This window comes from Chaetodon auriga, chromosome 11 (genome assembly GCF_051107435.1).
Source record: "Chaetodon auriga isolate fChaAug3 chromosome 11, fChaAug3.hap1, whole genome shotgun sequence".
NCBI classification, from domain to species: domain Eukaryota; kingdom Metazoa; phylum Chordata; class Actinopteri; order Chaetodontiformes; family Chaetodontidae; genus Chaetodon; species Chaetodon auriga.
Genome location: NC_135084.1, coordinates 8,130,413 through 8,268,856, shown reverse-complemented (window position 1 = coordinate 8,268,856; position 138,444 = coordinate 8,130,413). Strand labels below are relative to the sequence as shown.

The following is a 138,444-nucleotide window of genomic DNA, read 5'->3' as shown; positions in this document are numbered from 1 at the left end:
TTTTTAGTTTCAGATGCTTCCATCAATATGAGCCCTGTGAAACTCTTTCTGACTTTAACATCAGAGTTTCTGCTTGCCGCCAGTCATCTCAATTCAAAACTGCTTGGAAGTGACTTGAAACTGAGATACACAACATTAAATGTAAATAAGCAAACTGTCACTCGACTCTAAGCCTGCTGTCCAGAGCACAGAGCTGGATCAGGTGCCATGCTTCATCTCCCTCCTGTTATCATTCATGCTGATAGCACGAACATACAAGACCAATGCACTCAGCTACAGCACAGCAGCAGCCGCTATACAGACCTTTTTAAGACGTCTAATAACTACTTTCCAATTTTCTTATAGTGCCCATCTAAGTGTTAATCTCACAGTCATATAGTTAACGCCACAGAGTGATGAGTGCCCATGGTAGCCTATACTGTCTGAAATCATTCAAAGAAATTGAGATTGTGGATTAATATTGATGGAAATTCTAAATAAATAATGAGCTACACCTCTGCTTTGGCTAAAATATCTCACCTCATTTTCAGATATGTCCTGTCATTATTATCTCATACGGATATCTGGTGCAGTGGATCTTTGCTGTAATTGCTGTATTTGAAATTGCTAATGTACCCAAACCCTATACTATTAAAGTCAAACTTTCTGTACATGTTCACCGCTGATTAAGCTACAAGAGTTATACTCAATTTCCCTGAATATGTAGTGGTTATACTGAATTTACCCTTCACTGTTTTCTCTGCTTGTGACTGTCTTCCCAGTATCCCACTGTCCCCAGGCCCCATCGAGCAGCTCTTATCTCAGGAGAGGCTGTGTGTCTTGGATTGCTGAGTCACCTTTCGTGGGAGGTTGCTCTTATCTCCTAAGAAGCACAACATTCAGGCAGTTGGTTTCAAAAGGAGGAACTTTGGGCAGGAGCACTGTGGCCTGCTGTGTTATCACGGCCATAATGCGCATTGCAGCAATGCTCGTTGACTTCCTCAAAGCCTCACAGCTGGAGTTGCTTTGTCTGCTAGGTCAGAAGCTGTTTCTGGACACAAGCAGGCATGAAAAAGCTGCAGGATGAGCGGCTCCTGAGGCCACACAGAGGGAATGCTGGGACTGAAATGTGACTGAGCACTATCAGTGAACGCAGTGGCGTCCAATCGTGACTGTGGTCCTCCATGACCCAGAGATACTGTCCCGTCCCAGTGACACAGCAACTTCACTCACTGTGGGACTGAGAGGCAACACGCTGTGAGGACAATGATTCAGCCAAGGGTTTTGAGAAGTTACTGCAGAGGTGGGTTCAGCGCTCACCGCTGGCTGAGTTGCTGATCATCACCCTAACGTCTGACTTCTGTCTTGGTTCGTCATTGTGGAAATGCCCACAAATTAAAGCAGATTTTTACAGAGGGCTTCAAGGTTTTATGACAGTACTTCATTCTGTAACATTAAGATTATACCACATGCACAGACTGTAATCCACAGCTGTAGATCAAACTAAACATAACCCTCTGCTCCTTTGGGTTAATCCACAACCTGAAGTAAGCCATGTTGCTGTAATTAATATCATTACCTGGCAAGTCTCAAAACATCATCAGGCAATGTAGCCGGTCGACTACCGAACAAAAGGCAGTGGCTGGTTCTTATTTCATGGATCTTTAAGCAGTATTCACTGTTTCACATTTGGAAGCATGAGCAGCATGTAACCCTTAATTGGTTTCAACACCTTAATAAGTCAAAGACGTTCAAGGCTGATAATCACATTAAATAGTCCAATTTATCTAAAAAGTCAATTGCAAACTGAAAAACTCTCTTTCTTTAGGAATGCATTATGCTGTGAGGATGTCAGAGTAAATTAAATTCCCCCTCAGCACACTAAAGCATCTATTTCCTTATGGTAATTATCTGCTGGAATAGACGTGTCACTAGAAGGAGTCAGGCATGCTTGACATTTAGCCTTTTTATGGAGAGGCGATGAGTAAAAATTAAGATGAGGAAAAGGAAATTAATCTCCAGCCCAGGCAGGCATTGAGAGATCCTGGAGGATAGTGGCTGAATCAATCATGATGTTTGTGAGCCTGTTTTGAAAAGGAGCCAGTGATGAGATTCAAACCACAGGCTGGAAAATCTGAGGAGGAGGAGGAAGCGGGGGGCTCTTCTTTAGCAAATAGAGTTATGATTGCTGTGAGAAGGTTTACACGGATTTATTGGTTTTAAACACAACAGCAAACGCACAAGCATGGGTACAATTTTAACAATTTTACAGTTTAGCATTTTTAAAGAAACTATTCGGCATTTTAGGGAACACATTTCTTCATTGTTTTCCTGAGAGTTAGATGAGAAGAGCTATGACAGGACTGATACTAGTCAAAAGTGCTAATTTTAGCTAAACTAACTGTTTTCTTGGCTGTAGCTTCTTATTTAGCATACAAATAAAAGAGTGGCATCAATCTTCTCATCTAATTCTCAGCAAAAAAAAAGAAAATAAGCACATTTTCCAAAATGTCAAACTATATTTGTGTCTAAAACATCTCCAAACATTCTAAATATCAGAAATAATAATCCCTGATCACTTTGAAAATGGTTTAGTTAACAGTAGCTACGTCTGGTCCCTCCATAATTTAATAATGTGGTTAATACAGAGTGCTGGCTCTCTATATTTAGGCCTAAAGTCAACACTGTCCAGCGCATTAATTATTGGTTGCTAGACATCAATCACCAACAGAGCTGTTAGCTGACATCAAGCCAAAAGGAAGAGTGCCCTGTCTAGATTCGCTGGAGTCACTACAATGCAAAGGATCAGATAAATCTTAATGAATCTACGATGTATGCTAGTATGTTTAATAGCTCTGAACAGTCAAAGGCAAAATTCCAACTCTTTTACACATGAAGTTCAGTTTACTTGGGCCATAACACAATACTTAACTCAGTATTGTGTCAGTTAAGAGTATCATAACGGTTTGCAAATTGAAATTCAGGGACTACGTTAGCTACTTAACACAGTAATGCTCTCTGGGACTTGCACTTATCAAGTATCAAAAGAGGACAAATGTGACAACTGGGAACTCCAAAGTTGTGTTTAAATGAGTGCGAGTCACCTGGGTTTGTTCACGGTTTGAGGTTGCGATAACCCCCTGGACTCACTGCGAAGACAGGACTACTGCAGGGCTGCTGCGTGCAGGCACTTCGGCTAAGCCAGCTGCTGATGGTCAGCTGAGACCTCTAAAACATCGACAGACAGACTAAAAGCATGATTCGAGGTGTTTAAAGGCATCTTTGCTGCAGCCGCAAAGAGGAATTAAAGTAAAAAATACTGTTGCTAATTATTTTTGCTGTTGAGTAACTTGTAAAGTAATTACTTTTTCAGTGCATAATATGTAAAGTCAATATGCCCTTCACGTTGAGTACTACAGCCTGTGAAAACAGGTGCACAATGTGTCCTGTAGCTCTGAAGGAAGCTTTCAAAAGTCTGAAAAAATACCCATAATAATGTTCAATGAAAGGTGCCACTGAGCTGCATTATGGGAAATGTAGAATTAAATACTTTAGGAGTTTGACCCATGCTAGTGACTAAAAGTCAGGATATCTCAGCCTCTGCTGCTTCAGATTGGTCACTTGTGAGACCCCCAGCTTATGGAAATGCAATACTTAAAGACATGTACCTCTTTAATAAATAATACTTGTAATTATAATGTGAATGAGATGTGGATTAGAATTGTGATGCATTAGTGATCCTGCACCCTTAACTCCTCAGAAAGTCAGCAGTGTGTTCAAGTAAGAATCCTTGTGAAATGTAAATCTAAACAAAATATAGATGAAGAGAAACAGGAAAACCAGCTCATCCCTATTTCCTGTCACAGCGTGAAGCTGCACAAACCACAGACATAAAGCTATAGCTGGCAGCCACTTAATAATGTCGATTTGCATTACAGTCACAGCTACAGAAGATGAACACCTCTAACTGATGTGTGCAGCACAGACTGTAGACTCTATTTAATATGTATTTCCTCAGCAAATTAGCTTAGGTTAATACCAAAATGTTACTCAGAATGGATCTATCGCACCTGTCATAGTTTTTATACATTTAAACATGTAACATTAGTGCAGAGAACCCTTACTTCCCTAAATATTTCCTGCGGTTCGTCCCCTTTCTTTGCCCTTCATGACAGAAACACAGTGTGCAGGCTCATACACACACACACACACACACACACACAAACACAGAGTGAGTGAGCGAGTGAGACAGTGAGAGAGCGAATGTTTAAAAGGACAATGCAAGAGCTCACTACCCAGAGTTAGAAAACCACTCATCTAAATCAGGGAAATTATGATAATGGGGCATCTCATTATTCTCCAACTCACTCTGAATCAGTCACTGACATCACATCATTATAGACGTATTCATATAAACAGATTGGATGGCATAAAAAGAAGGCTGACACCTTCAAAACTTTCTCATCTGCTTTGTCTAATGGCTCCTCGTGTGTTTGTGTGTGAGGCAGGAAGTGCAGGTCTCAGAAAGGGGTTGCAGGGGGTCATGCTGGTTTGAGACAGGGGCGCTGCATGGTCAAAAGTAGGACTCCTGTGTCCTGTGAAAATATAATGATCATCATTTGAGTAAATTCTAAATTATTTTCGATCAAGTAAAAAAGAACCGAACAGTAAACTTAAGCTTCCTACTCCTATTCTGACAGGAATTACTTATTTCCGTTTATTGTGAATTTCTGCATGTTTGCTGTTAATTCTGTTGGTTGTTCTTATTTTTCAACATGCTCGAAATCAAATGTTATCTAAATTTCACCTCTGCAGGCCTCTACTTAAAAAATACCCATAGGCACTTGTGTAATGAGAGAGTTTTGGCAAGCAAAAATCCCGAGGACGTCTGACCGTTGCAGCAGACAGTTAATCAATCCAAGTGCTTGTCTTTTTTCTGTTTTGGGGAAAAAATATGGGAGGCCAGCCTAATCAGCAGAGGAAACAGATCTCAGGGGGTGTCGGGCACCAGGAAAATGGATCTAGGTTGTGAAAAACCACGATTACCACGAGCTGCTCTGGATTCAGCCATCTGGAGATGCCTGCTCCAAAAGCCGGTAAAGTTCGCTAAACTGGGGCCCAACTAGGAAACAGGTTTGCACCTCCCTAACAGACAACCAACACTCCCAGAGCAGAGGGTTGTTTGCTCTGCACAGCGAGCTGTCTAAAGGTGCTGACCATTTTCACGCATGGAAACTGACATTATCACTGTTTCACTCTTTTTGTCAAAAGTCTGAAATGAAATATTTTCTGTTGCTTTTGATGCCACGTAAGAAAATCTGCTGTGAAATCTCAAGATGAAAAGTAAAATGCAAGAGCGTGATTTTGACCTCAAATTAACCTTGTTGTCATTTTCTCCCCAGTTTTCCAAGACTTCCAATTTCCTTCCTGTCTGTCTTCAGGAATGACATCCACCGTTTTTTTTAATCTCTGTCCTAACATTTCCAATTACTGTAGTCTTCACCAGCTGACCATTAACGTGTTATGTCACCAGCCCGCTCATCCAAAAAAAATAACATGCACGTTCAGCTGATGCAAATGCTTGAAGCTTAAAGTGATGCCACTCAAACACACACAGGCAGAAAAAAGAAAGAAAGCAAAAAATAAATACAGATAAAATTAAAAGGAGGAAAAAAGTGACTATTCCTTTTTTATCTTTCACACCCAATAACAGTGTGCATTACTATCATTCTCATTTCATTCTCTTTTAATTCTCTTAAACAGATATTTTGTTATTGTTATTTGTACCTTTGCTTAGACCTGCACCCCCATCCTTCTTCTTATAACTGGTAGCAAAATAATTAAGGCTTCAAGTTGTTTTGATTGTGAATGAATGATCTCGTGTTAATCCCTATGAAGAGTTGCCTGTGCATCAGTCAAGATTCAAAGAAGTGGGATTCAAAGCCTGCTGATCTGACATCAGACACCTGCTTCATCTTGTCCAGCAATTGTCATAAAGGTTGATCTCTTTGTAAAAGGTCTACATTTACAAAGGACTTTTTTTTTCCATCTTAAAAAGCACCATACAGTAAAAGGATTGATATGCCCGTTAAATTAAATACTGGCTGAAAATGTCTCATTTTAAATTCTTCATTTACTCAGTGAAAACCACTGATGATTAGTCTGAGTTACATTTAATTTTCAAAGCCATAAGAGTAAAATATGAGCACATCTGTGTGGTGAAGTCAGAACATAACCTGAGGCATGATGTCTGTCGAGTGCATTAGATCGCCCTCCAGTGGACATTCAAGATCATTCATGACCAATGTCTTAAACCCATATAAAAACAATGCATATGGAGGATATGAGTAGTGGCGGGAGAAAAGATTTCACTGTTCACGGTTCAGTGTGCAATAGTGGACTGAACAGAAGAGAATCGAAAAAGAAAAAGAAGATGACAGATTTATTAAATAATTGCTGGTGATGACTGAAAACACACTTTAGCAAGACTCAGGCAGAGGAGCGTGCAGGGCTGCAGACAGCCGGGACTCAGACTGCAGCATCACGAGCAGAGTTGGCATTGACAGTCTTGCCTGTATATCTAGGGATGGTGGTTCGGCCAAATCTGAAGTTCACACATTATCTGAGTCTGTTACAGGAGGCTGAATATCACCACGAGGTGAAAACAAAACATTTCAAGAGCAAAATGAATTTCAGCTCTCAAGCTCCACAGAGGACGTGTGTGTGTGTGTGTGTGTGTGTGTGTGTGTGTGTGTGTGTGTGATAAAGGTGTGCCGTGTACGGGGGCATGATGCTGCTCCTCAGGGGCACTGGGTGAAAGACTTCATCCATGTTGTCAATGTTATCCATGTCGTCAGAGCTGCATAAAGCAAGGTCAGCTGTGAGGAAACAGGCCTGCATGAACTCATGCTAAGAGTCACAACCCTGGTTAAAAGTTTGGAATCACCTGTTATATTTGTTTTTCTCCTTTCTTTTAATAAGGGCTGTTTTTAGATAGAAAGAGTGTAAATCAACTCAATTATTTGCATTTGAGATAATTTTGCCTCCAAAAGAAGAATAATTAAATAATTAAAACTTTCCCCACAGTGTTGCCTGACAGGAAGGACCACTGTTATAACTACTTAACCCCCTAAAGACCCTTTGATTTTGAATTTGTTTTCCACTCCAGAAACGCATAAATAACCATAGATCATTACTGAACCACCACCATGCAAATGGGCTCTAAATATTTTGGGAACCTGGTTTTCTTTGGGCCCTCGGCAGTCTCCTCAGTGGTTAGAAACCCTCCATACAAAATAACCTGTTTATGGAAAGAGGACTAAAAGCATGAAAGACCTTTCAAAAATATAGAGTAATGGATGTGTTGCAAAATACAGTGAATAAATGTAAAAATCAGGTAAAAGAATGGAAAGAGACGTGTGAGGATATGGAAGGGAGGATGAGAAGTCACAACATCATCGTGTTCTTGCATTCAGAAGAGTGGGAGGAAGACCACAAGTTACAATGATGCCTATACTGCCAAGTATCCCCTGGGCAGCAAGCAACAATGGGAAAAAAAGTGCTCTACAGCCCACAGTGTGCCCGCTATGGCCTTCTGTACCCTGCATCACATACTGCACAAGGACCCATCGAGAATTCCTGGACCCAGCGAAAGCCATTAAATATTTAAACAGAAATATCACCTTGGCAGCAGAAGATGAAGAATGATCATATCCTGTCTCCAAAATGAAACAAAGGTCCAGTGTCCAGCTAAGACAATGCTTCTATATCCTTGACAATTTATTGGAAAACTGAAGGACTGAGATAATTCCTAATGAAATTATCCCCAAAGGAGAACGACTCAGTCTTTATATATATATATAAAAAAAAGGCTCTCCATTTAAAATGAAGCTATTACAGATGCCAAAATCCACATTTGATAAACTGAACTGGATTGAAACATCAAGGAGCCATACTTAAAACTCGGCAACTTTCCAAAATGGCGGGAATACTGGGGCCCAAATCCTAGATATTACTTTACAACTAAAACCTCTGACAGCGTGGATCATAGACCTCACAGATACACGATGGCTTCACATTGAAAAAAGCCACTGGCAGCGACCTCTGTCCAAGCTACCCTTTCAAGATGGTTCTCTGAAAAGAATAAGAAAATGGAGAGAAATACGATCTTAATTCAGCTCACCCAGATCAATTTCTCCTCTAATAAAAACAGCTTGAACTGCGAATTCTGGGGATATGGGATTCAAAAGAGGGTCAGAATATGGACTCGACTATGTACAGTTGTGCAACATAGACACTCAGAAGCCATTTGAACAGTTAATGAATAAAACCAACTTGTTTAGGTATTTACAACTGAGACATTTTTCTAACAAAACAAAAGCTTAGGACAAATCCTACAGGAGCAGAGAAATTCAAATTTATAACTGGGGGATGATGAGGGAGAGGTAATCTTAATCTTATATCAGGAATTGTTACTTGTGAGTGCAAATGAAAGAGATGCCACAAGAGGTATCAAGGGAGGAGGGTAATATGCTCTGAAGCACACTTTGTAAGTAACTCAAACACATGGGAGGAATTCTAATGGAAAGCTATTGCCAAATACCATATTTTTGAACGCCACAAATAATTGCAAAGATGAGCTCAATGCACACTAAAAATGCTGGAGTAATTGTGGAGCACAAATAGTCATTCATTTCCACATATTCTGGTCTAATCTTAAACCATTCTGGGAAGGTATATCGAGCTATTAGAGATGTATTCCACGCTGACATCCCTCAAGACCCACAGATCGCCTTATTAGTGATAAACCCTGAAGGCATGGAGGGAACAGCTGCAAATTATTTACTGCAGATCTTACTAACTGCAGCAATGAAATGTATTACAAAACAAGGCTGAGTCACGAACATTTTGTGGACCCAGTGGATCTGGTTTATCTATGACACGAAGCAGATAACCTATTCGTATTCTCTAAGGTTACAAAAGATCAAATTTGATAAGACAGAATCATGCGATGGGCTTATCAATACCGTGATAACCTCAACTCACTATACATGCAGGCTGATCGCGGCAATGATAATCCTGCTAATCCAAGATAGGCTTGTTAATGTAATGATATAACGCCGACTCACGTCTCCTTCTAAGCCCTACGAGATACGCAGATATGAGGCTGTATACCTATCTTATTTGTCTGAGGCAGAAATAAATATGGACTAACTGTCTGAGCATTGTCTGCCTCAGTTTCATGGCGGTCCAATCACAGGAGGTGTGACCTTAATTAACTGATTAAGTGTTATTTTGTTATTGCGTAGCTGCCGGTAGCAGCGGCCTAACTTAAAGCTGGATCGTCGGCTCGTGCGATCCTGCAAATCCAGCTGTCTTGCAATATGAATCTGACTGTACTGAATCTAACTTTTGTGGCAGGCGATGCCAAACCTTTAAACAGTAATGTATGTAAGACATTTGTGGTGACCTTTCAGACATGAGTCACTGATGGAGAGGGATTTGACCTGACCGGACATTCACTGCAGCTGGAAAGAGGAGGCAGAAAATATCGATTTAAAGCTGGTGATCATCATTAATGTAACTGCTCTTGAGACAGAAGTCACTGTATGTGGGAAACTCACGATGAAATGGGCTTCTTGGCATCGTTCCTCGATCGAAGCTGCTGTCGACTCCTCTCAGCTCCAATAGACTCGGAGAGGACAGTGACAACAGATCATTAAGCAGAATTTCTCAGACACCTTTCTAAGAAACTCAGTTCTTCTATCTTCACCTCATACACACAGTGACAATGTTAAGGTTGGTAATCTGTAATCTGACCTGGATTATTGATTAAACAGTCAATCACCCTTTTCCTAGTTTTAACAAATCCACGAAAAGAAAATAAATAAATAAATAAATAAATAAATAAATAAAAATAAAAATAAAGTCTCTTCCCAGCTCATCTGTGGCTCTTAGCTGCAAGCCCGTTATTCTCACTGAAGATGTAAATCATCTGTTGTTTCACTTCAAATTTCCCAAAATGAGCACTGTAGTTTTTAGTAAACATGACTTAAACACTTGTAAACTTGGAATTTTGCTGGGGACTATTTTCAGTCGTGGATGAATACACATTTTCAGCACTAGTCAGCACTGGCAGCAGGATGGCGTTTGTGGAATTGAGTAAATGTAATGAAGGAAAATTCCACTCAGTGCAGGGGTGTGGGCTCACTGGCGTGTTTTGTGGACATCAAGGAAAGACAGTGGAATAAGATACAACAAGGGTGGTGATCGGTCATACTCACACAGGGAAGCTCAAATGCTGTTATCAAGAGGATAATGACGTGAGACAACATATTTGATAGCCCATATGCTATCGTTAGACAACACCTAACATTAACATACAACCACTGCCTGAAATCTTGAAAACGCAAGAAATAGAGGCATCGAAATGCTACAAAATAGTTTGTTAATTCATTCGGCATTGCTAGTGACAGCAGCAATAGCAGTGTAAGTGACAGTGTGAGAGGGGGACCAGAGGAGATTCAGGTAGCTGCTAAGCTTTTTCAGGCTGTGGATACACAGACAAGACTTGTTCAGTTCAAAACTGAATCAGTTCATTGCTGGTGTTGGTCTATTATATGGTATTTGATGGAAATAAGAAGAATACAGAATATCTCCAGACATGTCCTTCATCTGCCTCCTTCAGTCTCTGTGCTGCATTTTATGCGTGTCAGCAGGTCAAAACTGATGGCAAATGTGCTGCTACAGACATTACAGGCACATAAGAGGCACATTGTCGTACAGCACAAACAGTACAGACTCGGCTGGAGCTGCAGAGTTTCTGGAGGAATTGTGGAATGAGAGAAAGTAATGCTGAAAAATTAGACACATTTATCCCTTTCGCTTAAAAAGGCAATAAAACAAACACATTCGTGTGCACGTGTTTGTACGAAAAGTGGTTTTAGGTTTGCCTTAGATTTTATTTAATTCAATTATGTTCAAGTAACCCAGTTAGATAGTTTTTTCTTGCTAGTAAATGACTCCCTTGAAAACCACTGTTGATTAATTTCTTCAGCACAGCAGTTCTGTTTCTTTCAGCTGTGGAAATGAATGGAAGTCTCCAGGAGTCCACAGCTGGAGAAAGAAAAAACAGCTCAGCTCCAGCCTCGGCAGTGTTTGTCACTATTTGCTCTCCAAGGCTCACCTGCTACAACTGAGGTCGACTACTGTGGCGCCTCGATGAGGGACGCTCACTCACCGGGTGTGCTATTTTCTCCAGGGTCGTTTGTGGTGCCTTCAATCACCAGGGCAACTTTGCACCCCAACCAGCTTCCTCATAACTCCTGCACACCGATGGGAAACTGCAACCATTCAACATCAGAACAAGGTGCCTTGAGTGTAATTGATTAGCTTGATTCCCAAATGTTATTTGCCTTGATCTTAATTCTTAAACAGCCCTGTTCATTGCATGAAGTGCAGTAGATAGCTTTTTAGCTGGGGAACTAATTCTTTCCTGAGGCTTTAAGCACGGCCACAGTTCATCTACATCATTTCATTGGGCACCAATCAACAAAACAAGAGGACGCGCTGTTCCCTGATGACATCACTGGAGAACAAAAGCAAAACCTAGTCAGTCTCAATAACCCTCAAAGCATAATGACAGCATGTGTGGACTGTACATGATGAATAATGTGAGCTTTGTTTTGCCTTATTCTGATTAAATTGAGACGATGGAAGGTCACAGCGTTCTGACCTCTGTGCTGCAGAAGGGAATCTGAAGCGTTGAACTGCTGGTGAGTTGTTCATCCAAGAAAGGCCATCCATGAAAAACAATTTTCAGAGTTTCATCATTATTATTTATTACATTGTTATCAGTTTTATCTTGTGTCCATTTGAAAAGGCAGCAACTGTCAAAAAAAAGAGTCAGATGCAAAAAATAAATTCTAGGTCGCTAAATAGTCTTGATATATTTTCTGCCCTTTCTTTCTTATGTCTTTTTTTAATAGAAACAGTGTCATGCCTGTAACACCAGCCTTATGATCTTACAAATGATCTCTGACAATGCTAAGATGTTTATTTAGTAGGTTTAATCTTTACCATGTTCACCATCTTAGTTTAGTGTGTTAGCATGCTAACATTTGCACAGTACAGATGATGCTGATGGGAATGTCATTAGTTTGACATAAGTTAGCATTAGACAAAGTCCATTTTTGACCTAATGATGGTGCACGATGATGCATATCTGTTCCAGATTTCGTAGCAGTCCATTCAGTTGTCCATTTGTTGAAATATTTCGTCCCCAGAGCCACGCTGCTGGTGTGAATCTGAATGAGCCAATCAAACCATCTGATGTTTTTACTCTCCAACCAGCAGACTGTGTTCACCACCCTCCTTCAGCATCTCAAACTGCTTAAATACAACCACCAATCAAGCCTCCATTCACTAGACAACAATTCAAATGCTTCACCACAACTGAGCACAGTAAAGCATCCCCTAAACCATAATACTGTGTGTCAGTTATGTCTCTAATTATGACTACTTCAATTAGCACACTTAGAAATAAAATTCACAATAAAAAAGCATGATGATGCTCTCACAGAGAACACCTGCCTACATGACAGTGGGCTGATGTGATGCTTTAACATGTGTGGAGATACCCAAAGGGACATATGTGTTAATGGATTATTCCTTTATATTTAATAGACTATGTGTTTGTGTTATGATAGTGAAGCGATTAATTCACCAGTGATGTGATGAAATGTAATAACAACAAATTTGTCTCGAAACCAAGCTAGCATTAGTTCAACCAAATGTTTTCACTGTCTGTGCAGCAGTAAATTGAACGTATAAATCAATGAGGGTTTATGTGCTCAGAGAGTTAAACGGGAAAAATCTATTGGGGTTCACACAATGTTTGTATGAGAAAGAATATATGAATACTACCAAGTGAACAAGGGCTGTTTTCCAAAGCACGTTGGGAGGAAAGCCAGTTCAGTCATCACCCACCTGAGGTCCAGTGTGTTTATCTTGGAAACTGCTGTGCAAGGTTGCTTTAGTTGATGCCCTTGGTGACTGTGGCTGAACTTTAACAGGATTGCTTGAACCTTACGATGAAACAGCAATGACGTCTGTAGGACAGGCAGGCAAATTGTGAACTATAACTATAATTATGCACATGTTGTAGCCGCTCTCAATGCTAGATTACCCGGGAGGAGACCCTGGGGCAAAACTATTGGACCCCTATTCCTCGCACTCTCCGTGAATTGTGCATGAATCCCGTTGCCTTTAAGTGCCTGTCAGGTTCAGAGCACACAGCAGACTACAAATGGCAGCTTAATAATTCAGTGTTTTGCCTGGAGACGCAACTGGCACTCCTATCCTTCATTACTACCTGCCCCAGGTTTGTTGTGTGTCATTTGTTTGTGATAATTTGATCAAACAGAAACATGTAAGCGCAGAATTAAATGACACAGTAAATATTTTGCCTTTGAGTTTTCCTTATCAAAGCTAGGCATAGCCAATAGTGTGAAGTCCCTCAGCAAACACGGGGCCAAATCTTTCCTGGATATTTAATAAAGTCTCATATCTTTAAAACAGCAATCACAAAATTAAAATAAAATCAATATACATCATATTCACATTATGTAGCTCAAGCTCCAACTTAAAAAAAAAAAAATCATATGGTGAGCTAATTACCAGCTAACGTGGGCTCGCTATTACTTAGCTAGCTTAATTTGAGGCTCAATTTGAAGCACAACGAAGTACGGCAGCAGTAGTCCACTTACGATAAAGCAAAATACTTACGGACTAGGAAATAGTGTTCAAGGAACAATGTAAAAAGATATATTTTAGCTGTGCTCTCAATGGCTCATAAACACTGTGCCTGCACTCACACTAATGCTATTGACTGGCCAGGAGGGGGCACGGCAGCACCCAAAATCTCATTTAACATTTTTAAATGCGCTCAAACAGGGCAGAACAAGAAGAAGAAGACTACAACCCATGATTTTACCATAATTTAACATATTTCTAAATAGTTAAAAAGGTTAAGAGTATCTTAACATACCCTGAAAATCTTGTTTTTGCTGACCCCCAGTGATTCAGCCTCTCACCATGCTGAGATGGTGCTGTGTGACATGCATGTGTACTTCAGTACGCTCTGACATCACTGTTGTTTGTCATTACAGGTGCAACAGAGCGGACTTCTGACTGCATCCAGCCACACTGTGAGTGATGCTATGTGCTTGGCCTTCGAGGTCTGAGTGATGGACTGAGACAATATGAACTAATCTGTCATTTATTATCCTGAGTAATCGATTAATCATTTGGTCTCTAAAATGTCCAAAAATGGAGAAAAAAATTATGTCTTTTATTAAGAGACCAAATAAAAAATAAAATATTCACAGTCCAAATCTCAAAGATGTTAAATTTTCTATCACATAAGAGAAATGAGCATTGGAAATCTTCACTTTTGTGAAACAGGAACCAGTGAATGGTTGTCATTTTGCTTGAAAAAAATACAAAAATTAAATTGTTGCCAGTTAATTTTCTGTTCATAGGGGCCCTTCCTATTCAGGGGCCTGAGGCAGGGTTGACTTCTCTAGAATAGGTCCGCTGTCCCACTTCATAGCTCTGACCTGTACAGCACATTATATAATTGTGACAGGCAATGGATATACAGTCAGTATTAATATCAGAGGTGTTTTTTGGAACAAAGATAAAGAAGATCTGTGTAGACTTCAGGTCTACACAGGCACTAGAGGGGTTTGAGACTGTTTGTGGCCTCTCTTTGACACCAGGAGGGTCCCACAGAGCAGAGGCCACATGAGCGAAATCTATGAATTTCTGTCAACCTTTAACCCTTCAGTTGCTGGCCGCAGCGAGGATCCAGCCGAGCGATTTCTTCTCATGAAGCAGCCAGGGTGACGTGCTCAGCAGAAGGGGTGAAACCTCGCATAGGTAGAGTTTGCACTTCCAGGTTCCAGTTCAGCTCTACCACCAGCACCGTACAGACTGGAGTTCAGCCGTCTGATGACATGTAGCTCTGCAGAGAACGGCCTCAAGGGATGCAAAACTGCAGCCGTTGTTGCCAGGGCAGAAACTCACAGTGTGTGTGGGTGGGTGTGTGCGTGTGTGGGTGTGTGTGTGGTTGAGCAGGTCATAGATCTGCTGTCAGCCATAATGATGCAGTGAGCGATTGTTGCCCAGAGACTGTCTTTGTTTGCTGCTTGGATGAAATTACTGATTTGTTGGGAGGCTACATGACCTGCAGGCTGTGGACGTGTGGAGGTCCGCATACCTTAGCACAGCATTTATGTGTGAACATTCCCTCCACATTTGTTATCATAATGGAGAAAAAAGATATAATAAAGACCACCCAGTATCTATTTTGGATGCCACACACCAATAATTCACCTCAGGGGAGCATTCACGAGCAGTAATGTTTCCTCTGAGCTGCTATATTTTGGCAACCTACAACTGCTAATTTATCACACTGGCCAAATAAAAATGTTTTGTCAGTCGTCAGGGGCAGCTACTGTCCCTTGGAAAATTACTCCACACAAATGTGTTTTGGTGGCATAATGAGAAGACTTGGCCCCGCCTCAGGGTTTAGAGGACTGACCGTAGAGAGAGTGCTACATTACTTCTTGTGTTGGGTTAGGAATAGTTTATTCTCTTAAAAAATCTCCCTGTACAGAACAAAAAAGCAGTTGTCTGCTTTTACTCCAAGTGACCACTAGATGGAGGAATAGAGCCTGTATTGTCAGATGGTAACACTTGAAACAGGCCTGTCCAGCCTCTCCTGCCCCTTATGGATTAAATGACAGTCCACAAATATCACTGCAAAAAAAATTGCAAGTCCCAGTTGTAATATTATGATGATACATTATGAGATTCAAAATATCTTTATAGTCCTACAAGGTGACCATAAACCAAATGCTGAGACACTTAAAGTCCCTGAAGAAAAATTAAAATGATTTTCCTTTGTGCATGCAGGCAAAACTAGGTATTTTCTAAGCCAGAGGTGGTGTTAGTTGCCAGAGAAACTTAAAATGTAAGCTGTGTTCTGAAAGTTGGCAGTAAACGAAATGAAAATTATGTAAATCACATGGATGTAAAAAGTGTTTTTACAAAGGGTGTAATCTGGTGAATACGCTGGCTTGAAAGAGCTGTCTTATATTCACTGGAGCAAAAAAACACCAAATACTACGTGCCTCAGTGCCTATTAATTAGTTTGCTTGGGTTGTTTCAGATGGAATGTGCAAATGTAAATATGGCACACAGACGTATAGGGACGCATTCTGAAGCCACATATGCATGCTTTACATAGACAGTGAAGGCATCCTGGCTGGGTGGCATTTTTCTTGGGAGAAGATCCATGTTAATGTGTCAGTTGCGATGATGGTGATGCTTGCTGAAAGATGATTTTTACTCAGGCTGTCATTAGCAAATGTAAACACCCAAGAGCTGTTGAAAAGGATGTGTTAAAAATAGCCTAATTAGGGTTATTCTGATAACTGAGTGGTGCGTATGTCTGACTCCCACACAATGTTCCTCCACAAAAAGAGAGCATAAAATGACACTTGTGAGATCTGATGTGGGCTCCTTTTGAAATGGCTCTCCAGATATAAAAAAAACCCATACCATTCGTTGCATCAGTCTTGTGTAGGCAGAAGTATCCAAGAACACATCAATCGTAAAATGACATTATATCTGAGCCCATCTCGAATACAACGTCCAACACACCAAGTGCAATATAAGCGGTGTCAATTCAACACAGCTTTAGTGTACCTTCTGCATATCTAGAGGAATATTAAGGTATATCAAGTGCAGTTTCAGAAAATATGCTTAAATACGCTTTTTTTGTTGTATTTTGTCTACTTAAGCATACAACATTGGAGGGACGGGATGGGGTATGTGAGGATATTCTGTGTACTGTGATGCTTGTATGTTTACCCAGTGGTGCTGGCTATTGTACACTCTCTGAAACTAAAAAGATGTTGACAGAAAGTCTTCTTTCTCATGAGAGTCGTGCTGATTGTATATTTATATTCATTTCTAATGAATGAGGTTGTATAGATCCAGAGGTCCACATGATTTATTGCATTTGGACTCCATTAATTATTCCCATATCAGAAATTCCTCCATACACCATATTACTTTCCCCCATGGCTTTTTATCCCAATTACTTTAGGGGTTTTTCTGTTGTTGTAGGAGTTTAAATATCAACCTTAGTCTGCAATGACTGTATTTTTCGCAGGGAATCAGATATTTCTGGAGAGAGGAGTCATTACCGTCGGAGCAGCCCTTGTTACTGAATCCTGTGTTATTAGTCAGCTTGTCTGCCATTCTCTAGACTCCTCCACAGTCTCAGAAATTATTTAAATCTCACATTTTGCCCATGGTGCTAGGCCCAATGCCACAGTGCAGCAGCCTTTAATTTGTGCAGGCTGCATTCATCTGAGGGAAACTGTTGCTCTGTATTAAGAGGCATTGTTGTCTCTGCTGTTGCTGCTGCTGCTGCAGAGGGTCATCAAAGCAAAGTCACAACTGTAGTGTTGTGGCTGAAGACAATATGGGCTGATGCTGCTCTGGGCAGGGCATTATTTTTGTTAATCAGACAACAGGGCTGAGGGTGACCCAGGATGACACCTCAGGATCAGACAGACAGGGCTGGGAGGAGATATGGCCACCGGGTACATGGAATTGATCATCCAAGAGTGGAGAGGACGCTCCGAAATACAGACAGACAACATCCTTCATCATAAACTGTGCTGGGAAATCCGCGCTTCAAGAAATTAAACAGGTAAATGGAAACATATGAGTGACAGATATTAATGTTCAGTGTAACTTAAAGCTGTGATGCATGGGGTGCCTGTAGGTACCTGTAAGGCTGTATGTCATGAAAGTCATACCCATATAAAGCCATGAAACACAGTACAGGTCAGACAAAGAGCTCCATTTATGCCAGATGCTTAATGCTTCCACTTTTGGGATTATGTGTGCATGTCTTGTAAACTGATGAAAATGCATGACCATATTTATAGCATGGGGGCCCTAAGTCTTAGCTCACGGGTCAAATTCATCACACTGTTAAGGCAGTGAATTGATTAGCGCCCGATGACCATGCATGCACTAGATTAGGGGGCAAATTGGCTGAAGTGAACTCTATCTCATGCTGTGTGTGGCACCCTCACCCATTTGGAAAAATCCAAACAGAGTGCAGAGACGAAGCTCCCATGAGCAGCAGGGGTAGCCATGTCCTCAGAGAGTGGCCGAAGGCTTTATTGTAGTGCTGCTTCCCTGCCCTCAGTAGCTGCAGCTCTCCGCTTGTCACACTCAGTTAGCTCAATGAAGTAATGAATATGCCGCTGTACATTTTTCATGAGGGTGGTGGGAGTGAAAAATCTGCTCTTAATAATGCTTTTAATATGGAAGTTTTCACACACACTCTTCCCCCGCAAAGCACCCTCTGGGCTATCATGATGCTGCATGAGCATGATGTTTAATGTTAACATTCCCCAGGGCAGAGTCAGCATAATGCAATGTCACTTTCAATGATGAATATGTTGACTACAGCAGATATACAAGCAGCTGTAAATCAGGAGCACGTTGGGATAACAGTGCCTGTCCTCCTTGCAAAGAAGACAGGAGCCGCACAGGAAATAACTGGTGGGAAAACTCTCTTACTGTACTGTGAGTCACCCATTCAGGTCTCACATCATTACAGTAATTAATTAGTTTACAGGGAAGCACACCCATGAGCTTCCAGAAATGGAGGACTATTAAGTATGAAAGGGAGGCATAGCGGTCCAAAGATGAATGCAAATGAGTACAAGTGCAGTTCCAAAAGAATCAGAGGCAAGTAATCACCAAAATCACGAAGGTTTGGCATATTTGTAACTATTTCAAATGGTCTATTTTAAACCATTTAACTTGCATGCAAACACATAACCAACACAGCAAACAGAAAAATACTCAGGTGACACTGCGAATGTGGAAAGAGCTCAACTAATTACGAAAAAAAAGGAAATAATGATTTGATTAATAAAACATTCATATGTTTGTATTCAGGAGAAAACCAGCGATGACTGCAAAGGATACACTTCACACCAACCCAGGTCAGGTGGAACACTTCATATTTTGCAAAGAAAATGCATGAAAACTCGCTAACAAGTGAGCAGGGAATTAAAATGTGCAGCTAAAAACGATGAATATAACAGTTAGCTACAATTAAGAGATAAAGAGCTGAAAGAATTAATTAATAAAAAGGTGAAGAATAGTAAACAGGAGAAATAATTAACTAAGGGTAATGGAGGCATGGTTTTAGGGTCCAGCTTCTGCCACTCCAAGAGACTGTTGAAGGGAAGCAAACCTCAGCAAATTAACCTGAATATAGACATTTCAATTCTGTTAAAAAAGATTGTAATATCCACTTTTATGTGGTGTCGGTTAACATCCACTTTAAAATCATGAAGGGTGGTGAATGGGTGAGCCCATTTGGAGGGATGTGGGGGTACGTCTTACAAGAAAGCTAACCACCGTCTTAAACCATTTCTATTTCAAGGGATATTTTTGGCTCTGTCTCAAGGTGTCTAAAGGTGACATGCAGGACACCCCTCCACATTTGTGCTTTTGATCTGCGCGCACCTCTGATTTTCAATTACGAATAAGACGATGCATTAGGCAAAGAAACACTGAGGGTAATGGACTTCCTCTGTAGCTCCGAAAGATGGACTTGTCCCTCGAGACCTTGGTTTCCATTATTAAACCTCCACCACATTGCCCACCTAGGCTGTTTCTGTTCCCTCTGACCAAAGTGAAATTACCTGCTTTTGAAGCTTAAGCATAGTAAAGAAGCCACAGAGTGGTCGCCCACAGTCTGAACCTCCATTTCCTCTCTGCCAGGCAGGGCTGTTTATGTTCTGTGTGAATGCAAAGAGGGAAAAAAAAAAAATCAGTCTGATGTCCTTATAGTTTTCATACTAGTTTTCATACACAAAATATCCCAAGGGAATCTACCGCAGCGTGTAAGCCCGTGGCTAATACATTCACCGGGAACTAGTATACATCAAGACCTGGATGATGAATTACCAAACAAGGGGCATAGAAAATAAAAGAAAGAATACCCCAGGATGAATGTTGTCTTGCAAATACAAACACTTAGTATTCCACAGGGCTGACACAAAAGCTGCTCCCTTTATGATAACCCAACAATCCACAATACTATCTCCAGTCTGACAGCAACTTATGCAGATGTGTGCAGCTCAGCAGTGTTCTGCTGAATTGAGCCCCCCTTGAAAAGTGTTCAGCAAACAGGTCACATTGACGTAGGCTGCCTGTTGTGGATGAAATGCTGAAATGCTGTCCTCCAAGATGCTCTAAGCCTTATCACTCACCTAGCTGGCTTATAACAGCCTGTGATGGATAGGACCAGATTGAACCTGTGGTGTTCTATCCAACCTATGTCATTTAGAGAAAATAGGGGATTTGCTTTCTCCCAGGCTTAGATTACTTCTTAATACAAAGCCAAGTTATGTGTTTGCTCCTCATATCCTGTCCTTCTAGTTATTCAAAACATACCTGTGCCTGTGTGAGATGTGCTCCACAGATCGTATGAATGGGAAGACAATTCAACACTGCAATGACAAGTGTCTCATCTGGAGGCAAGACAAGGCTTCCGTCCTTTATCTATAAGCGCTTATCCTTTGGCCGTGGGGCCGACCGGAGCCAATCCCAGGTGACATTGGGCAAGAGTACATCCTGGACAGTCCATCACAGCGCTGACACACAGAGACAAACAAGCACATTCACATTAACACCTATGGGCAATTTAGAGCCATCAATTAAACTGCACTGGATTGTGGGAGGAAGCTAGAGCGTCCAGAGGAAACCCACACAGACACCAGTGGGGTTCAAACCCAGAACCTTCTTGCTGTGAGGCGACAGTGCTCAGCACTGTACCACCATGCCAAACCAAGATAGGCATGCAGAGAGGTGAAACTGAAAATGTGACTGTCTGGCTAATGGCAGAGGAGGAGTGCAGGAGATATAATACCAAATCTATAAAGGACAATTTCATGCCCAAGACTCTGGAGACTCAGGCGCTCAATTGTGAAGTGATTCACTCAGATTGATCAAGGAGCGTCGCAATCACATGGGAATGTTACATGTGCCTCCGAGGATGACTCGCCGAACTGTCAAGAGATTCAAAGCTGGATTTAATGGATTTGAGGTGATGTGCTTGGAAATCATTTCAGAAGGTGCAAATAGAATCCTCAAAGCATTTTACCAGCATTTAGCAGCTGTCCAGAGAAATTAATGTTCAGAACAGTGGAATTTGGAGGAATGAAGTCGGCATCAGAGAGACAGAGGCCTGGAATTCATTGTGTATTCTCACAGCAGAAATTCAAAGGACCTGGGTCCCTGAAAGAAGAATCAGAAATCTACTAATGAACCGCGCCGTTGATAACAGCCATATTAAGCCAGAAAGCCTAAATGCACTTTCAGATAACAAGCCTTCTTTTATTTAAAGTGATTCCGGTTAAAAACTCAGAGCTCCCTCGGAAATTGAAATAAACGCTGCAAATGTGACATTAAATATTCATAACCTTCGGCTCTCATCTCGGTCTTCCTGTTTGAAGATAAATGTGCAACAAAAACAAATTCCTACATAATTACTCACCTCTAATAAGTGAGAAGTCCATAAAGGTAGATAATTACAGCATTATGGGAAAGTGAATTTTTCATGTCGCATTGTTCCATGAGATATTAAGAGCTGCATGAGCTGCTTTCTGCAGATATTATTTCTCAAAGTTCCCTAACACTGCCTGGTGTAGATGGAGGCAGGTGAACTGCATTGACCGTTTGCTTATTTGTCTGTCTTGTGGGCTCACGGAACATTTTCACCTCTGTCAAATCATTGTCTCACAAAGCTTTTAATGCATCTCATGAGATTGCGGACCGATATAGGGCCGCTGACTTAAACTTGTGTGTGGGAAATCACAAAAGTAAATCTATGCTTTCAGAAACTTCAGATTGAAGTTGGCACTGAAGTGGTTTGATCTAAAGCTTCAATCAAAAGCAATCTATATTCTGAACTTTAAAGACAAACCAAGGTGCAGAAACATTCATATTGTCTGGGCATGTTCACAGAACCACACTTTTCATATTGTGCAACGCAATATTTCATCGTAATTTAATAAAACAATAAGAGGGGACTGACTGATTATCATTTCAAAAGGCTCATGGTAAAGCTTTGCAAATCCCACTCAGTGCATTAAAGGACTTTATCAATGAGTTTTTGGAGAACTTTTGGAAATATTAATCTCAGTATCTCCCTCAAGCCTGTGCAGCAAACTAATTACATCGCCTTCAATAAATGATTGCTGAGAAACATTTCAAAGATGTCAGAAAGGGAAGAATGTGCCAGCAATCCAAAATGCTATAGATTGATTAAAAAAAAAATACATCAGCCACGGAAGAACATTATTATCTATTATCATTCAGCCCCTTCCCTCAATACTTACATTCAAATGTAGACGAATCCTGCAGTGTGAGGTTTCAGGTACACAGACGGAGCTACAGATTGAGATAGCATTGCTTGTTAAACTCTCAGAACGCAGCATTAACATCACTCAGACAGCAAAATGTGACTGAATCAATGGTGAAATACTGAAACCAAAATTGAAATACTCGATATGTTTAATGTTGAATAAATGTCAGATTTTCAACGTGACTGACACTCAATCAATGCTGATTCAGCCAACATCCAAAAGGGGCCCTGGGATTGAATTCAAATTGATGTTGATGTATTGACACAATGTTACTCTAATTAATCACACCTTTTCACATCGTCTTTATAAAAGTTTGAACATAAACATTTCCAAACGGTAAATGACAGTAAAATCAAATTCAATTCACACAATGTTTATTACCAAAAAAATAATAGCACAGCTTGTCTTGTAAATTAAACAGGGAGTGAAATACTTATCATTTCTACTTACTTCTATTAAATTTGTCATTTGTACAAGTGTGATAGACACGCTGTTTGAGCTGAAGTTGATCCTTTCCAAGGCTCTCTCTCCAGCACGTCTGCTGGTGTGAATCGCTGAAGGTCAGCTGCGATATCTCTCTGTGTTGCAGTGCAGTCCTGAGAGGGCAGCAACAAAAAAGACACAAACATTTTATGCAGATTTCAAGATGAGTGCCGAGGATACGGAAATTCAGAACTTAAAAAACTATGAAACATCACATTTCCTCACTCATTACATCTGAACTCAGATGATCTTTTGTATACATTCTTTGCATTATAAAAAGCTTACAGGCCGGGACAGTTCACTCTCTATCTAAAATAAGAAATCAGCACTGTTCAGTGTTTACTGAATTACTGAATAAAGTCACTATTTCAGGTATTGGGCAGCAAAACAGTATGAATTTAGTTTACCTTGAAAAACAAATCTGAGTGCTGATTAAACAAAAACATGTACGATTATTGAATTCTTTATCTTAATGGGGCTAAAAGGGGGCATTCAACCCATATTATGTGGTGCAAACTCACATCTTTCATTGTCTGCCTTGCATTCCCCTCTGAAGATGACTGTTTGTGACTTTGCTGGAAGACAGTTTTCTGTAGATCACCTCAGAAGTCCAACCTTGACAGAAGAGAGAGAGAGAGAGAGAGAGAGTGGCTGGCTGGAGTGACTGAGGGGGTGGACAGACAGTAATATTTGGCAAAGCATTGAGATTACAGCTGTTGTTTCGAATTGAATTGGGATGTAAGGTATGTGCTTGCAGACAAAATAACAGGTGTCCATGACTTACTATTACTGCAGCTTATGGGTGTGGCACTGGCCTGCTGTGGATTCTTTCATCCCTATGATAACACACAATCGTAGTCATACAACATAAAATGACTATGTATTACTGGCAAACAGCGGCATTGTAAGCAGCCCTCCACAATACAATATTCTGAAACACTAAGTAGGATTTTTCACTTAAAATTCATTTCAATTACTGTCAGTGAGCTCCCGCCAGGCTCAAATGAGGATTCAGCACAGAGCTGGGATACTGTCAGCATTAAACCCACAAAAGGTCTTCAAGTCAAACTACCCTGATTAATCTTTTGCTTTATTCTCATAGACAAGCATCCATTTGTATGTGGTAGGCTAATATATACCAGTATAGAAAATTACATAGCCTCAGTAGTATTTGCACAACCAGCAAGGGACACATTTAAGAGAACGGCAGTTAAATCTGAGTTGAACTGTTCCTTCATCTTCAATTGCTCGACATAAATTAAGCCTAACATCACTGAAGAGGACACATGGTAGTGAAATGAGAGTGCCAAAGCAAAGAGCTGTCTGACAGCAAGGTAAAACGCTGACAATATTCAAAATACAGTGTACAATTCATGTGACATTGATTATTTTAGGTGGTCTACAGCAGTACATTTCTTCTTCTGTGCTGCTACTCCTGTACGCCTCTCCAAACTGATGGCATGGCAACAGCCATCCACTGTAGGTAATTCACTATTGATAAGTACCTCGTACAACACTGCTTCAAAAAAACTCAACTGTCCCTTTAACTTCAGACATGCTTAAAGCTAGCCTCGTGCCGGCTGCTGTGATTTATTCAGCAGCAAGTAGAACCACATTACTGTGGTGAGTTTAATAACCATTTAGAACCAGTGAACAGATAGTAAACAGATAATGGCACTTGGTTCAAATGCTTGCCGTAAAAAACATACATTGCCAAAGACCTTGAACGGCTTACATGTTTTGTGCTTTTTTTTTTTTTTTTTTTTTTTAACTTTATTTCAATCAATGAACCACTTCACCAACACAATTATGCATTGACCTCACATTCTGTTTTGCATTTTTGGTTGAATATAGCACTTTCTGTCAATGGCAGGGCTTCTGCCCAAAAAACGTATTTGGATTTTTTCCTCATTACATAGAAATTATGCAGCGTTCTTTGACATTGAAAACCTGACAAGCTGCATGCATCACAGTAAAGAAGTGCTTTATTTAAATGTGCTTCAAACACCTCTTAAACCGTTGTTCCTCAGTCCTCCTTTCATTTAAAACACTTTGGCAGTGGGCCCATTGAGACAATATTGATTAAATGTTAGTATTTCAATGCTGAAAACCTTATGCTGTGGTGATTCAATAGGATTTTTACATATAAAATGAGACAGCTATAGAAATATTGATCTAACACATTCTCACTTTCTACTCGTCACACTTGGATGCTTGGTCCGGGCGCTTTGGGGTCACTTTTTAAGGAGTGTCCCCTCATTTTTTCAACATGCAGGGCTCTGTGGCCAAGTTATAGAAGTATGCAACGCCCGTCAGAAACCCATTTTTACCATTAGTTGTCCCATACAACGATTCAATGACTGGAACTTCCCAAAGACAAATTAATCAGCACAGTCACAAAACAATCAAGGCCAGTGCTGACAATCACTGACATAAACAAACTTCATCCTTTTGTCTGTGTTCATTTGTAATCCAGCCACACAAAATAAGGTCAAACAGGGAGCCACATTACTAAAATAGGTCACTGAAGCTAAAGTAGCTGCAGTATTATGATAGTATAGGTAAAGTTTTTTGGAAAAACATTTAAAAAACATTAAAACCAGGGGAAGAGTCAGGGGACAATCAAAGTCGTTGCAGACAGGATTCATCCTGTGGGGACCTGTACATGCAAATGCAGCGGCAGGCCGACATTACCCTTCACAGAGCCACGCCACTAGCAGGGCTAAAAACAAACAGTTCGAGGAATAGAGGGGACTTCAAGGTTCAGCTCGCGAGGCGTGCATTTAATGGCTAATGGAATTTTGCAAAGATTCCACATTAATTCTTCACTCTTAACCCTTGACTGTGTAACTTCCTTCACCGGAGGAATTGTTCTTATCAAATATGCCACTGAGGAGGAGAATAAAATGGAGTTTAAGTGTGTCATTTGTCATTTAGGTTACAGCATGTAACAATGCTTTATCAAGAGCCAGTCAAACTCTGGAGGCCATCGGATTGAACGCCTTTAGATTTTCCAAAGTCTAGTTGTGTAACTGCATGCTGATGAAGATCTCAACTTTCTTTTGTTGACCAGAGTTGTGGCTTTCTCCAAACTTATGATGCTTTAATTTCAAATTACAGAGCTGGCCGCTTGCTATAAATGAATAATGAATTTCATCACCTACTGTAATATGAACACATCTCATCTCAGTGCAGCTGTGTGCATTGTCCAGAACAGGGCAGAAGCCTAATTACCTAGTTGCAGCATTGGGGAGACCAGGCTAATCTCTTATGGGTTTCTCCAACAGATGTGTCCAATTAATGGCCTGTCTTTGAAGGAGTTTAGATGCGTACTACTCTGGGAATTGTATTTCAAAGTAAAAGACCCATCCTTGCTTCTGATGAGTAGACTCTATAGGCGGTGTTAATCACGACTTCCTTCTATCCAATCACACACAGAACTGATCTCGAATAACCTCCGGAATATGAACTGATCTAAAGCCAATTGTGAATGTTAATGACCTGGACAGAGCAGCTAGGGGTGACAGATAACATCCCTGGTCAGAGTCATTACTTCACTGGCTGATACACAGCAGGAAAGCTGCTTGGGAAATTAAACACATGGGGGTAATACCTTGTAAAATGAAAGAATAGAGAAGGCATGGCAATAATTCATCTAAATATAAAAAAAATGGAGGGGGGAGAACAAGGCACATTAAAATGAGCTCTTGGTATTACAAGTGACTACTGGTGAATAGGAGAGAAAAATCCCACATTCATTTGCAACTTGGATGCACAAGCACAGGTCCTGTTTTCCTTGAATGGATGAGTCTGGTTTGAGAGGACCCTTACAGTCATAGAAACACAGGAGTTGAGGCTGGCCAGAAAACCTTAATAGATCTGTGCCACCGCTCCCCTACTGCTCTGAGAGAAGCCTGTCAAGTAGCATGTACATGCATTTAGGCTTATTTACCTCGATCCTTCCAGCTGGCTGACAGGCACGTCTCACTGCTGGAGATGCGACGTTGTTGTCTGGCAACCCCCTGATCAAAGAGTTTTGCGGTGTGGCCAGCACATTGCAAAGGGCGACAGAGAGAGAGAGCCGCGCTGCAAAAGATAACAGGAAAAAACAGAAACACAACATCTGCATCCATTTATCACGGCCTGCCCTTCAGTGCTCACGCTGTTACTGGACTTAAATTATTAATCATCATTTTGATCTGCTGGTCGATGGGACCCATGGCTCTGCCAGATATATGTATTCATTACTCCTCATCCTCAAATTGAAGATGAAGACAAGAACAAATATGCTGCAAGTCATATGACCTTTCAGTTTTCGGAGTTTTTGGAAGCAAATTGGGATCAATGACATCGGAGTGTCCAAGTCTGGCCTTTGCTGATGGAGTCAGTGATCCAGAGGCAACTACTGAGATTCTGCATTCTCACTTACAACCTCTCTTCTTTATATTGTGATGCTCACAGTTATTTAAAATGAAACTGCAGCATTGCTAAATAACTTAATATCCTCTTGACAAGTCATTAAATATTTACCTGTAGCTTACCCGCAAATAGTTCTCATCCTAGAACTTAAAAACAGAAAAATGCTTACGTCTTGAGGGTGGATTTGCTCAAGTTGTTCAAGTTTGTTACATTCGAAGGCTACCTGTGATATCGTAAATGCAAAATCGGAGGAAATTGGGTTGAACATTCCATCTCGGCGCCATTTGTTGATTCAAGTGAACCATTTATTCATTGAAGGTCTGTTAATGTAAAACACCATCCTTTCAGACGAAACATAAAGACCTCCGGCTGAAAAGTACCATTTGAGCATTTACAGAGTGCAGATTGGCATTTATTTGAAACATGAAACACACAGTACCAAGAGAAATACAAAAAAGCACTTTCAAATCAAAACACATTTGAACATCCAAAAAAGATAAAAGAAATCAGGAAACAGTCGAGTCCTCTTGAATTTCCCCGTTTACTTGTTTTAACTCTGCACCTGATCGTCCTACACAGCAAATCTTTACCCATTACTCTCACGTGGATCGCACATAGTCTAGTCTGCACTTTGGTGGTAGAGGGACTGGTGTCTGGATTTGAAGACACCACATGTTGAGACATTGAGGCTTTCACCTCCAAAGACAGCTGTGTGTGTTCTATACATTCTGTGTTTTTTTTTATTGACCTCTGGTCCAATACATTGCTTATTAAAATACAGAGGCTATAAAAAATACTTTTTCACTAGTTCAGCATTAATGACTCCTATATTTGTATATATTCATAAATAATTCAATACATAGATAAATAGATATTCTGTGTGTGGATTATAAACTTTCATAAAAGCATTTATTTTTTCCAGTAATACAGGAGTGACTATAAATGCTGAAATGCTCGAGGGCTGCTGTCCGACCCTGATGTCTGGTAGACTGGGTGAAAGGCCGAGCGTTTACATGTGGCTTGGCGCTGGTCTTGTGTGCCAATGTCCCCTCTGACCGTGCCAGTCTCTAGCTCCGCTGGCACTCGTTCTTACTGCAGGTGGCCTGACGCTCAATTTGCCATGTGCCCTCCTCGTATGTGCAGTAGCAGATTGTACACTCATCGATCTTCACCTCTCGGCCGGCCGGTATCACTGCTGTGTCCGCGTAGCAATTGGGCCCTGTGAGTGGTACGAGAAAAACAGGAAAAATAGAGCGAAATAAAAAAACAGCCCTATGTGTGTCGAAATTGAATTTTAAATTGCCCTCACGGTATGTTTTTAATGCATTTCTTTTGTTGTCAGCACCATATCACTTTATCAAGGTCAGACTCTGAGGCCTGAAAATGCGCGATTTCCTCCGCTCCACTGATTTGATAAGCTGTTGGAAAAGAGCTCTGGTCAAGCTAAATGAGCAGAAACATAATGACAGGTCAGTTTTATTGTTCAAATTCTGAGTTGTGTAGAGATGCCGAGACCAGAAATATCATTTTTATGTTGGTGTAGGAGATTTTTTCTTTAAGTCCCTGTGTCATTGTTATCGTCCCAGTCTGTGTGACTCTTCTGCGACTAGACCCACCAAGGACACTGTTCAATGTGGAAAAATGTAATTATAGGACTGAACACACAATTCAAAGTCACATTACTTTGTGTTGCTCAAGTCAGTTTTAAATTCCAGGAATCCACAGACATCCTTGTCAGTCTGGATACAGGTGAATTATGAAATACAATAACCTGTAAATCCTGCAGTTCTGTTAAAATAAAATCTTGCCTGTACCCCATGAATAAATACGTTGACCCAGTTATTTCAAACATTTCATTTCACACTCACTAAGTGCTGGGGGAAACATTTTCCATTATTTTCACTTCGTGACCTGTGCCACAACCAACATATAGAGCTTAAAAATAGGCTTATATGAACAAATGTCAGCGCACAGCTAGGAGGCAGCTAGTTAGCTGAGATAAGTGAGGCTGTGCCTTTGAAATAAGAATAAACATCAGATCTGTTCTTTCTCTCAAACAATAAAACACACCCTCGTCCAATTAAATGCCAGGGCCGCTAACTCTCACAGTCTGACCCGCAGACTCGCTCAATTGACAGTTTTCACAAGCTCTCACATCATGCGTCTATTTTGGCACACTGCGAGAAACAAATTTAGAGTTGCTAAGGTCGCGGCGTGAAAAGACGACAGTGACGGCGCATGAGCAGAAAGACAAGGCAGCACAGCGAAACAGCAGCACGTGCAGCAGCGAGTTACTCACACCGTCCACAGGAAAGTGAGAAATATACACAAATTTATTCCCTTGCTGCTCAGAATGATGTCAGAGCAGGTTTTTAGGTTCTTATCACTCTGCAAAATCCTGAATGTAATTGTACCTCAACATGCTCTCACGTCACCTGAACAAATCTAATGCCAAATAAGAGGAAAAATGTAAAAAAAAAAAAAAAAAAAAGTTATATGTTAAATAGGCTTTGTTTGCACCCACGACAAAGTCATCAGGGATAATCAGAATTGTGATTATGTGACAGACGGTCCTCTTATAGAACGCACCGCTGCACAAATACCAAATCTCGCTTCAAAATAAACTGAAATGTTGGCAGCCGTGACACTGAGGGCTTTTGCTGCTACTCCATCAGGCATAAACAGCAATTTAATGTTGCTAATGTTAGCATTGGGGAATGTTTTGTAAGTGACTGAGTAAAGGTTGCCGGGTGCTCACTGAGAACACAAGCTAATGTTAAAAGGATCAGTGTCATTGCTCCTGAAATGTGCAGTCTGCCATACTGCACATCAGTTAGCTTGTTATCTGAATGACCTACAAAATAACCCTAGCTAGTTAGCTCCATCCACCACCATGAAGGCCTGGGATTTTTATTTCACCAGAGTTTGATTATTTGCTTCTGGGTACTGCCATGCCACAGAGCACAGAGGGCCTTTCAGGAGACGTTCTTGTATTCTTGGTTCAAAAGTGCATCACCTACTTTCTTTTATTGGCGTTTCCAAAAAGCTGAAATATGTCGCGGGAGTTATTCTTAACTTGATCATATCCACTACTGCTCCTGCTAATAAAATCTGATTATCTTGCCACTTAAAAAAAAAAGAAAGTCTACATCTTATATTGTTATTTTGTAATTAGTGATGACAGGGTTCTGATGTTTCTGTTCTAGTGTCAGACTCAAGCTGAAGTAGGTCAATGCTGCTCAAATTTTAATAGCTAGTACAGATATTCATTTAGATATACGAGCGTTTATATACAGAAGATATAAGAGAAAATAAGCCGTATTATCCAACCACATATTTCAGCTTTCCACATAGACTGATGAAAGAAATGTGAGAACACATTGTGGAATGAAGGCCAATGGGACAGGAGCTAGTTTGAAAGTAGGACAGGACTTCAGTTATTGTTTCGCCACTACTTTTACATTCCACTTCTGTTGCAATGACCACATTTCCATATGGAGTTTGGTGTAGTTGCTCATCTTGTCTTGTGTCTTCGAGATAGTTTCATGACATCCCTGCAAACTTGAATGCAGTCATTCAAAGAGGAGAATGAGCACAAGAGACCAAATGCGCTGCCCTTCATTTCATTTCTCTCAGTGGAAAATGGGCTCTCACATCTGGGCTTTCATTGACTGTTTCCCGAAATAGTGTAATAAGAGGGACAGACAAAATAATGGATACACAGGCATGGAGATTTGTGAACACGCTTCTGCTGGTGTAAGTGGCCATTTCTATTCACTCAGAATGAACCACTGCTGATCATATTCAACATAATGAATAGGCTATGAGTTTTCACTGGGGTCCTTTTAAGGGTGGAATTTGCCTTTCCGATATTTCCCGCCAATCTGTCATGAATCATCATCTGGCTTCGTATCTGCTCAAAACAGCTTTTCCATTGGTTGTCATTATCGTGCTCTTCAGACCACTGAGTGACCACTTGCAGGTGATGTACAGGAGCCTTTTTATTCTGGATGACCGAGCTCCCTTCAGGGAAGAGATGCATCCTGGGATTACAGTGATTACACTTAATTCTTGAGGATCCAGTTCACACAGTTAACTCTTTCACTGTCCTGGGATTCAGACATTTATTACAGGTGTTTTTATTTTTATCATTTTTATTTAAAAGTTGCACATTTGATTCAGATTTAGATGTGCACATGTGCACATGAGAGGTATTCAATGGTATTTGGTTTCACACTCCTTACACCACAAGTAAAGCATAAATCTTGCTGTAGGCGGGCTCCCTCCATATGCAACTCCAAGGTTGGAATGCAAAGAGCGGGAATTGTGCATAAAAACCAAATTAAGCACTGTTATGCAGTGCTTTAATACAGTTCTGAAGTGCACCCCAAGGGACTGTTCTTTTTTATTATTTTGCAGGAAATTGGATCTCACTAATGGAAATTTTGATGTTGAAGGTACTATTTGTTAAGAACTGAGCACTGTAAATGGCCCAGAGACGTGAAAAAAAAAATGAACTGCCACCTTATTCTGGTGCTCCCTTCTATCTATCTTACATTGTGTGTACAAAAAAATCCACTTGTCATGGCCACAATACCAAACATACAGTAAATGTCCTCCTTGTATCACTAACAACATTGCCTTCTTTGGTGCTAGGTGTGACGGGAAAGCCTTTGTCTGGTGAAAGTACCTCTGTCTTCAACTAGTGGCTCGAAAAAACTGCTCATAAATCATCCATTATCTCTCAAGCTGCACGGCAAAATACAAACACTGCGGGAATTGCTTCCACAACATCAGGTATAGCATAACAATGGCTATTTCCCTTAGACTAACAAGGTCTTGAGCCACTCTGTTGTATAATTAAGATGCTGATAAATGGGGAGTCTTTCAGCTGCGGCCACAGCATTTCATTGGGCGTCAGCACCCAGGAGGAGCGTGCTGGCACATCAATCAACGTGAACAGTTTGCGGAGGCCTGTCAAAATGTCAACCCTAACACATTTATAAGTCTTCAGATGAACACGCACACACCCTATCTGAATAACAACTCATCCTGTGGCCCAGGCTGCTGTCGCTACTGATTCATCATCATTAGCAGCATTTAGAACACAGCGTCTCAAATAAAAGATGCATATGTCAAGGATATCCTTGCAGAGAAAAATGCAAAAAAAATAATCAGGCACTTTACAAAATAAATCAAAAGTACTTCCTCCTGGAGCTGGGATTAAATCGCAACCTGTCTGACAGTCATTCACAGTCGCATGACACTCATTTGTGTTAATTAATGCATGGATTCAGCGCCACTGTGCTTACTCATTCCTGTCACCCTATTGTTCTGCCAGTCATACAACACCCACCTTTTTGTCATTGCTACATTAATATAACATATTCCTGTCTCTCCATCACTCTCTGTCTTTCTCTTCCTCTCAGTCTCTGTAGCAGAAAGAGATTTTTATAGGCACATCAGGCTTCACAAGAGCTTTTCAACGACACCCGAAGAGGCAGAGACAAATGGACTGTGCATGTGCATGAACAGTTGGACCCAAACTGTCACTACAGCGTGTTAGAAGTTGGCATGGGCAGCATGTGAAAAAGATATCCATTAGCACCTGTGGCTTTTGGCTCTGTAGCAGAGCCAGATAATGGACAGGGAAACGAGGACACATCCCAGTCATCACACCCCTTAATTCTGAAATGCTAAAAACTTGCAGAGCTCCATTATAAGGTAATGGGAGGAGAAGAATAGCAGAAATCACTCATCTTAATGCATTTCTTGAGTACATTTGCATTATAAATGCAGAATAAAAATGACCTTGCTTTGTAAAAGCAGGAAGTGGGAGAACTTTGCAGGGAGAGACGATGATTTCACAACAATATGAATAATTTCTTTCACAGATGCTGCATGAAACAGATTTGGACTTTTAAATATGGACCGCCTCGGATTAAAGCTGCAGACAGCGAGATTTATGGAAGTGCCACCTCATATTCAGTGTTTGTTTGCATATGTTGTCTCCAGCGATTGCGCCCACTGATAATCCTTGTGGCTGAACAACCCAGCTGCACACGAGTAGCTCGACTGTCATGACCGATGTCCTTCACAGGGACAAGGCACAAAACCTTGCCAGCCATCACAGCGGTGTCCAGGTGACAGACTTTACTGGGAGACAAACCTCATAAACAGTATATTTAAAGGTCTGACATCAATCTAGAGGGTTGCTTGGATTTGTTCCCCTTCTATACGGTAATGTGAAAAATGTATTTGAAAGGCACATTAGCATTAACTTTCATTCAGAAGGTAATATAGAAAATAACACATAACAAGCAGACCACTCAGTCTCTCAGCAGCACTCTAATTGTTAAGACACAATGTGACTAACCATTACCTTCATTATGGTGACCTTTCTCTATTGTAATCATAATTCTGAAGTCCTGTAATGAAAAATGGCCTTTAGATGATAAAATATAGCTGCAGAATGAAAGAATTAAACCAAAAGGTAAAAAATGGGGGGATAATATGTCTATTTTTTTTTTTTTTTTTTTTTACCTTTTGTGACTTTATTAGATGATGCAAAATGTCCTACTTTCCCCTTTTTTATGTAAAAAATGAAATCAGGGTGCACTTTAGTTATTATTCTTGATTACATCATGGCCAGCAGTCATTGTGTAACCTCATGCTGATTGCATTACTGGCCGTCATTATGGTTGCCGTATACTGACGTAACTCAATATTTTAAGAAGAAGCAATCACTGTACTGCTAATTAACTATTCACTAAACCCTGCCCCCACAACAGCAGATAAGATAAAATAAGACAAGATAAGATAAGATAAAATAAGATAATCTTTTATTATTCCTTCAGAGGGGAAATTTGCAATAACTAAGTTAGCAGCTGTAACTAAGCACAACAGGCTTTCAGAATTTCTCCACATCTTACAGTGGTATACAGAGGGCTCTACTACGAGCCATACTGTGTATATTAAGATTTTGGAAAATTGTATGCTTCATCCAAAACCAAAAATACAAGCACAAAGGGCTAGCAATGAATGAAACAATGTGTTTATCTGCTCTAATATAAGATGCAAGAATTAGCATGTCCGACTAACTGACTAACTAGCTAGAGTAGTAACCTGGTGTCATATCCAAAGGCAAGGGCCATGTCCTTAGCTCTATTATTCAGTGGGGTTATACACTACAAAGGAAAAATATCTCTTCAGCTCTGGGACGTCCCCTGCATGGGAGCCAAGGTGCACATACATCTGAATGTGGAATAACAACAGCAGCAGTCTTGCTCTTGGTTTGGGTTGTTTATGCTCAAGCAACTGCAGCCCAATTTGAGATGAGGTGCAGACAGATCGAGGACACATCTGTACTGTATAGTGTGAGTTTTCAAGCAAGAAAAACTGACGGCCTGATCACAAACTTATTCCAGCTCAACAATATGTGTTTCTGAAAACATTTGAGGCAACACAGTAACAGAATCTTGATTCATATTTGATCAGCGCTGCCTAGTTGGACAGTTTAACTTGAGTTTCATGAGCCTGGTGCATTATGCTGGTTGGACTCGTAGGCATGAAGTTTAAGTCATGTTTATGCAAATATAGAAAGGGCAAAAGGTCCGTCAAGTCGCTGCAGCGCATCCATGATGCACCATGCGGCCAGATCTCTTGCTTCCATTGTATTTATGAATGAGCAGGATCAAACCGTCTCATGAGCCACATTAGAGGACAAATGTCCCCGACCCTGATGGAGGCTGAAATCAGCTAAAATATTCAGTCAGCTGGAGACTGATTTTTCATCCATCACACAGGTTTTAGCATACACATTATCTGAGGCGAGTGAGCTTCATCTCACACACTCTGCTCGCGACGGTCGTCATTTCAGCCAAGAAAGTTCACAGCCATGAGCTGGAAATAAGGAGCCCGCTTTTGTTAGCCTCTGTGTGAAACTGAAGGTCGACCGTTTCAACAACTACTGCCAATTTGATGGTTCATTCGTCACCTTTATTTTTAAGTATATCTTGCCATATAAGATGGAAAGCTTGCAACAGTAACTGAGGGTTGCAGGGTTTAGCAATTAACAGTCAGTTATGCATTTATTGAGATTAGCTCTGTTTGTTACACCAGTCTATGCTGTCCGGACAAGCTGCAGGCTGCTTCAAATGGACAAACCACACCATTTCACATCCGTGTAAACAGAGCGTGTGTTTTTTTTTCATGTGTACCTTAAACAAACCATCCACATCTTGAAAGACGCTCTACGAATCACGCCTCTCTACATTCAAATGAGCCTCTATCCCTCTTGGCAACCAGGCTACCATGTCTCGTGTTGCTCTATTTGAAGTGATTCTGGCTCGGGTTCAGACTGTTTATCACATCCCCCCCCAGATTAGTGTTGACCCTAATGTCTGAGTCTTGAAGAGCACCACTTGTTTCCTCATGCGTTGCCAAGGCGATACCCTGCAAGAGCAAAGGACAAGAGCGAGAGAGCCACAGCCAAGGTGCCGAGCAGAGAGGCTTCTCCTCCATTGATTTTTTTTTTTTTTTCCCAAGCATTCTTCAAAAGCAGATGCTGCAAGAGAGAAAACACTTACAACTTACGCTTTCATGTCTTTTACAACTACATGTTGTGGAAAACGCAAATAACACTTCACACAGGAAAATAAGACTCGAGTGTAGAGAACATGTTGTCCCGCTTTGACTTGTATTGACTGGGGCTTCTTTGCGAGAATCAATATTGTTTAATTAAACTTTATGGCAGCGCGTGAATGTCACAAACTTTACAGGGTATGAAACCATTTAATTGCAATGTGTTCCAGTGCTGTGAGATAATGAGTAAAAAATGATGAGAACCTGCCTCCATTCACAGCTGTTCTTTGATATTCATGAACAACTGTCTGGGGTGGATGTTAGCGATACCTCTCACTTTCATCTTCCTCCCCTGGCTCTTCCCCAAGTGTCTCCTCGCATACAGGCTGAATAACACATCTGAGACAGGGTGCTCTGCCATAAGCATTGATTTTGCATGCCTGAAAAGGCCAAGATAATGCCTGTGCATACTTGATGGACTTATCAAACATTGAAATACTTCATTGTGATTTATATCAATAGTGAAAATGGTAAAGAGAAGAAGGGCTGTTAGCTGGGAAATGAGAGTAGAAGACAGCAGAAACAACTTGTTGAATGAGACACCAAATGTAAGCTTTTGATCTCTTTACAGATCTGATGTTTCAATCTTTTACCTCTTTTGCTCCATTTTCTCTCCTTTTTAGACTGTTATGTGCACACTCTTAAACTCTGTGAAAGTTTTCTTCCTTTCTGGTGGCATTACACATCTGGATGAGTATCTAATTCTTTCCCATTAATGAGCTGAGCTTTGATGTGACACTTCGGATGCGTCAGAGTTCCTGGGAGGTCCTAACATCTGTCTACTCTTCAAACAACATCTGCAGACAAGACAAACAACACCACCTGAGGAGAACTCTCTGACAACCTCCAATAACCTTATTTTACATCATCAGTATTTCATCACGGTGCTAACACTGCGGCGCTGTCTCGTATCGAGCGCTGCATGATCAACAGCGGCAAGATGGAAGTTGACAATCAATGATCCTCATCATTTAAATCACGGCGTCTGTAATACCTGGCAAAGAAGCATCATGAATAAAAGACAAAGCGAAATCCAATGTCTAATCGTTGTGATATTGATACGAGCTGAAGGAAGATCAGTGGCGTCCTTTAGAGTGATGTCTCATTTACTTCTGATGAAATATACCTTCCAATTATTTAGCAATGGATTCCCTATAGTTCATTTTGTAACATGTTGTTTTTTACTTATACTTTACGGCGTCAAGTCTGAAATTAAGAACAAATGCAAATGAAAGCATGGGACAATTACAGTGAGTCTTCAAAGCAACATGCTTTCAAGGGATTATTCCCTGACAGAGACCTCCATTTTCTCCAGTAGGTGTAAGGTGACCAGCAGTGTGCAGAGTCTAACACTCACAAAGATGTTTGATGATTGCGGAGAGTGTTTACACCTCATGTTTACATGGTTACAACCCCACCAGCCCTGTTCATCAAATCAGAGCCAGAAATGTTCCCTGTCCAATAAGAGGTTGTTAAACACATACTGATACACAGACACCCAACTCTGCTTAATTAACAGTTTGAGCACTGATATTCACAGCTATCCTGAATATGTGAAAACACCAGCAGGAGGCATAGCAATGAGAAAGAAAGTCTTGACACTGATTGGCACAAACCTAAAAAAATATATTTATTTTTAGCATAAAAATCTCACCTGCTGCAGCTTTAAAAACACTGTAGCCTGACTGCTGCACAAATGAGGCGTAAATGCTGCCAAAGGCTATTCCTGCATCTTCATAAATACCACTGTGCTCCTAGAGATTACTCTAAAAGAGTGTGGGACCAAGCTGACAGAGGTTGCATGACGATGTAGCAACAGAGTCCTAATTTTAGCAAAATGCCATACAGGTGAATGTGTGAAAGAAAATAATAAAGGGGCATTCAAGTGATTTGGTATTTCAGAATTTCACTTCCAGAAATTTGGGGGACTCACTGAAGACGCCAAGAGAGCCTGACCGTTAGCCCCTATATAGGTCAAGCTCCCAAAACAATGCAGCCATTACATTTCCCATAATGCAACTCAATACTGAGAGGAGCTATTTTGGCCGTCCTGGTTCCACAAAAGTAAGGCCAAGGCTGGTTTGGCTGGACATGAAACATCATCAGTACAAAAGAGGAACAACTGTGTTAGAAATATCTGGTTGTTTGCCATCAAAGGCACAACCTATGTGCAGAAACAAATTAACTACAACTCCCAAGGTGCATTTCCGCAAGAAAAGAAGATCACACTGTTGAGAACACTGACGATACAATTTGCATCTTAAATGAATTTCCTTTTGCATTTGGGACCAATTTGGAATTAATTCAGCAAATATAGCTCCATGTTTTGCCCACAAATTAAACGACACATTCTTCTGAATTTGTTCACACTCTGATTCTCACTCTCTGCCTGTCAGGCTTTTTCTTTACAGCAACGCAGGCCAGGACTCATGGGTATCGTAGTATTTATAGCCTTTAGCCATGCCAAACTGAGAGAAAACATGATTTCTCAGAAACAAAGAAGAAACATTTCTACATAACCTATAGCATTGTTTAATCATTCCAGACACTCCTGTGCTTCTATGGTGAGGGACATTGAGTATTAAAGGAAAAATTTGGAATATGAATTTACAGTGAGGCTACAATACTTGCAGAACCAGCAGCTACTCCTACTGTATTAAAAACTCTCTGCATGATAAAAGCACACATATTTCAAACCCCACGCCCGCAGTTTATAGTGCAGGTTTAGAAAGCTCCTCCAGAGCCTGGAAATACATTACACAACTGTGTTTCACAGGCTGAGGAGAACATCTCGTGATGAGTAAACTGGTCTCAATGTGGAGAATCAGTGTAGTTATAATTTAACCACAGAAACCCAAAGGACTAAAATAATGAAAGTATTTCTATTTCAGATTGACACAGTGTTAGTTGTGGTTTGGTAACTTGGCATCTTTGACATAGTGAGCTCTGGTTATTGAATGGTAATGTGTGGTAATATTATGCTAATAGGGACTGATGCCATCTTAAACCTGAAAATCCTCATCGGCTGAATGAGCCTGTGGATTTGGTGGGACTTTTGAATATAGATGCATGCTGTCTGCAGTCTGCCACATCTCTACACATACTGTACTGCATGTACATCTGTCTCCTGGACTGCCTGTGAATGCAACCTAGAAAATCCACCGGGCATTTCACAGGGGAGAATATGGAGCACTGCCCAAATTCTGCACGAAGCACTCTCAGCATGATCAATATGTGCATACATAAAAAGTAGGTGAGCAGCAAAAAATAAAAGAAAGAAAAAAAAATGGGGGGGTGGGGGGGGACTGACATGTATTTCCCAAGATTACAACAGGCAAATATTAATAAAGTGAGTAATGCTCCATGACTAGCAATGTGTTGTCTCTGGGGGTTGTGAGACAGGCTTTTAATTTGAGTGGGACAAGCTGATTGATAACTGGTAACAAACATTCATTACATGCAAATGCTTATGTTTACAATGCGTTACGAGTCAAGAATGACCCTCATGTGAGATTCCATGCGCAATTATAATGAACTAAGCAGATGGTAGTCATATGTTGATTATGGCGTTTTGCCGACATTTAGTCTATTTCACCCAGTTAAACAACTTCTTGATATATTTTTGCACGTCTCTTTGAGGATAAATCTCTGTGCAACACAGATGTTTTGTAATTTCCCTTGCCCACGATTCGTTATTTGTAACTGGAACAGTTTCAACAAAGAGCATTAAAACCAAAATATCTTGCTTGCAGTTTTACTCAAAACTAGCACTGCAGTCTAGCACGTTGCTCATACAGACGAAGCATTTTTATGTGCTATGTACTGTGTATCTTGTCTCTATCACAGGGATTTTTTCTCCATGCAGATTGCTTGCTCTGGTTTATAGCAGACAGCCTGCGCCACTTTAAGATTCCAAGTCAGAGATACATATCGCAAGTCATCATTCTTTTTGCTGAAGGAAGCAATGTTGCTGACATTGCCATGTTGCATTAGAGTCACACCAAGAAAACAAGGGGACATAATCTAGGACATGCTGTCTGGAATCATCCGAAACAACTTCAGATAATCGACTCTGAGCCGCAGAATTCCTTCTTCTCAGACGGGCCAAAGCTCTCAAACCAACAAGATCACAAACTCATAACCCCTGGCAGCGAAAAATGCAAGCGGACCCCAAGTCGCCGTACCAGTCATCGGGGACGGATTCCTAGCATACGCTTCAGCCCCCAACAGATTAAGTGAGTAATTATATGAAATTAAGAGTGAAAATGACATAAGCAAAGAAAAACAGGCCACGTCATGCAGTTCATTAACCCAATTTTTGGTGGGATTTCATTGAAACAGCTCTCGTTACTTCAAATATGCAATCTGATAAGGCAAGAGACTGCAAACACTGCAGTGCAGCATGCTGTGTGCTTTGTGTCAGCAAAATAAGTGTTGTGCTACCTTGCCCTTGTAACTCCACCTCATAACAGCGTGACTGTTCAGGGCTGTTACCATCATGAAATTTTAGTTGAGAAATAATAAATAAACAGTTGCAATTAATGATGTAATTGCTTTTTCTGATTTTATTTTCTGCAACTATTATAGTACAAGCCTGATAATAGTTTAATACACAGACACCCAATGAAGAAGAGGCATTGGCATTGAACATTGGAGTATATATATAGATTTCTGTTTGTCTTTCAGGCTTTCTAAAGTTTATTTGGCTCAGACAGCTGATTAAAGGGCATTTCTAAGATTAGGCATCCTCATGAAACACAAATTTTAACCAAATTTGCAGAAAATCTGCAAAAGAAAATGCAAAGTCATGTGCATTTCCATCCACGACCATTATGAAAATATTAGAAGTTAAACTCCACGAGAAAAACAGCTGGTGATGCTAATTCTACACTCAAGAGTCATTAAACCACAGCAGAAGAAGAGGGCGCACTGAGATGACGCCGGTCAAACCTCAAGCGGTGGAAAATGACATGTAGTACTTTCTGTTAATCTGTTAGTTTCATCCAGCTGCTTTTATATGATTCTGTAATAACTGTGACAGGCCTACTTCTGTTGAGGTGCCCTTGAGCAGAAATATTTGACACTGGTCTGCCCTAGCGGAGCTACCCAGCAGCCGGCACTTGTAGACTGGTTGTAGTGGAGTGAAGTGTTCACCACAGTGCTGCTGAAGGAAATCGTCTCCACTCACCACTTTTGCAGATGGGACAGCACTGATCCGGCTCGTACTCCGGGTCCACGCACTCTGTCTGAGGGCAGGCTGCCACAGAGCACAACACCTCTCCACTTGGCTCACATCGACACTTCTCACATGGAGACACCTGGGTAGCGGAGAAGTAATAGTAATTAACACCCCTATAAACAGTTCACACGCAGACATGCAGACACACAGACAACAAAGAGTTTGCTCTTAATTAATTTCTTGCTATCTTTGTCTCTGGCTCTTTGTCTCAATGTCTGCCTCTCTTTTTCCACTGCCCTGTCTCTCTGCAGCTATCTCTGTCTCAAACACACACACACACACACCACACACACACACACACACACACACACACAATACTCCTGCCTGTCTGGTTTGTTTAAGACAGTGTGCATTCAATGTCACAAAACTACATCTAGAGGGAAGTCTCATCCTTCTCAACTTCATTGCTATTGAAAGGCTCATTTTAAGGAGAGCTGAGTCAAGAATTGAACGTCAGTATCCAATCAGGGGATATGTGAAAATCAATAGGAATGGGGAAACAAAGGAAAGATGCTTCCAATTTTCCTGGTGCGTGAACAGAAACCTCAGAATGACTTATCCGAGCGTTACTGTATGTCTCAAAATAGAACAAATGTGGAACAAAGGCTGGGCCTGATAGTATACGGTTTGAAATACAGCCACCTCCTACATTCCCTGTGAAAGGCTTCATTTAGCAGCCGCTTGTATAAAGCCAAACACCTTTAGTCTTAACAAGAGAGCAAAGGTTAATTCTACCAGCATTGCTGTAGATTGCAGAGGCTTGTGCCCCCGCATGGTACTCCACTGTGAAAAATGGAGTGAGGCAGCACTTAGCACAATGCCTCAGAACTTAGCAATCAAGCATAAAAACCTGCCTGTTGCTTAGTTTCAAAGCACCCCCCTCCACACCACCGCACAGCACAAAGGCTGACGTATGCCGCCGGTGAGAGTAAAGCTTTCTGTAGATTTCCCTCAGCACAGACTTGACATAGAGCTGTCTGTCCGTGAGCTACACTCAGAGGAAGAAAATCCCGTATTAGCCTTAACCTCCTGCTGAGACACTTGCCAACATAAAGAAAGAAGCATTAGGAGCTGGAAAGTGTAGCGTCTTATAAGACACCAAGATTGTGGTGCAATCCTGAGCCTTTCAGAGAAGAGTCAGAGGACAAAACATAAAAAGTCTTGCCGGCGCATCTCTGTGTCTCCTGTGTCCACAAACACCTCCACACAGCAGCGTGCTCTGCACGGTTGTAACATTAACTATACCCCTATCATGTGTATCAACAAACTGAATAAGGAAACACTGCTGAAGCTGCACTGCTAAATTCAGCCTTTGGTAATATTTAGGCGTTGTGTGAGAAAAAAGACAAGTGCTGACCTTTGCCATTATAAATCTGCCTGCCTGCTCTCTTGCATGCTGCAAGGCAAGGTAACAAGTTTCTGGGTAGTGCCTCTGATGAACTCCATTGAACAGCAAGGAGTGTTCTGTCAGCACTTCTGTGTTTGAGTGTGTCAAAATTGAGTGAATGCAGTTAATGGGCTCACCTTAAATTCTTCTAGAGAGGCATAGATCTTGCCCCGAAACTCGCAGTAGTTCTTTTTCTCCTTGCACTGCGGGCAGCATTGGCTAGTGTCTACTTTAATGCAGCGGGGGTGAACCTTGGGACATTCTGGCTTGGTGCACAGAGGGCCCTCGTCTGTGCAGAGGCAAGGGCACGTCGAAGGGCCTGGGGTGAACTGCTCGCCGATGGCGAACACGAAGCCGCTCTCATCCATGCAGCCTTTCCCCCTGTAGTCCGGGTAGGCGTACTCGTCGATGGCGTCCAGGGACAGGGTGACGTCACTGGTGGGGCCCTCGTCTATTTGATTCAGGCTGTCCTGCTCGCTCCACAGCTCCTGGGGCTTCCCGCCCTTAGATCCTCGTGTCTGGGAGTTGAGGTTCAGTTTGGCACGACTCACGGCAGTCCTGTTGGGGCCAAAGGCATTGATTTCCTGCTGCCGCTGCTGAGCGCCGTATCCTAGCGGTTCCTCTGGGGCCTGCTTGTCCTGGTTTTTGTCCTCCCTGGCTTGGGTCAACACCCTTTCCAGACGTTCTCGGCTCACTGGTAAGGTCGCTATAGGATTGCACTGAGTGCCGCTCATCAGGACCCCGAGAACAAAGAGAACTTCTGCTGTCATGGCAACGGAGTGCAGCATCTCTCCCCACCACCAGTGAGGTGGGAAAACACCTTGGCTCACATAACACACTTCACATCTCAGGTGTGAGCCAGTCCATCTGCAAAGAGAAAATTAAACTGGGGTCATGTGCTCAGCATTTTGTCACTTTTTATTCCAGGTGTGGGAACAGTACAAGAAAGAAAGAAGCAAAGACTGTAGCACAGAGCAAGAAATCCAGCCCACTTCAGAGCACCGCTCCATCATGTCCAACATCCTGCTGAGGGTGACGCAAGCCTGTAGGATCAGTGAATTGGATCATCAGGACAGGGAGTATTCATGGGGCTGTGTTAGGAAATCGATAGCGCTTCATATTGTAACACCTCCTGCATCAATCGGTCCCAGCAGTGACAGGGTAAGAGGAAAACAGCCAAAGAAGGACCTGAATGTAACACTCTTAAGCTCCTGATCCTTGTACGGAACAAAGAATCAGGATCAATGCCTGCTTTTTTTAAATGAATCACAGTCAACTGTACAAAGGGAGAAATTGATTTGAAAATAGAACATAATTCCAGCCTGGAAAGATGAATTTACTATAGCTGACAGAGGTAGCCATATCCATTTCAAAATAAAGCTCTGCCACAGCTTCTGCAAAAAGCTGTATGGGCATCAACACTATCTGATTGAAGAGAGTGTCTCTCCTCTCAGAAGCCCACTAAATATCTCACAGTTTTGTTTTAATCAAAAGTAAAAGCACATCACTTTCCCAACAGTTTTCAAAACTGCGAGGAGTCAATACACAACAGCTGAAGTCGAGTGAAATCCCAGGATCCACTGCCGACGTTGCAGAGGCTGCACATTTTTGAAAAGCTATAGTCAATGTTTTTGTTTTTGTCTCTTGCTTAACTTGATTTACTGCGGCGTCTTGAAATTCAAATGCCTGCTATGATGCTTTGCTGCGTTCGGTGGCCTACTTCCATTCATTTCCTCACCAAATGTTCGATGTCACCACTGAGCTCCGTTTAACAGGCTGCAGTCATGTTGACATTTATAGCATTATATTAAAGGAAGGTGAGACTGCTACTTATTGACTCACTCGACAATTAATTGCAAGGTCCTGCCTGTGTTTGTTTAAGGACAGTTCGCCATATTGATTAATTTGCCATCCTCAATGAACACAGCTAATTTCCAGCAGAGCGATAAGGAGCTCTAAACAGGAGGGGAAGAGAAACTAAGCATTAAATAACCCATAAGCAAATCCGTTTAGGTATGTGGTAACACATAAAAAGAAAGAGCAGAGATAATGCGGGGACAACCAGCCACATTAATTCTATCCGACTGCAACTATGAAGCCAGAGACCCCATATGTTTTAAGTCATGCATTTTGATATTCATGAATTCTGAGCCATTCAGAGGGAAAAAGGCTGGAATTGACTGCTGGCACGCCAGTTGTATTTGAGGGGTGTTTTAGCTGAATTGCTATGTTTGAGGCAGAATCCTTGGAGCTGCTGTGGAACGGAGAGGAAGCAGAATGAGGTGCATACCGATAATGCTGCTGCAGCTGAGAGGGGGGGGGGGGGGGGGGAGAGAGAGAGAGAGAGAGAGACGAGCACAAGCCTCATTAGTAAAAGGACCTCATTTGGCTTTTCTCAGCCTCACCTCTCCACCTTAACAGCTGTTACTCGCTGTCACACTGTTACTGCTGCTGCTGCGCTCTCCGTCAGGACTGAGCACTGGGTGGCCCTCAGGCTGGTTGACGACTGGGCACAAACTAGCCACAGCACCACAGTATCTTATGCGATAAGGCTGGCGATAGATTATTCTCATTATAGACAAATCCCAATGAAAAGACCATAAGCAGCTGCAAATTGATCCCGCTAACAACTTGTGTATAGGTGTATCCAAAGCTTAATTCAGCTTATTCATCTGAGCCGCAGAGCTCTGCTGTTCAAAAAGCGATTAAAAACACATCAATGAGCCGCCGTACTGGCTGTTCCCTCACTGTGATGCACACAAGCAATGTGGCAGTCCGGTGCATATGGCAAGTGTACTCCACTTGCCATATGCTATATTCAGTCGTAGTCTAATGGTCCCCCTCTCTCGCTGATGGAACAGTCGATGGCTTTGCACAAATGAAGAAAATTCCTATCAAAATGTCCCCTGTGTGAACATATTTGCATTGTGACTAATTGAAATGCATTTTATAGAGCTAATGAGGACATGCAAAATGAAATGTTGCTCTAGGTAGCCGTTAGCTAGCTAAAATAACTTAGTCTTTTATTGTGTGCCAGGTTTTACTGAACCACTTAACTGATCCGGCTGTAGCACTGACAGGCACATATTCTGTTCCTATCCAGACGAGGCAATGCAGCACGAGGCGTTTTTAACGAGCCAGTTACAGCGGTGTTGGCTGTGATACACACATACACACATCTTCTGCTGTAAATACTGACCTTAGCACCAAAGGTATATTCATCTGTTGCAGCCAACAAATCTTCTTATTCCAATTTGAGTAACGTTTACTTAAACCCACCATGTCCTGCTGCTTTTCGAAGATACAGAGCTTTCTTGAAAATAAAAACTATTCTGTTTGTGAGAATTTTTTTTTTAGCATTTGTGTCTTCAGCCTGAATGAATGGGCTCAGGTGTAACACACAGCACAGGGAAATCAAACTGTTCTGTGAGACAGACTTGTGCATTGTTAGCTTTGGTCTTTTCATGGCATTTCTTGAGAAAAATACTAATATAGAATGATGTCCTTCAATATTTACCTTTTTTATGCCACAAAAACAATGTCTTTCTGAGGATCAACAGATTAAATTGTGTGCTAGATTAATTAGATCGTAATGCCATCTTGCAATCCAGGTCTCATCTTCTGTGAATGTCATTAATTCTTAGCCACACGCAGCATAATGTGTGCCAAATGTCATGCAATTACACAGGCGAGCTTGAAACATAAATATGTCTTTTTTACCACGATTCCTGCTGTTAAACATATTCAAGACGTCTTTGTGGACACTTTTTCTTAAAAACTCCATAGGCTCAAGCGATGGGAGACTTTCTTATATTTATAGTGTTGCATATAAGCCATTTGGTGAAAGGTCGTGGATTTATCTTTGGCCTACAGCCCTGCAGAGAATTTCGTTTTTTGCTTCACTGCTCTAGCTTGAATACAGTACTTGCAAAGATATTCTGGCTGGAAAGAAAAAACAATTACAGGATGAGCTGATATAAAGAGACAATACAATGTCTACACATCTCTGCGGCATAGGGTAGAAGCTTGGGGACTATTACTCTTAGAAATTTTAAGTATTAAATTGAGTGTAATGAGTACATGATACATGATACACTGCCTCCATAGTTCTGTAAAGTCTCATTAGGATCAGAATCTGATGTAGCAGCGCTCTGTTTTTAGCAACACTGCTAGAAAGTCAAAGTGATGTCGCAGTCAGACTCATAAACTCATCACATGTGTGACCTGAAACGGCCCGTGCTCAGTAACTACTGGTTGCAGGCATCAATCAGCAGCACACCGGGGTTTATATAAGCCAGCATCACTGAGTTCATTCACACTTCTGACACATTGGAACACCCACTTCAGAGCAAAAAAAAAAAAAAAAACCTGCTCTATAAGTGGAAAAACAACTCTACAATTTACACTTGTCAGCTCCAAATAATTATCTCTGGAAAACAAACACTAATGCTGCAAAATTGGCCGTATATTTTTGCCTTAAAGAACAGCCGTCTTTTTTAACCGCTCGCAGCTAAGTGGTCATGTGGTTTCCCTGTTTCCACATCTGTTCGGCAACTGACAGGACTCTGCCTGGTTCCAAACACTGAAGTGGTCCAAGCAATTAGCAAGTGATTAAGTGCTAAAACAGCATTCAAATCCAGCCAAAGAAATAACAATTATAATAACTAAAATGAAATACATAGAAGAACAAATTCTTACAGATTTTAAAATGCGACAACATGCAGTTTGTATTGGACTGCAAGGGGTTGCAGAAAAACTGTTTTGGGAGGCAGGCAGAAAGCCTTCAGTGGTTAAACATGCATGAGGACAGCTCATAAAACCAAAACCTCCACTTGGCTTTGCTGTTGTGCTCAGTTGTAATCTAATGTTGTTTCGTTAATTGAATTTGATTAATAAATAACAATGCAATCAGAAGCTGTGAGAAGCGATGTGTGTGCGTAAGCTGGCAAACGAACTACACACCCCTGGAGTCAAATATAGGCCTTAAATATACATATTACTAAAACATCTCTGCGCATATCATCAAAGCTTAATGATCAAATGGTACAAGAGTTTAAATGAACTGAGCCGCTAATCCTCCACCGGTGAGCCAGCCAGCTACGGTCGGGCAGCACCGGGATGTGATGTAAAAGTTGTCAGTTCAAACCTCAGACCTGACATGTCGAACAGCGGGAAAACCTCAGCTGGAAAGTCAACAGCGGAGAAAGCTTATTTCTATCAAGTACAATATTGCATCATGAGAACTCAGTATCAGTAAGGAAAGCGAGAAAAACAGTACATGCTGCAGTGTGAGGATGACACGTGCACTTGCTACAGCGTGTACATTACATAGTCCCTTCTGTTTGCCTTCTCCAGGGCTTTAGCAGGATTTTTTTTAATCCAAATTCAATGAGAATTACTTAGAAACGTGAATTTGAACTAAACATTTCCCAGAAGTCCAGCGCAGAAAATGTCACATTATTTGTTTTGGGGGTCTCCAGCAGTAAAACACGGCTTTAGAGGGTTTTTCAATTGAGGTCTAACAGACCCCAACACGAGTAATGTCACTATGTGGGATAACATTCATTTCAACACACAGCATTTACATTTGTTTATGTTTAGCCCATTTAATAGATACAACATTTCCTTTTTTGGTGCAGTAACAAAGCTTCATGGTCATTTCCTTGCATTGTCACTTTCAAGGCCAGTTTGTGTTACCACTTCATTGCCTTTCTACAAATATTCTACAGAAATACTTAAAAGGAAGAAAGCAGTTAATATTTTTACACCCCAACAACAAGGAAGTAAAGCCAATGTCAGCAAGACATACGGGTTAATACGGGTTAAAAAAAATCAGATCTTTGTCACGCAATGTTGTCATTTCAGATCTAATGTAGGCCACTCTCCCTGTCTGAAGCTACATGAGCCGCATGTAAAAGCTGCGATTCAATTTCAGGGTTATTTTTTACCACTGTGTATTTTTACTGCCTTCAAAAGCAACAACCCCCCCCCCACCACCACCACCACCCCCCCCACCCCCCCACCCCACCCCAAACTTATCATTCTGAGCTTCAATGAGGATTCATATTTCAGGGGGAAATGCAAAATAATTTGATGATGTTTTGTGTAAACGAGGTCAAATGTAGAGATACTGAACACTGGCACAAAATCCACTTCCACGGACGTAATCAGCTGTCAAAGACCCTCAGTGACCAGACCCTCATACCAATTAGACCTGACTTCGCCGAACACGACAAATATATTTCCTACAATATTCCAGTTCTCTAGTTGCAAAAATCTACAGCTTGGTTTTCTGCGCACAGTAAATAGCAATTATCACACATGCAGTAGATGCTGCCTTGGAATTGCACTGCAGCAGAAAATTCTAATTATCTGATATAAATGGTTAATTTCACAATAATACAGTTTCCTTTTGTTATTCTGCTCACCTATTAACATTGCAAACTTAAACGCTGCCATGCCATGTGCTATTACTTTTGAGGACTGACAATATTTCCACTTTCCACCGACATTTAAATGTTGCAGTGGCTTCCTGCACTACAGACAATGAACTCAGTATTAACCAGCAAGAGCGGCTTCTGTCATTATCGTCTGTCTATTATCTGTAAATATAAATCCCCCTGTCAAAGGCCAAAGTTCTCTTTACATCTCAGGCTATTGAACGTGGCCGTTTGACCACTGAGGTGCAGCAGCAATGATTAATCAAGCAGGAATTCAACCTGGCTGTTAGTTCACGGTTCAACGGTGCTCACCATCGCATTGATTTATGACTCATAAATTATTGTCGTTTTCATTACCCAGCAGAGCGAATAAGTCTCGACACAACAACCTGAGCTTGGAGGGAAATTTTAGCTGCACCTTGACTAATAAGATGCTATTATTCATATAGATTGAATTGGCAAGGCTTCAATAACACAAAGCGAGGCAGTTAAGTTGTGTTAAGGTTGGCCTGCCTCTTGCTTTCTTCTTTGATGTCACTCAGAAAGGATTCTTCCAGGGAGGTTGATAGCAGTTTCACTCACACCATAATGCTATAAATAGGGCCAAATGTACTGAGGCAGTGCTCTCATCTCCAGGAATTTTCCACACACAAGCTAAGATGTTTTTGTCGGTTTGTTTATTTCTAATTACTCTCTGGCCTTAATACATGTGAGCAGCATTCAAACGAATATTTGCACATCTGATGTGGATGAAAAAGTTCATGGTGACAGAAAAAGGCAGCACCAGAGAGAGTGATGAGCGGTGAGGCTCACAGCGTCCTTCTTGTTTTGATTTGTGTTTAGCGCCGGCATCGCACACCACACAAGTCTGACAATGAGCCTCCAAAACGGGCAAACATCACATTCATATTGTCTTGGAGAATAAAACTCCCGCGATGTCCCTCTGTAAAATCAAACTGGATGTCATTGAGAGGAAAACCATCTCCTCAGGGCTAGAATTAACTCAGACAGACAATATGCCCTCGCCGCTGTGTGCACTTCATTTATTGCACATTACAGATTCTCCTACTTACACAGTTCCAACATCCCAACATGCCACTGATGGCACACGGGGAATGTAACAATTTACTTTGAGGTCTACTTCAGTTTATGACAAAGCAGATCATGGGGGACGAGATGTGAAATGTTTAGACAGTGGTGGCTAGTGGGCTTGGATCTGACAGGGCTGAGAAAGTATTGAATTAATGATGCCACATTTTAAAACTCGTTTTTATACAGATAAACAGTGTGAAATGATGAAATCCAATTAGAGCAATAAGGGACACTAAGGCAGGATCCAAGAGTATTAAGCCATCTGCCAGTGAGTAAAGATTGCTGCAGGGCTGCCTAATTGAATTTTATCCTCTGACTGTAAATCTAGTGAGTGACCCAAATCAAAAGAAAGTTTCCCTAAACATGCAACGCAAAACCAACGGCCCTTGCAAAACTGTCATATAATCTTAAGGTTATGTGCGGTAGAACAAGGTGAGACTTTGCTCATACACAAAGCCTGCCAGGAAAAGTCTGTAGCAGGAAATGTATTCAGGAGAAGAGTGTAAATCAGCCTGATTTCTTTATGTTACTCCGAGGGAACAAGAAGAGATGATGATGATGACGATGACGATGGCAAGCAGCCTTTCTGACTTTCTTCTGTATCACACCCAGAGATGAAGTGACAGTTCAATCCAAAAAAAAAAAAAAAAATGTGTATAAATCTCAATCCAGTGATCAGAACTGAAAACAACTATCACCAAAAAAACGAGCGTATATGTTCAGAACAGCACAGATTTTCCAGACGCTGGCATCATCCAAGCACCGACTTTGCTGAAAACTATGAATCAATTAAATAATGAGTGCACTGTGTTATGTGTTTCGGATGCCTACTCCACTGTTGTGAGGCTGGATGTTGCATCCTGAAGTGTGTAGGCAGGCAGTCTTTGTGCAGCCACTGAAATCTCTCTGATGCTTCTTACAACAGCTTCAGTCCTATTTACATCAAAATGCCAGCACAGTTCACTTGCACTGACGCCTATGTAGCCTCTACAGGTGCACCAGCCTTTTGCGCAGGTTTGAACAATCTGCATTAGAGTTCCCCATCGAGCTCATTTGCATAAAGGCTTTGGTGATTTATGCAGTTTAATTTTCAAGCAGGCATGGTGGCTTTGCTGTAACCCTGAGAGAGTCAAATCTCCATGAAACGCTCACAAACACCAATTGTAACAAAAAAAAAACAGTTGATTCCCAGTAAACTAAGTTGATGAGAGGTTTCGAGCAAAGGAGCCTAACATGCATAAATAAAAGCAAAAGCTGCAGCCCGACACAGCAGCATTGATATAATTCACCTGTGATCCTCGGAGTCTGTCCGCTTCCGTCAGTGCGCTGGGATGAAAGACAGCCTTCGGACTGCTGGACAGTGGAGCCACGACAGCAACAAATGATCAGGAGTGAGGAGATGGAAACTGACGCTCGTTAAGCCAGTCAAATGCACAGTTTCCCCGGAGGATGCTCGCAGGTCATCAGCGTGTCGCGCTCAACTTTAATCGCCACAGTGAGTGAAAGCACTCCGTCTCCGGCGATCCGCCGCTGCCACTGCCGCGCAGCTTCTGATGTCCCTGCTCCACACTGGCACTTTATTTCTCACGGTGACAAAAAAAAAAAAGAATAAATAAATAATTTAATAAACGGGGGGGGGGTGGCGGGGTGGGGGGACAGACGCGTTCAGACGTCACGTTCAGTCAAGCGGCCACTAGATGGAGCAGTTTAAAATGACTGGAGAACAACAGGCTGTCAATTAATGAGACGTTCACAGGTCGGTTCATAAGGTTCACACGCTGCTGGGATTAACGACTTCACTTAATTATCTCGAATTAGAATGTCGTTTCCGTGACACAGTTTGGTCACCGGGTAATTTGTTGCGGAATGGGAAACGACTAAAACATTATGCAATCAAAAATGCAGACAGTTAAGGTAATACCAGTGCAAATCAAGAATCATGTCGGGACAAAGCAAGGATTTTTAGGAACACAGAGGCCCCCCACACAACCCACCAGCCTTTAACCAAGAGAGAGAGAGAGAGAGAGAGAGGAAAAAAATAACAATCCTACATTAATGCTCAAGACTTTTATCTGGTCATTATTTTAATGCATATAGTCGTTATATCTAAATATACTGAAACATCAAATACTGAAATAAGTTTATCAAGTATTATGTGCATATACTCATGTACTTCCTGAGGTCGGCTACTCATTTCAATCTTATGCTTCTTTATATATTTCTACTCCTGTACACGTAAGAGAGGAATAATGTTCTTTTTACTTCACTACAGCAGTCACTTTGCAGATTAATATAATTTACTGAACCACAGCAGTGCTTTGAGCTACAAACTAACACCATGCTAACATGCTAATACTAGTGTTTAGCAGGCAATATTTCCCATGTTCACTATCTTAGTTTAGCCTGTTAACATGCTAACATTTCTTAATTTGCACGAAACACAAAGTACAGCTGAGGCTGATGTAAATGCTGTGAGTTTTGTACATATTTAGTCATTAACCAAACCCTGATAAGTGCCTGATGACAGCACTAGATGGAAAGTCAGGGGATCCGCTAAATCATTAGAATTCATCCTCTGGAGACTATGAATGTCAGGGTGATCCATCCACTACTTGTTGAGCTATAGAGATAAAAACTTGAGCAAATAAACTGTATTGTTATACAATAGATTGAACCCTCATAAAGTAGCATTAGCCTGAGCCTCACCTCAGCCAGCCACAACATCTAGAAGTGAATGCATCAGTAAGAAGAAAACATCATTATGATGCACATTAAAACCAGTTTGCCTGCATATGTACTTTTACACATTAGGTAAATTGTGTTACTTAAAGGTGGGGTGAGTCATTCTGGAGAAAGACTGTTGATATCGCCATCGCTCTGACTCCCCTCCCCCTCCTCTTGTCCTGTGCAGGGGCACAAACGCCACCTGTTGCTGATTGGCTGGAACAGTGCTTCGTGGCTCAGTGCGAGCCCCTCTCTGTTTCTCACTTACAGAGCCTGAGCTGTGCACAAAAGCAGATTTTTTTCAGTGCACACAGAGAATGGACAGCTAGTGGACAGTGAGGAGACATAAGTGAAAATCAGCAGTCTTCCTCCAGAATGACTCATCCCACAACTTTGAATGCTTTTACTTGTAATGGAGTTGGCTATGTTTTATCTGTTATTGCTGCGTTTACTTCTTTCACCACTGGTAGAATATTAATTGCTTAAACCTGCCAAATTCCTCAAAAAGCAGCACAACTGATTAAGAACTTGAAAGCTATCTAAGCCTGTAGATACAATAAGAGTATTAGAGGAATGAAATAGATAAAGAAAAAACACAATCTAAGGTCTCCAGGTCTCCAAAACTACTCATTACATTACAAAAACATGATAAACTCCTTTCAGACGACCATAGTAGTACTGTCGGAGAAGCCATAACCCACAACAAGATAACAATCACTACTATCACATAAATACATTTGAAGAATATCATATAAGTGTCACAGCAGACTATAAGCTTCTATTTAATTTATGTAGCAGAGAAAGTGTCATAAAGTACTGTGGTTTATGATAACAGTGCTGGCCTATAGAAATACAGTGGAAAACTTCTGAATGAACACCGCAGATAAAAGAAGAAATACAATTAGGCACCTCATACATGGTGGTCTGTCCCTAGAGGAATATTTTTAGAGTACTGCAGTGATTTTTCATCAGGGATTGAGTGACAGCACTGCCTCCCAATTTGCCACCAACTTTCAAGTGGTTTTTGCACCTAAACAAAAATATTTATTTACTTATTTACCTTAAATTGCTTTTTCAACACTGCATGATGGCAGCAAGCTCCGAAAATGGGCCCCTCACTCCCGCCTGTGTCGGGTTGAAAAAGGAAATCATTAATTTAGCATTAGAAGCTGGCTGTGAACCCATAACTGCCCTGGGCACACATCAGCATACATGCAGCACTGTTCTCTGCTGCTACACCTTCCCTGAGGTTCAAATGCCATCCTTCACTGTCATTACATTTCTGCCCCCATTAAGTATTGATTATCTCCACTTCAGCGTTTCGAGCCCTGCTGTGGAAATGGCCCACGTGGCTCGCTACCCGTACTTCACGGATCAGGCGGAACAGAAGTGCCCACCTCCTGGTTTTTACACTAAAAAAAGGAGTGGGAGGGGGAGTTATATTCAGGGGCAGGGGCAAAGAGGGGCACAGCGGGACACAGAGCAACAAGGGCTGACTACACTGTACCCTTCCTGCCTATTAGCAGTATGCTTGAGCGGACAACTGGAGGTTAAGTTGTTCTTTTTTCTGGACCCGTGAGAATTTTGCCACAACATGTGTTGAATATTTAGTGTGAGGTTAGTCCAAGTTTGCATCTGTTTTTCAGGAGAGTGCAGGTGGAAAAGTTTGTTTGGGCAGGAGCTTTGTGGCCTCTGCCATCAACAAAATACATCCATAATACTGTGGACTACTTTGTGCAGAGTTGTCTTTGTACACCTGCCAAAAGCTCTCTAATGGCTGTGTGTTGCAAACAGCTAATGGCCGCTGTTACTGCTCTCTGCTGTTTTGTATATTTCAGTATCACTGCTGGTTAATGTTTTACATGTGCAGACTGTGGAGGGGTAGTTCTTCTTTGGAGAAAAAATTCAGAAGATGGAGAAAAGTATCTGTTAGCTATGAGTCAGACTTGTGGGTGTCTGGTCTTGTTTTTGTTTTGGGGGTTTCTTTTTCAAAAATACAGGAGGAATATAGCCTTATATATAAGTTCACTTATATGTCAAGGATTTCCATTAATACAATGTGAAAAGTAGACAAATATCACTTTATAAAACTACAGGTGCTCAAATTCCTTATCCACTATATGTAAAGATGGTGTAACAAACACATTTTAAAAAATATTTTGTTTATACAAAAACAGCTTTTTCAGCACCAAGGAGGTTTTTGAGACATGCCACGCTGAACAAAGCTTGAATGCTGTCCGATTTATTAACTGTAATTCCAGCTGAGTGCAAATTTGTTGTCCTAATTTGTATACAATTAAAGCTCAAAGGCACCTAAGAGTAAACAATGCATAAATCCTCAGAGTAGATGTTTAAAGTCAAGAAAATGTTAAATATTTTCTACAACAACAGAATTAGAACAAAACAGCCCATCTGTATTCATAAAAAGTCCCATTTATTTCAAAGTCATTTCATCAACAAATATTACAAATCTGCATTGTGTGGGGGAGACCCATAACAGAAACATATGAATAAAACATTACAAATTTTATTATTACAATAATTGCTCAGCATCCATTTCAGATGCTGAAGGTTGAAGCATTCCACTCATTTAAGTTGGACAATAAACAAGAAACAAGCTAGCGTACAGACACAGTAAATGAGTTAGTTAGGCCATTCCTGCCTTACAGGATTACTGTGTAGAGTGAAATCCACTAGGATCCAATGTGGCTTTAGGATAATCCCATCAGAACTGCTACAGTGCAATGCTACTACAGGACACCCAAGCCTGTTAGCACTGATGAGAGCCTATAGTAGAGTGAAGCAGTCCTTGTTAAAAAATACTTAACACACAGACTTCTATTATACAAGACAAACATTTTAACAGCCTGCTGCCAACAAAGCACCACGTCTCATGTTACTAGTTTTGCATTATCTAACAAACACTGACTGTAAACTAGTTACACAGATAGAAAACTAAGTCAATATTTGCATCATGGAAAATACCTCTCCTGGAGTAAATCTTCATATAAAGCTCTGTAACATGAATCCATCTGAAAAATATCTTTTCCTCGGATGCTAATACAAGCCTGAGTTACCCACTTTAATTGTAATCCGTGTCCTTAAGATAATACTGTGTTAATATGCACCTCTGCTGCTGCCTGTTCTAATTAATAAGGACACGTTTTGATACTGACATCCTTTCATTTCTAATATTCTCCTGATTTATGGAAAACAAGTGCTACACTGGCAAAACTTACACACACTGGTGTAAGCTATTTTTACGCCTATATGCCCAATTTTTTATAATTTCTCATAATTTAATAATGTCTTACCAGTCAGCTACACTGACTAGACTTAAAAAGCAGACATCAATAAGGAGCAAACTTCTGCCGCTCAGATTTTTTGATGCCGGAGGTTGACATTTTTGCGGTGTAAGGGGATAAACCCTGTGTTAGGCTGGAAGCGGCTGCTGGGTGGACAGCCAGGACAGGGAGGCTTTTCATGCCAAGCAGGCTGGAAACGGGGATGGCGTAGTGTGGGTTTTGGATGGTTGGTAAGGTGGAGGGAGAGTGGACGTTAATGGTGTTGGGGGCTGGGGTGGTGGCCGCCAGGACGGCCATAGAGGTAGCAGCGGTGGAGGCAGTGGGAGCGGACTGAGAGAAGCTCATGTTGAGGTCAACTGGGGTCGCAGAGGAAGCGGCCTGCATGGTGTATTTAGCCATCTCTAAGCTGCAGGTCGGGACGTTTGGAGGGGGAGTTGAGATGGTGAAGGGTTAAGAGGAGACGGTGAAAAATGAAAAAGGGGAGTACGGGTGAGATAAAGGAGAGGGGAGGTGAGAGAAAGAGGAGAAAACATAAGAATCAAAGAAGGAATGTGTTAAAAAGCAGAGACAATAAGGATTTTAATGCAGTCAAGAGAACAGAGCAGTGAGATGGAACAAATCCAGCCTCACACTGAGTACAATAACTCTGCCCTCATACAATAGCATGGTGTTTGGCCGTCTTATCACCCGGCTGCGATGTGAAGCCCTGCTGGACGTGGTCGCCTTGTGTAATGTCTTACCTGGCGTTGATGAGGTACTGGGCCACACTGATGCTGGCCGGCGAGCCTGTGATCGTGACTTGGCGCATGGCTGAGCCATCAGTGGCGCTGGCAATTTTGATGTGAGCTCCAGAGACCTGGCGAATCTCATTGATCTTGCTGCCTTGTCTTCCAATTATGCAGCCAATAAACTAGAAGGGGAGAGAGTGGAAACATGTAAATAGCAAATCGGCTCATGTTTCCATGCTTTTCAGGAATCAGATTTCAAAACGGGAAGCAACTGCTATGGTGACAGCAGCCCCGCAGTCTCCTGCTGAAGCTTTCTACAGAAGAAAACCACATTCCCAGCTGTGTTATTCTAACAGCAGAAAACATCTCCATTATGCTTTGTATTGTATTGTATGTAGAATCAAAACCGCTTTCATGTCTACAGTAAATTTAAAGATTCCCCCAGCAGCTGGTTAGCTTAGCTTAGCACAAAGACTGCAAACAGCAAGCCTGGCTCTGCCTGGACACATTCCAGCACCTCTAAAGCTCACTTATCAACATGTTATATCTTGCTTGTTTAATCTGTACAAAGTGTACAATTGTCTGTTTGGTGTATTTGAGTCTCCACTGGTTGCCTGGCAATGTCATGTTGTCAGCGAGGCTCCAGAAAGTGACATAACCCCCCGTAAAGCCACAAGCATTTTTTGTACAGATTAAATAAACATATCAGATATAACATGTTAATTAGAGACAGAGCTTGTGTAGCAGTTTCCTTTATTTCCAGTCTTTATGTTAAGCTAACCAGCTGTTGGCGGTAGCTTTATATTCACTCTACACACATGACAGTGGTATCCATCTTTTCATCTAACTCTCCACATGAAAGCAAATAAACATATTTCCCAAAATGTTCAATCGACTGCAAAGGTTAAGTTGTGCTATGTGTAATTCTATAGAAATATAAAACCCGTTTTCTGTTTCCTAACCTGTGATCACATGTATTTCTGAGATGATTTCTGATTCTGATCATAGATAGAATATGCATGGTTTATAGACTGCTATAAAGCTGTACAAATGGTCTTATATTTGCTATTATTTTTGTAACATTCAAGCTATAACGAGCTAATACAACTACAATGGTGATTGCAGTATTTAGGCAATAATTTATGTTCGCCAAAAATGGAACAAAGGATAAATTACTTTCTGCAGCTAAGAAGGTGAAACACTTTTGTCCAAGAATCCCTCATTATAGCTGTCCTCTTAGAAAGTGTAAATGAAGTAAGAAGCAGGAGGATTAACGATGCGAGTTTTAGTGCTGGAGGAACACAAACAATGTGGCACTTACATCATTGGGTATTGCCAGCTCTTGTGAACTTGTGGGGGCAGATGCATCCAATCCTGCAAAGTAGGACAAGGAATGCTAACAACAGTATGGCACTAATGGCTTTCACTTTCATGGTATGACAAGTTGCCCTACTTTGTCTAGTTTATCACTGGTACACTGCTAAATTAGGAACATGAAAATGGCATATGGCAAGAAACTCTTTCTAGATAGACATATATACTGTACATGCATATTCAGCACATATGCTGTGCACATATTTCACACTGCTCATAAAAAATAATATAGATTTTCATTGAAATGAGTATGTTTCATAAATTGTTTCATGTCAGTGTGACTGTTATCATGTTCTGTCCTCAGTTAGTTTTGGCAGTATATGAGTACGTGGGGTTGTTGAGGTCAGGGATGATCTGGCCAAGACAATGTTAGATTTGGAGGAGAAATGTTGCAGAGGTGGAGGATGGGGTCGAGAGATTAGGATTTGTTTTTGGAGAGGGAACTTGGGCAAATGGAGCTGAAATTTTAGGAGGATATGAGAAATAGTGAGAAATGGGTAAATATTTACTGGACTGTAAATATTTTTTTCATTTTTCACATTTCCCTCTCAGAGAACTCTGCTGCTTTCCTTTTGCATTTTGTTCTGTCTGTTACAATCTGTCACATACCCTTTTGGACTCTAAATATTTCAGTGACTAACGTTCAAAATTGTTGATAAAAAATTAGTTCGGTGGCTTATCCTTAAAACTGCACTACTCTATTCAGTATTTGTTTGTCTTCCCTCCTATGTTAAATGGTACAAATAGATGTAAATACCAGTGCATTATACAGTATGTACATCTCTGTGAAGCCACCTTCTACAAAAAACCTGTGAGAGAGTCTGTAAACTCTGAGAGAATGGAGACATCCTTGATCCTCTCTGAAGTGACAGGGGTGTTTTGATGATGCGATTCGAAGAGGAGTGAAGACAGAGGGATAGATGGACTTCCCCGGGGAGCCGTGGGTACGTACCAGGGAAAGTAGGGTTGCTCTGCCCAAGGGAGGGGAGGGGGATATGCTGCATAGCCAACTGGTGAAGCTTGGTCAACTGCAGGGTAGGAAGGAAGTTAGAGCTAACCAATCAAACTGGATTATTTCAGAGGAGCTGACAACTACAATACAGAGCCAATCTGAAGTTCACAAACATCACAGATGGTGTCAGTGTGAAGAGATTCATTTCCTTCAGAAAGCATGCTGGCTTCTCACGGCAGTCATCTGAAAATACAGTCACATCTCTGGCTACAAAGCTAGAACTGATCATTATGTCTTAAGGTATTTACTTTCATTTCAATCAATGCATGCCGCTACTGTGTGTTAGTGTTAGTAATGTAAACAGATCAGGGTTATAGAAATTTCATCTTTGCAGAGTAGGGAACACAGAGGGTATAGTGGTGGCTTGGAAGGACTGGGCAGGAGGGGTCATTAGGGCAGATGTCAGTCACTCAAATGAACATACTTACATCTTGATGTGCAAAAGCATACTGCCCTGGGATTGCAAAGGCCTGGGGAGAATAAGAGGGGAGACGTGGTTATATGACTGGGAGGTGCAGACATGTTCTAACATGTCACTTGAATCTTGAATCTGTCACAGTGCAACTCAGAGCAGTGAGTGCTTTTCTGAAAATCCATTCCCTTCCTCTTTCCCATAGCTCTAATGTGTATAGATTTGATGGAATTTCATCTAAATGTCATCTGCTGCTTTTCCCCTTCTTTGACCATGGCCAGAAATCCAATAACAGAAACAGATGTCTGATAGGTCAGAACAGACTGTGCCAAATTCAGGCCAGCGACTAGCCAGCTCATGGAAAACATGAGCTGTAGTCACGACATCTTCCAGGTTTCACACTGCAGGGGATTGTTAATGTAAATGCCTCCATTCATATCTCTGACACGTTACAGCTGGACTCAGTACTTTCTAATATGATCATTACCTCATCTTACTGCTTACAGCACTACAACGTGAAGAGCTTATTGCTGTATAATTACACAGATGTGTCCCTCTAGTGGTGAAAATATGTTTAATGATCAGCGTGACTCTGAGCTCCCACAAAAGAACAAGCTTATTCAATTGTTATGTTTTTACAAAGTGGCTACAATCACTGCTAAATAACTCCCATATGGCTACTTACTTGTGCAGAGTGCTGTGGTGCTAATACTGCATGGGCTCCAGCAGGTATGGCCTTGGGACGATAGGGAATAGTTGCTCCTTTCGGTGGAGACTAGAGACACAGTCATGCAAACCAAAAGGGGAGGAAAATTTATATGCTGCTGCAGCTGAGAAAAGAACTCTTACTGGCACTTTGGCATTTTATATTCATTTTTATATCACTTGCTGAATCTTTTTATATCCTTTTCATCAGCTGAGAGTTACATGAAACCTGGGACCAAAGAAACCTATAATACAACTGTGAATAGACCGGAATACAGGGAATAATTTAGAGTATTTGGCAATATAAGAGGTCAAGTGCATGCTAAACAGAAATCCATTTTACCTGCTGTATGTTTTCAAACTTGAATAAATAATACTAAAAAAAAAGTGATAGTATACTATGTATATTACTGATTCCCTTCCTTGTATCCCAGGGAGTATGTGCCATTAGTTCTGCATCTCAGCTAGCTTAACTGAAAATAGAAGCTTCATTCAATAGCTTAACTGAAGTATTTTTACACTCCAGTATTAGAACTTTCACTTAAGTAAAGGATCTGAAATCTTCCTCCCTCCCTGTTAATATCACATGTTGCAGTTAAGAGTGTGAAAGCTAATTAACAAGCAAAGAGAAAAGTTTAAATATTTAGTGCAAAGTAATGAATAAACTGTTGAAACAAGCTAGAAGTAATAGATAAACAGTTAAAATAGTTGGATGAAAGTAGTGGGTAAACAAGTGGTCCAAGTGGTACAAGTACAAATGCAAACTTGACCATAGCAACCACTGACAAACACTCACTCGACTGTATGAAAAATATTACAATAATATCCATTTCTATATGATTAACACTCTTCAATAACCTCCAGTTTATAATTCAGACACAAAAGGTTGGGGTCTACTGATATAAATCATTATCAGAAAAAGTAATAATATATTAAAGCTCATAACGAGCAGTGCCACTGTTGTTGCACACTGCATGAGGATGACCAACCACTACAACCTGAACACAAAGCTTTAGCCCTGCAGGAGTGAAATGTCACAGAGACTGAAAATATTCTGGATGTGCTACTGAATACCTTTTACCACATCCTAAACAAATGTGACACTCTTGATGCCTAAATAGAGCTGTTGAATGTGAAGATCGTCTGCTGTCTGACAGTGCTTACCTCCAGCATGACAGAGCAGATGTGTCTTACACACTGAGTGATGGCCTGTGGAGTGCCGGAGATTGTGACAGCCCTCTCTGTAGAGTCCGGCAGCATGTCTCCTGCCACCTGAACCTGAGCGCCTGTGGTCTTAACGTCGCCAGACAACAGAAGAAACAAAGGCTATTTATTGCTGAAAAGAGCACACCATCACCCAAATTGAAATGCTGTTTCAAGCACCCACAAATTACCCCGAACACATTTTGACATGCAGGGAGCAGCTGCAAGCCAAATAGCAATGTGTGCTCCAATATTTGAAGAGGCGCACACAAATATTGTCCATTCAGAATGAGTATTCAGCCTCCACCGATCTTTACAAGCATAATCAGAGGGATTTTTCATGAGCAGCAACCAAAAAAATAAAAAAAATACACATATTTTAAGGCAGAAAAAATACAAGAAAAGTTTGAGGGGAGTGTTTGATACTTGAGGTGTCAAAGCACCAGGGTGGATGTTTTCTGTCTCTGTTTGGGTGCAGAAAAACACCTTCCTGATAGAAAATAAGAAAGAAAAGGACTCCTACCTCTCTGATCTCTTTGATCTTTGAACCTCCTTTGCCAATCAGTGAGCCACACTGGCTCCCTGGGAAAACCAGGCGAAGTGTCACAGGTGGTTTGCTTGTCACGTTGCTGTTTGTCATTGCCGCGCTAATATCCTGAGGGAGAATTCAAAAATATGTTCTTCTGCACCAACTGTAAGAACGTCAGCTTTATCTGACAAGTCTCTATTTTTGCAAGACTGAGGAAAAGGTGCATTGAGTGTCCTTCAGACTTCAGACAAAATCTTTAAAGAATTTTCTTAAATTCTAGTGTAAAACAATAAAACTTTAGTGACAATATGTGAAAAGTTGCGGTGGAGTTTGTTGCGTGCTTGTTTTGCTGTACCTCCTCAAACTTCTGTGCGATCATAGAGAAAGCCCTGAAGATGCCCTCCGTGGGTCCTGTGATGGTAACTATTCTCTCGGGAGATGATCCCTCTGATATGTTGATACGAGCACCACTCTGGAAACACAAATTGACATTATTCCAGCCTCTATTTGCTCTAATTGATCTGCCACAAGACATAAACTCTACGTGTTGTCACACTATGGATGCCAAAGTGAAAGCTCACCTCCTCTCTCATTTTCTTTACTGTTTCTCCTTTCTTGAATCATGTTAGACATTACAAAACAGAGGATTTGATTAGTTTTATAAAGAGAACAATACGAGACAATCAGACAGAAAGCAGTGTGACTCAATAAATGCTGATGGATTGTAAAATAAATTTACCTTTCCAATTATGCTGCCAACTTCCTGTGAGTGAAAAGATAACAATGTTTGAGCCAGTGGCAACACACAAGATTTTTTCTTGAGAGCTTTTCACATTTAGAGCAGGATGTAATCATTTCAATGTGCTATTACCACACTATTAGGCTATTACTACCAAAGGACACAAAATTATTTCCGTGTCTGTCTATTACCTTTCCATGCATCAGCAGCCTCAGCGTCAGTGTAACGTTCAGACTCCCATCTGAAGCCATTTCTTCTTTGTCAGACATTCTCTGTTTTCCAAGCTTTAAAGTAAACACTCTGCAAAAAGAAAGACATTGTAAGGCAGGTCGTGTATATAACAAGAACTCCAGCATTTCAGGTGGCTCAGTACATTATCTAAATAAAGAGGTAAGCTACGAGATTCAAATTTTCTTAAACATATGTAGCACTATTATACTTCTTTTTAACTTCCAGTCTGCTTTTGTGGTTATAATCGATGACATGCTGACTTTCATTACACCGTTCTTGTTCTGTTTGTTACAGCCAAACTGCTGCAGCTGCAGGAAATATGAAATGCATCATTTCCTGTGCTCAACAAGACTTTTCCTGGGAAACCACTCAGAGAAAATGTAAAGGCTTTCGTGAAGTTGCATCGTCATTGTTATATCAGTCTGCAGCAGGGAAGAAAAAAAAGGGTCTTGAAAATGTTAGAGATCATTACCTTAACTATGGGGAATGTAAAGTAATCAGAAAATGTTCCAGAGTTGTAGCAATCGTTTTTATGCTGCTAAAAGGAGCCAAATTCCCTCTTTCAGAATTTATCAGGGGATTGATGTTCTCTGAAGAGTCATGGATCATTGTTGTTTGTCTTCTGATCATGTAGTCGTGAGCGGGGGAAGATAAGCCTATCACTAGGTGCAATCTTCACATGGGAGTGTGTCTTTCGTTCCAGCTAAATTCAAGTTGTGTGACTCCCTTGGATAAGATAAGATACAAAGGGAGCCACTTGTGCTGGAGGATCAAGTGATGTGTGTGTGACTGTCTCTTAATACCACACTGACGCTACACAATGTTGGCTCTGTTGTGGACGCGGATCCAATCCGTTGTATTTGCAGAACAAATAAAGAATGTCTCAATGTAGTGTAGGAAGGGAAGCTTACTGCACCATGACAGACAGAGAGAAGATTTCAGGTCTATGAAGGACCAAGGTCACCTTGTTTGTGAGATCACTGTGGCTCTGAGAAGTGAAGCATGAACAGAAAACTGCCTCAAATGAAGAATTTGTAACTAATAAACAATTTAATCAGGATGAAAAATGTAATTTAACAGAGATTGGACTTTGGACCGAGCAGACACATAAAACCTGAGCACCAAACCCGGTGGCCTCATGCACTTTCTGATACCTCGGTGATAAAGTGGAGGGAGCATGGTGGCATGTTATTGGTGAGTGTGCATGAGGTGTTCCCAGTTGATCCAAAGTTTAATTCAATCCTGCTTCACAGTGTGCACAATGACAGTTTTAAAGCAACAGTTGGATAATTTGGGATATACTCTTATTTGTGCTCTTGGGAAAAGTTGGGTGAGAAGATCATAAGATCACCACTGTCATGTTTGCATGGTAAATATGAAGCTGTAGCCAGCAGCCGGTTAGCTTAGCTTTGCATAGTTTAGAAACAAGGGGAAGCGTCTATCTTGACTCTGTTCAAAGTTAACTCTTCCCAGCACTTCTAAAGCTCACTAATTAACATGTATCTCATTTGTTAATCTGTACAAAAAACAATGTGTAAAACCACGTTGTGCCAGACTGTTTCATGAACCAGCTGCCAAGCAGCCAGCGGAGAGTCTGGAAAGTTACTGCTGCGAGCAGACATGGTCCTCTAAAATAGCAAATTGTCATTTTTACATTTTACTGATCAAAGAAAAAGCAGTATAATGTGTTAATTAGTGAGCTTTAAGAGGGGTTGATGGGTGCATTTTGTTACTGTTCCTCATGACAGAGCCAGGCTAACTGTGTTACCCAGTTTCCAGCCATTATGCTAAGCTAATCTAACTGGGGATGGCTGCTTGGATATTCACACAAAGCAATAAATACAGAACTCTCTGCTGCCATTCCACACCTTAAAGAAAGACCAAAAACAAGCATGACTTCGAATCAAGCATGCTAACACTGATGATAGCGCACGTGTCAGTAGTTATTCAATGAAATGTGCCAATATCACCGTGATAAGAAGCCAATAAAACATGGCTTTCCAGGAGCTGAGACAAGTTTACAATAAGATACTGTTCTGGCACATTCCAACGTTGGTAACACCAGACTGAGCTACAGGACTCAATACAAACCATATCATGAGTAAGTGGAGGGTGTTTTACTGCTAACAAGGCTCATATCTATTCTTCTCTCCTCATATCATTATAAAGGTATTGTGAATGTATCAACTAAACAGCAACATCTCTCTCTCTCTCTCTCTCTCGCTATATATATATATATATATATATATATATATGTATATCTCCTATAGCCTGGGATTTGTTTAGTTAATGCTAAGACCCCTTTGACCCATTTCTGTCACCTCTAGCACATCAGCGCCCACTCAAGACTTCCGAACAAAACACTGGTGCACAACAGCACCCACAGAGTATACATGATAAAACAGATAATTTGGAAGCCAGCTCCCAGAGCACTGACAGGCAGAAGTGTGCTTCAGAAATTCAAAAAAAAAAAAAAAAAAAAAAAAAAAAGCGCAGAACATTAATCCTTGAGGGAAATGGAGAACAATGTCTAAGTGGATTACTTGAAGGGTTTCATTATAAAATACTGTATATTCCAAATGTGAGGCTAAAACAAAGCAATTTTTAACACTCTGATCATTGTAATGAAAAGATGACTGCATTTTACAAGATGATTAGATACAATAGTCTTGTAGCTTACGAATAAAGCTCCTAAATAGACAATACTTCCAAAAATGTTCCACACATTTTGAAACACATGTCAAATAATGAATCTTTATCATAACGAAAGATTTCTACTGACCCACCATTAATTAGTTCTTGATTATCTAAAGTAACGTACTATTTACAACCACCACATCTCAGATTATAAGCATGGGGTCATACAGAATGGTATTTCTCCCAAATGTGACAATTCATTGCAGTCCAAACCATCTATGAAGTTACGAGTGCAACAAAATGCATTTGCAATGCAGCAGTGTACAAAAAAACAACCAGCTCACATTAACTCAGTGTAACGAGAGTCAGGAGTAGCGCATTAAAACAAAGCCACGCATTCTTTAGTTCTCTTTAAATGTACAGAGCCAAAGAGGAACGCTGAATTAAAAGTTCAACTTCAACTTTCTGTCCCCAACACTACTGTAGTCTGCAGCATTGTTACCAGTAGAAGCTGAGCTGTGAACAGTCTGACCTTTGCAGTTATGGCTCAGTGAGAGGCCTGTAAAGCAACAAGACTGGTTGGTATAAAGCACTGACCTGATATACAAATTCTCGCTCCTCTTCTGTATTTCTGGTATCTCCTAAATGAATGGCCTTTTAGTTCGTCGTCCGTGTTCAATGTTGCCCCCTTTGTTGTCAGTTATGCACAGAGTGGACAGATGGTTCCCTGTGCCCTCAGACCGGCTGGAGCGGAGGCTGGCTTTGCTATTAGTCCCTCAGCTTAGCCCAAGATAAGCCCCTACGCAGGGCAAGTGAACCCGCATCTCTTGCCTAATTCTCCCTGTCACAGCCACCAAAGAGGCGTTCCTCCGCACGGAGATCCACAAGCCGAAGAGGCCTGAGGGCAGGGCAAAGAGGCTGTTTGGCTGGAGGGTGTCCAGCACAGATAGAGCAGACTACAGTTACAGCGACCACAACAAAAAAATCGGGAAGGTCTAGCCTTTTGCAGTCATCAGAAGCACACATAGAGACACTGAAGAGAGGCTTTGTTAACCGATGTTGCTCTGAGGCTAACAACTCTGCATGACTGCTGTGTTCTTCATTAGATTTTCACAGAGCTTCCTGCCTGCACAGGGCCGGATTTTCTCTAAAAATAAATCTCCCTGTATGAAATCGGTGCTTTGTACAGGGAACCCGACTAATTGAGGGCTGGGAAGGACAATGTGGCGTTTGGGGTATTTAGTGATGTTAAGCACAATGTCTTCATGGGGTGCTTCTCCCCCCCTCACTGCCTCTGCCCTCCCCCACACCAAGCCCTTCTGCCCTTGTAATGAGGCCATACTGGATACAATACAGCCCTTCTGCACAGAAAAATGTATTCAGCTGAGCTTCAAAATTGTGAAGGAAATGAATCAGTGAAGCATAAGTGGCATATTTAATTACTATTCACTGCGTTGCACGGGGACAATGATGGCTGCTGTGAGCCTCATGGCCGTCTATCAGACATCTAACCAAGCCACACTGCATTCACATCTCAACTAGGATTTCAAAACTGCTTCCAAGTGGCATTTCTATAATTAAAAGGATTGAATTATCTTTTGAGGATACAACGATGGAGATAATGCTTTAAATTGAAGGTATCTTACCATTCCTCACTTTTCAGGGAGCTTTTCAGGGTTAAGTTCAGTAAGTTAGGTTAGGATAGGATAAGGGGTTAAATAATGGAGGTCAATGAAGGTCCAGAAAAGTATGATAAAACTGGCTTTCGGTTTCCAAACTGGAAACAGAATCAGAACCACAACAAAGCTGTCAAGGGCGAGGCATCTGACAAAGTATGTGACAGTTATTTCTATCCTTTCAAATGCCGTTAGATGATCAGGCATTTCATGCCAATCACTTGTGACTAATTTCCTCTCCTCCACGTACCGTGTGTGTCAATGAGATTAAAGAGTCTGGGATTATATGTAATGAGATTACTGTGAAGCGATTGCTGAGTCTTGTTGGTGTAATCAGTTACAGGTACTGAAACATGGGTAGATTTCCAATTAACTGAAAAATGAAAAGAAATGGGGTCATAGTTGCACTAATTCTAACTAAAGTGAAAGAATGGCTCAAGGATGACTGTATTATACTCATGGTTCTTCTATCATTATCGGTCCTTAACTTTATTAACACTTGACAGGTCTAGTAGCCTGACATAATCATTACGCTGGAATAATGTGTATTTTAATAAGATTCTGAATGCCAGGTAACAGTTTCTATTTAATGTACTCCTTTATGCACTGTGTCAATGAGTTCAAGAGTCAGACAGTCATATATATTGTATGTAAAGGGATTACTGTGAGGTTATTTCTGAGACTTACATTTTATAATAACCATTTCGAGGAATAAAAGACATGATCAAAATAGTATTGACTTGGTTCTTATATGAATATGTGTGCTTAACTTTAATGTCTATCAGGCAGCTGAAGATGGTAGGTCACATCTCATTTTCTTCTCAGGATGTTGTTGCATGTTTAATAGAATCAAATGTCTTTAGGAGAAAGATTAAGGTCATTCTCTAAAGTGAGATATTTGCTATTCTTTAGCTTTTAAATTACTTTGTTAGGTTTGGGTTTAGAAGTAGGGATTAAACAATTAAAAGGGTTAGGGTTATGGTCAATACATCATATATGACATATATTTCAATAATGGTTAGTGAGTATATTGTTTGTATGATTACTTACAGTTATTAAAAGCAGTGTAGAGTTTAGATTTTGGTTTTTTTTTGGAAGCAATACCTTGAAAAGAGAGTGGGGAGGGTCACCTCTAATAAATGCTACAGGACAAACACAATGCTTAGTGCATGTTTTTTTTTTTTGTTTTTTTTTCATTATCATTTTTGCTTATCTATAGTACAGCTTTTCAGCTCTGGTAGCCTGACACTACCCACTCAAAAATCTGATATATCATCATTTATGAAAATGACATATTCCATATAGTGTAATCTCAATGTTTCATGTATCTCCAATGCAGTTTTGCAACCACAAGGACCCTCTTATTACAACAAGAACAATGTGCCAAAATACGGAAGAAAAAGAAACTTTTCTAAGTTGATGGATTATATTATCTTTATATTTTGGATTAAATAAAGACATCTTGCATACTTTACCTTTGGGGTTAAACCCTGCGGCATCCTGCACCTCTGTGCAACAGAAAACATGTTTGAACTTTTAAACATTTTGCAAACAAGAGATACTTGCAAGTGATTCTTCATTATGTCTCATCTTGCCCTTACCTATGTGAAGCCACATTTACAATTTACAACATATGCTAGATACATGTTCATATGTCGAATATATACGTATATGGCATATATGGTGTATGGCTATATGTTGAATATATACATATATTGTACAGTACACATTATAAATACATAGACATTAATATTATTTTACAAAATAAACATATGGTCGCACATAGTTAATGCTATAGCAGTTAACCGCGTGTGATCAATATATAGGTATCATAATATATCTATCAAGATTGTGTTTGTATGGGAAAGGACGCAGCACTGCACCACAGTAATGTGAAATAATCAGTCATGTGACTAACATTGTTTTGAAAAACGTGCTCGTTCTCCTCTGTACGTCCCGTCAGCTGTTGTCCGCGCGCAGTTTCACTTTAGCGAACACGACATGCTAATAAAGCCAAAAGTTGAGGGAGTTGTAGACGTTTCAAAAGCAGCCTGTCACATGATTACAAAGCGTTTATAAGTAGTGAGTTGAGACTGCAGACCAACTTGGACTGATGTACCAATGTGTGTGCTTTTTTTTTCCATGCAACTTTAATGGGAGTGACTTATGACTTCTTATCAACATCTCCACACTATGTGACGTTACCCCTCCTGTCACTAAATAGTCTGCACCCGGTTTGCACAAGGACAACGCGGGGACAGGGACCAGGCTCAGCCGCTGCTCACCGGACTTAGACCCTGAACAATGTCCGCAGGTCGTTGTGTGCTGAAACGCCTGTAACAGCAGCAGCAGCCTCGCGGCGTGCTCTCTGCAGCTCTCCTCGGCGGAAAGCGATCGATGGATTTCCAAAAACTGTGCACTTTTGAAACTTTTAAGCAGGTCTGGAGTCACTACGGTCATGGGGACAACTTCGAAGACGTGATCGAGCGGGAGTTCACACGGATTAAAGGTAATGATTGTGTGCAGTCATGAGTAGTAGTGACCATGAGGTAGGGAGAGGATAGCCGTCAGCTGATCGCTTACATGGCTGCTCTTTCATTGTAAACAGGAATAACATATCTGGATCATGCAGCAGCTACTCTGTACCCTGAGTCCCTCCTCAGGGACTACTTCCAGGACATTTCAAGGAATGTGTACGGTGGGAGAAAGCACATAAAAATCAAGTGTTATGAATACTTTTTTTTTTTTTAAATCAGTCATATAATTCAAAGCATTTAGCTATTGTTATGTGTCCCAATAGGAAACCCTCACAGCTATAACCCCAGCAGCAGACTGACGCATGACACCGTGGAGAGGGTCAGATACAGGTAACGTCTATTCACGCCCTCAGAAGCCTTTTTAATGGGCCCGTGTGACTCCTTTGAATGGCACTTTGCTGGATCAAATGAGTGAAAAACAGCACATTTTCTTACAGGGTATTGCAGCATTTCAACACTATCCCTGAGGAGTACTCTGTGATTTTCACTTCTGGATGTACAGCCGCTCTCAAATTAGTGGCTGAGAGCTTTCCCTGGAGGCCACAGACCGAGAGCGAGGCGGGGAGTCACTTCTGCTACCTCACTGACAGCCATACCTCTGTAGTTGGTATAAGAGGACTGACATCTGCCCGGGGAGTAGTTGCCCTGCCTGTCTCCCCGCAGGAAGTGGAAAACAAGGCAAAGGATGAGGCTCAAGGTGAAGATGCTATTTGCCAGACACCGCACCTCTTCTGCTACCCAGCACAGAGCAACTTCTCTGGGAGGAAGTATCCCCTCAGCCATGTGAAAGGCATCCAGGCGAGACGCCTCTACCCAGCATGCAACCACCGAGGCCGCTGGTTTGTGCTGCTAGATGCAGCCTCTCATGTCAGCTGTTCCCCTCTAAACCTACAGGACTGCCCTGCTGATTTTATTCCCATCTCTTTCTACAAGATGTTTGGCTTCCCTACAGGTCTAGGGGCCCTTCTTGTCCGTAACGACGCTGCAGGCATACTAAAAAAGACTTACTTTGGAGGAGGCACAGCGGCAGCTTACCTTTCTGGAGAAGATTATTATGTGCATGCGGCAAACATTTCTGACAGGTGAAGCACCATACAGGCCTGCCGAATCCCAGATATTCTCTGAAAGCTCACAGTTGTTCCATAGCTCCTGCATCTTTACTCTAAAATGTAATGTTTTCTTTCTGCCTTCTACAGATTTGAAGATGGAACTGTCTCTTTCCTGGACATCATTGCTGTGAATCACAGTTTTGAAGCTCTTAACAAGATCACAGGTGCTGCAGCAGCGCATGTTGATGCGTAGGAACACATTCTAACACTAATTTAATAGCAGAATCATGGTGCATGCGCAAGTCATTCCTAATGTTTATCTGCTTCGTGTTAGCATCAACAGCATCCTTGTCTTCATTCCTTTTTGCCTTCAGGAGGTATGCACAACATCCAGCAGCACACGTTTGGCTTGGCACGCTACACTTACATGCTGCTGTCAAGTCTTTGCCATGGCAACAGGCGACCGGTGGCTCAGATATACACTGAAGGCCAGTTTGAGAGTCCAAGCACACAGGGCGCAATCTTAAACTTCAACCTCATGGATTCTCATGGACAGATAATTGGGTATTCTCAGGTGCAGTCAGTAAATGGGATTTATTTCTATTTCACAGCAGTTTAATTATTGCATGTTTATGTGTAGGCGGTGCTGGTGAATATTAAAACAATTCCTCTTTTGCCCTCAGGTGGACAGAATGGCCAGTCTGTACAATATTCATGTGCGCACGGGTTGCTTCTGTAACACCGGGGCCTGTCAGTCCTTCCTTGGGATCACCAGTCAGCAGATGAAGAGAAACCTGCAGGCAAGAGATCAAGGAAAAGGAAAAATGCCACAGTCTGTTCAGGGCCAGTGTAGGTAGAATGAACCTCTGTCTTTTCCTCTTCAAGGCCGGCCACGTCTGCGGAGACAACATCGACCTGGTGGATGGCCAGCCGACCGGATCTGTTCGCGTGTCCTTTGGCTACATGTCAACATTTGAAGACTGTCAAAAGTTTCTGAACTTTGTTGCTGAGTGCTTCGTGGAGAAACCAGTCACCGTGGACCAAGTGAGGCTAGAGAAGCTAAAAACAGCCACAGCAGCGTCCCATGGCTTAAATGAAGATCCTCCAATCAAAATCACTAATGGAGATATATGTAAAGATGAGAAGGAGAAGCCTACAGAAGCCGTACTGAGGGAATTCAGACCCAGAGTGTCAAACAACCAGAAGAAGGCTTATACTCTGACCAACATCTACATATATCCCATCAAATCATGTGGAGCGCATGAGGTTTGACCCAAACATTTCTTTCTTTCACTTATTTCTGCCTGTGTCTCTCGTAGTCCGTTCCCTCTCTCTGTCCCGATTTGATCCTGTGCTGTTCTTCATGCAGGTCCACCACTGGCCAGTGGGACAGCAGGGTTTACTGTATGACAGAGGCTGGATGGTGGTGAATGGGAACGGCGTGTGCCTGAGTCAGAAGAGAGCGCCGCGCTTGTGCCTCATTCGCCCACAAGTCCACCTGCCTTCAAACAAATTGCTCCTGCAGGCATCAGGTCAGACAGTCTGTCAGCAGCTCACTGAAAATACACTCACACACACAGGCACACACAGGCACACACACACACACACACACACACACACACACACACACACACACACACACACACATTGTTTAACCAAAAGAAATTTCAATCAGTTGGCTTTTCTTCTGTGATTTCCTTTTGTTAGAGGATGTATGTTTTTTTCCCATTGCCCTGCAGGGATGGATACCATTTCGGTTCCCTTGGAAAACAACACTCAAATGCACACCAGCTATGAAGTGTGTCAGAGTAAAGTTTGTGGTGACAGGTGAGCTGGCAATGTTAAAACATCTGAAAGCAGCAGCTGAAGGAAATAGCGTGACACATATCATTTTTTTTCCATATTTTTTGCTCATATCAATGCATTCTCCCACTCCATTGTTCTTGATGCTGCCTTTCTACCGTGGAGGGCAATATAAGGCTTCCTGCTCTCCATTTCATATGAAATTCCTGTTATTTATTATTTTTAATGAAAAAACAAACAATGTGCAGGAGATAATATTAATCCTCCTCAGATACCTGCGCGACGAGTCACAAGTTAAAAAAAGCTGTTCATCCAGTGATTCTTGGATTATGTGTCTCACCAAATAGCAAGCTGCATCAAACTCTGTAGATTTCCCTCAGGGCCTCCACAATGTAATCCTCCACCTTCCCCCAGGGTGGAGACTGTCGACTGTGGGGATGAGGCTGCATCATGGCTTTCAGACTTCCTTGGACAGCCATGCCGCCTGATCAGACAAAGTCCTGATTTTACCCGAGAAATGAAGAGGCCCAGCGGAGGTACCTATATAAGCATTTCACCTGTCGTGCGTGCCTTTCGTTTGTTTACCCTGGATTTATCTGTCATACTATACACGAGCAATGCAAGCTCATATTTCCTGCTGATAATGCAGTGCCTGGTTGTTGTGGCTGTGACCTTGCATTTCTTTCTGCTGGTCATTCCCAGCTGAGTGCGCCTGTACCGCAGGTAGGTTGAAAGATTGTGAGTAAGTCAAATAGCTTTCAAAAAATAGAAGTTACATTTCAAACATAGGATCTCCTGAACACCACTTGTTGTGATGAAGAATTCAGTAAAACTAGGTGAGCAGAGAAGATGAAACAGTCAGTCAGTTAGTCAGCTTGAGCTGAGAGACTACACATATTTAACAGAAAGCCTGTGTTTGGACTGCGATGAGGAATTTGGGAGACATGAGTGGAGGATCTAATGAAAAGATACTATTGAGTTGCATTGTGGGAAGTGTAGGCTCCAGTGTTTTTGGAGCTTGACTCAAACTAGGGATTAAAAGTACCAAAGCATCTTGACATTTAGTCCCTGGTAGTCTGTGAATCAAGCTTCAAAAATGTTGGATCCTACCTTTCCGATGATGCAAACGATACATTTGATCGTGCCTGACGGGAACACAACCATATCTTCTGCCATTTGTAATACAGACTTTCCACCAAACATTTGCAGTTTCCAAACCCAAGCTGAGCTTACCCTGATAAAATCATCATGGTTATTCTCTCAGCCTTTAGAACGTTTCCTCCACAGCCTCAGAAGACATTATCGAACTATTTTCACAGGCTGGGTAGCACGCCTCATCACAAGTACACTGACCCTTGTGTAAAATCGGTTTTGGTATAATGCTGCAGTTTTATGGCATTATTGAATTCACAGGTGTTTTTGCATCATCATCTTAGTTTCTCAGGTCTTTCATTCACCGTGTTAACTGTATTTGATCTATAAAGAGTTTCTAAATTGAATCTCTGAAATAATTACACTATATCAATATTTGACTAAACATTCTCATTATAAGATCCGTTTTGTAGCTGTTATGCAGCTTTTGATGGTATCGTTCAGCAGATGGAGTGTGCCCAGTTGTCATTGAATTGTAGATGTTCAAATTTACATTTTCAGTGCATTTCAAGGACTTCTTGGTTGAGATTGATAGTTGAGACTTATATCGCTGCATAAAATTACATACACAGTGATACAAGGTTTTCTCCATAGCCATAGCCTGTTTCGTGTCATTTGCATTGTGAGTGCACATTTTGATCAAATTGATCAAACAAATTGACTAAAGTCACACATTTTCCACCTTCTGCATTCCAGAAGTACGTCAAACCGCTCAAAGCAAAGATCAGAATGTTTTCCTCAAATCAAATAAATCGAATAAATCACTGGGGTAATATAAAGTCTTTCCCTTCTAGCTGCCACCCCCACATCCCTCTCCCTGGTGAATGAAGCTCAGTATCTCATGATCAACCGTGCCAGTGCAGAGCTCATTCAGAAACTAATGAGCAGCAGGTTTGAACACACGAGAGCATAAACACATGCGTTATTCAAAACACACAACGCTCCGGTGAAAAACATCAGGATGCCTAGATGCCTGTACATTTACATTACAATAGATGAATTACGTAGCGTGGCAAAATAACATGCAATTTCCACATTCCCTTTCTCAGGCAGGACGATTCCGAGGGCGATCAGCTCCTTGACACACAGAATGTCATTAGCCGCTTCCGAGCCAATTTAGTCATCGCTGGAGTAGAACCGTTTGAGGAGGATAATTGGTCACACTTGATTATTGGCAACACTCGATTCATGGTGAGCTGACACTTTGAGATAAATGATGAAATCTTCAAATGCATTGAGAGCGCACTTCTCAAAAATGAATGTGCTCCCTGTGTGATTAACCCAAAGGTCGCAGGTCAGTGTGGAAGGTGCCAGATGGTTGGAGTAAACCAGGACACTGGGACCAAAACAAAAGAGCCGCTAATGTCTCTGTCGGCCTACCGCGCTGGGAAGGTCAGTCGAAAGCAATTACTGCTTGTTCGTGTAGATACTATGTGTGTGTAGTGGCAGTGGTGGGTGGGGGAAGTCCGTTTGCATGAAAGATAATTCACTATGCCTGTTATTCTGTACACTTTTAGGTGACTTTTGGTGTGTACCTGACCCATCAGCTACCAGAGGTGTCCACAGCAAGTGTCCTGTCAGCTGGTTCGCTCATACAACCAGAGCCACACACTTCTTGAAGTAGTCATCTGTAACATCCTCTCTATTTATTTTTGGTGACACATTTTTGGTGACACCTTTTTTGTCTTGTCATTGCTGCACTGCACAACCCAAAGATCACCTGTCAGACACTGTGGGGGGGGGGTCTATAGATGCCACTCTGTTTGTGTGTGTAGCCCGGGTGGCTTTTGTCCTCTGAAGTGTCCTTTGCATACCAAAGCATTCAGATTTTATTCTGTCCAAGTCTGCTTTGATGAGACGTGAATGAGATTGTTTGGAGTTTTTTCCCTCAAAGGTTATGTTCTTAAAATGTGTGCAATAAAGTAGATGTGAAGTATCCTACAAAATTTTAATTTGAATGTATTACTGTTATTCGAGCCAAAACATGTCAGGGTAGATGCAATAATCACTGTTCATGTTTACATCCCCGACACTTCTTCCTCTGTTTATTCCCATGGAGGATTATATTGCTATTTATTCCAAACACACCACCACTGTTTCTGCTGCCACAAATCTAAAACATATTGCGCCCTGTAATGGAAAAACCTGCCAGACACTCAATGCTCTGTATGTGCCCCCAACGGGCTGCAGACATGAACATTAGAGTTCACGTAGAAAAAAGGTCTAATTTGATGTAAAGAGGATGGAAACTTGTATTTCCTGACAGACAATAAGGCTTCACCAGAGCAACATGCTTGCACTTAGAGTACATGTGTGCTCAACTGATCTGTCAAGGTCTTGCAATATCCTGTATATTGCTCACATATAGTGTACTAATAGAAAGATGTGGCTGCTGTGTGCCCAAGGATTTGCACTGATTGTAGCATGTTTGTCAGTGTGTGCCCACATGTCAAATGTGTGTAGAAATTCTATGTATAATGCATGCACAAACTGAATCTGATGAGAAGAGGGATTCCAAACGAAAGCTGAAGCATATATATATATGGATGACAAGTTAAAGAAAGTGCGTACATAATGTGTTCTAATAAGGTGTTGGGATACCATGAGCCTGCAGAAGCTTTGGTGCTCCTTGGGATTGATTCTCCAAGTTGCTAGAACTGGAGGGATGGACACCATTCTTCCCTCATTCATTCCCTCATATGGTATTTTTACAGGCCGTAGGATATGATTCATGATCACTTTCATGCTCATTAAACCCGATAGTGACTCATTTACTCTGATTTTTCCTGTAAGACAGTATGTCACCCATCTCCTTTAATATGTTACCCATCTCTCTATGGTGTGCAGACTCACTGGGACAGCAGTCTGTGCATACTGACTGACTGTTGCTGAGAAATTTCTGTTTTTAATCAATGATGACTTACTTTCTAACGTGTGTGTGTTTCATTTATTTACTTTCTTTTTGCTATGGAAATAACTAATTTGTATCATGGTTGGCTCCTGGAGAAGCAGAGAGTATAACAGTACCACAACTGAGGCATACACTCTATGTTTCCATTTGTAATTTTATGGTAGAGTCTCTTTCTGTCTGTCCTCTCCATCCACATTTCTGTCCTCCCCAAGCCCCTCTTTGCCTTTTTTCCTTCTGTCAACCCAGTGTCCTCAGACTTTCCCTCCTTTCCTTATCATCTGACTGCGCCACCCATCCACACACCTCTTCCCACAGCTATGCATTCACCAGAGCTTCTCCACCTGCATCTCATTCCCTAATCAGTCATACTCATGTACTAGTTCACTTCCTTTGTTCCATGACAGATTGTTATGTTACCATGTGCTTCATGTCTTGGCTCTACAGCCTCTGTACTTGTATTGTGTTTATCAGTTTCCCTGTGACCTGTATCTGGAACCTGTTTCAGCCTGCCTAACTTGTGTGTTTTACCTTTTGCCGATTTATTGGACTTTGGATTTTGGCTGGCTCCATCTTGGATTTGTTTGATGGTGTTGGAGTGCTTTCTGGTTTTGACCCTTGGCCTCCTCACTCACTCTGTATGCCTCCCTCAGTTTTTATAATTAAATCACTGAACTGCACTAAATCTGCCTCATTTCTGTGCATTTTGATCCTCCCTCTGCATATCTGTTCCCTTGCTTGGTCAAGAGTCATGACAGTTATGTTATTTGTGTAATTAAACACCTATTTTAGTTGTAATGCAAGAGTCTGAATTTTGTGTCGCAGAATTTTCAGCGCTGCAGCAGTACAAAAATGCGTTAGAATTTGGGGATAATGGCAGGAAATAAAGCCTGGTTTACAGCATGCAATACACTGCGTGCTCTGTTTAAGGTGGCTTCTTGGCCACCATGTATAGTGCTCTGTACTGTAGAGCGTTTGAAGCAGTGCTACCTTAACAACGCCAAGTACTTCCCCCCTCCGCGCGATTATAGTGTACTTCGAACAAACTATTTTTTAGCCACTACCCAAGTTTTAGGGAAAGTGCCTGACGGGGCCAGGCGTTGGAACACATATATAAAGATATATTTTCCATTTTATTTTTCTTAAATCATACTGACGTTACATGATGAGGAACAGGGTCGTTAAACCGGGTAGTTCATCCTCCGCAGCCACTCAAGAGAAGAGGACTGGCAAAGTCCAAAGGAAACAGGCAGCACCGTGAGTTAGCGAGCTAGCTTAACCTTACCCTCTAATTAACATTATTAGCTTTCTTGTGGGCATGCATAGTTATTACTGGTGATTTGAAAGTGGTGGTGAGGTTGTAATGAAAGTGATCTCTGAAGGGTGCAGTTAGTTTCTGCGTTTGCTGCCATATTTTCCACTAACTTCCTAATCAGTAGTCATAGTGATTAAAATCCCCCAGGCTGAAGTTTGTAAGTTAACTTAGCATGTAGTGACAGTTACCAGGTGACCCCCTCCTGTGACTGGACTTGAACTGGCTTATGATTTAGTTTACATAGGCTATTTTTCTGTTGCAGGAAGATAATATATAGTAAGCAAGAGTTTGAACCACATAGCAATAGCAGGATGAAATAGTGACCCTCAGTGTGTATAAAACAAAATACATTAAACAGCTCAGATCCTAGAATATCCCTCCTGGGCTTTGCAGTAAACATCTGAAAGGATGCATTCAAAAATTTTTTTTAATAAATATAAAAAATGTAGGACATGTGTATTACTCAGGTAAACCACACAAGTGGAAAGGACACTAATGTCCACAGAACTCTCCGCTGTAATTAATATGAACCTCTGTAATCGAAGACTGGAAATGTTCAGAAAAAATGGAAATATCTCTGAACTTTTGTCAAACTTGTGAACCGCTATCTTGATATTCAAATTTTTAATTGTAATATTAGAGGATGACAGTTAATCAGTAAATTACTGCACACTAAGAAAGCATTTTGTTGAAAATGACCCACTGTGGGGTCAATAGAACACCAATGCAACACTGGATTAATATGACCCAGTACCAGTGGGTAGAAAACCATAAGGTTGTTTTGATCCAGTAACCCATCAGTAAAGAAAACTAACACCAAAACTGAATTAAATCACCCCATTGGTACTGGGCCAAGGTAAGCCAGTATTGTGCCTGTGCTATATTAACCCCATGTTGTGTAAATTTTTAACTCAGCAGCCACTCCTGTGGAGTGGATGCCCAGTAAAAGAAAGGTTGCCTTACATCACACTGCAGTTGTGCCTTCATTAAAAATCTGCTGTGAGCTTTTTGGTATCTTCTGGAAAAGATTTGGAAATGAATGGTACAGTAAAACTCTGGACAGACGAGGCGACAGTTTGATGGCTGCTGGAATGAATGCCCTCCTATACATTTCCCTCGAGCAGTGTGGAGAAATCTGTCTTTGACTAAAAGGGCTCTTCTGGATGATTAGAGTGTTAATGGGGTGGTGGGATGTATTGTCCATTAATTGGCAATACTCCGAAAAGCATCCTCTTTTCTGCTGTTGCCTCTAGTGAGTAAAGACTGTCTTCAGTGACAGCCTGTCTGTTTGATTAGATTCAGTTCTTCTCTCCCGTATTAATGTTTCCATATTAATGCTGCAATCACAGAATGGTAGGACATGTGCAGAGCAGCTCTGTATGTGCCAATGAGCCTGAGTGTACGTCTGTTGTGCCAGTTTCACTGAGATGTTTTGTTTTTTTTTTCTTCATTTGCCTACATGAAGGTGCAGGTGGTTCTTTTTGCACCACTCAACAAAATCATCCATCACATCCTCCTCCACCCTCCCCTCATGCACCAATAGAGGTGTTCAGTACATCTGTGAACAGATCTTTACTAACAAACGTGCACATGGAAGTGACTGTAGTGAATCACCATTGTCACTGACTGAATCAGTAGCTTTTAGCAGTGGAGCTCCCCTCACTGGTGACTGAGAGCACCGTTGTCAGCTCAGCTGTGATTTGCATGACGTTACTTCCTTGTAAAAAGACAGTGGAAGCCACAGAAACAGTCATAATCTAATAACTGTCATAAATTGTAGGCTGCTGAGCTGTAAACCTGATGCGCAGTCCTTGTAGTGGCTAGTTTTGTACTTAAATGAATGTAACAGCTTGGACTAACACTACCGAGATGAAGACTATGCCTGCTTGCCCATATTAGTGGTGACGTGCTCACTTGCTGATGTACAGTCTGAAGCGCGTTTGAATAGTGATGTGACTGCTTCGCTTGGGAAAAAAGTGTACAAACTACATAGTCAGTGACCCACATTTGCTGAGTCATCCAAAACCCTCTGCAGCTGAAAAGGAGCTGAGTTGCAGCTGAAATCAGATTTAAAGTGGTGGCGATCTTGGCTTTGAAGAGGGGATTTAAAATTGCCAATAATCAATAATAGCTATTGTTAATTGAACAGATGGTGATGTATAGTGCTTGTAACACTGCTCATCAGTCAATTGCAGTCTGTTTGGCTTTGTTATAACAATGAGAACAAATATTTGAGCTCCTTGGAGACCACGTGGAGACTTATCGGGGGCTCCAACAGGGTCATCTCACTTTACTGACATCACATATGTACGATAACAGTTAGATGGTCAGGAGTCACATTGATTTAATCTCTCTCTCTGTCTGTTCTCAGGCCCCGAAGCTGGCTGAAAAGAGGCTTTTTGGCCTGCTTTGTTATCTTCCTTTTGGTGCCTTTCTTGCTCAGAGAACTCCCGGAATTAATCCAGCATTTTGTTTACACTTACAGACGTAAGTGAATTTCCTCTCTGCCTCTTGGAAGTACTGTAAATCCTCAAGTTGCACATGAAAAGGGCCCACCTCTCTTCTTTTCCTGTCTGTAGTCAGCGTGCCGTTCTTTGTCGACCTCAGCCGACCTGCTGATTTCTCCCTTAATCACACCATCAACATGTACTTGACATCAGAGGAAGGAATCTCCCTTGGCGTATGGTGAGTACAACCCAAGTACAACTTACCGCATGGATACAAAATGGCTAAGACTTTTTTAATGATCCAATCATCAGCTGTGTCTCTAAGAGTATGTATTATTTTGAACTGTTCAAGGCACACTGTCCCTGACAGTCGGGGGATGGAGGCACAGGGCAAGGACTTGGCGTGGTACCAGAAAAGTTTAAGCGATGGTAGTCCAGTTTTCATATATTTTCATGGGAACACAGGCACAAGGTATGATAAATGATTCATTTGTATTATTGTTGGCTCCTGAAGAAGCAGAGAGTAAAATGCCACACAGCTAGACATATTTGTTTTTTGGAAAATACCAATTTATTGGCACATGTGTTGTTTGTGAATCATTCCAACAGGGCAGCCCCTCATCGGGTGGGAGTGGCAAAAGTGAGTGATCACCAGCTGAAACATATTAATCTTTTGGAGATCTGATATGAAAGTCTCAATAGCCATTCTGATGACGAATAAGTGTTATGTGTCAACAGGTATTGAGTGCACTTGGTTACCACGTGCTGGTGCCTGACTACAGAGGTTGGTGCAAATGAAGATTTATGACTCTTCGTTTAAACATATTTTCCATCTCTGTGCTTCTTTGCCCCTCGTATTGATTGTAATACACAACCCTCTCACATTGATTTAGTATCATTTGCAGCCATATGATTGCTGTTGTGCTTGATGAGTTATTTGTTTTAAGGCAGTCAAAGGACAGCGGTTCAACTTTAGGTCAGTATCTAGTGCAGGTTTTCCTCTGGGTGGCTGCCACCTGGTGGCAGTGAAAAACAGCTCTGCGGTCTGTCAGAGAGCAATAGTTGATGTAAGAAACTCTGACAGGGTTTGGAGATTCCACTGGGGAGCCGACTGAAGCTGGTCTGACCACTGATGCCACCTACTTGTACAATTGGGTCAAAGCACGCAGTGGAAAGAGTCTGGTCGTCATCTGGGGGCACTCTCTTGGGACTGGGTCAGTAGGAAGACTCCCAATACAGCATTTTACTCACTTTAAAATCACTGTTGTACTAACAATTTTGGATGTGCATTGCATACCCCTCTTTTTTTGAAATATTATAAAACTTTTAAATAATCACCTGCAAAATTGACACTTTTACTATTCATATCTAATTGATACGGTACAGCAGCAACCTATAGCAATTAGCATGAGCAGTGATGGCTGCAATGGCTGAACAGATGAAGAGGAGAGCTGCACACACAGCAAGTATCAACGGAAATCACTACACACAACGAAAAAAGACTGAAGAACCAAAGAGTTCACTAAAATAATTATGTCACCCAATTGCTACAAACTGCAGTCAGATCTCACCGTAGTCAATACAATTATGTCTAGCAATAAGATACAAATTCAAGGTAAAGTAGGAAAGAATACATTTTTAGAAAATGCTCATGAGAGAAATAGTAGAAACTGAGTGTAAGCAGCTATTTGAATAGTAGTTATGAGCTACTTCTCATTTTTCTGCTTGCATAGTAAATTATTTAATTGACCTTTACACCAAACAAATCTGACTCTGTCATCAATGAAATACATGTAACATCCATGACAGCATTGATTGAAATGAGCCCACAGCTACAACAAACCTGCTGCAGTCAGGAATAGTTGAAGAGGAACTACATGTGCGCGTGTAAACATGTTGTTCTTCATATCTCTGTGCAGAGTGTCCACGAACACTGCAGTAAAACTGATTGAGCAAGGTAGGTTTTGCTACCAGTAAATGTAGACAAATAGGAAGAAGTAGTCTCAATATGGTGATTATCATTTCTTCTTCTTTTCAGGAGTGGTTTTTGATGGTGTGATCCTGGAGGGTGCATTCAATACTGCTCGACAGAAGATACCCGGTAATCCTTTTTCTTGGGTAAGTTACCACTTTTGATGTTTGGTTTGTTAATTTCTTCTTCTTGCTTGCTTTTCTTCTTTGCTACATCATGCATAACCTCTCAGTGTTTTATTTTTCTTCTGTTTAAAGTATTACTGGAAAATTCCAGGTTATGGGTACTTCTTCCGAGAGCCATGGGCAGACAACAAGATAGTCTTTCCGACAGAAGAGAAGTAAGTCAACACGAAACAGTCAAATATTCTGAATAACCAAACAATCAGTAATATTGTTATTACCGTTAAAATGCAATGAATTAACATGTGTTCTCCTTATTCTGCAGCCTGAAGAAAATGAAAAGCCCAATCCTTTTCCTTCACTCAGAGGACGATCACTTGGTTCCCATTGAGATTGCTCAGCAGGTATGACTGGCTCTGAAAGCTACACTGTAAACTGAGGTGGTATTTTCCTTGCAGCTAAAAGTGATTAAGCGTCCTCTCTAGGATAACTTTTTGTTTTCGTTAGACTGAACTTTCTTTGCTTTCTTCTCCCAGATGCACGAGATAGCAGCGAGTGCCCAGAATGCAGAGCGAGTCCAGCTGGTGTCATTTGACGGTTCTCTGGGGTATCTGCACAATGGTTTATATAGAGACGCCCATCTGCCTGACATCATAAAGTGAGAAAACATTTCACTGATAATGCTACAAGTGATTGATTTTGGCTCTACAAATCTGTGTCTGTTAAATGATCTGCTTTATTTCTACAACATGTATGTCTCACCGTGTCTCCTCTGCAGGACATGGGTGCAGTCCTTGTAATGTTGGCAAGACGACTGAAGCAGAAAAACCGGGCCAGACTTGCACTTGCAGAGCACTTATTTCATTTGATCACACGCTACATTCATATGGTTTGTCATAATGGCTGCATAAATGTTGCATAAAATGTGTTTTACTTTAAATATCTGATTGTTATGACTGAAATGTTGGGTCGAAACATTAATTTTGAGAATGAATGCGGAAATTGTTGGTAAACTTGTGTGTGTGGTTAATTTATTGTGATTTATGAGAACTAGAAATAGCATTCCTACTGGAAATGCAATTTAGATGAGCTATTGTTGCTGAAGGTGCCCTCTCCTGGGCATTGTTGAATGGTGATAATGCCCATCTATAGTACTGGATAATGATTTTGGTAATCCAAAGCTTAAAATGTCTAGGTGTCTGTGACATTTTAGAATAATACAAGGAGGACGGCTGGGACATGTCTGTTCAGCGTCTTTGCATGTGATTTTAGAAAAAAAAAACAAAACTTGATTTCTGAAATTCTGAGTTCTTTCATTTTAACCACAGAACTCGCAGTGCATTCAGGTGCAGTTTAAAGAATGTCAGTTCAAATGTCATTGCAGTTTAATTACAATAAATTTTGCCTTTGTCAACCAGCAGTGCATTGCTGTGTCTGTCTTGCACTTTTTGTTACAAGAAAACACACCTCAGTCTCATTTGGGAAAACTCTTGAGAAGATATCCACCTTGCAGAATTCCTGTAACACCACTTCAGCCTCTATACAGTAATCGACCTGTTAATCTAAAAACATCATAATAGTAAAACACTGACAGGGACATTTTTTCTGCATAATGAGTACTTTTACTTTTGAGACTTACTGCACATTCATAGTATACTTTTATTTGAGTGAGATGTTGAATACAGAAGTTTTAATTATAGTGGAGTATTTTCATAGGGTGACATTGCTACTTCTGCTTAAGGATCTGAATAACTCTTCCACTGCTGATTGAAGGACAAATAAAACTGGAGTACCTTTGAACTATAGCTCTAGATGGGGCATTGTCTAAAAGCCAAGTGGCTCCTTTTATTATGCATGGTTGTCGTGGTTCTGATAAGAGAAGTACAACTAACTTCACAAATTACTTACTAACTGAATCCGTCATAGGTTTCTAGCCAAGGGAGGAATATATATCTTACATTCTCAATAATCTGTCTATAAATTGGACTCATAAATGTAAATTTATCCTTAGTGTCGTCACAGAAGCATGAAAATAAATAGTCCCATCAGACAAAATGAGAGGTTAATGTCGTTGTGAATGTGTTAAACTGCATTCCAATACTTAAAAAAAGAGATCTTGTTCAGACAACTTTGAGGCCATTAGGAGGCCTCATCACACAGTGAACAGACCTGTTTGTTGTGCTCAGGAATCATGTTTCATGCACCAGCTCTGTCAAAGGTGAGGCGAAGCTCCAGTCTTGGCATTCGGATGACGTGGCTGAAGGTTGCGGACGAGGCGCCGACAGAGTTTCTTTATTCACCGTTTGATCCATCGTTTTCCACAGTGACTGGAGGCTGTGAGCCATGTGATGCAGTTCAGCCAATCCAATGTGCGTGCGATGGGCGTCCGTGAAGCGCTTACGCCATATGCGTACGAGAGCATCCCTAAAATTGCCTCTGTCATACAACCAGGAAGAAGGTGGGATAGCCCTTCCAAGCTAACATCCCCAATCTTTCTGTATACTTTCTGCGAAAATAATGGGATCTTCCAGGTGGAAAGTGGCAGCGGCGGCCTTTCTCGTTATAGTGGGCTCTTTATTACCTGTCGACGCAGATGAACACGAACACACGGTAAGACAGCGTTTTGAGAGGCCGATTGAAAGGGGGGAGCCTTGAAAATAATGGACGTTTGTGCTCTGTGTAACCTGCTAACTGTAGCTGCGACGGCTAGCTGCATATAGAAAGGCAGAATTACAGACACGACGGAGTGCATGGCTCGGGCCCTTGCGTTATTTATCGATACGTGGGGAGCCATTAAACAGAGAGGCATTCAACTGGGTAGCTAACTTGTCACCACTTATCGGCCTAAGTGCTTACGGCTAACGTTTGCATGCTAGCTTGTTAGCACGTCTTCCACACTGCTCTTCACAAGCTTCCCTTGAGCACCGGCGGAAACTGCGATCAAGTTAGGCTAGTTAGCGTTAGTTAGTTGTTCATCAGAATTTAAAATGCTAGCATGTTGGACGTGTAAAGCTTTACGTCCGTGGTAATTAATACAAGCACGATTTCCTCGGAGTGGTAACTACGATGGCTGTTTTATCAGGAAACGTTACATTATGCTGAAACACCGGTTTAACGCCGGGGCCTCTCGATATTCCTGCTCCCAGACGCCTTATTAACAAGTTGTTCACTAGTTAATAAGGTCTATTACATTGTCTTCTTCACAGAATCCCCCTTTTTTATGCGCGTTTGTGGAAACGGGTTTAGCATGGAAGTTAACTTTATGTAAGCAGACATAGCTAACATGCCACTTTTCATAGAGTTACACTGGCGCAGCGATAAGTGTGTTACAGTTTTGTGTTTGCATTAATTTGAATGCAGTAGCGTTTTTTACCAATCCGTGTCAGGGCAAGTGTGGTGATTACCTTACATTAATCAAGTCTAACTGTATCTATCATGAATGTGAGGGTGAACATGTATTGAAATGTATTTAAACGTCGTTTTCTTGTAGAATAACAAATGCCCCCGAATGAACCCAGCAGGGGCAGCAGAGTTGTCAGAGCATTCAGGGACTTTTCAATAAGAGTCCATGTTTCTCCTTTGCAGTACACAGATAAGGAGGAGGTAGTTTTATGGATGAACACAGTGGGGCCTTACCACAACCGACAGGAGACATACAAGTACTTCTCTTTGCCCTTCTGTGCGGGCTCCAAGAAGACCATCAGCCATTACCATGAAACTCTCGGAGAGGCCCTGCAGGGAGTGGAGCTTGAATTTAGTGGCCTGGACATAAAGTTCAAAGGTACTCTACTGTCACACCGACTCTCACCTGTTGAGCACATATGATCTGATGAGAGCATTGAAGTGATAAATTGTCTCTGAATCTCTGGGTCTGTTCTTTCCCACGCACCGTTTTCCTGTATCTAACAGAAATAATGTGGTGTTTGTGATCCCTGTAGACGAAGTCATGCAGACAACATATTGTGAAATTGACCTGGACAAAGCCAAACGGGATGCCTTTGTCTATGCCATAAAGAATCACTACTGGTACCAAATGTACATAGATGACCTGCCCATCTGGGGTAAGTGACGCTTTTATATCCTTAAAAAACAAAACGAAACAAAACATGGTTTCTAGGCTAGAAAGACAATACATGTCTGGCACTGTTTGACACTGGCTTCTTGTGTGTCAGTGTGGTTGTCTTCACATTGGAGAAGTCAAACCAGTTTTAATATTTATCATTCATCCTTAGCCAAACTACGACGGGTGTAACAACACACATAACTATATATATCTCAGATGGCTTACTTTAAGGAGCTCAAGTCAGTACGTGTGCTGAATCAAACAATCCAGCACGTTTTTTTGTTGAGTCTGTTGAACGGTTCAGTACTCTGGTTGATTAGCTGTCATCTTCAGGTTCAGTCACCTGAAATCTAAGTTAATGTGTTATTGTGATGCACATTGTATATATTTAACACCTTCTGCCTGACTACCTTACTGACTAATCACACCCCTACAACTTCCAGTACTGCTGAAAAAAAAGGGAATTTTGACAGCAAACCTAACTGTGAAGTTCTCCATTGTTGTTCTGTGCTGAGACATCAGTCATCACAAACTTCTTAAGGTAGTCGCTCCATCGGCCTGATCACTTGCATACGTGGTCATAGTTTGCATGATGGTGGCACTCCGACAGTTGTTCAAACATCACTGTGTTGGCTAATGTTGTAGATGGTGGGTGGGGCACTTGCATTTACTCAGTTCTCCTTGTTGTACTTTCATGCCTGAATCACAATAAATAGATGTAGACTTTGACCCCATGTCCGGTTTGCCAGCGTGGTAAATGAACCAGAGCACTTACCATGTCTGTTTGTTACCCAGAGTAATGTAAAGCTTTCATAGTAGTATACAACTAGACCTGTTACCAACGCTATTATCACAAGCGGTGTGATACTCACTAAAGAGACAAACACATATGTAGAACTTTATGGAAAACTCTCATTGTTGAAACTTTTTTGTGTCCTCACATCTGCTACGATATGTCTTGCCTCAAGGGAATAACATTAAATTTCGATATGAACATTAACATTTAACATAATGTTAATGTTTGTCACGTAGCCATGCAGTGGAGAAGCAGGAGGATAAATATGCAGACCCAGAATAACAGGCAGACAGCTGGGAGATTCAGAGTGACTGTTTTCCATCAAACTGACTTGCACAGAGTAAGAGTTTGTTACGGTGGCCAGCTGGGGCAAACTTAGATAACAGCTGAAGCCTAAAGACTGAAAGTAATAGATGAATACAGATGACACTGTTACATAGTTAACAAGCAGGGTAGCAAGTGACCTTTATTTGGCATTTACACTCCCTGATTATTAATGTTATATGACCGAAGGCCTCGTGTTTACACCTGTCCGTTTGACCACTTCTGTAAGGACCAGATCCATAATTCAATGTATGTTGATTTCTTCTAAAGGCATTGTTGGCGAGGCGGATGAAAATGGAGAAGATCATTATCTGTGGACGTACAAGAAACTGGAGATCGGCTTCAATGGCAACAGAATTGTTGATGTAAATCTGACCAGTGAAGGCAAAGTCAGACTCGTGCCAAACACAAGAATCGCAATGTCTTACTCTGTGAGTACTGAATGACCCACTCAGCGCTCCTTTTTATATGCTCATTTTATGTGTCCTGTAATCTGATGTGGCTCTGCTCTTGTAAACATGTTTATATTTAAGAATGTAAATGAACCTTTCCTATCACAGGTTAAGTGGAAGAAGTCAGATGTGAAGTTTGAAGACAGATTCGACAAGTACCTTGATCCATCCTTCTTTCAGCACAGGGTGAGTTGGATTATATGTTTGGCTTTCAGAGATTTGCGGTTCACCATGCAAGCCGGGAGTGCAAGTGGCTTCTTGTAAAAGCACAGATGCGCGTTACCTCTCAGAGCTGCGAGTTGAGCCTTGTGCCTTGCTAGGCACGGTGTAGTTAACCAACTTGGCAACTTCTGACTGACTCGTGAACTCTTCCCGCCATTGTGGAAGGAATCCATTTGGGTTCCTTCTAAAAGAAAGATTGGCTCATTCAACAGTCTGAATTTTGAAATCCACCAGCTACCACAGCCAGTGGGTGAAAAAGTTTGTTTCCTGCCCTGACTTGTACGGTGAGGCTGAGCCCACTGAGAGCAGGGATTTGCAAATGATTATTTGTGTGACTTCAATACCTTGAACTATCTTGAGTAATTCATCCAGCAGGTTTTGACCGAAAAACATTTTCACAGCACTACATGGCTCATTTTGATTTATTGAGGTTTTTGATATTTAAGTCTGTTTTGATGTCATAAGCTTTGTAACATGGTTACTTCTTAGAACACGTGTTGATTTACTGTTTCTTCGTTTAGATCCACTGGTTCTCCATCTTCAACTCCTTCATGATGGTCATTTTCTTGGTGGGTCTGGTGTCCATGATTCTGATGAGAACACTAAGAAAGGATTACGCCAGATACAGCAAAGAAGAGGAAATGGATGACATGGTACGTTTTTATGGACTCAGCAGTTTGCTCTGAAGCATGCAGTTATTTGCTGAATGTAAGCATAAATCTATTGGTATCGCCATTAGTGTTACTGATGGCTAGGTTTTGTCTTTCATAGACTTTTTTCCTGTTCACTTTTTGTTTGGACTTGTATCCTATGCACATGTCACGTAGACTTCCTGATCTGTGAGAACGTCTCATTGTGTCTCTCCTGTGTCATCAGGACAGAGACCTGGGAGATGAATACGGGTGGAAGCAGGTACATGGTGACGTGTTTCGGCCATCGAGCCATCCACTGATCTTCTCCTCGCTCATCGGCTCCGGCTGCCAGATCTTTTCCGTCTCCCTCATTGTCATCATTGTTGCTATGGTTGAGGATCTGTACACAGAGTGAGTAATTGGAAGATAATCGCATTGTTGTATCTTATTGTTGTGATTGTGGGGTTGTGGCCAGATACCAGGTTCCATTTTAAATCCAGCTCAGAGCAAGTGAAAAGGCTGGATTTGTTGAGTTCAAGTCTAATTAATCTTATATCAAATACTTTATCTCCTCCTATTGATATATTGCCTAAGAGCAATGTTCAATTGTTTTTGTTAAAAACAAACAGTCTAAGTGAAAAGCTTGATTTTTCCAAACCTGAAAGGAAAAATGCTGTCGAAACCCAAACTCATGTCATTATCTGGGTAAAAAAATGTTACAAATTTTGTTAAGGAGTATTATTTTCATGCAAATGGTGAACACCGCAGAATGAATGGGTCGTCAGAGGAAGGTAATGCTTTTATAAAGGTCTCAAGTGACTGTTTCCTAACGTGAATGTGTGTGTGAGAAGTCATCTGAATGTGCTTTTCATTGGTAAAATTCAAGCCCTCTGTAGCTTAAAAATGTATGATTCTATGTGAGTGTAGGAAAACACTATAAATAGGGGAATAAAGCCCACAAACTGGGCTCCACTTGTATCATTTCTCTCTGCAGGAGAGGATCCATGCTGAGCACAGCCATCTTTGTGTATGCTGCCACCTCCCCTGTCAATGGCTACTTCGGGGGAAGCTTGTATGCAAAACAAGGAGGTAATAAAAAAAAAATGCCCATGCTTCACATTCTCTCCTTGCTGGGTATGCACCATTGGCTTGATATTTCCTCTGAAAAGCTGTTGGAAGTTCCTCACATTATGCTTTTTGTTTGTCGGAACAATACAGGCAGAAGATGGATTAAGCAAATGTTCATTGGGGCCTTTATGATCCCAGCCATGGTATGCGGGACAGCCTTCTTCATCAACTTCATCGCTATCTACTACCATGCCTCCAGAGCCATCCCATTTGGCACCATGGTAGGTTTGACACAGCGGCAGCCTCCCTAGAAACCACAGAGTGATGAAGAGCATCCTCTGAGTCAGCTTCAGTTTATCTGTGTGGCTGTGCTCAGAGTAATCAGTCAGTGAGCGCAAAGGCAGCTGAAGTAATGAGAATCGTGCGGAAAGTATTCAGTCAAGTGTTTAAACTGCATCTCATACGGTGCGAGTGCTTGAAAATATATTTCTAAAAGGCAGGACAGAAAATGATCCTTTGCCTCGTCTGAAGAGCATTAAAAACAGATCACATCACAGAAAACACATCCCATGTGACAATGGCTCTGCAGTTTTTACATTCTGCTGACTTTATTTCTGCATTTAGTGCCAAAGTTTTCACACTGAGCGCTTCGCACAGAAACTCTTCAGTTTCTTAATTACAGACAGCTGTTTGGTGGCTTGAAACAACACACAAGAGTTGTTTTGTGTCCATCAGCACGACATGAGATAGTTGTGCCAAGTATCCGTCTTGTTTTGGGACATTTGTACCTCCAGATCAGGCGATGAGCATTAATTATGAAAATGTGGCAACCAAGAGATCCAGCACCTCTTAGAGCTATTTCAGTATTTTATTACAGGGACACAGTCAAAGGACAGCTGAGATAAATGATGGGGGATCTGGAAACACCCTGGACGTCAGCTGTAAAAGCAGCCCGCCCAATTCAATATTAATCATTTTTGTTTTTCCCGCAGGTCGCCGTCTGCTGTATCTGCTTCTTTGTCATTCTGCCCCTAAACCTCGTGGGGACAATTCTGGGGAGAAATCTGTCTGGACAGCCAAACTTTCCCTGCAGAGTGAATGCTGTGCCGCGACCGATCCCTGAGAAGAAATGGTAGGTGTGTCACAGACTGGGTGTCGCTGAGTTTGGGAAATGTTAGGAATTTGCCTCGGTGACGCTGGAGTAGAGCTGGAGACGGTTGTTATGTGTACAAATGCCAATCAAAACACGCTGTTGGTCACAGATACATACTGTGAAGTACAACCCAGTTTCCAAAGAGTTGGGACGCTGTGTGAAGCATAAATAGAAAGAGAATGCAATCATTTGCTGGCATCACGTCATGGTATGTTTATAAAAACCAATGAAGCTGATGAGGTAAAACATTCAATATATTGTCTTTGTGCTGTTTTCAGTCGAGCATAACTACACATCTAACCAACCAACATCTAAAATAGATTGCGTGTTGTTTTACCAACAATCCAAATGTATTCATTATTTCACAATGATATGAAACAGAACATCTTGGGGGATTTTTACAAGCTAGCATCCGGTGTGCATTCAAACATTGTGGCACAGGGTGTATTTATGGCTGCACAGGGAAGTGTAATGACTGACCAGTGGGTAGTGAGGAAGTTGTACTTAATGCATGAAATGAATCCCAAGTGTTGCAGGGCCTGTGCTCAAGTGTGCTCAAGACATCGAAAATGGTTGTGCTGTCTGCACAAACTCTTTGGGTAATGAAAAATAGCAAAGCAATAAACTGTGAGTGCATTAACATTTACAACTTTCTGCCAAGCGCTCTGGCCAGCTGCCAGCAGGAAATGGTAGAGGTGTCTTCAGGCTTCTGTCAGTCAGACTTTGCTTGAATTTCCAACTTGTTTCCCCCTTATCCCTTTTCCTTCTCATAACACAATAAGTCGTGCAACCTTTGCCCTGGAGGATCTGATGTGGACTCTTGACAGTATGCAGGCGTTTTCTCACGTTGAGTATTTGGGTCTCTCAGGTTCATGGAGCCGGCTGTCATCGTGTGTCTCGGGGGAATCCTTCCATTCGGGTCCATTTTCATTGAGATGTAAGTCGATGCTGCGACACTGAGGGGTTTGTGTGTGGTCACATGATCTTTGCAGCGGGTGATATGTCTTCTTTCCTGTTCTGCAGGTATTTCATCTTCACATCTTTCTGGGCCTACAAAATCTACTACGTGTACGGCTTCATGATGCTGGTCCTGGTCATCCTGTGCATTGTGACCGTGTGTGTCACCATCGTGTGTACGTACTTCCTGCTCAACGCTGAGGACTACAGATGGTGAGCACAGTTATGTTTTTGCCACAGCAACATTTGACTTTTTTGTGGTGGAATATAATGTCTTTCAACATGTTTGCCGTAAACCTCATGTTCATCTTCCTCAGTCTCCAACTGACTTTCTTCTCTTTTCTAGGCAATGGACAAGTTTCCTCTCCGCTGCATCCACTGCTGTTTATGTTTACATGTACTCCTTTTACTACTACTTCTTCAAAACTAAGTAAGTTTTACTCTTCATTTAACCACACACCCTGGTGAAATACAGTCCCTTTCTGAGAACTCCAATCCATTTCTTACGTGTGGTTTCATCCTGTTGTGTTTCAGGATGTACGGGCTGTTCCAGACATCCTTCTACTTTGGCTACATGGCTGTGTTCAGCACTGCCCTAGGAATCATGTGCGGTGAGTCGTTGTTCCATGTCGTTGTTTATATACTGCAGGACCGTCCTGAACTGAAGAGACTCACGACTGCCCACAGAATTCAGCTTTTCTAACATTTTAGAAACTACAGCAGCCACAACTTCATCTATCAGATATGTGGTGACAGAATGAATGGCAATTTTGGCAGTCGGCCAGTGTGACTAATTAGCTAAGAGGCAGAGCTCTTGAATATTTTGGTGCAGTTTCCAAAGGATTGGGCTCAGCGCAAAGGCGTTTTAGTATTATTATCCTAAACCTCGTATTTTTTTCTGTGAGCTTTGCTTCTGCAAGGTTTCCACATCAGCCTCGGTCGTAAGTGCCTTGTTTGGCTCTGTCGTTTGCGAGTAGGGTTGCGTTCGTTGAGATTTGATCATAAGTGTAAACAATGCTCATTCACAAAAATCTTGTCAGAGACAAAAAAGAAGCTTTTCACACCCCAGAGCTTCAAGTCATGCTGCCAGAAATCAGCAGACGGAAACATAACAAATGTAGCAGTGTCAGTAGTCGAAGGGAACCCAAAACAGAAAGTATTGATGCCACTGCACCATAGCACTGTGATGGAGATGAAGAGGGAATGCTTTGACATGAAGCTGGATGCTGAAGAAATGCCTCGCCAATCCAAAGCAGCCCACAACTTAGGTGGGAGGTGGTCAAAGGGAGGTGACAGTCATGGAGGTGGATGTGAGAAAATCGCACAGCAGGCGATGTTACATTGTTGATTGGGGCGTAGGACGCTCCCTTGGACAGGAACCTGCACCTTTGCACCTCTCGGCAAATTGGAAAAAACAAAACGATGATGAAGCGGTGTGCAGAATTTTAATGCAGCGTCAAGTTCATTCCCACGTGCTACTTAGGAACAAGTCTGTACGCACACGTAGTTCTTTCATGAAGTCCGGTGTTCTTTCAGGGCAGCCTGCTCATTTTGTCCACATCGGTTCTTCAGCTTTAAGTGCTGTTAAATGGACCTTTCCTGAGCCGCTGCGAGCCAAAGCCATCCTTCACCTTGAAGTGTAATAAGCAGCAGCTGGCACCTTGCACCTTAAAGCACCTTTGTGGAGCCATCTCTAATCTACGCTCGCTACTACATGGTGCCTTGTGGGTTTCTTGGATGTCTGACTGGTTATTTTGTGGATGTAGGATGTGCTTTTCCTTGCACACACCTTTTATTGGATACCTTACCATTTTGTCCTGTGATTGATTTACCTGAAAAGTTAGAGCAGAGCGTGCTACTAAAACTCACAGAACACATCCGTTTGTTCCAGGTGCTGTCGGATACATGGGAACAAGTGCCTTCGTGAGGAAGATCTACACAAATGTGAAAATTGACTAAGGAGCGAAGCAGCAACACAGGGATATTAGTGGATTTGCCTACGTGTATCCTGAAAGACGGCGGGCACAAGTCATTCGTTATTACTTTTCTTTCTTGCAAAGAGATTGTGAGAATCTCACTTCGTACAATGTAGTTTTTTTTTGTTTTTTTTTTCCATTTTCTGAATGAATTTCAGCGCCGCAACTCAAAGTGAACAAGAGCAAATCTGCGGAAGAGATATCAAACACACAAGGTTCTGTTTTTATCAGTTGCTTTCAAACAAACGTTGGGGCAAATGTTTAAGGCTGACATGGCTTCTCTTTTCCAACCCAGTCCCACCTGAGACCAGAGAACAGAAATGTTTATTGATGGAATAGTGTAGCTCTCTTCAGTGAAGAGGCCTAAGTGTATTGAAAGCCTTTGTTCTGTTGTGTCAGAATATTGGAGGGTTGGGTCTATGCCCGTGTTCTGACTTGATTTCTATTTTGTATTCTTGAAGTCACTCGAAATATCGTTACTGCACAGTCCACTAGTCTGTTCTGATTTACTTCCACCACAAAAACAAAAAAAAGACGATACAAAAGCTGTGGTCACTCCAGAATCATTCCCCCCATTTTGACGATTCTTAATTCCCCCTTTTGGTAGCAGTTCATCCAGTTAACGAGAGATTTTAGTCCTGCTGTAGTTTACTGTACAGACGAGAACAGAGGGACTGATCGATGGTTGAAGTACAGTAAGAACCGATTTTTAAATGGATGTTTGATGTGATCCCATTTCCCCGTTTAGCCGGGGTTTTCTTAATGTTTGGGTTTGAATGAAGTCTACTTGTAAAGATAATATATGGATTGGGGGGGAGTGTATATAACCTTAATAATGTACCTTTAGATGTAGATCCCAAATGTATTTTCGTTGTACAGATTTACTACAGGGTGTTTTTTTTTTTAAATGAATCATTCAGTTAAAAACAAAAAGAAGAGATTTTTTTTTGTTTGTTTCTTTGTTTGGTGCTTGGGATGGGGCTGGTGGCGCTGTTACATCTTGCCTGAAATTGCATGAAGTTTTCACCAAACCATCTGCTCATCAAATTCCACTTCAGTCAGCGCTGTCGGTTTGTTTGTTTGTTTGTTTTTTTTTTTGTTTTTTTTCCTCGATGACAGTAGGCCTGCTTATGGACACTCTTCTTGTTTGGATTTCATATATTATTTAAAGCTTTAAAAGGCTCTACATCTTCTGGTAAGCCATTTCCCTCATGTTCTTTCTGTTGCCTAACCTGAAACATCATTTGTGAATGTCAGAAGGAATGAGGCGGTTGCTTTGTTTCCGCAAACATACTGTACAAAGTGAAGTTTATGTCCACTTAAAACTAGATGTTTTCATAACCACACAGTCTGCGGAGTGTTTCAAATGCTTTTTTCCATTTTGTGTAAATACAGTATGTACCCAACTTGTATGAGAAGTGGCAATGCCTTTTTTTTTCTAATTTCCGGTTCTCCCCCACTGAAGTTGATTTTGGCACCTCATGTTGTGTACCAATGTCTGATTAGACATTTTGAACCTGCATATTAACTTGCTGTAAAAAGAGAAAATAAACATGTTTATGTACAGGGGTTATTAAGTGTGGTTTTGACTTTGAGGGTAAATGTTTTTCAACTAAATTATGAGATAAGGTCATACGTAATGCACTGTAGATGTGTAGTAGAGTAAGAGGAGCACACAGCAGTGCTGCTCAATGTCTGATTTATGCAGAGTGTCAAGTGGAAAAAAAGGTTCAGGTCAGTCGGCCTGAACCTCTGCTTGAAATGTAGACCACTACGCCACAATCTGGCACATGAATCAGAACAAAGCGCTGTCATTTATAAAGAATATCTTTATTACTGTATTCAGATGAGTGAGTAAATACTATTGAGAAACTGTAAACTACGAGTACAATTATGTTTAGACTTGAGCCATTCACTGTTTAGGGTGTAAGAGTTGTGAACTTTGTCTTCTTCAGTTGACTTTTTCAAAGTACTCTTTGGATCCCTCTGGGGTTGGTTTAATCTGAAAAGCAAACAGTTCCAAAAATCAACTTTAACAACTAGTTTCCACTTACAGAGGACTGACAGACCAAATGAACAACAGTTTCCTCAATTTACATATCCTGAACACACACACACACTACTATTTAAATAAACATGACATGAAAAGGACAGCACGCAACATTTAAGTTTGCAACAGAAAAAAAGAGGAACACTTCAGTGTCAGTGATCTGACTGAGGGAGCATTTGCAGATGGTATCAGAGACTGAAGGAACTCACCGTTGGGGACTTGGGGGTCCAGCTGGCCGGACACACCTCGCCGTGGGTCTCCACAAACTGGAACGCCTTCACCAAACGAAGCGTCTCTTCTACACTACGGCCCACTGGCAGGTCGTTGACACTCATGTGCTTCACCACACCGTTGGGATCAATAATGAACAGACCCCTGGAGGATAATACCATCAAAAACATGTCACATTTTAACATTTGAAATTGTAAAAAAAGTAAATTTGCATATTCTGTAATGGCAGCACGGGTGAAAAGATGCTTCTTAATATTCACATAATGAAGCCACCTCAGTGCAATGCCTGGACCCTCCAGCAGCACCCCATAGTCTCTGGAGATCTGCTTGGTGAGGTCGGACAGCAGGGGGATGTGGATGTTGCCCAATCCTCCAGTCTGACAAAACACCATGAAATAATACTTGCTAGATTAACACTGACACAATCACTGCTGCTAATACAGGTCCAAATCATGCATTTCAGAGTAGGTCAGCATTACAACATGCATTACATGTGCCGCTTCAGGTCAGTCACTTACTAAAGATGTGTCTGTTACACAGTGATTACTCAGTACCTTGCGTGGAGTGTTGATCCATGCCAGGTGGGTGAAGTGAGAGTCCACAGACACACCCACCACCTCACAGTTAATGTCATGGAACTCGCTGGCCTTGTCGCTGAATGAGATGATCTCTGTTGGACACACGAAGGTGCTGCAATACCACAAACACAGAGAAATGAAAGGCGGCACAAGTGGACTGTTTACTGCCCCAGTCACAAAATGAACACATCTGCAGAGGACTGGAGAGAGATACCTAAAACTCCTACCTCAGTGCTACAGTGGTCTGTACGTTTAAATCAAAGGTTGGGAAAGCCATCACGATACTCACAAATCCAGCGGGTAGAAGAAGAGGACCAGGTATTTGCCCTTGAAATCAGCGAGGCTCATCTCCTTGAACTCCCCATTGTGGACAGCTGTGGCCTTAAAAGCAGGAGCAGGCTGAGTGACAGCAGGAGCCCATCTGGAAGTGCCTGATATAGAAAAGTCAAACACAATTTATTCATTCAGACTATTTGCTTTGTAAAAGCAAAGTACGTCTTACATTGTCAGGTAGTCAGACACCATACTGAAAACTCCAGACACCTAAAGTGATGGGAGCTATTTACAGAAAGGAAAAGGGTGAAAAAAGGGACAGACAACTTATTTAAAATTCCTTTTTCAACAACTTGACCCATTGTCCAGTGCTTACACAAAGAAAGAATATCAATGTTCACCGCCGAATGCTTTCAGTGCAGTTATGATGATATGAGCTGCAAATGGCAACCATCAAAAACATCAGTGACAGTTTTAATATTTTATGTGACTCTAAGGAATACAGTTGCCTTATCATAACACAACACCAAAAAAATGTAATACTGTGATTTTATTGTCCAGCTGTAATGTGACGATGTGCTGTCACAATGAAAACTTTGTTTTACTATCATCTCTTCATGATCCTGGTTAGTCAGACACTGACAGAGCCTTTACACTAAAACCCTTTAGATATGAATTGTTCATTCAATGGATTAATCGTTCATGTTCTAGCCCATCTCATCAAACTTCCACTGTATATTCTGTGGCTTGTGGTTTTGTACATACTGGTAGAGAAACAGGCTCTCTGCAGTGCAGGCCCACTGAGGCTTCGTGCAGCTCCAGATGCTCCATGTTGACAGGCTGCTGTGACTTTCCACGCTCCTGCTGCTGCCCTTGCCTATAAAAAAAAGATCAAGCCAACATGAATAACCCACAAAAACACCAAAATACTAAGCTGTTTTGGTTAGCGACTTGACAACACTTATGTTTAAACTAGCCATGTTTTGTGTCTTCAACATAAGGTCTGAAATAGAGTAATAACGCGTCAAACATTTTCAAGCTTTGAGACATTAATCCAAGTGTATTTAATCTGAATTTGTCCTCCTTGAAGTGAAAACATGGCCTTCCTCTATTATTTTTCAGAACTTTCCTTTGCTGCTACCTCTTCAGAGGTAGGAGAGGGCGTGAGTGAGCAGTGCATGTTGCAAAAGACAGGATATAATCAGGTTTGATGTCAACAGGTTCTCCAGGCTGAACAAGACCACATCCTGTTCAGAAAAACATGAATGACACGCTAAACCTCATTCATGAGCTGCAGCTTAGATTCTTAGTAAGTCTGAGATGTTTAAACCCTATTTCAAATGTTGAGTATTTTTAGGTGGAAACATTTATTCAGAATCATCACATAAGGAGTAACACTGATGCTGCTCTGCTCTCTGTGGGTTTAAAAGTAGAGCGCTTGTGGCCACGCCCAGCACGGCAGGTGATTTTCATCAGCTGCCAGAGGCAAAATACCTGCTGAGAGAACAGTAATTGCTGTTACTGGCAAGCACACTAAAAATAAGTCCCCTGAGCCTGCACAACATGTTTTCTTGGTCTGCCGTGGATATGTGGCTGTAAAGAACATGCTAGAAATCACACGTTTCTGCTGAATAGTTTGTCTGTCTACAGGTTCGTTAAGTACAGTGCTAACTTTCTGCAATTAAATGATGAATCCTGTTATTGCTCATGAATTGTTGACATTTCCTTTGATTTAAAATGTGTCCTTTTAAGTTCATTAGTTGTCCAATTTTGCGTTTTCAATAGTTTTTCCCAGCAGACATTTGACTTATTATCGCAGGAAAAACCCATAATATTCATTATTGCTCTGTTCTATTCAGCTGTCCCTGTGTAGGTCATGACAATGAGTCAGCATTTTAAACTAGACTGAAGCAGCCAAATGGAATTCAGCCATCACTGCTATTGTTATTATTATCATTACAATTAGTAATGTATGTATGTAATAGTATTATTTGCACCTGAGATTGTTTCAACATGTCAAAAGAGGCCTTTTATGTCATGTTTAATCAATGTTACTCTTACTAGCCTGTCTTTGTATGACTTTCAAGCTGTAGACTGTTGATGTAAACAGAGATGAACTATAAAACTGCACAATAACAACCCACAGATGGCCATTGTGTTCAAAATATAAACTTTTATACTTTTATGCTGCTGTTGTGTTTACTGTCACATAAAAACCTGCAGTTTCCATTAGGACAAACCATATGTCTGTTGATGGATGCTGCACACATGCCACAAAGACAAAGACATTTACATAGCAGTGCTGCAACTAATGACTGTTTTCATTATTGATTAATCTGCTGATTATTTCCTCAATTCATCGATTAATTGTATGATCATTAAACCTACAAAAGTGGTGAAAAATGTCGATCAGTGTTTCCCAAGGCCCAAGATGATATCCTCAAATGTCGTGTTTTGTCCACAACCCAAAGACAATCAATTTTCTATCATGGAGGACTGAAGAAACCAGAAAATATTCCCAATTAAGGTCAGAGAATTTCGACTTATTTTGTCAGTTTCAATACAAAAACACACAACATGTAAAGTGCATGTCTTGCTAACTAGCCTGGCTTACTCCAACATGTCAACAGCACAGACGTCATTAATTAATGTCATTAGTTAGACCTGTGCTTTCCTGCTGCGACATGTCCCAGTGTCCAGTGTGAAGAGGCTCTGAACAATAACAATGACACATTACTCTCATAAGGATTTTTTGTGTTTTAATAGAGAACCATATCCGTCTGACGTAGCGACCGCGGACCAGAGGTTTGTCACCATATGGTTCAAATGTGCGACACACACGACATGACAGCGGCTCAGTGCAGACGTCACATATTCATCAACACCTGCTATCCACACTAGTTAATTATTGATTAATTAACACCGAACTAAGGCAAAAGCGTGTCGAGAGCAAATCTTATGTTGTGTTGGAAGAAGTTGCACTTACAGAGGTCCTGAGTAGTCTTCCAATGGTGGCTGCCATCTTGGATTATGTCACAAGTGTGCGGTTTGAGTCGGTCACTACGTCATTTACGCACGTGCTCGACGCAAACCTGTCCACAGAGACAATATAAACATAAACTATTATCTTTTGTAATATTCTGTTAATTTGATTTAAGGAAATCCTTACCAATTTCCTGTTGCCTGTTTTCTACAAAAAAACAAAAAAACAAAAACGAAGTTCTCCTGTTGCCTTCAGGTGCTCCTCAGATATTGAGATAATCAATCATACAGTCTTTTCGAGTGTAAAGATTCATTACTGACTTTGGAAATGGCAGTGTGGGAAAAAAACACAGAAGCTGTTGTGTGCTGATTATACGTTCAAACGTTTAGCATCAACTATGAACACAAAACCTTTGCTTTCTGTTCCGTGAACTGAACACAACAGCAACTTGGACTTGCTAGATATACAACCTCCGATATTCCCGATGTCCTAGAATGCAGCATACGTCCGCCCACGTGGTTGAAGGCGGAAGTAGTTTCGAATTAGTACTTGACCTCAAAAGCAGGAGCAATACATGTAGGTAAAATGTGTACTTTAGTTGTCTTATAGTATTTTAATTAATTTAGGAGACGTAGATGCACGCGTCGTTCTAATGGATCCTAATCTGCTGTACTGGAAAGACCATGGACAGGTACGTGTGCTCAGCAGTGTTTTAACATGCAGAGCATCATCAGTGATGAGGATATGTTACTTTCAGTCACAATGAAACTGTGTTTACACCTTAGTTCCTCTCTTACTTTTTGTTAAGCGTTGAACTGCAGCTTTCCTCTTTCTTCAGTCTCTCTTCAGCCGCCTGCGGATCTGGGTTAGTCTCCTTGATCCAGTTTCCCTGCTTGCCTCTGATGTGAGTAGCGGCCTCTGCAGTAATCTTATGCTGTGAGATAATACCTGATGGTTAACTGGTGATACTGCTCTCCTCAGGCTGAGATACAGAAGGCCCACACTCTACTTGGAAGTGGAGAGAAAGTAGATGAAAAGGTGAGATCGTGTTTAAGTGGTCAGTCAGATTCATGCCCACCACATATTTACTGAACTCTGCTCTGTTTTCTCCTCCAGGATGGTGACCCAGTGATCCTCTCACTTGTAAGTCTGGCAAGAAAGGCAACACTGAAAAATAACATCCTCTCAACATAAAAGAAAAAGTTTTCTGCATACCACACCACTGTAACACCTGCCACGTCTTCCTGTCTGTGAAACCAGAGGAGTTTGACTGTTATTGTTCATTAAGAATCCATTTGTACTCATGTGTTTATATCTCTGACTGTGTCCTGATGTTTATCCTCTGGAAGCTGTGCTGTCCAGATGTTGTGATTTCAGTGAGTTTAATGTGTCTCGATGACTGCTCTGTGTTTCCAGTCGTCTGTCCATGCTGACTCCGGCGCTGCTCTTCCTCTAGTTTTCCGCCCTCCAGGTACAGTCAAATCCAAGCTTTCACAATTTCAGAAGAGTTTTCATCCATCATGACTTCCATTTGTAGTAGTAAGTGAGTAATAGTAGCAAGTATAAATCTGTTGTGAAAGAAACTAGAATGGCAGAAACTCATTCAGTTCTCGTCGCATTAAAAAAGTCTTTAAACATCTCAAATGGCATTTCTCAAACTTGCACATAGTGAATCATCATTACGATATAACTGGAAACACTTAATTTGAAGCAGAGACGCTGACGCCCTCATTTCCTTTCCAGCACTGTTTCCAGTATCAGGGCCTCTGGTACGTGTGCCGTCCTGTGAAAACATCATGACTCTTTGCTCTTCATCGTGGTCGTGAAACGAGCGCTGGACATTTTTTAAAATCTTTTTATTTTCCAGGTGTTTGCCAGCTTTTTGCCACACAGCACTGTCAAACCTGCTCTGTTTGTGCAGGTAATGAAGCACATTCATCATCCTCCTTATAGTATATTACATGTGACTACAGCACAGTGTACCTTAATGATAAAACAGTGCCCTCTCTCAGTTATTGTTGCAGAGTTACAATGCTGGGTTCAGCCATGCGAACAGAAACTCCTCATCAGAGCAGGTAATATTCAGATTTTACCACCCAAAATGACTTTATTTGCTTGACTCCTTGATGAGTCTTCAGCCTCTAATGTGTCTTCAGCCTTTCAGTGCCCTCCCTGTGTTTCTGCCTCACCTTATCTGCCTTTATCGCTCACCACCAGGGGAAGCAGATGTCTGTGAAGCAGCTTCTGTTGATGGCTGGAGCAGTTTCCTATGCAACATGTGTAGGGGTGTGTATTACATGATAACTTCTTGCTGATTGTGATGTTTCAAGTGAAAAAATTTGGCTTCTTAAAACCTTTTTTTTAAATTGTTTCCTGTGTTGTTTGTTTCAGGCCCTTCCCCAAATTCTTGTTAACCGTCTTCGTGTGAGAAGCGCAGCCATCCAGACTTTCTGTAGGTTGATATTGCCGATCCCACTCTCAGGTAAGTTCTTGGAGCGTTATATTGTATCATGTCAGACGGTACATATGTAGGTCTATTGTAAATTCACCCCAGCATGGACACACACTTGTGCATCATTAGCTTCTTTTCCTTTTTTCTTTTGATTTAATGTTGAGTCAGCTGGTGTGGATCCAGTAATAACAGGAAGCTCACATGCTGTGTAACTCTCTGCAGCTGCTGTGGCCTTCATCAGCGTGCTCACTGTCAGACGTGAAGAGGCAGAAACGGGAATCCAAGTGTTTGATTCCAGCGGAAATCCAGTCGGCCTCTCGAAAGCAGCGGGAGAAAAGGTGAAAAGAGGAGCAAATGGACAAAAGCATGTCTTCTCTTTGAGAAGCTGCAGCAATGTTTAAGGTTTTTTTTCTTTTTGTTCAGGCTGTGAGGGAAACTGCGTTGTCCAGGGCGGCGCTCTTTGGTGTAAGCGGAGCTGTTCCTAATCTCCTGGTTTTGTTCTTGCATAGGTCAGTAGCTTTTAAATGTAGTAATATTTAGGTAGAGAAACTGGCACCTGTTGGACTCCACACATTGATCTTTATTCACAGACGCAGATTTTTCCAGAGGAACTCTCTGCTGGTCACTCCCCTCCGTCACATAAGTGCTGCAGTTGTTCTGGGCTTGATGATCCCTGTCTCATTCAGTCTCTTTCCACAACTGGGAACGGTAAGACTTGTGATCCTCCCATGCCGTAATGTTCTGCTTGTGATGAACTCTGACGCTGACGTAGACCTTGTTTTACAGATAAAGAAGGAAATGGTGAAGGAGGAGCTTAAGGCTGCAGCAGGAGACGGGCTGTTATACTACCACAGAGGACTTTGAGGAGCTGTTCCACATAGCAGATACAACCAAAACACGTGGCCATCACTGAATGGCATTTTAATAAATATCTTCAACATCACGCAGCAGAAAATGTTGGATACATGTAATAGACTCAAGGATGAAATGCAGCTTCTTCTCCGTTTTCATGTTTAAAACACTGTTAAGCAGAGTGAAACAAGCAAGAAGCTACTTTTTGATAGTAAATTTATTTAGTTGGAATATTAGGTGCATTTATAGATAGGAAATATTACATCAATTCATGAAAATACATTTAGTTTTCAAAGTTACATGAGCGTTTCTGTGTATTGCACTCGGAGTCTTTTCTGAAATACTGAGGCACAAAAACATCCTTTTGGCAATGTGGTTGAGAAAGCACTGAAATGTAAAACAACAGCGCTCTAAGCTAAAGAAGAAAAAAATAAAACCTGAACAGTAACAAACACATAATGCAGTATAAATCAATGTGGACGAGGAAGCACCAATCATTATTTGATCAGCTGCAGACTGATGAGGAACGGCTCTTCTCTATAAAACACTTCTTTAAAAAGCCTCATATCACAACAAAGTTTGCTTGTAATTCATTTGTGTGCAGCACTGAAGACATTAGTAAAATACAAAATGTGACATTGTTAAAAGAAACGTCAATAAACCCACATTGTGCGATGTTTCTACCAGCTAACTCATTAATAATAGTAAGTGCCTGTTACATCTGAGCCGGTTCAGCTGCTGTGCTGTGTTTCTACAGATACGAGCGTGAATCTTCACAGTAAGCACCCAAGATTTCAGACCAGGAGCGAGATTTGATGCTTCTAAGTACAGCTTTGGAGTGGGAGCTAACATCTGGAAAGCACTTTGATGTACCAGCTGAAAAAGTACCAGCTTTTTTTTTGTCTCCATTTCACGACGTTGGAGACAAATCCTGAAGTGCCTTTTGACCATAACTACTGTTAAAGAATGAGCTCAGCGTTATCGGATCTCTTTCCATTGTCACCAAACCCCATGAAAAGACCAAACTGGACTTTCCTATTGTCTGTGGCGCTTCGCTCCAAGCCTACTGGTCTCTACTGAAGATGTAAATGTTCAAAAAAGGAGTCACAAATATATTGTAACCTCATAAAACAGCAGGACACTGTCATTTTTAACAATCATTACTCAAACTGGAGTAAATATTGCATTTGTTGGGGACTATTTTCAGCTGTGGATGAATGCACATTTGGTTCTGTGGTGACTATTTATGGCCTGAATCAAACGGCCAGTGTGGCAACGTGACTCACTGATGTGTTTTTAATACTTTTTGACAAAAACGGAGCACAAAGGATAAAATATACATAGACATTTCTTGGTCTTTTCATGGGATTAAAAAAATACAACACTGCCAAACGTATCCTTTAATTCTGTGACGTAAAACATCCGGGTACTGGTACATGACACCACAGCGGTGGATGATAAAAACTGATGCTAGTGAAACCTACCTTTCCTTCCTCATGAGGAGAAAGTGCGTTGTGCATGCCCTCGTGATGACTGTGAGTGTGCACAAACCCTCTCAGAAAACAGTAATTATCCCAAAATCGACAAAACAGTACAGCCAGAGTCCACGCTGTCGAGATCCTGCAGATCAGTGTCTGAAAACAGGTTTATATCCGTAAGAGCTGTTCGGCAGCTGCCAAATGAAAGAGGAAGTTCTCTGTCGCTGGAGGGAAATGATGCTGCTTTAAACCTTCCAAAGTGATTTTAGAGTCTTCGCACTCGTCAGCCAGAGCCACCAAGTTGGCAAGGATCTCTTTAGTCTTGACAGAAATGTCCTGTGAATGCACACGCGGCTGCCACGTTAGATTCAAGGCTACATTTCTTACAACAGTGGACCGAACACAGACACATCTGGGAACTCTCACCTTAATGACCTGAGTGTCTGACCTCTCAGCATCCTCTGCAGACTGGACAATGAGGTGGCCGATGTCCTTGTGGAGCTTCCCCATAGCCATGGCCTCTGTGGTGGGACAGTGAACATCAGTCTGAGGGAACTGCTGTCCTGCTCTGAGACACCAGAGCTCTCTTAGAAGCATACTGTACCTTTGGCACTCTGGGATACTGTAATGACACTGTCTGGGAGGTTCACGTACACGTCATACAAGTCCGATCTGTTGCTCACTTCCGGATCCACAAATCCTGCCACATATCCTGAGGAGAAAACAAACATGTTGGCGCATAAATAATTCACTTCCCCACCATGAGATCATTGTGATCATAGAGTAAATAAAGCAGGAGGCAGCCTCACCGGGGCATTTCTTGAGATCCTCTAGTTCAATATCAGTCGGGTGCACATACGGGTGCAGGATGGACCAGTCTTTCCTGTGCCATGTCAGAGTAGGCAGAACTCTGAAGGGGAACAGGTACAGAGTTATCTACAGATGACAATATTCTCCACTGCAAAGTGATGATGAAAGTTTCAAGCCAGTTCTTTTGAATTTAAGTGTAAAGGGCACCGTGTGAACTCCAATAACGCTTCAATCCGAGGGTGATGGACAATGATCCTCTTCTTCAGCATGAGAGCGGTGTACAGGATGACTGTCTCCATCCCAAACTGAGACACCACATCTGAGGGAGAACAGAAACACGGAGGGAAAGTGGATGACTTGCTTTCGTCTCTGAGGGAATCCAGTCTGCGTTTCCAGTGAATGTCGATGAACCACCAACTATTTTCTGTTTCTACATTTTGATGATGAATTCTTCTAAGTGGTCAAAATATTGCTGAATATTTCTCTTAGTGACAGTGATGTCTCACCTTTGACTGATCCAGCCAAGTATGCTTTCCGTACATCATAGTCCTTAATTAGAAACGAACCATTTTCATCACTCTGGCAAATTCCTTTGGTGAGGACGGTGACATAAGCCTCCATCATTTTGACCGGACTGCCATGCTTGATGTACATCCTGGACAAAAACACAGCGCTCAAATGAAGAAATCCTCTCTAAAGAAAAGTGTACAAACGGTGTCATCTGTGCTGCACATACCTGCAGAGTATTCTGCTCAGTGCAGCATACTTCTCAGGGTTGAAGTCTTTTGCTGTCACAACTACTGAAAAATGAGTCACCTTGAAGGCAGATGGAGGCAGAAACACAACACAATGCAAATATTAGAAACCTAGAAATGCTGTATTCTCACTGTTCCTGGCTGCAGAGTCTCTGGAAACTCTACCTTGTTGAGTGCTGTGGGCTCCTGCACCTCCACCGTGGTGATGTAGTACCAGGTACGACAGAACTGACCAAACACAAAGGTGTGGAAATCCCGGCCACCCTGTGTCAGACAGCACTTGCTGAGCAGCACTTGCCTCAGGTCCGAGCCCACAGAGGGATAGCACCACACCCACAGCGTGTCTCCATTCACATCTTTCTCTGGGTAGAGGACAAATAAAACCACAGTTCATATATGAAACTGAAAATCTTGGTTGGACAGACATTAAAAACAATCTAAGATTGATGCTCAGATCACTCATGTCCACCGCCTAACATGTAGGAGCAAAGAACCAATGAGGGACACGAAGCCCTGCTGATGATTATCATGTGACTGCCCTGCACGTACAGCGAGTCTGAGGCGCCAACTTCGCTTGAAAACCAACCAAGAAACAAGGAATGACCTGTGAACTAAAACTTACCAATTAATCCGACGCTTAACATAAGCTGCGTTTCAGGTGCTGCCATATTCCATACCTGAAAGAGTTCAGAACCACAAGTTAACCGGAGAAACACCACCAACCATCTTCCTCCGTGGACACTAACGTTAACTATGAAATACCCTGGGAGCTCCTGCCAGGTCCAAATACCCGAATGCGATGCTTGACAGATTTGATAAGACAGTAAATATGTTCAAACTTGTCAGTGGCCTTGCAGGGATTTCTGCTGTAAACAGACTTTCCTCCCTGTGCGAGATTTCTTCCTTCTTCCGGGACAGGAGAATGTACGGGAGGAGACACGCTGCTGACAACCAATCATAGCAGGCGATAGTTCAGTGGTAACGGTGCGTTCACTGTTAGTGGAATTAAACATTCGATTAAACAAAACCTACAAAACCTAAAATACTTGTTAAATGCAAATAACGATTATGCCTACACCTCTAATTGGATCGATTATATTGCAGTTTTCGTTAATCAGCTGATAGATGATCGCCGATAACAGTAAAATAGTATTCTAACCATATTTTGGGCAAATAACTATTAACTATAACGATAATCTTAAAACCATTTCTCATTGTAGCCTCACAAGGTTCATGTATGTATGTCTATTTTTCCTTAATACATCTTCACGGTGCATATTTTAGCTTCATAAGGGCTTCACTGAAATTAGCTAAGTGATTTAACTGCAGTTGGAGCAAACTTGTTAACCAACAGAACTTTAGTGCTAGACTGACCTACATAATACCACAGAAAAGATTATTGCTTACTCTTTTGGATTAGCAATGTATTTCACTTTGATGTCAAGATCACTGGCAACCATTTTAACGACATAATTCAAATGTCTATTTTGATGGATGTTTTTTAGGTGCTGCAAGGCTTTGCTTTGGCCATGTATTTAAGTATGACGTCTGCATTGTGCGATATAACGGACATTTTACGAGGGTTACGTGAATGTACCATCAGGGCAGCTCATACGGGAACTTTACACACCCAGAGTTGCCAGGTTTGTTAAAAAAAACCCGTTTGGAGATTTTATAACGCTGCTATCTATTTTATAACGCATCAGCAGGAATACTTATTTAAACATCCTATAGGATTAGGGTATTAAGTACAGTTCTCAGTATCTTAGATTCCACACACTTTAAGTTACTTTTAGCACTCATGGTAACATGTCAGTGAGAAACAGATAATATATGGCGGCAAAATTAATGATGATAGATAGAATAGAGCAAGTTTGGGGAGAATAAATTCAGGATTTCTCAACATATTAACTCATACAGATGCTACAGAGAATCAGTACCAGATGTGCCAAAATCATTTCATCCGTATAAAATTTTTAAAAGTAGCATACTTGTGTTAATGATAACTTAAGGAGCTACACTTTTAAGATATTTGCACTAAAACATACCGAATCGCCCACAAAAACACTGATGTGCAGGTTTACCAAAATGCACATATACATATTACCCTATCTAAGGATATATAAACCAATAATATTATTGTTGAGACAAATTCATTTCACTAGTCTACTCACAGGGTAGACACTGTGATAGAGAGAAGCGCTTGCCGCACCTGGCAACCCTAGCTAGGCCACTCACGAGGACGATCTTCCTTTCTCAGCCAGCACCGTTGTAGCGGAAGAGTGCGTGGCGTGGATGGAGTGGTGAAATTTGTCAAAATTCATTCAAGTCAGCCAGCTTTGAGTTTCACTAGAACGCCACCAACATGCCGGCGTATTTTCAACGGCCAGAGAATGCCCTGAAACGGGCGAACGGTGAGTGAAAGTACAGCTTCGTGTTTCAAAGATGTCAGACATTCATGCTAACTAGCTAACGTTAGCTGACTGTAGCCTTCGCATGTCTCGTCACTAATGCTGCGGCGCAGCTAGCCGGGTTAATTGCTAGCTAGTAGTAGCTGGAATGGCGGGGAAGCCATATCGCTTTCTTACGGCTACGTTGGTGTTTAGCTAACCGGCAAGGCCATTTTTGTGGTAATGAACATTGCACCAATGCAGTGACATTTTGGAAATATGGTGTAGGTAGCTGTTAGATAAGTGTCAGCACTCGTGACAGATTTCAAATGTTCGTAACAATGCCCGTTGCCTACTGTCAAATTGCTAGTGCTTCTGTTCTTGTAGCAACATAATGCTAATGTCACGTTCCCTAAGCACCACGGGCCTACCAGTGTCAGGCAGATTTGTTTAACGTTGGTTAAACACGGTGTTTTAATGTGTTGCGGGATTATTGCTAAGGTTCTGTGGGGTTTGTATGCGGTCAACGTTGACCCGTAATGGAGCTTACATTAGTGTTTTTCCCGGCGTGTTCATACAGAGTTCCTTGAGGTTGGCAAGAAGCAGCCAGCCTTGGATGTTTTGTACGATGTCATTAAGAGCAAGAAACATCGAACATGGCAGAAGATCCACGAGCCCATCATGCTCAAGTACCTGGAGCTCTGCGTGGATCTCCGCAAGAGCCACCTGGCCAAGGAGGGTCTCTACCAGTACAAGAACATCTGCCAGCAGGTGTGTGAGGAGAAATCTGTGATGTTGGCACACATTAGGTAGTTGTTGATACCAAGGTCTTTTGGAGTCAAAATGTAACACTTGCCTTTGCTTTCAGGTGAATATCAAATCTCTGGAGGATGTGGTTAGAGCTTACCTGAAGTTGGCAGAGGAGAAGACTGAGACAGCCAAGGAGGAGTCCCAGCAGATGGTCCTGGACATTGAGGATCTGGACAACATCCAGACTCCTGAAAGGTGAGGTTGTTCAAATGTTGGATGCAGAAATGATGTGAAGTAACTTTCTTTCAAACAATTCTCAACAATATATATTTAACAAAAAAAAAAAAAAACATGTATGCCAAAAGTGAGAATTTAAGACATAAAGTAGTGCAGTAGTTAAAATATAGTTATATATTATGATTAAGTAAATAAAATACGGTGGTAGGCAGATGTACAGTAACAACGAAATGAATAAACTATTTTGTATGAAACAAATAAGCTAATTGTGTGTTATATAGTAAACTGATGGCACAGCTGAAGGTATAAGGCAGTTTGCAGGTGCTTGGTAAATTTAAGGTGGATTCTTGACTTTGACCTTGTGGTGATTTCAGTGTGCTCCTGAGTGCTGTGAGTGGAGAGGACACTCAGGATCGTACTGATCGCCTGCTGCTCACTCCATGGGTGAAGTTCCTTTGGGAGTCTTACCGCCAGTGCCTGGACCTGCTGCGGAACAACTCTAAGGTTGAACGCCTGTACCATGACATTGCCCAGCAAGGTAGTAACACACACTTAACACTGTTATGAAGGCTACATGAAAGTCATTGTTAACACAGTATTTTAGATTTGGTATATTTTTAAGTAGGTAGATGTTACTGGATGATGATGTGTACAGAATCTGGCAGTGGCACCATTTTTAAATTGATAAACAGTCTTTTTTTCAGTCATTAATAAGGTAATTAATGGTTTAATTTGAAATCTACATTTAAAATTTCAGTGTAAATTTGCTTTTATCTGTACCTAATTCTATGAGAGTATACTGCTGTAGAATGTCATTAAAGTAAAGGCATGCAGAAAATAGTTAAAAAAAAAAAAAAAAGCCATAAATTACAAGTTGTACCTTGTATACTAATTGCTGTAAATAATTTCTGGTTGTCTTTTCTCCAGCATTCAAGTTCTGCCTCCAGTACACTCGCAAAGCAGAATTTCGCAAGCTGTGTGACAACCTGCGTATGCATCTGGGTCAGATCCAGCGCCATCACAACCAGAGCACTGCTATCAATCTGAACAACCCTGAAAGCCAGTCTATGCACCTGGAGACACGTCTGGTGCAGCTGGACAGCGCCATAAGCATGGAGCTCTGGCAGGTCTGTCTACCTAACACTGAATCCCTCACTGGGCCATATCAGCATGCATGCATGTTTTCAGTCTCCTTACTATTTATTGAAACATATAAAACATTTTCAGAAATGCTTTAGAAAGTAGTCAGTAGTAACGTGTAACATATGATGTACGACTTGTAGAAAAACTAAACACCCGTGTAGTCCTTTAGTGTCCCTCTAGTGTCCTCCAGTATAATTACATATGTGACACACGTTCAAAGTGAAGATGATACTGATGTTTGTATTATTTCTGTTTTTCCAGGAAGCATTCAAGGCTGTTGAAGACATCCATGGCCTGTTTGCTCTTTCCAAGAAGCCTCCCAAACCCCAGCTGATGGCCAACTACTACAACAAGGTGTCTACTGTGTTCTGGAAATCTGGAAATGCTCTCTTCCACGCCTGCACCCTCCACCGGCTCTATCACCTCTCAAGGGAGATGCGTAAGAATCTGACCCAAGATGAGATGCAGAGGTAACGTGTTCGTTATCTGTTGATGAGTTCACAGGTTTTACTCTGATAGTGACCAAATGGTTAATATTGCTTAATCTCAATCTTCAGGATGTCCACCAGAGTCCTCCTCGCCACACTGTCTATTCCCATCACCCCCGAGCGCACTGACATTGCTCGGCTGCTGGACATGGATGGCATCATTGTGGAAAAACACCGCAGGCTGGCTACCCTCCTGGGCCTGCAGTCTCCACCAACCAGGCAGAGTCTCATCAATGACATGGTACATATATAAAACAAGTAACAAGTAACCTTGTTTCAGGTTTCAGTTAGTGCCCCCAAATATTTTAATACTTTTAATGAGTCCAGAGCTCTTGAATGTTTGCTTTTGTGAAGACTCCTGTTTGAGCTTTGGCTTTTGCACCTGGCACCTGATTTTCTAAGACTGTTAAACGTCTGCTGAAAGATGTCTTGACAAATGCATATTTTAATGTTTGTGTTCTAGGTGAGATTTAACCTGCTGCAGTATGTTGTGCCTGAAGTAAAAGAACTTTACAACTGGCTGGAAGTAGACTTTCATCCTCTGAAACTGAGCGGAAGAGTGACCAAGGTAAACAGTCTGGTGGAAATGTATAATATATCATCCATCTTTGTAGTTTTTTTTAGTTGCAGTTTCTATTTTTAATTAGTTAAATGTATTGTAGCTCTTCATTTCTTAACCCAGTGTATACTGACCAACTTTGTCTCCTACTAGGTGTTGAACTGGGTGAGAGACCAAGCAGAAAAGGAGGCTGATCTGCAGCAGTATGTCCCTCACCTACAGAGTAATACAATCCTGAGGCTGCTGCAGCAGGTAATTCTCTTCATTGTTTTGCAGTCCCCTGGATTGCTCTCCTAGGTCACATCTATACCATAATGATAATAATAATAATGAAAAGGTAGAAATCTCTCTCATTAATCTGTGTCCATCAAACCAGGTTGCACAGATCTATCAAAGCATCGAGTTCACCCGTCTGGCTTCCCTGGTTCCATTTGTGGACGCCTTCCAGTTAGAGCGATCCATTGTGGATGCTGCCCGGCACTGTGACCTGCAGGTAGGGTCGAGATCAGGGGATTATGCATTTTGGATACATTAACAATATTGATAAACCAGCAAAATGATATTACAGTTATGAGAATGTGAAGAGTAGTATTTTACTTATTTAACATTTCCTTTTTTCCTTTAGGTCCGTATAGATCACACCTCTCGAACTCTGAGCTTTGGCTCGGATCTAAATTACTCGACCAAAGAGGATGCCCCTGTTGGTCCTTTCCTTCAGAACATGCCCTCAGAGCAGATAAGGAACCAGCTGACTGCCATGTCTGCTTCTTTGGCCAAAGCCATCCAGGTCATCAAGCCTGCCTCCATCCTGGTGAGTCCACTGTCTCACTGAGCTCTCATATGGACGCACAGAGACCAGAGACACCTGATCAGTGTATACTTAAACTTAATACTAACAGACACATATGTACATATATCATCTAATATCAGATCTGTTTTGACACAACAAACTCTTTATTCTCAACTCTAAACTGCATTCTGATGTTTTGTCACTTCTCAGCAAGAGCGTGAGGAGCAGAACCAGCAGGCCATCGCTGCATATCTCAAAAACGCCCGCAAAGATCACCAGCGCATCCTGGCTCGTAGGCAGACTATTGAAGAGCGTAAGGAGCGCCTGGAGAGCCTGAACATTCAGCGTGAGAAGGAGGAGCTGGAGCAGCGGGAAGCTGAAATGCAGAAGGTTCGCAAGGCTGAAGAGGAGCGTCTGCGCCAGGAAGCCAAAGAGAGGGAGAAGGAGCGCATCATGCAGGAGCATGAGCAGATCAAGAAGAAGACAGTCCGTGAACGGCTGGAGCAGATCAAGAAGACTGAACTTGGAGCCAAGGCGTTCAAGGATATTGATATTGAGGTAAAGTGTAACCAATGTGATTCATTATCTTCAACTCCATATTGCATGGATAGGTCGTTGTTGATATAAAGTTAAAAAGTGAGGCTAACGAATCTGTTTTTTTACAGGACCTTGAGGAGCTGGATCCTGACTTCATCATGGCCAAACAGGTGGAGCAGCTGGAGAAGGAGAAGAAGGAACTTCAGGAGCGCCTGAAGAACCAGGAGAAGAAGGTAACTGAGTGGCACGTCTGTGAAAATGTCATTGACCTTGATGTGAATTGGACAATAATTTTTCTTTCTCTCCAGATTGACTACTTTGAGAGGGCAAAACGTCTTGAGGAGATTCCTCTTATCAAGCAGGCTTATGAGGAGCAGCGCATCAAGGACATGGAACTATGGGAGCTCCAGGAGGAGGAGAGGGTATTTAAAAAAATGAATTTACTCATTGGAAGATGAAATAAACAGATGAAGGATATTGAGTACACTCAGGTGGGTCTGTAGAATGTAAGAATGATCTTTTGTTTTTTTTTTTCTTGTAGATCAGTAACATGAAAGTTGAACGGGAGAAGGCTCTGGAGCACAAGAAGCGCATGTCAAGGATGATGGAGGACAAAGAAAACTTCTTGTCCAAAATAACTGCTGCTCGTAGCTTCATTTATGAGGTAAGATCCTTCAGTCCTCCATGAAGTGAAACTGAGCACTGATACAGTAGCCACTCCTGTTTTTCAGCCTACAACATGTGCATGTGTGCACGTGCGTGGAGTGTCAGCATAGTCCATCCATGACATCCATTGTTGTGTTGTTGCACCTCCTCTCAATGCCTTGTGGACAAAAGACGGCCATGCGCTTGTTGACAGAAGCCACCTGGTGGTTATTGGAGCACACAACAACTCGGGTGTTAAAATTGACTCAAATTGTTTTAAGTGCCCTCCTGTTGGAATGGTGGTAATGATGCAGCACAGGGCCATTACTTCATAACAGCTATATAACTGGAGCACTGTTTCAAAGTCACTATTCTGCCTTTGAAGGAAAAACTGAAGGCTTTCCAGGAGCGCTTGGTGGAGGAGAGGAAGAAGCGTTTGGAGGAAAGGAAGAAGCAGCGCAAAGAAGACAGGCGTAATGCTTTCTACCGTCAGAAAGAGGAAGAGGCACAGCGAATCCACGAGGAGCAGCTCAAAAAAGGTAATTTGTTTCTGTTTACGCTTGTGTGTGCTGGGACACAGAAACCTGTGAGCCATTGACTCTTGATAAAGGAGGAGCAAGATTTCATGTGCCACAGAAATTTACCAAGGAAGGAAAAGCAGGACATTATTGTGATTAATGGCAGAAATGGTTCTTTTTAAGGACATTAGTACCCTTGAACACACCTCATGTTTTATTGTTGCTTTTGTTACAGAGCGTGAGGAGCGCGAACGCCTGGAACAAGAGCAGAGAGAGGAGGAAGAGAGGGAGTACCAGGAGCGTCTGCGCAAGCTCGAGGAGCAGGAGCGAAAGCAGCGTGCTCGTCAGCAGGAGATTGAGGAGCGAGAACGCCGTCGTGAGGAGGAGAGACGGGGCCCCCCAGAGGAGAAACCCAAACAGGTGGGTTTTGTTTGTTTCTTAAACTGATGGTCAGAGCCTCCAGATATTGAGTGTCACAGTTAGTTGAAGTTGCATGCAAATATAGATGGATGAGAACCAGTGATAATTCATATAAGACTTTACATTATTATTTAATGTTACCCACAATAGTTGTGATATTGTGCTGACTGATTTAAAAAATCATTAATCTTTCAAATGCAGACCTTTGAGCCACCTTGATGCAATGGCACATGTCATGATCAATATGTTTTGCTTATGCAGGAATGGGGTGAGAAGGAGGAGGGAGGATGGAGGAAGCGCACAGAGGGAGGTGATTCAGACTGGCGTCGTCCTGTGTCTGACAGGTATGTGTTGGCAACTTAACGTATTCTTGCTTTTTTATTGTTAAAACCATTAAATCATGAGGGGCTTCTCTCTAGGGATTGGAGACAGGAGGGCCGTGATGATGACAGGGAGGAGAAAGAGGTTCCCTTCAGGCGAGAAGGTCTTCGTAGGGGTGGAGATGACAGAGGACCCCGCAGGGGCTTTGACGATGATAGAGGCCCTCGTCGTGGTGGTGATGATGACCGTCCTCTACGAAGAGGGATGGATGATGACCGTGGTCCACGTAGAGGCTTTGATGATGACCGCGGCCCGAGGAGAGGTGGAGATGATGACCGTGGCCCGAGGCGTGGCTTTGATGACGACCGTGGTCCCAGACGTGGCTTTGATGATGACCGTGGTCCCAGGCGTGGCTTCGATGACGACAGAGGTCCCCGTAGAGGCATGGATGATTTCAGGGGTCCCAGGCGTGGGGCTGATGATGACTGGGGCTCCAGAAGAGGAGGAGATGATGACAGAGGTGGAAGGAGAGGCATGGATGATGGGCCACGTCGTGGTGATGATGACGCCAAACCCTGGAAGCCCCTGAGCAGACCTGGTAAGCCTGTAGCTATTCAGCTGCTACCCTACATAAAGTATGGTTAATGCAGCCCAGTGCTTAAATGTCGAGTCCAGTAATGTCTTGAATGATGAGCAAATGCTGCTGCTGCAGGTGGTTGGCGTGAGCGGGAGAAGGCCCGAGAAGAGAGCTGGGGTCCTCCCCGTGACGACGGCCATGATGAAGGAGATGATGCTGAGGAAAGAACCAGCAGCCGCTTCAGAGACCGTCGCCCACAAAGGTGACAGACCTCTGCTGAGTGTTGATCATTTGGGGATAAATGCATCTTCCTTCTCACTTTTTGTCACAGATTTGTTTATCAGTGTCACTTTGTATTCACAGAGAGGAGAATAACTGGAGGAGAGGAGGCACAGAGGAAGGAAGCTCCTGGAGAGAGTCTCGCAGAGATGACACTGATCGCGATGATCGTCGTGACCGCGATGATCGCCGCGATAGAGACCGCCGCGATAGAGACCGCCGCGATGACCGTGAACAGAGAGGCCCACCTAAAGATCATGATGAAGGTAAGCAGAGCTTGATTTAAGAATGACAAAACTGTTACACACTTATCAGGGACACAACGTAGGATGCAGCACAGTTTTCCCTTGAACATTTGACTTAACTAAAAGCTATACAAACTACTCACCTTCAACAACATTCAGGCTTCATATTTGTCTGATTACCCTCAGATCAATGACTATGTGATCAAAACATCGTAGCAGTTATCAGTCACACTTTGAAACTGTGTCAATTAGCCTGACAGGCTCCAATTCGAGTTACTGAGTTACAAAAAAGAACAAATCACTTTTAAGGTGTGAACATTTATTAAGCGTGCTGGCTCTGCAAAACAGTTGAGTCCACTACATGGAGGTGCTTTACTCAGCCAGCAGAGGTCGCTGTTCACCTGTAAATGACTGCCACTGCAGCTGTTTTAGAAAGATACCCACCGACTTCAACAAATGTATAAGCTTTTCAGCTGGAATTACACTTAGAAAATCAATATATTTCTGCCTGGGAATGACCTAATTACGATCTTTGTTTCCTTGGAAGGGTCTTGGCGTCGTGGAGGCGATGACAGGAGGGATGAGCGGGACAGGGAGCGGCCCAGAGAGAGGGAGCGCGAGCGTGAGCGTGATCGTGATGCTGATGGAGAAAGGGGCTGGCGTACTGACAAAGAAAACCCTCGTCGCACCAAGAACGAGACAGATGACGACGGCTGGACCACTGTCCGCCGCTGAGCAACGACCAGTGCATCCACTTGGATCAGTTAAATGTTGGTTTTGAAAAAGAAAAAAATTCAGTTACTCCAGCAGCCAGTTAGCCACAGCGATGAATTAGTGGCTACAAACTCCCGATGCTCATGTGCATTATTCCTCTGGATGAGATATTTGTAGACAGTAGTTTTCCTGGAGATTTGTTTCCCTTAAACTTGATCTTGATTTTCAGCAGTTTGAATCAGACTCCTCACTATCCAAAACACCATCAACCACTTGTGTGTACTTAGGCCTTGTGCAAACCATCGATGTAAACATGACTGCCCCCAGTGGTTAGGAGTGTCATTACCGTACATGATGAAGTGAAACTGACTAAACAGAAAACCGATGTACCTGCTCCAACTTTCAATGCAAACTCAGTGTATCACCAACTGCCTCTTTTAGATAATTAACCTTTGCATAGATGTTATAGTATGGCACCGATCCACAACTCTTGTAATGGCAATGACTAGGAATTTGTCATGTACGATCTCTGCTCTTCATCTAATGTTTCAGATGCTTCTTAACCTGGTGAAGAATTGATGGAATTTACATTTTGGTGTGCATGCTTAGAGTATTCAATTGGTCTTGCTTGATATCCAGTATGTGGTTCTATCTTGCTGCAGTCAGTGGTATCAAACCAGGTTGCATGTATACAGATAAAGCCTTTATTAATAAAGATGTGTGCTCACCTCCTCGTTCATTTTGTCTCAAATGTTTTATCACTGTGGAAGATTGCAGCACAGTTATCAGTTTAAGGCTGAAGTTCCCAACCTGGGAGTTGGAATCCTCCCATGGGGTCGCAGGATAAACCAGACAGGTCACGATAGAAAAGCAGAACCTTTTCTCAGCTGTACAATTGATATTTTAATCTGACAGTCTTTAAGTCTGTGTGTGTGTGTGAGAGTGGATGTTTCTTCTAGCAATTATAAAAAAAACAAATTTCTTTGTCTTAAAGCTCACTACAGATTCTACAGATGTCTTCCAGTATCCATAATAGACTTTATTATAATTGAACTCTTGTTAAGTACCTCTTGCAAACTTAACTTGTGAAAGTGCAGCTTGATGGTGAGCTGTACTGATAACCTGTGAACACTGAAGGTGCTTAGAGAGCAGCCTTCCCAGCAGTTGTCGTGTCATCTCCCACTGCTTCTACTTGCAGGGTCTGTCTGCACTGAAAGTACCCCAGCCCCGGTCTCCATACCATTTCATCACACTACCACTGTACAACCACTAGAGGTCGGTAAAGCACCGTGGAGAGGACCGACACGCTTCACCAGCGAGGTGTGCCGCTTCACTGGTGGAAAACTCAGGAAAATATAAACATGAAGGCAGTGGTCAGTGTGCAGTCCATTAACAAACCAGCAACATGCTGTTAGAGGTGTTTAAAAAACCTCAACCACGCTGAACTTCTTAAAAAATATGCTTGTTCTTTAAAGACAAATGGCTTTAACTTTGGCTTCCCTGGCCCGATTTACAGCTGCGATGTACAATAACAAAAATACTAATGATGCAAATAATAATAATAATGAGAAGAATAATAAGAATATTAAAATTAATAATAGCACGAATAATGTGTCTCATATTTCTAGGTAATGTTTGAAAATAAAAGGCTATACCTTCATGAACTGACTAGGCGACTTCATATAAAACATGTCAAGCATTCAGCTCCCAGTGATTCCTCACAGCGTTCATAATAACAACGAAATCTGCATTCATGATCAGGCATATTCCGTGTTCTACAGCTGCTGGTGCTCTCACAGCTTTGACAACCCATTTTGTTCTGTAGTTTGTATTTTATTCCACGGACCCTTAAACTACCCGCACAAAAAATAAAGAAGAAAATAAAAAACCTCAAGCAGACTATATAGGCTATATAACAGACTGTAATAATAACAATAGTAGTAGTAATAATAATAGTAATAATAACACTACTAATAATAATAGTAATAATAATTCAGGTCTATCTCTATTTGTTTCCTTAAAAGACTATTTCATTTTTGACCTGAAGTCATAATAACCTAATATGAACATTTCCATCAAAACAGGAAAACAATACACAAAAAAATAAGATAAGCTATAAAAACGCATTCAAATACGTTATAAAACACAAACAGCATTCTTCAGGTTGAGGGCTGCATCTGTTCATTTCTAAGAGCCTCCTGAGTGTGACTCCCCGCGCTGTTTGTTCTTTGTGAGGGCCCTCGGTGCGCGGCCATGGCTGCTGATCCACGCACACGGCTGACAGCCTGCAGTCACAGGTAGCTCCTCCAACACACACCTGAGCAGCCAGCACCGAACAACACTGACACACAGCGACTCATCAGAGGCTCATTGAATTCTAAAGACTGTCAGTCTTCACGCAGTGTCCCGTAAACTGTAATACAGCGAAAGCTTGTTTGTGTCTCCGGTGTCTTCCAGACATCCCATCCAGCAGACATGAAGGGTGTCTTCAATCTGAAACTTTATCCTAATACAATCAGAAGAAAAACGAAAACGAGCAGGGCCGAATCTAGAGCGATTTCTCTCCAAAAATCCAGCCAGAAAACCAAAAACGGAAACAGAATTGAGAAATAAATGAGGCCGACTGACCAATTAAGATCGTGCTAAATATTTTCCGCGCGCACTGCAATGAAAATAGACTTTAATGGAGATAATTTGATGTTTGCGCAACATTGGTGTCCATAATTAAAAACAATCAGTACAGTATCAGTACAGGTACACAAACACCCCCCACCCCCCAAAAAAGAAATTCAGTTTGAACCTGTCACAGGCCGTAAATGCAAATAAGCAGGCTACCTTGAGTTTTTCTACTGGTCCAGATGAGTGTGTTAAATGTCCTGGAGATATGTGCGCGCGCGCATGTATGTGTGTGCGCGTGCGGGGGGCTCCTCTCTGGACGAATCCGTTCCGTGTTGCGCGTTCGAGTCCGCCTCTCCGCGCCCCTGCTTCCCATTGACGCACTTTTTAAGCGTCTTCCCCTTCTCCACCTTAAGGCGAGCAGCAGCGGCAGCGACCAATCACCATGCCATTACAGCCTTCAGAGGAAGCTGTTTATGGGACTGCAGCGCTAATTAGGCTCATGAACTAACAAATCTGCCTGCACGAACACGGCGAGGAAAACGATCACATCCATGGATTAGTCGGGGAGTAGTCGAGCACTTTTTATTTTGGCTTTCTCGACACTGCCGCCTTTTTCCCAACTTATTTACTGAGCAGAAACTTTCCCCCTTTCTTGGGTGTGGAGTATTTTTTAAGCGAGAGCGCCTACGACAACTTTAACTTAAACTGGGGAATCTGGACTATCAGACCATGTTTCAACCTACACCCAAGAGGTGTTTTACTATAGAGTCTTTAGTGGCGAAGGATAATCCTGTACCGGCGTCCCGCTCCGAGGAGCCCATCAGGCCAGCGGCTCTCAGCTATGCAAACTCCGGCCAGATGAACCCCTTTCTCAACGGCTTTCACTCCGGCGGCAGGGGCGTCTACTCTAATCCGGACTTGGTGTTTGCCGAGGCGGTCTCTCATCCGCCAAACTCCGCCGTCCCGGTGCATCCGGTGGCCCCGCCGCACGCTCTGGCCGCTCACCCGCTTTCATCCTCACACAGTCCGCACCCTCTTTTTGCCAGCCAGCAAAGGGACCCATCAACTTTCTACCCCTGGTTATTACACAGATATAGGTACTTGGGCCACAGATTTCAAGGTAAGTTATCGAAGTGCTTCGTCTGTCTGACTTTTACGCACGAAACATGCCGAGCGGCTGGAGAGTGGCTACTGATTTTTTTTTCCTGCCTCCATCAGTGCGGAGAGCAGCATGGAGAGGGAATTAAAAATATGGAAAGCTGTACCAGAGCAGGGTGTTTTTTTAATTCTCAGAGCAAAACAGGCATTTAAAGGATTGTTTCGCTCAAAAAATGTTCATGTCATGGATTTCCGCAGTTTAGAAGAAATAAATGAAAACCTCGAGTAAAATACTATTAATCGTAATTGTTGCCTTGCCTTCTATCGCTGTCTGCTGCTTGGAGCGTCTATTCGGGGCTTTAAAAGACCACTAGAAATTTTGACAGCTTTGTACATTGTTGGTCTTGCAGGATATATATCGCATATGGTCTTTATCCATGCGTAAAACGGAACCAAAGTATGTCGCTGCTCCGCAGTTTGCGCCGAGGCTTCTGTCACATTTTACCCAAAGACACATTTTTGGTTTTAAAGAAAAAAAAATAAAATAAAACGGTGCGGATGTTTCTGTGAGGAGCCTAATCCTGTTTTTTTTTTCCTCTTTTTTTTGTTCAAAGCTGACATGAGTCAAATTTAGGGTCATTTTAATTTTATTAACCAAGTTGACTTGACCTGCGGGATGTGTAGACTAGAAAATTCGTTTATTATTTTTTGGGCGTTTGGTTGCTCGTTTTATGGTTTTTTTATACTCGTGTTTATTATTATTATTATTGTTATATTTTCGGACAACTTAAGGCAACATTAGCATATTTTAAATGAGTTTATTCAAAATGAATTTCTAAAGTGCTTTTGGGCTGCTGTTTATTTAAACGTCTTCATGCTGCTTATATTTTACCTGAGATTTTGTTTACAAAGGCTGTTTTTGAGCTAATTTAATTAGGCCCAGGATTATACCTCAGCTGTTTGTGGCTTTCTTCTTCCCCTCATACGGAGGTTTTACAAATGTTCGATGAAGAAAGTCAACAAGGAGAAATAATGTAGGTTTTCGATAAACATTGTTCTGTCCCTGACTGATGTCCAGTTTGTCTCCAGACATTATTATGAAATATTTCCAGCCTCTCGCTCCGTTGCTGTGCGCAGGCCTGCTGTTTCTTACCAAACCGATAATATCTTGTGAAATGAAATGAAAAGGGAAGAAAATGACCATGATTTTCTGCTCGTTTCCAGGTAATGAAACGAGTCCAGAGAGCTTCCTTTTGCACAACGCGCTGGCCAGAAAGCCCAAAAGAATCCGGACAGCTTTTTCACCCTCGCAGCTCCTGCGGCTCGAACACGCGTTTGAGAAAAACCATTACGTGGTGGGAGCAGAAAGAAAACAGCTCGCCCACAGCCTTAGCCTCACAGAAACTCAGGTAAGAAGCATCTCCTCTCCATTAAACTTCACATCCCGTCTTTTTCCTCTCACCTGGACAGCGCGCTCGTTTTGTTTTGAAATGTACACCTCGTGCCTCTTTATGCGTGCCATGCTCTGGCTCTGAGAACAGGCCTGCTTTCACTCTGCAGTTATTTTTTATTGTTACTATAAAAAGATATTTCTCACATTATGGCTGATGGAGTGGGCTATGTGCAGTATTTTTTTTTTTTTCTTCGTGCGTCTGCAGCTTTTTTTAAAAACAGGCCGCTGTGAAATGAATGCATGCTAATGAATGATAATAAAGAGGAGACATCTAGTTATCAAAACAAGCATTTTGAATAATCAGCTCCCAAATTGTGTCTACACACCAGGGTCCATAAATGCATGTTGTCAATCGAGGACAGAGGCTGTATTCTGCTGGATCAAATCCACTGTCATTGTATAGGCCTAACCTCATTTCAGGAGGGGTTGAATTACTTTGTTTTGGGGGGAGAATGTTGCCTTTCAAAATGGAGGGCAAATTAACCAGTTAACCATTTTATGGGATAGGCGATACAAAGAGCGAGGCGGGTTCAGTGAATTCCCTCTGCCATATTTAAGATGCTGTTTGAGCCCATCAGCCGCTGGCTTTTGTCCGCTGTGTCTCCTTTGGACGGCGGGGCCTTTGGAGGAACTGAAGGGAGAAATGAACCGTCACCTACTTCAATTAGCCCACTGAAGGCTTATTAAATGCACCTCAGTTGCCATTTAAGCGCTAAAAAGGGCTGCGGAGCGACAAAGCGAGGGCAGACAATTTATCGATTTAGATGTTGTTAATTCCCCACGGTACCGTTTAACAGAGCTGAGTCGATTTAGGGGAGTGTGTGAAAGTGTATGTTAAATATGTGGCATGGATGTGGATCCCTTTCTTTCTTTCTGCATGCACATGTTGGCTTGGACATGTTTATAGTTCGAGAAAAATCCTCTGACCTACTTTAGATGAGGCGTCAAAGTTTTTCCAGACATCAGATGTTTGTGAGGCTTTAAATAAATTTATTTTTTGTTTATTCCAGCTCTTGGCATTTACTTTATTTCCGTTTTTTTTAAATCTTGGGGGGCTTATTGCGGGATGTCATGGGTGATAATTCGTAGCGTTTTATTTTAAAAATTGAGCGGACTGACCTTTTATGAGCCGAGTTCACCTTTTGTGCGTTAAATTAATATTAGATATTGGAGGAGCACTTGTTATTGTGTGATTTTGTCATTTCAAGATTGAGCTCTGTGTATTGTGGTGATTGTTTGCTGTATGATCACCAACTGCAGGTCACAGTTTGCCTTTTTATTTCCACTGCGCCGCTGCCTGCCTGTATTTAGCACTGCTATCCAAACAATGTGTCCCTTTTACGCGTGGCTTTGCGCACTGGCCAATCGCGGTTTATCTCGTGACACTGATCCAGGTTTTTTTCCCCTTTCTTTCTCTTTTTACTCCCCCTCCAGGTAAAAGTGTGGTTCCAGAATCGGAGGACGAAGTTCAAGCGACAGAAGTTGGAGGAGGAGGGCTCCGAGTCTCAGCAGAAGAAGAAAGGATCGCATCACATAAACCGGTGGAGACTGGCGACGAAACAGGCGAGCCCAGAGGAAATTGATGTCACTTCGGACGATTAAAAAAAACTATTTAGGCGTCTGATTGAAGGAGGACATGGATCAAGGATGCCGTGTAGAGACAGTGAGAGGGTAAAAAGCCAATGTCACATTTCATATCTCCGGAGATCGGCAGCTGAGGGTGAGAGAAACCCGACTGGTGGCACTGCTGTCACCGTGTGGGTCTGTCAGTCCAAATGACCCAGGAAAATGTGACTGACAGCGTCTCAGTCCGCCTACCTGAACCCTTCCACGCACCAACCACCACCACTACAATCTCCCATCCACCACCACCTAATTTTCTTCTCCAATTCACATTGGACGTTTGCACTTCAGAAGGTTTTTTAAAAACAGCAACAAAACAAAACGTTTCAACCCAAGATACCAAAACACCAAACTGCTTTTGTAAAACTTGAATTGCATGGTATAGTTTTTTCCTGGTAGTTGTTTTAATTTGACAAGTTTTCTCAACCCAAGAAGAAGAAGATAAAAAAAAAGAATCGATTTTGTTTTTCCACTCTATTTTCAAACTGAGAGATGTCGTGCTTCTTCCTTTTTACAAAGTGTGCAGTCTTTAATTCATGATTCTCGTGTAAAAGTGATTGTGAAAACATATGAAGTAGCGGTGCTGCGTTCTAGTGTTTTTTTTTTTTAAAGAAAAGAGAGCAAAAATTCGACTTAAAAAAAAAAACCTTTCTAAAAAGTGAATCAGACCACAGATCAAGTACTTAAAGGGAAGGTATCAGGACATTCCTTTAACCTAAAGCTTTACCAATGTGTCGCTGTGGCCCCATGCAGCCTTCTGTCAGGACTTGACCCTCCAGTGAAAGTTGCCACGAAGGACTAAATGCAAGAATTGAAAAGAAAAAAAAAAAAAAAAAAATACAAAAAAAACCAAACAAACTTCAAGCACTGAGCGTATTCCATGTACAGAAATGCTAAAAGTTAATGTTTCTGTTAAACCCTCTTTTACAGAATGTAAATAATTTTTGTGTTTGTGTTAAGTTTGCTACAATTTTAACACAAAGTATACTTCCAAGAAGTATGTAATTGTCAATATTTTGTCAATAAAGTTTTATCAATATGTTGCGCGCAGTAAAAGTAGAGGCTTTTGATTATACAGAGCGGCTGAATGGCGGCCGAGCATCTTTATTCTTAAAGAGAATAATATGGAGTTAGCGCACAGTGAGGGTTGCTGATGTGGCGTCAGGACAGCAGAGTTTCATTTAAAACACACACAGAGAGAAAAGCTGCAGCCTGTAATTTGTTGTCTTCAGCTCTGCATTTGTTCCTCAGTCTGATATAGACGGCATTAGTTTTATTTTTGAGGGGCTGCAGCGTCTGCTCCGCTCCAGCTACAAAGAGTCCCTGCAAGCTTTTGTGAAAGTGCAAATCAGTTTAGGCAATTATCATGCGAGTAATATGAGGGGGAAAGGGGATGCATTGCCCAGTGGTCCACTTTAATCTCTTAATCCACGGATCCAAGGGGGCTTGGTTGGACATAATTTAGTACAATCTGACTACCCCTCACGACGCGATAAGGGAAGGTTGCAATGTGCCGCAAAATGGGATCTTTGTCTAAAATCTTGTCTTGTAGGCTCCATCATGCTGCAAGCTGCTGAAACATTACAGGGTTTCTTTAAGAGCCTGTAGGCTAAACTAAAAAAAAAGATGCTATTTACTGCAGGAAATGAATCCTTGTTTACACACAAACAAACCAACAGCAAAACAATGCGTTTAAAAAACAGACACATTTTATTCTCCTTTCTTCTTTCTCGCGGATATTTAAGGCCAACTTCAGTGTTTTTGGTGCAAGGTGCATGTGTTTGTTTAATTGTTTCGTAAAGTAAAAAGAGCTGTTTTTGTGGTTTGGGTTGGGGGGGGCGTGCCATATAGGGAATTCTTAATCGGCCCATAGATTATAACAGCAATAAAAATCTTTAGAGAATACCATTAGCTTTGAAAAAAAAAAAAAAAACCTAAAAGCTTTATTACAAACCCAGCTTTGAAATAGGGGGGATTAGAGGACTGAAAGGGTCCCACAATAGTTAGAAGAAAAGGTTTCATGCTAATGAGGTTAATGCCCTTTGTATCTCCGGACTCCACAACTTCATTACTCCTATCTCGGGCAACACCGAGCGGCTCAGAGCTTCACAATCCACTCGAGCTTTTCCCTACCCTGCCTCTAAAGAAGGATTTGATAGCAGTCCTGTTCAAACTAGATAATTATATCTTTTCAAGTTGGAATTAAGATAAAGAAAGTGCAGTGGAGGCGGTGAGCCTTGATCCGCCGCAAACAAATTTGGCGCACTCTCCCCCCCTCTGTGCGCCTGTATGGACGCACAGGAGACAGGACAGGCTTCTCATTAGAGCCTGGCACCATTTGATTCATTTAAACGCGTTTGAACTGAACCTGCGAACACTTCTCCCCGTTTTAATTTGTTGTTATTATTATTATTTTATCAGATTGAACGGCAAAATTTAAAACCCAAATTTAGCAAACGAACTGCACGCTCACCTGGCCGGCTGACGTCATTCCAATGAAATGGCAAATGAGTCCTTATTCTGAAGCACCCATCAAAAAACTGAAATAAGAAAAAAACGGTGTAGGTAGGCGTTTTAGAAATAATAACAGCAATAATAATAATAATAAAATTACATGGCGCCTGTAAGTTGTAAAGCTTGGCTAATATTTAAGACATTTTTTTTGCGTCTTATAAAAAAAACAACGCGCCTTTCTTTTCAGATCGTGGCGCTTATTAAAGGGCGATTAAGCGCAATTTGAGACTAGGTCACATGAATATAATTGGTTTGGGCAGAATTCAAACTGTGTGTGTGTGTGTGTGTGTGTGTGTGTGTGTGTGTGTGTGTGTGTGTGCGTATTATGATGTGAAGTGGGCCCTCACATATCACATCCCTCTTCCACACGCTCGTGCTGTGCGTTAAGGGCCAGCTGTGGGGACCTTTGGTGACCCGCTTATCTAAACCTAAGCTGCTCCGCGCCGTCCAGGGGCCAAACTCTCCATAAACCATCACAGCTCCGCAACAGTTTGATTGTTCCTTGAATATTCACCACCGAGCCAGTTTTGGACATTTTGGACCCGAGCCGCGCTGCATGAAACATTTAGTCTGCGACATGAAATGATTATCCGTCATTGAAAAGAGTAGTCGGTCCTATCAAGTGACCCCACTGACCCAAAACCTCTAATCTGCAATTAGTAGGTATAATTACGCCCGCTGACACCGCTAATGTGAGCAGAGGCTGAGGGAGGGGATAGGCGGAAGACAGGCTCCGTACTAGTGCTGAAAGTCAATAATTGATCGAGCTGAAGGCTCTTAAGTTGGGAGAAGTGGCCTCTGAAAGGACGGCTTTGGACGGTTTGTCCACATGTCTCTGGACGGACCTTTCTCGTTTTATTTCATCTCGTCAGGGGTAAATAAACTCTGCCGAGGTGGCACCTGTAGGCCGACCGTGCCACAAAAAAAAAACGACGTCAGGACTAACTTGATCTGTCCTGTTTCACAAATTGCCTCTGAAATCGATCCTTGAAACGAGAGAATGAACCCTGCACAATTCCCTTGGCCTTGACATAAGGTGCAGCGATAAATATACAGGACTAATGAGCAATTACCATACAATCACCCTTCAAATAGCTTACATAATAATAAATTAAACATCGGAGCCTCGGATTCAGTTTCTGTCTTTATTATTAATAACGAGGGAGGGGCGTTTGCAGCCATGATGTGCTCTGATGATTATGTTTTCCAAACGCAGCAACTTCCATCCCTCGCCATCGGGTACACTCAGCGCTTATTGACGCAGACTCTCTGCTGGCTGGAACACATCTGCGCAAAAATCATTTGATCCACGTCGCTTTTTTTATGGTTATACATTTGAATGTATTCTAATTTAGATTTTAGATGGAGATGCGGCGTTCAAATGTAGGATTACACACCCACAGACACTCACACAGCGGTCCTGAACGCAGCATAGCCTGTTCACAGCGGCCTGCTGCGTTCAATGACAGAAATCGTTCGTGTTCAAGGCTAAAATCTTTAACTTAATTGCGTTAGATACTATATATTGTCTAGAATCAACTAAAATCCCATTTTTAAGTAAAAAAATGACAAATGATGGCAGTGATGTGTAAAGTTACATTTGAATGTAATTTGTTTTGCTGTCCCTGGTCTGATTCGCCTGCTAAATGCCCCCTTTTATTTCTTTTTCTAGTCTCTTCATCACAATTAATTAATTGAGAGCAGGGTTACAGCTTGTAGACCCACACACTAAGAGCCTGGCACCAAAACATGATACTTAATAGATGAACAAACCGGGAGCCACATTACAAGCTTCCCTCACAGACCCATGCAGAGTTTCACTCAGTAGGTCGAGGTGCCCACGTTCACTGAGGTCACCACGCAGACAACAGACGACCGGGAGAAGTCACAGACCTACAAGCAACAAATAACCATTTCAAGATGAAATATTCATCGAGAGCTGCGATTCAGAAACACTGAACTGTTTTCCACCTGCACAGACGCCTCTTTCTCCTTCTGTCAGGCTTCCTCTTGGCCTCCGTCCCACAATGCCCTGCGCTGTCCGCAGACACCTCCAGCATCTGCCTGAACTCCGCCTGCTCTGAGCAGAAGCAACGCTGCACAGGCACAGCTCAGTGCGGGAAGCCTCAGACAGTTTTAGGCCTTTATTAGCTGTTTTTTCCTCTTCTTATTTTCATGGGCTGCAACAGTAAACATCTCTTTTCGGTGCATTAATATGCTTAGGAATGGCTGCTAGCCCATACATTCTTATGGTTTATTTTCCTTAATGATAGAGGGAATCTGGGCTGTAATGTGATGCAGTTTCATTTGCATATAAGTGTTTCCCACACATCCACCAGTTCTGAAGAGAGCAATTGTCGACCCCCTGTCCGCCGAAGTTCCAAACTCCAAACATTTTATAGGTCGTATCTACAACTAGCATTCCCCTCAGTGCACTAATGTGTAACATATGGCGGACTGTACACCTGATAAAATACCTCAGGGGCCCTGCAGTTTGGAAAATCCTCAATTCGCTCCCTAAATAAAACAAACAATGGCCTCACTAAATATATCACATGTGCCTGCTGAACTATTTTGTGTCTCTTGACCTGCGAGTCCCCTCCCACATCATCAGCCCTGATCCAGTCTGCCGGTGCCATGGCACAACAAGCAGGTACTTTTGAAAATAATACCACCGGTTTTAGAAGCTCCTGTTTTTACCTGCTGCAGGCGAAACAGGTTGTAGGAGTGCGGCTTGTTGAAGCCGCTCTCGCGTCTGGCCGTGTTAAAACCCACATGAAGGCTGCTAATTCTTCTGTCCCTGTGTTGTGTCACTGCATGTCAGGATATGATCACATTCAATGAAATTAGCTCACATCTAAAACTGGAGTGTTAGTCCGCTTCTCTTCAGCTGCTTCATCTCTGTGAAAGTGCTGTAAATGTGGCTGCAATTAGAGCTGAAATATAATAGAGCTGCTAGCGTGTGGGTTATTGAACAGACAGGTGAAATTGTGGGCACCTGTTCTTCTGTCCCTGCTTTGCAACCGTCTGAGCCTCGCTGTGTCTCCCCCTCTTGGTAGCCGGGAGGGAGAAAAATCTACCCCCCAAAAAACATGAAATATCAAGTTTCTGTTGGCTGAGTCTGACGGCAGTTGAGTGCTTAGTGTCTGGAAAGTGAGGCAGCATCAAACGCTAGTGTTGGACTTTTTGGAGAGGGGCTTCTGTGCACTCAGATGGTGGACGGTGCATCGCTTTTCCTTATTCTTTCTTGACATGAGAGTCACCTGAGCCAGTGACACATATTTAAAATGTAATTGTAGATCTCTGGATTTTTCATGAAGTGCTTTAAAATAGACTTGTGTTGACTAAGTGAAACATAAAACAAACCCCACACCAGTAAACACTATATTCATTTCCCAGCCTCACATATGTATTATACATAACAGAACTACAGAAGCTTTATGACTGCATGATTTTGCAGAAAACTTGTTTGCAAACCTCTTTTAAAAATGCTTAAGTACATAAATGTTTTTTCATAATTTAGTAAAAATTACAACAGCTTGCACAGCTGGCGGACCTGTACATATATTTGCATATATTTTTTTAATGTTTATTTAGAGGGACAAATATGGACCAATGGCCCATACCAGAGCATTTATAGCCTAAGTTAGTTTGCAATGCCAACACTCTGGATGGGCCTTTAAAATACACAAAACTCAGCATGAAAACGCACCAAAAAAAGCTGTGGGATACACAAGCAAAACACAAACACAAACAATGACTGGATAACTGGATACATAGAAGTATTATGTGAAGTTAAAAAACACTTGGTTGACTGCATGCACCATTATGTGGTGCTATTTCGCCATTTTAACTTTCCATAGACAAAAAAATTCAAAACAGTACCAATGACAACAACAATGAAGGAACAAGAAGATTGGTGATCATCTAAAAATGTATTTCATACATGTTTTTTGTACTGATGTGTGTACTGATGGAAAACATGGGATTTCTCAATGACTACGCTGAGAGTGAAAAAAGGCTGCGACACTGCAGGAACAAAGGTTCAAAGTGAAAGTAGCTCATTGCATAAATATGTGAACCTTTAAACTTTAAACTGAACTAAATTTAAAAAACAACTTGCACAAATTAAAAATATTCACTCGCGCTTTAGATGATTATCAATTTTTGCATTTGGATTAGACAACGACTCCCTGTATAAACTCACAAATAACTCTGAGTATAACCAGAGCACTTTGTTCTCTGTGAGGCCAAATTCATAACAGACAGCATTCACAGCACACAAGCAGGGATTTCTTAACACTCCTGGTAATTGGTGACGTTTCAGCCTCTCCGCAGCTTCACGCAGCGTCTTCATGAATGCTGACCCAACTCTTCAGCCAACTCTCGTTAGCTTTTCATACATCACTGAGGTTATTTGTGGCGTCGATGTGAAGCCGTGCCAACTGTCTGGTCAGTGCTGTCATAATACCCCCCTCCCCCCCTCACAACAGACACTTGAAGTTGGTTTCAAAATGACTAATATTCACAAACAATATTTCCTGCGGGGGTTGTGTGTGTGTGTGTGTCTCTTGTATGTGTGCATATGAATGTGTGGGTAGGCGGCGGGTGTCTCTGCATTCTCTGCTCTGCCGAGTGGAAAAATGCTGTTCGACAAAATAGTCTGTGGGTTTGCTTCGAGACATGGGATGTCCTGGGTTGTGGCTGCAAACATTTTGATTGTACATTCAGCACAAACACCTAACTAAAGAAGTGGTTTTGTCTCATAGGCCTGTGGACTGAAGACAGCAGAGATGAAGCACGGGTTGGATGCAAAACATGGAAGTAATATACAGATTGGAAAAAGTAAGAGATGTGTTACGTCTTTCCTCTGGTGGCAGATGTTCTTGGATTGCCTGTCATAAAAAAAAAAAGCGCAGCCATGTGTTCGAAATGTGTTACAGGGGAAAAATACAGTGTGCTGATGTGTCTGACATCTAAACACTGACATGCAGAAAGAGAAGAAGAGGCGTTTAGTTATTTGTTCTGAGCATAAACGTGGGCTTTCAGTATGGCTGCTCGCAGACTTGGAGCATTGCTTGACAGGCGGCGTAAATGATTGGTAGTAGTAATTCAGGTTGTGACATCTATTATGGGCCAGTGAACACCTTAACACCTCCACAGAGAAACTAACCCAAATTATACTTGCTAATCATTCACTCTCATTCACTCATAATGTTCTTCCTCCACACCGCAGAGCTTAGCCATTGAAGGAGAGGGATGCTAACAGTTGTCTAACGATCTCAAGTGGAGTTTCGGAGCGCCGCCTTCTAATTAATAACAAGCATAACTTCTTGCGGAGGGTTTATGTAAGCTTAAGGTGAAATAATTACTCCTCCAGCAGCAGCCGCATTCCTCGCACACCGAGAGACTTTGAAGTTCGACCGGCGATGGTTGGGAACTCTCCAACATCGATGGTTGTGCAGCACTCCATTATGCATTAGCAGCAACTGAGAAGTACTCTGCTTCACCTGGCTCTAACTGGTGGTAATGCTCGCTGGTTAAAGTGCTGTCTACCATATAATTGCATGCAGTGTGAACATATGAACTCTAAATGCATGCAACCCAGAGAAATGACTGGCAGGTGACTTTGATGCCACGTGACGTGTGACGATCTGCACTCGTGTGCATCACTTTCTCAGCAATAAGAAGGAACAGGTGCATCACTGAGTGTAGAATATATAAACGAGGTAATGGTCATATATGTCTTTTCAAGTCCAATTACTGCAAGAGCCAAAGCCACTGCACATGGTCTTGTTACAGCTTTTGTCCTCCCCTCCCCCCACGGGCAGCGCTATGTGTTTATAAGTGAGGTATAATGGTAGCAGGGTGTGTAAGTGCTGCAGGTTATTTTGTATTTGGAGGTGAGGACATGGCAAATCAGACCACTTCACACATGAAAGGCAGTAGTAGGTCCATTTAATTCTCTGTGCCTCTCCTACCCTGGATCTCACTGTCCTTTTAGGGGGACTCCAGAGGCTAGTTAAAAGGTGTCTGATTCTCACCATGAATCTAATTAGATCTCTGACTGAGGTCTTAACATCTCCTTTAAAAAAAAAAAAAGAGAAAAAAAAAAGCAAAGCATGGAGGAACAAGGTGCTAAAGCCCCTACCCCTCGCCTCCACTGCACCTTGGCCCGAGCTGTCCCCTGCTCCCTCCTTTTCTGGAGAAAAACAAAGTCCTGCAGGCTAATGAAGTTTGTAATTAAGGAGATTCTGTCAGGCTGAATGAGTAATTAGGACGTGGTTTCTCAGGGGTGTTAATGGTGGTCAGACGGAGCACAGGCTGCATGTATGGCCAAAGAGAGCACCCTTTCATACCTCGACAGGAGACGAAAGGGAAAGAGGAGGGCTGGTTTTTCATTCGGTTCAGCTCTGTTTCCTCTCAGAGAGATGGTACATTTTATTTGCTGTATTAGAAAATGTATGTTTAAGCTTTTACAATGTCATTTAAAATCATAAACAAACGCTGGGAGAGGGATAACTGCAAAAGATGTCTCTCTTGCTTATTGCTTCCAGATTATCATGTTTACCTATGACTATGGGAAACACTCCAGCATTTGCTAGCCCACTAATTTGCTATAGATTTCTGATGTGTTGTGAAATCAGATATAATTTGAGGGAAATGGCTGCGGGACAGGACCACGCTCTGTTCTCGGTGAAGACATCTCCGTTCTAATTATCACATTTACTTCAGATTGGTTGACTGTGCTGCTGATAAAGAAAGTTCACCTGGCCTCAATTAACTATATTTATCTCAGATTATCCCTCCATGAGATTTCTGCTCTGGCAAAAAGATTAGCGTTATTAAGAGTCGCATATGCAGGATGAATACATTTTCAGACAAAGTGACATCTCTTAAGGATGAGAAATTAAATCAATGAAATGGGAATCAAAAGGAAGTCGCCGCGTGTTCTTGGGATTCCGGCAGCACCCGTTTTTTTTTTTTTTTCTCCTTCAGCTGTAATATCACAGTTTACATCCACTGATATGCTCTTTTCATTTGAACAACAAATTGAAAATTAAATTTGATAATTGTTTAACTCCTATCTGAAGTTATCTGGAATCAAATTTGTTCACCTAAACATGGAAGAACAGTGGTGAGATTTACTTAAATTTGCTGTTTGGCTTTGCAGTGATCTGGCACATATGAAGATGTACAGCTGGTGTGTTCAAAGACTAATACAGAGCACATTATTACGGTCCTCTTAAAGCGGGGACGCCCACACAACAGATAGGGACAGATTAGTGTGTTTACACACTGATGTCTTTGACAGATACAGTAGAGAGAGTCTCTCCAGAGGTGGATCTCTTTGATCTGGGGTTAACCTCTACATTCTCTAAAATCATTTACACTGTTTAGACTGGGAAGTGTCCTGCTGCGAGGCACAACACCTGGGCTTTGAACCCATGACCTCACATCTGAGTGCTCTGCTGAAGCCCTTGCTGCCTCCCGGTCAGCTGGAGGATCAGCGTGGACAGACAGGCCCAGAACTCTTCATTTCCTGTTTCGCCTGCCGCAAACCCTTGCCAAACGACAAAAAAAGACGAAAAAAAAAAGAAGCTACCTGTGTTTCAGGTAAAACAATCAACATAACCAAGGTATGAACTCCGTGAGGACAAGTCGTGTTTTCACTGCAAATTCACAAACCAGTTTTGGAAGAACAGGGCTGGAGGGAAAACAGAGAACAAGGGGAGGTTTTAGTAATGTTCACTTCATAGCTTCTTATGGGTTTTTTTTTTTTTGACTCAATTAAACACAAGCGAAGAGATTTTAAAGTAATATTGCTCTTCACAGTGTTTCCCTTTTAAAGCTAGTTCATGTTTTCTCAGGGTTGCTCCCACAGACAAAGCTGGACAAGACAGACCTGAGTTGCAGACTCATTACAGGTTAAATAGAACAGGTGTTTGTCAGCTCCAGGCAGACCTACGTGCATGAGGCCTTTTCATGTCGGCTACTTCCTCACACATTAGTCTTCAGCCAAATTGCTCTGAGTTGAAGCTTTGCCCAGCCCATCCCTCATCGTCCAACCTGACCTCTCTCCCCTCTGTGCTGCAGGCAGGGCTGGAGATAAAAAAGCTGAAAAACGGCTCTAGGAATCCTAAATATTAGTGGTTGTAAATCAGCCCCCAGTGGCCTATGAATAGCAATTATCTTTTTTGCACTAATAAATCCCCCCAGTCACAGATAAGATGGTTTCCCTTCCTAACCTGCAGTAAAAACAGCGAAGTATTGAGCAAGTAAAAATGGGAGGGGTACAGCAAATAAATGAGGGCTCTTTAGCTGTGGATTACACTCAGTCATAAGAGGAAATATGTAGTCTTTTGTGCTGGTGGTACACAGTATATCATATATGAACAGCATGTATGAGAGAAACGGCACATGATCACAGGACTTCGGGAATTCAGATGATATCAAGAAGCAAGCCAGAGCTCTTATCAGCCTTATCAATACCTGCTAAACATGATTCACTTCAGTGCACAGTGACTTTCGGCCGCCAGAAGTGCTGAGATTTCTTCAAAATGTCACCGGAGGCGGGAGTGGAGGCAATGTGGTGAATGATAGCAAGGTCGTATTGATCTGATAGGAACATTCTTTGATTTTTATCTGGTCAGTAAGGTTTAGCTTTTGTGGAAAGCTACTCTCAACCGATTAAAATGACCAGCCTTCAACCAGAACCACAAACTAACTTCCCGTCTCCTCTGCTTGCCGTTACCACTGAGAATAAGTTCACTGTACCTCTGCACTCCACTGGGACTTACACGACTTAATGGTCATCATCTAAATAAGAGAAAAACACAGCAATCAGCAGCTGTGGGGCTTTTTTCTCCCTCTATAAGGTGACTGAACCCTTATTCCATGTAAAGACTGAAGTTAACCTCATTAAGCGCGCTCTCACACTAGATACATAATTATCCCTGAGAGGATAGCCAGTGCTAATACAAATTAGAAAGATAATTAAGCTACTGAGACTGGCCGTTGCATCTCCCAGAGCATTGGACCCATAGAACCATTATGGTGAATTAGAGCCTTTGTTTACAGTCACAACAAGAGCCTTTTACCAGTGGCCATGTTTGTCAGAAGTCCCGTATAACCTGGGTTCAAGTTTACGTCACTTAGTCACTTGTGATACTTCGGTTCGGGAGCATACCTCGCACAGGTGTTTGAGTAATAATGGCAGAAGAGACATAAGATGATGTGAATTCCTTTGTTTCCAGCGTGAGGCAGGGCGACTTAACGACGCCCCACCTTGCTGAAAGCAAAGAACCCTAAGTCCGTTTGAGAGAAGAGCCTTTGGGCGATCATAAAAATTCAATCTAAGTGACAGTTTACCTCTGTAGTGTGCCATGCATCTGGTCTTCTCTGTAACAAGGCAGTTTAGTGGCCTGAAAAGTCTTACCTCCACTCGAAGGACTCTCAAATGCCTCCTCAAGCTAGAAGAAACATTTCTCTCTTTGCCTTTGCAAAAACGCTCAGTCAAACAGGAACAATAAATCTGGCTGATTTCTACATTCCTCTTTAGATCATATGATACCTGAGTAAAAACTCAAACTGCTCCAGTCTGTGCACAACAAACATACATGTGCGCCGCTCAATCTGGTCTCTCTGCAGCGTCATGATTAGATCAGGGCTGGACTTTTTGGTGAAAATATGTCAAGAGAAAAAGATAAGTACACACAGCTGGATGCATTTTAGAGAGCAATTCCCTTTTGTCATAGGAAGAGCACACACTGTGTAAGGCCTAAATGAAAATGCTGTTGCATTTGAGTGCTCCATAGCAATTGTGGGGAAATTGTTGCACAGACTTCAGCTATACTTTAAAAATGCAGCACTACAGCTTGTGATGTTGAAAAAGTTTTGGCCGTGCACAGAGGCGAGTTTTCTTTTTTCTTTCGGCTTCATGGTGAGGGGAGTACGAAGGAGAGGAGCACGCTGCTGGTTGTGTGCCAGCTCTGCCTCCTGTGGTTTCACGCATAACAACCTTGCATGTGCACAGCTCTGAGTAAAGCATTGATTTAAGAGGGTACTTCTTCTTTCCACAGCTTTAGCAAAACAAGCCCCTATGTTTGGATAGACCTGGTAAGCAGCTCACTGACCTGAGCAATGGGTCAGATTAAGTTAGAACCCCCCCCTACACACACACACACACACACACACACACACACACACACACACACACACACACACACACAAACCCCAACCTCCACCCCCATCCCTCCCTCCCCTCTTCCCTGCCAGCCCAGTGCAGAATGAGGAAAGAGAAAGTGCTCTTCAGGGCAGGCGGGCCTGCCAGCCAGGTCAGGGGAGTTGTTCAGGAAAACAGGAAACTGACAAGAGAGACAAATGATAGGTCTCACCCAACCACAGGCGCTTAAGCATTTCGCTGCAAAGGTTGATCATCCATAATTGCTGCACGAGTATTACTTAGAGAAGTCTTTAAATGATACATGTCTTCTGAGATTTAATCTTAAAGTGGAGCAGTTTTCCTCAAGCGGTTACCACAGCTCTGTCTGTACTCCATAACTAATTTTCCACTGTCTACCACTGTGATAGGTTACCACTTTGTTCAGAGCCACGCCAGTGCAGGTAAATCTGTTATCACCATCGCAGGTCTAAGATGAACCCGGGACAATAACCCGTAAAAGAGCTCTTACAGTTTGTCCTAAACACAGAGAACCATCTGTTTAAATCCACACTTAAAAGAAACATTAACTTGCAGTGTTTTCCTGCAAAACCACAAGGAAAACATTGGGACATGGCAACAGTCTGAACTGATATTATCTATTGACCCTGCTGAGTGACTGTTCACAATAAGTTAGTTATATATTTTCTCTGGACAAGCTGGAGGGAGGATTGTGTGTGTGAGTGTGTGCACGTGTGTGTGTGCGTGTAAGGGGAGGTGGGTTCAGAGCAGAGAAGCTGCTTTTGGCCAAAGGCAAAGATAAGCGAAGGGGAGTGGAGGTGGTGGGGGGACACAATGGATTGAGCCAGGCAATCAGTGAGCGATCTGGGGCGGTGTTTAGTGGTGCTGTAAGATCTGCTAAACTAGCCCTAATTTCCCCTGTTGTAGGAGATGTGTGAGTTGAGGTGGAAAGGGGCAGGAGGAGGGGAGGCCTTTGGTCTGTCAGAGTGGAGTTAATCTGAACCTGGGGCAGCACGTTCACTTTTGATGGAGGCCAGAGATAGGACGCCGAGGCGGAGGAGGAGGAGGGCTGAGGGAGGATGAAAGATCACCCACACCTGCGAGGGGCTGCCGAAAGTTACAACTCACTCAAAGAGGCCTTTCTACCGCTGCTCCATTTGTCAAGGATGATGGGGGCAATAGCAGTGAGAGCTTCACTCCATTTCTGTTTTCACTGGTGGCTCATCATATGCACTCACCGCCACGGGATAAAGATTACATTGATTTGTCTTTTCACCAGCAAATCTTTACCAAATGCAAACAAATTGCATATTTTCAGGGTGAGAAAAGCCCATTGTAAGGACACATGTATGTCTGTAAAGCAGCTGTGAATGAAGTCGCAGTGAGTTCTGCCCTTTTATGAGGCAATTACACTATGACAACAAAATAAATGTTAC

At 41.9% G+C, this 138,444-nt stretch overlaps 10 protein-coding genes across 11 annotated transcripts; 6 read left to right on the top strand and 4 right to left on the bottom strand.

Annotated features, from left to right (window-relative positions):
• Nucleotides 1-27,708: 27,708 nt before the first annotated feature.
• vwc2 (von Willebrand factor C domain containing 2) lies at nt 27,709-51,791 on the bottom strand. Its single transcript, XM_076743234.1, has 4 exons — nt 51,510-51,791; nt 42,826-43,555; nt 41,251-41,380; nt 27,709-28,638 (listed from the first exon to the last, which is right to left on the bottom strand). The coding sequence occupies exons 2-4, from the start codon at nt 43,474-43,476 to the stop codon at nt 28,487-28,489; spliced, it is 933 nt and encodes a 310-aa protein (XP_076599349.1). The 5' UTR covers nt 43,477-43,555; nt 51,510-51,791; the 3' UTR covers nt 27,709-28,486.
• A 3,566-nt stretch (nt 51,792-55,357) lies between these two features.
• On the bottom strand, nt 55,358-66,808 carry LOC143328545 (poly(rC)-binding protein 3). Its single transcript, XM_076743733.1, has 13 exons — nt 66,417-66,808; nt 63,143-63,251; nt 62,952-62,975; nt 62,794-62,826; nt 62,568-62,684; nt 62,207-62,338; nt 61,645-61,773; nt 60,461-60,550; nt 59,792-59,833; nt 59,304-59,379; nt 58,299-58,351; nt 56,990-57,159; nt 55,358-56,655 (listed from the first exon to the last, which is right to left on the bottom strand). Exons 2-13 carry the CDS (start codon nt 63,218-63,220, stop codon nt 56,295-56,297), a joined length of 1,305 nt encoding a protein of 434 aa, XP_076599848.1. The 5' UTR covers nt 63,221-63,251; nt 66,417-66,808; the 3' UTR covers nt 55,358-56,294.
• Nucleotides 66,809-69,479: 2,671 nt separating this feature from the next.
• Nucleotides 69,480-77,624, top strand: mocos (molybdenum cofactor sulfurase). The gene is made up of 15 exons (XM_076743208.1): nt 69,480-70,004; nt 70,104-70,193; nt 70,296-70,362; nt 70,470-71,114; nt 71,229-71,305; nt 71,456-71,655; nt 71,765-71,881; nt 71,967-72,347; nt 72,451-72,613; nt 72,821-72,908; nt 73,299-73,420; nt 74,831-74,927; nt 75,086-75,227; nt 75,324-75,428; nt 75,554-77,624. The coding sequence occupies exons 1-15, from the start codon at nt 69,893-69,895 to the stop codon at nt 75,653-75,655; spliced, it is 2,508 nt and encodes an 835-aa protein (XP_076599323.1). The 5' UTR covers nt 69,480-69,892; the 3' UTR covers nt 75,656-77,624.
• Nucleotides 77,625-77,999: 375 nt separating this feature from the next.
• LOC143328192 (lysophosphatidylserine lipase ABHD12) lies at nt 78,000-84,217 on the top strand. Its single transcript, XM_076743206.1, has 13 exons — nt 78,000-78,201; nt 80,631-80,746; nt 80,839-80,944; nt 81,059-81,178; nt 81,316-81,346; nt 81,445-81,490; nt 81,791-81,920; nt 82,626-82,663; nt 82,745-82,824; nt 82,936-83,018; nt 83,126-83,204; nt 83,337-83,458; nt 83,579-84,217. Exons 1-13 carry the CDS (start codon nt 78,107-78,109, stop codon nt 83,598-83,600), a joined length of 1,068 nt encoding a protein of 355 aa, XP_076599321.1. The 5' UTR covers nt 78,000-78,106; the 3' UTR covers nt 83,601-84,217.
• A 1,012-nt stretch (nt 84,218-85,229) lies between these two features.
• On the top strand, nt 85,230-96,014 carry tm9sf3 (transmembrane 9 superfamily member 3). Its single transcript, XM_076743283.1, has 15 exons — nt 85,230-85,410; nt 86,386-86,581; nt 86,739-86,861; nt 88,254-88,414; nt 88,544-88,621; nt 89,179-89,310; nt 89,534-89,700; nt 90,284-90,378; nt 90,508-90,638; nt 91,350-91,489; nt 92,379-92,447; nt 92,534-92,680; nt 92,814-92,897; nt 93,002-93,078; nt 94,359-96,014. The coding sequence occupies exons 1-15, from the start codon at nt 85,318-85,320 to the stop codon at nt 94,424-94,426; spliced, it is 1,761 nt and encodes a 586-aa protein (XP_076599398.1). The 5' UTR covers nt 85,230-85,317; the 3' UTR covers nt 94,427-96,014.
• A 240-nt stretch (nt 96,015-96,254) lies between these two features.
• prdx3 (peroxiredoxin 3) lies at nt 96,255-100,628 on the bottom strand. The gene is made up of 7 exons (XM_076742814.1): nt 100,562-100,628; nt 98,341-98,452; nt 97,592-97,733; nt 97,279-97,414; nt 96,998-97,101; nt 96,703-96,868; nt 96,255-96,445 (listed from the first exon to the last, which is right to left on the bottom strand). The coding sequence occupies exons 1-7, from the start codon at nt 100,595-100,597 to the stop codon at nt 96,395-96,397; spliced, it is 747 nt and encodes a 248-aa protein (XP_076598929.1). The 5' UTR covers nt 100,598-100,628; the 3' UTR covers nt 96,255-96,394.
• A 435-nt stretch (nt 100,629-101,063) lies between these two features.
• sfxn4 (sideroflexin 4) lies at nt 101,064-104,086 on the top strand. Its single transcript, XM_076742812.1, has 14 exons — nt 101,064-101,249; nt 101,397-101,462; nt 101,540-101,596; nt 101,675-101,701; nt 101,975-102,029; nt 102,302-102,327; nt 102,426-102,479; nt 102,571-102,633; nt 102,776-102,844; nt 102,950-103,040; nt 103,233-103,348; nt 103,434-103,519; nt 103,601-103,718; nt 103,797-104,086. Exons 1-14 carry the CDS (start codon nt 101,211-101,213, stop codon nt 103,872-103,874), a joined length of 945 nt encoding a protein of 314 aa, XP_076598927.1. The 5' UTR covers nt 101,064-101,210; the 3' UTR covers nt 103,875-104,086.
• On the bottom strand, nt 104,064-107,815 carry dennd10 (DENN domain containing 10). The gene is made up of 10 exons (XM_076742811.1): nt 107,668-107,815; nt 107,528-107,582; nt 107,071-107,267; nt 106,887-106,966; nt 106,657-106,805; nt 106,358-106,469; nt 106,150-106,250; nt 105,945-106,052; nt 105,767-105,861; nt 104,064-105,676 (listed from the first exon to the last, which is right to left on the bottom strand). The coding sequence occupies exons 2-10, from the start codon at nt 107,571-107,573 to the stop codon at nt 105,509-105,511; spliced, it is 1,056 nt and encodes a 351-aa protein (XP_076598926.1). The 5' UTR covers nt 107,574-107,582; nt 107,668-107,815; the 3' UTR covers nt 104,064-105,508.
• A 1,322-nt stretch (nt 107,816-109,137) lies between these two features.
• eif3s10 (eukaryotic translation initiation factor 3, subunit 10 (theta)) lies at nt 109,138-118,257 on the top strand. The gene is made up of 22 exons (XM_076742830.1): nt 109,138-109,319; nt 109,876-110,066; nt 110,164-110,300; nt 110,657-110,820; nt 111,210-111,409; nt 111,687-111,895; nt 111,983-112,154; nt 112,377-112,481; nt 112,626-112,724; nt 112,849-112,965; nt 113,098-113,283; nt 113,473-113,820; nt 113,928-114,032; nt 114,108-114,221; nt 114,341-114,463; nt 114,830-114,983; nt 115,198-115,382; nt 115,644-115,726; nt 115,802-116,301; nt 116,416-116,542; nt 116,644-116,825; nt 117,352-118,257. Exons 1-22 carry the CDS (start codon nt 109,271-109,273, stop codon nt 117,537-117,539), a joined length of 3,738 nt encoding a protein of 1,245 aa, XP_076598945.1. The 5' UTR covers nt 109,138-109,270; the 3' UTR covers nt 117,540-118,257.
• A 2,290-nt stretch (nt 118,258-120,547) lies between these two features.
• On the top strand, nt 120,548-124,917 carry emx2 (empty spiracles homeobox 2). Of its 2 annotated transcripts, XM_076743132.1 has the most exons (3): nt 120,548-121,257; nt 122,460-122,644; nt 124,123-124,917. In XM_076743132.1, exons 1-3 carry the CDS (start codon nt 120,867-120,869, stop codon nt 124,288-124,290), a joined length of 744 nt encoding a protein of 247 aa, XP_076599247.1. In that variant the 5' UTR covers nt 120,548-120,866; the 3' UTR covers nt 124,291-124,917. The 2 variants fall into 2 exon arrangements, with proteins under 2 accessions (XP_076599247.1, XP_076599249.1); XM_076743134.1 differs by lacking the exon at nt 122,460-122,644 and having other exon boundaries at nt 120,746-121,257; nt 124,123-124,403.
• The last annotated feature ends 13,527 nt before the right edge of the window (nt 124,918-138,444 follow it).

Coding starts and splice junctions, on each gene's coding strand:
- vwc2 (XM_076743234.1), bottom strand. CDS start 43,476: ATGCTGCACTCCGTTGCCATGACAGCAGAAGTTCTCTTTGTTCTCGGG. Junction 41,381..42,825: donor CCTCTCTAGAAGAATTTAAG/GTGAGCCCATTA, acceptor TCCGCTACCCAG/GTGTCTCCATGTGAGAAGTG. Junction 28,639..41,250: donor CTGTCCCATCTGCAAAAGTG/GTGAGTGGAGAC, acceptor TACCACTCACAG/GGCCCAATTGCTACGCGGAC.
- LOC143328545 (XM_076743733.1), bottom strand. CDS start 63,220: ATGTCTGACAAAGAAGAAATGGCTTCAGATGGGAGTCTGAACGTTACA. Junction 61,774..62,206: donor AGATCAAAGAGATCAGAGAG/GTAGGAGTCCTT, acceptor GGCGACGTTAAG/ACCACAGGCGCTCAGGTTCA. Junction 59,834..60,460: donor CACCACAGCACTCTGCACAA/GTAAGTAGCCAT, acceptor TATTCTCCCCAG/GCCTTTGCAATCCCAGGGCA.
- mocos (XM_076743208.1), top strand. CDS start 69,893: ATGGATTTCCAAAAACTGTGCACTTTTGAAACTTTTAAGCAGGTCTGG. Junction 71,306..71,455: donor AGCTCTTAACAAGATCACAG/GTGCTGCAGCAG, acceptor TTTTGCCTTCAG/GAGGTATGCACAACATCCAG. Junction 71,656..71,764: donor AGATAATTGGGTATTCTCAG/GTGCAGTCAGTA, acceptor TTTTGCCCTCAG/GTGGACAGAATGGCCAGTCT.
- LOC143328192 (XM_076743206.1), top strand. CDS start 78,107: ATGATGAGGAACAGGGTCGTTAAACCGGGTAGTTCATCCTCCGCAGCC. Junction 80,945..81,058: donor GGAATCTCCCTTGGCGTATG/GTGAGTACAACC, acceptor GAACTGTTCAAG/GCACACTGTCCCTGACAGTC. Junction 81,347..81,444: donor ATCGGGTGGGAGTGGCAAAA/GTGAGTGATCAC, acceptor ATGTGTCAACAG/GTATTGAGTGCACTTGGTTA.
- tm9sf3 (XM_076743283.1), top strand. CDS start 85,318: ATGGGATCTTCCAGGTGGAAAGTGGCAGCGGCGGCCTTTCTCGTTATA. Junction 90,639..91,349: donor CCATCCCATTTGGCACCATG/GTAGGTTTGACA, acceptor TTTTTCCCGCAG/GTCGCCGTCTGCTGTATCTG. Junction 92,448..92,533: donor GGGTCCATTTTCATTGAGAT/GTAAGTCGATGC, acceptor CCTGTTCTGCAG/GTATTTCATCTTCACATCTT.
- prdx3 (XM_076742814.1), bottom strand. CDS start 100,597: ATGGCAGCCACCATTGGAAGACTACTCAGGACCTCT. Junction 97,415..97,591: donor TTCTTCTACCCGCTGGATTT/GTGAGTATCGTG, acceptor GTGGTATTGCAG/CACCTTCGTGTGTCCAACAG. Junction 96,869..96,997: donor GGTCCAGGCATTGCACTGAG/GTGGCTTCATTA, acceptor ATTATCCTCCAG/GGGTCTGTTCATTATTGATC.
- sfxn4 (XM_076742812.1), top strand. CDS start 101,211: ATGGATCCTAATCTGCTGTACTGGAAAGACCATGGACAG. Junction 102,634..102,775: donor GAAACTCCTCATCAGAGCAG/GTAATATTCAGA, acceptor GCTCACCACCAG/GGGAAGCAGATGTCTGTGAA. Junction 103,719..103,796: donor TCTTTCCACAACTGGGAACG/GTAAGACTTGTG, acceptor CTTGTTTTACAG/ATAAAGAAGGAAATGGTGAA.
- dennd10 (XM_076742811.1), bottom strand. CDS start 107,573: ATGGCAGCACCTGAAACGCAGCTTATGTTAAGCGTCGGATTAATTG. Junction 106,470..106,656: donor CTTGGCTGGATCAGTCAAAG/GTGAGACATCAC, acceptor GTTCTCCCTCAG/ATGTGGTGTCTCAGTTTGGG. Junction 106,053..106,149: donor GGATCTCAAGAAATGCCCCG/GTGAGGCTGCCT, acceptor TTTTCTCCTCAG/GATATGTGGCAGGATTTGTG.
- eif3s10 (XM_076742830.1), top strand. CDS start 109,271: ATGCCGGCGTATTTTCAACGGCCAGAGAATGCCCTGAAACGGGCGAAC. Junction 109,320..109,875: donor TGCCCTGAAACGGGCGAACG/GTGAGTGAAAGT, acceptor GTGTTCATACAG/AGTTCCTTGAGGTTGGCAAG. Junction 116,302..116,415: donor GAAGCCCCTGAGCAGACCTG/GTAAGCCTGTAG, acceptor CTGCTGCTGCAG/GTGGTTGGCGTGAGCGGGAG.
- emx2 (XM_076743132.1), top strand. CDS start 120,867: ATGTTTCAACCTACACCCAAGAGGTGTTTTACTATAGAGTCTTTAGTG. Junction 121,258..122,459: donor CTTGGGCCACAGATTTCAAG/GTAAGTTATCGA, acceptor GCTCGTTTCCAG/GTAATGAAACGAGTCCAGAG. Junction 122,645..124,122: donor TTAGCCTCACAGAAACTCAG/GTAAGAAGCATC, acceptor CTCCCCCTCCAG/GTAAAAGTGTGGTTCCAGAA.